Below are 144,179 nucleotides of genomic sequence, written 5' to 3'. Positions count from 1 at the left end.
AATAAAAAAAGGATTAACCTGATCGCTAAACGGGGTAGCGAGAAAAAAATTAGAAATGCCAGAATTCCGTTTTTTTGGTCGTCGCAACATTGCATTAAAATTGCAATAACGGGCGATCAAAAGAACGTATCTGCACCAAAATGCTATCATTAAAACGCCAGCTCGGCACGCAAAAAAAAGCCCTCAACTGACCCCAGATCATGAAAAATGGAGACGCTACGGATATCAGAAAATGGCACGATTTTTTTTTTTTTTTTTTTTTTTTTTTTTAGCAAAGTTTGGAATTTTTTTTCACCACTTAGATAAAAGAGAACCTAGACATGTTTGGTGTCTATGAACTTGTACTGACCTGGAGAATCATAATGGCCAGTCAGTTTTAGCATTTAGTGAACCTAGTAAAAAAGCCAATCAAAAAACAAGTGTGGAATTGCACTTTTTTTTGCAATTTCACCGCAGAATTATTTTCCCGTTTTCTAGCACATGACATGCTAAAACCAATGATGTTGTTCAAAAGTACAACTTGTCCCGCAAAAAACAAGCCCTCACATAGCCATATTGATGGAAAAATAAAAAAGTTATGGCTCTGGAAATAAGGGGAGCAAAAAACGAACACGGAAAAATGGAAAAGGTCATGAAGGGGTTAAGTATTCTAAAAGTCTGGGTGCAGAATGTTGTTAAATAGACTTTTGGATATATTGGGTTACCATCCATTTTACCCCAGCTAGGTAGTTTGTGGTCACTTCAATAGAGCTCAAGAAGGTCAATACAGTCCTAGAACATGCACATATTTTCAAATCAATTAGAATTTTTTTGGGGGAAATTTAGCAAAGTTGATACATTTAAATTTAAAGATATAAGCTCATCTCTACGGAAGACCCATAAATCCCCTTGTATTTGGACTTTAAATGCCTATGGATATGATTTTCCTCTTTTTTTGCAATGGTTGTGACTAAAACATCTGAGTTCAACAATTTTGTGGGGTGTTCATATACTTTTAGCAATCTAGTGCAAATGTACAATATACAGTTAGGTCCATATATATTTGGACACAAACAACATTTTTCTAATTTTGGTTATAGACATTACCACAATGAATTTTAAACAAAACAATTCCGATGCAGTTGAAGTTCAGACTTTCAGCTTTTATTTGAGGGTATCCACATTAAAATTGGATGAAGATTTTAGGAGTTTCAACTCCTTAACATGTGCCTCCCTGTTTTTAAAGGGACCAAAAGTAATTGGACAGATTAATTAATTTTAAATAAAATGTTCATTTCTAGTACTTGGTTGAAAACCCTTTGTTGGCAATGACTGCCTGAAGTCTTGAACTCATGGACATCACCAGACGCTGTGTTTCCTCCTTTTTGATGCTCTGCCAGGCCTTCACTGCGGTGGTTTTCAGTTGCTGTTTGTTTGTGGGCCTTTCTGTCTGAAGTTTAGTCTTTAACAAGTGAAATGCATGCTCAATTGGGTTGAGATCAGGTGACTGACTTGGCCATTCAAGAATATTCCACTTCTTTGCTTTAATAAACTCCTGGGTTGCTTTGGCTTTATGTTTTGAGTCGTTGTCCATCTGTAGTATGAAATGACGACCAATCAGTTTGGCTGCATTTGGCTGGATCTGAGCACACAGTGTGGGTCTGAATACCTCAGAATTCATTCGGCTGCTTCAGTCCTGTGTCACATCATCAATAAACACTAGTGACCCAGTGCCACTGGCAGCCATGCATGCCCAAGCCACCACACTGCCTCCACCATGTTTTACAGATGATGTGGTATGCTTTGGATCATGAGCTGTACCTCGCCTTCGCCATACTTTTTCTAGCCTTTTTATTCTTGATGCTTATGAGTGGCTTGCACCGTGCAGTGAACCCTCTGTATTTACTTTCATGCAGTTTTCTCTTTATAGTAGATTTGGATATTGATACGCCGACCTCCTGGAGAGTGTTGTTCACTTGGTTGGCTGTTGTGAAGAAGTTTCTCTTCACCATGGAGATTATTCTGCGATCATCCCCCACTGTTGTCTTACGTGGGCGCTCAGGTCTTTTTGCATTGATGAGTTCACCAGTGCTTTCTTTCTTTCTCAGGATGCACCAAACTGTAGATTTTGCCACTCCTAATATTGTAGCAATTTCTCGGATGGGTTTTTTCTGTTTTCGCAGCTTAAGGATGGCTTGTTTCCCCTGCATGGAGAGCTCCTTTGACCGCATGTTTACTTCACAGCAAAACCTTCCAAATGCAAGCACCACACCTCAAATCAACTCCAGGCCTTTTATCTGCTTAATTTAAAATGACATAACGAAGGGATTGCCCACAACTGTCCATGAAATAGCCTTGGAGTCAATTGTCCAATTACTTTTGGTCCCTTTAAAAACAGGGTGGCACTTGTTAAGGAGCTGAAACTCCTAAACCCTTCATCCAATTTTAATGTGGATACCCTCAAATGAAAGCTGAAAGTCTGAACTTCAACTGCATCTGAATTGTTTTGCTTAACCCCTTCCCGACATGTGACGGAATAGTACGTCACATGTCGGGACCCCCGCTTTGATGTGCGCTCCGGCGGTGAGCGCACATCAAAGTCGCGACATGTCAGCTGTTTTTTACAGCTGACATGTGCGCACAATAGCGGCGGGTGAAATCGCGATCACCCGCCGCTATTAACTAGTTAAATGCCGCTGTCAAACGCAGACAGCGGCATTTAACTACCGCATCCGGCCGTGCGGCCGGATATGAGCGCATCGCCGACCCCCGTCACATGATCGGGGGTCGGCGATGCTCCTCCATTGTAACCATAGAGGTCCTTGAGACCTCTATGGTTACTGATCGCCGGTGGCTGTGAGCGCCACCCTGTGGTCGGCGCTCACAGCACACCTGCAATTCTCCTACATAACAGCGATCTGATGATCGCTGTTATGTAGCAGAGCCGATCGGGCTGTGCCTGCTTCTAGCCTCCCATGGAGGCTATAGAAGCATGGCAAAAGTAAAAAAAAAAAGTTTTAAAAAATGTGAAAAAAATAAAAAAAATATAAAAGTTTAAATTACCCCCCTTTCGCCCCAATCAAAATAAATCAATAAAAAAAACCCCCAACCTACACATTTGGTATCGCCGCGTTCAGAATCGCCCGATCTATCAATAAAAAAAAGCATTAACCTGATCGCTAAATGGCGTAATGAGAAAAAAATTTGAAACGCCAGATTTACGTTTTTTTGGTCGCCACGACATTGCATTAAAATGCAATAACGGGCGATCAAAAGAATGTATCTACACCAAAATGCTATCATTAAAAACGCTAGCTCAGCACGCAAAAAATAAGCCCTCACCTGACCCCAGATCACGAAAAATGGAGACGCTACGAGTATCGGAAAATGGCGCAATTTTGTTTTGTTTTGTTTTTTGCAAAGTTTGGAATTTTTTTTCACCACTTAGGTGAAAAATAACCTAGTCATGTTAGGTGTCTATGAACTCGTAGTGACCTGTAGAATCATATTGGCAGGTCAGTCTTAGCATTTAGTGAACCTAGCAAAATAGGCAAGCAAAAAACAAGTGTGGGATTGCACTTTTTTTGCAATTTCACTGCACTTGGAATTTTTTTCCCGTTTTCTAGTACACGACATGCTAAAACCAATGATGTCGTTCAAAAGTACAACTCGTCCCGCAAAAAATAAGCCCTCACATGGCCAAATTGACGGAAAAATAAAAAAGTTATGGCTCTGGGAAGGAGGGGAGCGAAAAACGAAAACGGAAAAACGGAAAAAGCTCCGGGGGTGAAGGGGTTAAAATTCATTGTGGTAATGTCTATAACCAAAATTTGAAAAATGTCGTCTCTGTCCAAATATATATGGACCTAACTGTATAAAAATACATTACCATAGCAAAATATCGGTTTTGGATATATTATTTATATATTGTATCATTTTACATATAAGTTATTGCAGACATAGCCATGATGTCATATTGTACCTTCAGGTGGTGTTAGAAAGTACAATACCCTTGTAGTATCATAAAATATCTGGAGAAGCCAAACTGTACTAAAATATAAACAGTGACTAAAAAGCATACAAGATAAGTTAAGTGTGAAATTCAAATGCCCACAGATTCCCTTCTCAAAATAGACATCTAAGTATCATTATCGTGCGGAATATAGTTCACTTAACGAGACACTACCAAAAGTATATCATATAGTATAAAATAAAATCTTATGGTGCCTGGATACTGTATAGTTAAACAGTGTCAACTTTATGCAAAACAGTGCCAAGAAAGTGTCATGCATTGCTCAAAGTAATAGTGGCTTTTACCAGTCATTTAGCATCGACAATTCAACAATCTCCAAACCTTCCACATCTATGCCCGGTAATATAGCTGACAAAATTGATTCACTGTCAATCAAAATTTGTACCAGTACACCAGATTTTTTGGAATTTGAATAATTTATGATTCGATTTGAGCGACTCAAGTAAAATGGTCACCATCATTTTACACATTGCAGAAGAATGTATCAGAAGAGAAGTCTCAATAACATAGCTGCGTGAATGGGAAAATGACTGTACCTCTAAAGACAACATCTGATACGGATTCTTCATCCACCAATGGCACTTTTATATGTCTTATATAAAAGTGCCATCTAAGATTTTTTTTTCAGTTTCTGAGTTTCTTCTTAACTAGAGATCAACATTTCAGGCAAAATTTCGAATTTTACAAGGAAATTCAGTTTGTAGAGTAGTTGATCCTAGCAAATTGAATGTCCTCTTTTATGCTATAGCAAAACAATGGGGAGACAAAGAGCGCAATAGGGTCTTATTCACGTTACACAGAGGAGAATATACACCAAATTTGCTCACCTGGTTAGGATGAAGTTAGAGCATGTAGATAGCGGCTGCTGCAGATCCACAGGTCTTCACCGACCAGAGAAATTAATGTCTTCAAAGGGAGATTTGTAGTTAAAAATCTGCGCTGCCACTAAGATGAATTTCAGGAGAGTATAGTTGATTCACAGTGGTTTTATTCAACTCGTTTCAGGGGTCTCATGCTTCCTTCATCAGGTATTTCCTGAAGCAGACTTTTATGCTATAGGCACTCTTCAGATTCCAGAGCATAATAAACATAATATGTAGAAAATATAGAAATACTTATACTCATCGCTCACTTCTCTCGCTGTTCCTTGCCCGCTGTCCGGTGCTCCACACCTGCATCATGTCGCATCTCCAGCCTGATGTTCACTCTATAATGGGACTTCTGGCCAAGAGTATGTCCCGAAGTATGCACAATGAAGTCTGGGGTATGCTCACGGCTGGAAACCACAGCCTAGAGTGAAAACTGGCCATCCCTTGGATTTGAGATCATGTGCACTCGGCAATAAGTGAGCTGATCATATTTTTTCCTTTTTGTTACTGGCCCAGGGATGCAGTGTGAGAGAGGCGCGGAGAACCAGATTGCAAGCAGGGAGCACCTGAGTTATGGGAGAGGTGAGTGGTGAAGTGAGTATGGTTTTTTAATTTTCTTTTTTACCTTTTGCTGGCTCTCTACTGACTAGGTATCACGCTACACGGGGGTGAGCCTGAATGAGAGAGGTGAACCCCGAAGTGGACCCTCTGGGTCACGGTCCCAGAGCCCCCTAGGGCGAGCAAACCTGATGGATGCACCCCCTATACAGGGAGTGATAGGAGCAGGCCCAGGGAGGATGGAACCGCAACTGCCGGAGCCAAAGGGACGACTGGGTGGAGCAGAAGAACAGGTACGCTGAGGATGATGAGGGTAAACGATGAGGAGTACTGAAAGGGAAAAAATACAAATAATAAACAGACAGACGGAGCTGGAGGAATAAGGGAACGGAGGACGAGGGAAGAAACTGAAGAAACAGAGCACAAAGCAGGGTAGGAAACTCTGAGGCTAAGCCTAGAAGGGGCCAGAGCACAACGCTGAACTACAGGGCAGAAACAACGAAGATACGCAGGCGCTTTACCTGGGAAAGCGCCGAGCTGAAATACCTGATGGGCGCCGCCATCTTGGAGGCGGGGCCACCGGGTCACGACCTCCCAGAAGGCAGAGCGGCAGAGGAGACCCTACGGCGCATGCGCGGACCGGCGACGCGCAGAGAGGCAGAGAAACTGGAGGCAGAAGAAGGAGCAGGGACACTGGGAGCGCGCCGGCCGGACAGGTAAGTATCAGGAATCGTTACAGTACCCCCTTTCTTACTCCCCTCCCTCCTGGAACTGGAAAGAAACCTCTTCAAAATATGGGGTGCATTGATGTTTTCTCGAGGTTCCCAAGATCTCTCCTCAGGACCAAACCCCTTCCAATCAATCAGAAACCATGTCCGACCCTTAACCGTTTTCTGGGCCAGAATGTCTCTCACCTCGAATTGTTCATCGGAGGAAGAGAAGGATGGGACTACAGGAGAAGAGTGAAAATGATTAAATACAGCAGGTTTTAAAAGTGAGACATGAAAGGCATTAGGAACACGCAAAGATGCGGGTAACTTTAACTTGTAAGCCACATCATTAATTCGGTTGGAAATTTCAAAGGGACCAATGTAGCGAGGACCAAGTTTATGAGACGGAATTTTCAACCTGATATACCGAGATGAGAGCCACACCTTATCCCCCGGTTGATAAGGAGGAGCATCAAGCCGTCTCTTATCCGCAAACCTTTTCATATGGTTACTGGCCTTAAGAAGTGACTCCTTAGTCTCTTGCCAAATTTTGGAGAACTCCTGGGACAAAGAATCAGCTGCCGGTACGCCTGAAGTGCAGGAAATGGGAAAAGGAATGCCAGGGTGCTGCCCGAAAACCACCAAGAATGGAGATTTAGAAGAAGATTCACAGGGATGATTGTTATAGGCAAATTCAGCCCATGGAAGCAAAGAGACCCAATCATCCTGGTGGGCATTGGAAAAATGTCGTAAATAGGACGTGAGAACCTGATTGACACGCTCCACTTGGCCATTGGACTGAGGATGGTAGGCGGAGGAGAAATCCAAGGTCACCTTCATCAAGCTACACAGAGCCCTCCAGAAGCGAGCGGTGAACTGAACTCCACGATCAGAAACGATATGACGAGGAAAGCCGTGAAGTCGGAAGACATGAAGGATGAAGATCTTCGCCAATTCGGGAGCAGATGGCAATCCAGACAAGGGTATGAAGTGAGCCATTTTTGAAAATCGGTCCACTACCACTAGGATAACAGAGCAATTAGAGGAGCGAGGGAGATCCGTAATAAAGTCCATGGCAATATCACTCCAAGGACAAGAAGGTACAGGAAGCGGATGTAAGAGTCCGGTAGGTAATTGCCAAGGAACCTTATTCTTAGCACAAGAAGGACACGAGGCAATGAAATCCAGGATGTCTTGACGAACGGATGGCCACCAGTAGTGACGAGCAATAAGAGAAAGTGTCTTCTTGACTCCTGCATGCCCGGCAAATTTAGAGGAATGGCCCCAGAGCAAAACTCGTCTTCTGTCTTTGCTTGCCACGAAGGTCTTCCCAGGAGGAGAGGAGACTACTTCCAGAGGAGCAACGGGAATAATCTTAGTTGGATCAATAATATGTGCAGGATTCTCCACCACATCCAAAGGTTGAGAGGACCGTGAGAGAGCATCAGCTCTGACATTTTTGTCTCCAGGACGGAAATGGAGTTCAAAATCAAAACGTCCAAAGAACAGGGACCATCTAGCCTGTCGAGGGTTAAGTCTTTGAGCAGTCTGTACATAGGCTAGATTCTTGTGATCCGTAAATATGGTGAAGGGATGAACGGCCCCTTCGAGAAGATATCACCACTCTTCTAAGGCCAACTTAATGGCTAACAGTTCCTTATCTCCGATAGAGTAATTGCGTTCTGAAGAAGAAAATGATTTGGAGAAGAAACCACAAGTGACGACACGTCCAGAAGCAGACTTTTGTAAGAGGACTGCTCCGACTCCTACAGAAGATGCATCCACTTCAAGGACGAAGGGTCTGTTGGCATCAGGACGATGAAGCACCGGAGCTACAGCAAATTTTTGTTTCAAAGTAAGAAATGCATTTTGGGCCTCCGAAGACCAGTTGTTGGAAGCACTTCCTTTGCGAGTGAGAGCCGAGATGGGTTTGGTCAAAGAAGAAAAATGTGGAATGAATTGCCTATAGTAATTGGCGAAGCCGAGGAAGCGTTGAATGGCTTTAAAACCAATAGGCTGTGGCCAATCCAGAACTGCGGACACCTTGGCTGGATCCATCTTCAGACCGGCATCAGAAACAATATATCCCAAGAAGGGTAAACTTGATTGTTCGAATACACATTTCTCGATCTTGGCAAAAAGATGGTTCTCTCGGAGGCGTTGAAGAACAAGACGAACATCTCGTCGATGGGCGGAGAGATTCGGAGAGAAGATTAGTATGTCGTCAAGATAGACTACGACACAGATATAAAGGCAATCTCTGAAGATGTCATTTACGAATTCTTGGAATACAGCGGGAGCGTTGCAGAGACCAAAAGGCATCACTAAGTACTCATAGTGGCCGTCACGGGTATTGAAGGCAGTCTTCCATTCATCCCCGGCACGGATTCGAACAAGGTTGTAAGCACCTCGAAGATCTAACTTGGTGAAGACTCGTGCCCCTCTTAAGCGGTCAAAGAGTTCAGAGATTAAAGGTAATGGATATTTATTTTTCACAGTTATGTTGTTCAATCCTCTATAGTCTATGCAGGGACGAAGCGAGCCGTCTTTTTTCTTGACAAAAAAGAAACCGGCTCCAGCAGGAGAGGTGGACTTCCGAATGAATCCTCTAGCAAGGTTCTCCCGAACGTACTCCGACATGGCTTGAGTCTCCGCAGGTGAGAGAGGGTAGATTCTTCCTCGTGGAGGCACGGCACCAGGAACCAGATCTATCGGACAGTCGTAGGACCGATGTGGAGGAAGGTTCTCTGCTTCCCTTTTATTGAAAACATCAGAAAAGGAAGAATAAGCAAAAGGCAGACCAGGAAGGGCAAGGGAAGAACAAGAGTCACCCACAGGACGTACCGACAACAGACACCGAGCCCGACAGGAATCCCCCCACGAGAGAATATTGCCATTATGCCAATCTAACATGGGTTCATGGGTACGTAACCATGGTAAGCCTAAAAGTACCGGATGGGCAATATTGGCTAAAACGTAAAACGCAATTTTTTCCTTGTGTAAAACCCCTACTTGAAGTTCTACTACTTGGGTGACCTGGGTTATAGTCTCTTGCAAAGGCTTGCCATCCACTGAAGCAAGAAAAAGAGGGCTTTCAAGAGTCTTGACGGGAACAGAAAATCTTACTACCTCCTCCAATCTGATAAAATTCCCTGCCACACCCGAGTCAATGTAAGCTTGCAGGGAATGGCGCTTACCAGAAACAAGAAGTAGAACAGAGAGCGTAAGGGGTAGAGAGGTATCACATGTACCTAGGGAGGCCTCTCTTACCTGACCTAGGCGGAGGAGTTTCCCGGACGATCAGGACAGGCACGAAGGAGATGGGAAGAACTGCCACAGTAGAAACACAGACCCTGAGTGCGTCTTTCCTGGCGCCGTTGCTCAGACATCTTGAGCCGGTCTACTTGCATGGGTTCCGGCGCCGGTTCAGAGGTAGACACTCTGGGTCTTGGACTAGGTGACGTTCGAAGAGGCAGGGAAAGACGTGGAGTCCTTCTCTCTCGTGCTCGTTCCTGGAATCGGAGATCAATACGAGTAGCCAAAGAAATTAGATCCTCCAAATTGGTAGGAGTATCTCGACCCGCCAATTCATCTTTTATGCGCCTGGAAAGTCCACGCCAGAATGCCCCTACCAGGGCCTCATTGTTCCACCCAAGGTCAGAGGATAAAGTGCGGAACTGAATGGCGTACTGACCAACAGATAGGGTTCCCTGTTGTAAACTGAACAGGGACTCAGTAGTTGAGGCCAGGCGACCTGGTTCGTCGAACACTCGACGGAACGTTTCAAGGAAATTATCTAGGTGAGACATTAGTGGATCATCACGTTCCCAGAGAGGATTTACCCACGCTAATGCACTCCCCTCGAGATGGGAAATTATGAAGGCAATTTTAGCTCGATCGGTGGGGTATTGCAAGGGCAAGAGCTCAAAATGGAGGCGACACTGATTTAGGAATCCCCGACACACTTTGGGGTCTCCATTGTAGCGTGGGGGTTTGGCCAAACGGGGAGGTGCGTGAGAGGCGTGAACAGGCGCGACTACAGATGAAGGGGTCTGTAGAGAGAGAAGGCGAGAATCTATAGCAGCCAGATAAGTCAGAATTTGCGTTTGGGTGTCACGTTGCTGCACCAGCTCCTGTTGCAGATTTAGCAACAGGGAAGCATTCCCTGGATCGGAAGATTGAAGTGAGGACAAACGAGAGTCCATCGACTTCATAAAGGCCATCATACGGGACTGATTTTCGCGGAGAAAGAGCAACTCTTTTTGAGCGGCAGCGGCTCCAGCGGGATCCATGGCCTGCGTATACTATCACGCTACACGGGGGTGAGCCTGAATGAGAGAGGTGAACCCCGAAGTGGACCCTCTGGGTCACGGTCCCAGAGCCCCCTAGGGCGAGCAAACCTGATGGATGCACCCCCTATACAGGGAGTGATAGGAGCAGGCCCAGGGAGGATGGAACCGCAACTGCCGGAGCCAAAGGGACGACTGGGTGGAGCAGAAGAACAGGTACGCTGAGAATGATGAGGGTAAACGATGAGGAGTACTGAAAGGGAAAAAATACAAATAATAAACAGACAGACGGAGCTGGAGGAATAAGGGAACGGAGGACGAGGGAAGAAACTGAAGAAACAGAGCACAAAGCAGGGTAGGAAACTCTGAGGCTAAGCCTAGAAGGGGCCAGAGCACAACGCTGAACTACAGGGCAGAAACAACGAAGATACGCAGGCGCTTTACCTGGGAAAGCGCCGAGCTGAAATACCTGATGGGCGCCGCCATCTTGGAGGCGGGGCCACCGGGTCTCGACCTCCCAGAAGGCAGAGCGGCAGAGGAGACCCTACGGCGCATGCGCGGACCGGCGACGCGCAGAGAGGCAGAGAAACTGGAGGCAGAAGAAGGAGCAGGGACACTGGGAGCGCGCCGGCCGGACAGGTAAGTATCAGGAATCGTTACACTAAGAATATGGTGGTCATTACTGGCTGCTTTTTTGCTCAATACACGTGGAACAAAATACAAAAAGTTCATATTCTCCAGAAATCTGATGTTTGTAAAATGCAAGTAGAACTGAATTCCACTCAAATAAATTAACCCATCTTTATTTTTTACCTCTATAACAAGATGTACAATAACAAATTGTATTGTGGTACCGTGTTAGCCAGAAAAATCGATGTGAATACTTTTTCTGCCCAATGATGACAGAAGTATTCTAGGAGTGATACCTTTATTGGCTAACCAAAAATAATAATGTCATCATTGGGCAGAAAAGTATTCACATCGACCTCTATAATAAAAAATTCTAAACTCAGAGTAATAATAATAGTAATGTAAGGATGTAAGCACATTAATTCCAGTCTCCTTCTTCAAACTGACTTTATTTATGTGCATCCTTCATGTGTAATCCTTTGGAATAAGTAGTATTAAAAATTAATTAATATAAAATGTCAGGAAAGGGAATATTTTGAACACTAGGAAATAAAATCTCTGGGTCACTGGGATTGGTTCCTTATGTAAAGATTTTTTTGCTTTAATCAATACTGCATTTGATCATTATTTAAATGTATTACATGGAAAAGTGAAATATTATAATATACAAAATCAGTCAGATAGAGGAGTCAGAGATCCAACACAGTCTATCAGTAGGAATGTAATTCTTAAGCAATGTGTATCTTTAGTATGTGTAACAAATGTTAATGAGGTGTGAAAGGGCCCTTCAAAGTTTGTTATATGCTGGTCTATTAACCACAATGCTGCCTTGTTACACCTAATATACCATTGCTAATGTTGTTCAGAAAACTATGTTCTTAACTTCCAATATTTTACCACAAAAATGTTCCAAAATTTCTCAGTACACTTAATATGAAAAAAATCTACAGTTCAAGTGATTCAAATACATTGGGGAATTGGTGTGGTAATGATAGTTGGTCGGTAAATTGTTCGAAACTACAACACTCATCGCAATTTTAATTTTAAATGACCTATATTTAATGTACACATTTACGCTAAGAAAATAGCTCAATCACGATTAATGATAAAAGCTCTACTAAATGCTGTATGGTGGCTCAGCGATTTGTGCAAATTTTGATGTTTTTTTTGCCCACATTTCTAAAATATAGTGATAGGTTAACTTGCATCCTATAAAAACTGTTAGAGTTAGCTAAAGTTGAACAAAATTTAAACACTTGTAGTGCTTTATTGTTGCCCAATGAGTTCACATATTTAAGGGTCATTAAAACCTGATTTAGACTTTCTATACATTGCAGCTTTTACTAAAAATCGTTTTTTTTAGGGCAGAATAATTTGGTTCAAAACTGTCCAATAAACTGTGGCACAATTACCCGCAGAAAAAATTGAAGGAGTATTCTCAGGCATCGGCTTGATTCCCTATCCATGGGATGGAGGAATAATGTCCCACTCACTTGGGGTCCAAGTGCAGTGACGCGACCAATCCCAAGAACTGAGGCTCTTAACAGACCCAAGTAGATGGAGGTCAATGATGGTCATTGTTGTTCCATTCTTTTTTAATGGGACCGCCAGAGAGTGAGATAGCTGCACTTGGCCAGTCACATACAAATGAATGAAGCAGCAGTGCACATGACTGACCTCCACTCCATTCACTCTGAATTGCTGGGGGTCCCAGAGGTCAGACCCCTAGTGATCAGAAAGTTATACATTCTTTTATCCAAAATTCTCAAAGTTTTTGTCAATATTCATTAATAAAACTAATTTCCATACAGAACATATTAAATGTCAACATAAAATATAATTTCCTGAATTAATAATCTTTTGACTTCCACATTCCCAAAACAATAGCTTTTTTGCCTGCTACAGTATGTGCAATTTCATACTCTATCTCATTAAAGAGTACATGTCTGTACAGAGTTTTCCAGTGGGATTTCACACCGAAAAACCAATTGCAATAGCTAGGTCTAATATTCAAAACAAAAAAACCAAAAACTGACAAAAGACCTAAAACGTATAAATTTTAATATAGTAATTAAAATCGACTATTAATAATCTCATATAGACCAACAGTAGAGAGCCTGCAGGAAAAAAATGGGTCTCTGGTATATCAAAAAATGCCAGAAGAAAAAATATTCCTTAAAAAATATATAAAGGAAAGGGCTAGGGAAGATAGATGTGCCTATCCCTACCCGGAATACCCTTCCTGACAGCGGAGGTTGGCACCCTGGGATACGAAGTGGCACCCCCGCTCAACGTGGACTGACCCTAAAGTCCCTATCAGGAGTCCCTACACAAAAAAAGCCACCACCAACATACAATAATAATACCACAAAAAAAGAAGAAAAAAAGTGTAGTCTATACAGTGCCAGTGCTGCTGAATACTGGCAGTTGGTACGCAGATAGCACAATTGGGATAATAAAGTATATAATGGTATGTAAAATGAGATAGAGACAAACAAAAATTGAAGGGTAGAATACTGGCAGTTGGTGCGCAACTAGTAAAATTGGATTTCACACAAATTTTATATAAAAGCATAACCTTAATGTTCCACAGCATGTTAAAACTGCTTTTGGTGCACATACCAGTCTAATAGACTATATCAACAAAAAATATTGTGTCATGTACACATTACACTTACAGTAACTTTTATGACATCTTATTCTAAATGAATAGGCATTAATACGGAGTTGGTCCCCATTATGCAGCTAAATAAGTATCCATTCTTCTAGGAAACTTTTCTACAATATTTTGGGTTGTGTCTGCAAAATTTTGACCATTCATCCAGAAAAGCATTTGCGAGGTCAGATACTGACATTGGATAAGTTGGTCTGGTTTGTAATCTGTATTCTAGTTCAGCCTTCATGCTGGTGTAACAGCCTATAATATATCCCGAATTCAGACTATATCTGGGGTTAAAATGGCGTAGGCTTGATTATGCACTGGGTATATTATGGTCCAGCCCAATTTATACTCTGGGGTATAAACTGGCCTAGGTCATTTCATACTCCCTCATGCCAAATTTCACCCCCTTAATATCAGCAGCGTTGAATGATATACACGAGAATGACTTAATTTTTTTTGCTCTGATTTCTCAGGTAAGTTATGTGAGAAGATAACTTAAATCTTAAAGTGCTAAACACATAGACTTTTTACTTGAACCAGAAAAACTTAAATCAGTAAAAATATTAGACTTCCACAAAATAATAATGAGATAAAGAATCCTACCACACTTCTCAGTAGTTATGCAGCTGTGTATCTGCACTTGATAGAAAGAGATCTGCACACTTTTCAACCAATCAGAGACATGGTGAGAAAACTAGTGAAGTGATAAGATCGAGTAACAATTGCATTCTAAGGTAAACGCACTTATCTTAAAAAGAACCTGTCATCAGGATTATCCATATTAAATTAAAAGTATGAAGAGCCGAGATTTCATTCTGCACATGCGTCACCTCGGGCACCATTTTCCTGAAGACGACTGGAGGTTGATCTGCTCCATTTTCATGAAGATCGCCACCAGCGAGAGCACCGCCCACAGCTAAGATGGCACCGGCCCAAGATGTAACTGAATGATTGATCATGAATGCAACAGAGGTAGTGAAGGGGCCATGGCTGAGCCCTCTGAGTTGAAGACCCTACCTACAGTCCCACCCACAAGTACCACCCTCAAGCACGAAGCGCCAAAGAATACAACATTTATCATGATGATTTAATGAAAACCAGGCTGGAGATTTTTACATTAAAGGTATGTATTAAATCAGTTTGACAGCGCCATTCTGCCCATACCTTTAGTTTAACATGGATGATCCTGATAAGGCTGACCCCACCCCAAATTATTTCTACAAAGTTGGAAGCATACAATTACCTAAAATCTCTTAGCATGCTGAAGCATTAAATTTCCCTTGAACAGAACTGAGATGATTAGTCTAACCTCTAAAAAATAACTAACAGTAGTCTTCCTCTAGTGTAATTTACAGTTGGCACAATGTAGTCAGACAGGCAACATTTTTTTTTACATTCGCGAAAGCCAGACTCATCCATCAGACTGCCAAATAGAGAAACAGGATTCATCACGCAACAGAACACATTTCCTCTTCTCCAAGTCCAGCAGCAGAGAGCTTCACACCACTCAGTTTGACACTTAGAAATCTGATTGGTAATGTAAGGCTTTCATGTAGCTGTATGGTCATGAAAATCCATGTGATGAAGCTCCTGCTATAGCTGTTGACATGATATGTCATAGACCTAATGGAGAAAGACTTAACTGGGATGAAGTGCAAAATGAGCGATTGGAAATACAAAGTGCCATATAATATGATTATTGCAATATATTAAGAGGATAAAAACTTTAATGGGAGAAGTGCTTTAATTCCATAGGAGGTCTGGATCGCTACAGTTATTGCGTCAGAACAGCGTTATCGACTGTCAAACACTTCCTAAGCACTAGGAGACCTCGCTGACTAATAGTGTTGAGCATTCCGATACTGCAAATATCGGGTGTCGGACGATATTCGCTGTATCGGAATTCCGATACCGAGTTCCGATATTTTTATCGGAATCGGGATCCATATTCATGTCAAAAATAAAGAATAAAAATAAAAAATATGGATATACTCACCCACCGACGACCCCTGGCTCTCAGCGGTGCAACCGGCAGCCTCCGTTCCTAAGAATGCAGTGAGTGTAGGACCTGCGATGATGTTGTGGTCTTGTGATTGGTCGCGTGACCGCTCATGTGACCGCTCACGTGACCATGACGTCATCGAAGGTCCTTCACTCTGCATTCTTAGGAACGCAGGCAGACGCTTGCAGCGGTGACAGCCAGGGGCCGTCCGAGGGTGAGTATATCCATATTTTTTATTTGTATTCTTTATTTTTTACATGAATATGGATCCCAGGGCCTGAAGGAGAGTTTCCTCTCCTTCAGACCCTGGGAACCATCCAGGATCGCTCCCTATTACGTTCCGATATTTGTGTCCCATTGACTTGTATTGGTATTGGGTATCGGTATTGACAAAATCCGATATTTTTTGGATATCAGCCGAACCAATCCGATACCGATACTTTCAAATATCGGACGGTATCGCTCAACACTACTGACTAACCTTACTGACCGTGTTTCTGATGTTACTAAACTCTTCCACTTTTCAATATAACCACTTATGGAAATTGTATAATATTTGGGAGGGAAGAAATTTCATGAGCTGACTGTTAGGGGTCGAGTTCCCACCTCTGCACAGAGGGAATCTCTAGCCATCTCCACTGCGGTCTCCCATTCTTCTCTTGCTGCAGTGGAGCTTGCTCAGCGGAGGCATCGCTCCCAGCGTCTCGCTCAGTCTGATACTGTGCAAAGGGTTACTGCTGCCTTTCCAGCTTCTGCCATTGTAGCAAGTACTGGTCAGCGGCGATCAGATGTCTTTGGGACTAAGTCCTAATTTTCCCCTTCTGAGCATGCCCAGGGTAAGATCTCTCATTGGAGATCAAGGGTCATATGCTCAGGTACTGCAGCAACTCTCATTGGTCTTCTAGAAAGGTCCTGAAGTTGCTCAAGTTTTGTGGCAGCCTCCCATTGGTCCTTCTGTGAAGGTCCTGAAGTTGCTGCAGCTATAAAAGGTTTGCATGACCACATGGCCATGCGCTAGTATCAATCTATGTTATGCGCTTTGCGACTGTGTGGTCTTGTGTGTATGTATTTAGGGCCCCGGCTGAAATAAGCCCCTAGAATACTGGCACCTCCGGTGAGGAGTTTTGTGTGTATGTATTGAGGGTCCCGGCTGAAATAATCCCCTAGTATACCTGCACCTCCGGTGAGGAGTTTGTGTGTGTGCAAGACCACTGACTGCTATCAGCAGTTAACATTGTACACCTGTGAGTCTGACAGGGCACAGTGGTTTCTTTTGTCGGCGACTCTGAAGTAACAGAGTTCATTTATACCGCCATATAGTGCCATTTGCTAGCAGCAGGTTCCTCCTGCCCGATGGACGCCGGACTGTGAACGCACCAATAACTTCATCTATTTACTCGGTGTGTTCCGCTAGCCCTAACACTGACTTATCACACTGATGGCATTTTATTACAGGACCACTCTTTAGATTAACTTTCTTTTCACAAATGTTAGGAAAAGCATACTACATGGGTAGGTGCTTGATTTTATTCACCTGTGAGTAAGGGACTGAATGAATGACCTGAATTCAATACTTAAGAGGTGTGTCCCTACACTTATAGTGTATATCCACAAACTTTCCCGGTTTTATTGCTATATAACTTGACAACCACTTTTTAATGAATATTTACTCTTCATCAGCATTCTGCCAGCAGTATAGGTTGTGGAACTTCCTTTTTGTCACCTCTCAGCCTTTAATACTCCTGTTATTGTGTTATTTCTTGCCTGTCCTGAACAAAAATCTCCCCTCTCGGTTAAGCGTTAACCTTTTATGCACTATAGTATGATAAGAAAGCAGGACCAGAGACAAGGATCTCCCCCCACTTGCAGTAATTTGTTCTCTGAGTATAGAATTGGATTGCTCTTGATTACAGGCAACTAATAAAGGATAATCTTGAGTAAGCAGTGCTAAAGTGTTTTTTTTCATGATTATATTGCAGTGTAAGCCGACTGCCATTCATACAAAAAATTAACAAAATGCTTGCTCGTTTGGTGAAATCATCTTTTGCGTAGCCTCAAAGACCATCATTCTCAAGGGGTGCATCATCCTGTGTAAACAGGACTCACACTGTCAAAAACTTTGGCAGCCTGTGTACATTATTTACTTTGCTGTGACTGTAAACAGGCAAACAACTGTAAAAATTTTCCAATCGCTGGTCATATTGTGTCCTACGTTAGAAGAGAGGTACTTAGTAGCACATTCATTTTCAAATAAAATGAACAAGTTAGACTTGTATTTTTTGTCATATTATCCATCATATGAGATCAAGTTGTCTGAAAGTGCAGTGACCATTTAAGGCTGCAACTGCCTTTGTCAGAGATTTTGATACAGATTCTTTATTCATTTGTTGTATTCATCAAAATAACAGACATTTTGGAGCCATTGGTGTCTGCTAAGCATCAGATTTTGTTTTGTTGTGGTTTATGCTTTAAACAAACGCCAAAAGCAAACGTGAGCAGAGCATTATCCTCTTCAATTAGAGAGTTAAGTACTTTTAGAGCAAAATATTTCCATTTTAAACTTTCTAGTGATATTATAAGGAATACATTTAATACAGTATAAAGTAATTTAACAGCGATGTTTGCAGGATGCCTAGTTAAATTAATACTGTATATACAGATCTTGTGACAATAATGGTGAACAAGCAGAAAAGAAAGTAATGTTATATGCATATTTCAACATATATTAGGCTTCCTTCACACGTCCTGGTGATTCCTGTACAGGAAAAAACAGTACTGATGAGATCTGTGGTCAGCCTCTGTGTGCCATACGTCTGTACGTATGTGACATTAGTGTATCCGTGTGCTGTCTGTGTGTCCAGGGCTTTAATAGAGAAAAATGTCAGAGATGGATGTAACTCCGAATAGGTCAAAGAACAAAACTTTAAAAGACCATATTTGCCATGTGATTGCTTATAATATCCCCAATCTCTTGATGATGCCAGTTGTCTGGTGTAACATGTTGGGCAAGTTTAGGACTGTTTCTTAAAAAGCAGTAGTCAGTTATGTGTATGAATATAGCATGATAGGTTAGTGTAGGTCTGCGACTACAATTATCTATATTATATTAATATGATGAGCGAACTTGTTTGGAAAATGTTCGCCAATCTCAAATTTGGCTTGAACACAGCAGATTCCAATTAGTGTTCGGTTTCACAAGCATTTTTACTCAAAGTCATCAAAATTCGGTCACAGGTCAGTAAATCATCGTTAGACCTAATATTGGGGTGCAGCTAGGAGGTCCAATTTGTGAATCCAAATCATTTGGCATAAAACTGTGTTGCAGTGACAAATCAGAAGGCCACATTTCCTTTTAAAAATCATTAGTGTGCAAGAACAACACTGTTCTACCTAGCTAAGAAAATAAAGAGTAATTTTTCATTTAGTGACAGGTAACTGATAGATGTGAGTCTAAAGTTGTGTAACAGCAGGTTGCAAGAGGGGAAGGGTATATATAACACACGTGTGCAGTTCACAGGGTCGGCAAGCGTTGCCTAGCCTGGGCCTTTTTTGAGACTGCAAAGGATGACCCAACTCACGTTATCTGCCAACTTTGCATAATAAAACTTAATAGATGCAAAAATATAAATAATTTGACAACTACATGCCTTAGTGTGGGAATCTCACTGCAGTAAAATGCTGACATGCGGACCTTGCCAACCACTGGCTGTCTCATTAAGCAAATCTGCTGCTACTTCCTCCTCTGTCATCATTTCAAGCATTCTCACACAGGTCTCTGGCTGCAGAAACTCCTCTTGTTTACCCACTACAGTTGGGGTGGGTGAGAGCCCATCAGCTGTTAAGGAAGTGGACATAACCATAATATCTCCACCTCCAACTCACTCACAGCTCAGCAGTTTGTCCTGTTCTCCATACTCCACCCTCAGCACAGCTGCCAGCCCTCGGTCCTGCAGTTGTGGTGACTTAAAAATGTTTCCTCCTACACATGCCAAAACTAAGAGCTTGAACTTCACCATCCCAAATCTGTTAGCCACGGAAATGCTGCCTTTCCGCCTGGTGGATACAGACGGTTTCAGAAAGTTGTTGGCCATCACATTTCCCCAGTACAAATTGCCCAGTCGCCATTACTTCTCTTAGAAAGTTGTGCCTGCCCTACATAAGAATGTCGCGGACAACATAAACCGTTCCCTGAAAAAAATCTATGTCTGCCAGGGTGCATTTCATCAATGACACCTGGACAAGTAAACATGGGCAGGGATGCTACAACTCACTGACTAGGAACTGGGTGGACTCTGGTGGCTATGGAGGCAGGCGGTCAAGGCACTGCTCCACAAGTCTTGGAATCCTCAAGGCTTGCGGTACAAACCTCTGTATCTAACACTTTCTCCATTGCATCTGGCTCCACCTGTGCCCTCAAACTCTCCCTTAATCAGACACGCATTCTAGCAGTGCAGATAGAAACACCCCCACCTAGGTACAGTACAGACATGGCTCACCACAATCAAGCAGTGTTCAAATTAATATGCCTTGGAGATTGCAGTCACACAGCTCAAGAGTTTTGCACAGCTATCCAGTCAGAGTTAGAGCAATGGATGTCTCCACTGCACTTGGAGCCAGAGAAGGCTGGTGCAAACTTTGTAGCGGCCCTATGCATGGCAACTTCACACACGTGCCTTGCATGACTCACGCCCTCAACCTGGTGGTACAGCAATTTCTCCATCACTATCCTGGCCTTGATGCACTGCTGCAGAAAGCATGGTCACTGAATGCTCACTTCAGACAATTGTGCCCTGCAGGTGATTGACTTGTAACATTACAGAGGTGTTTCGACAGATTAAGGACCTCTGCACCATTCTGCACAGTTTAGAAATGCCTACTAAGATGATTAGTGCTGACAATGCCATCAACAGCATCACTATTCTTATTCTTATACAGTACATGCTGGATCACAATTTGAATAGTCTGCGTGAGGAGGAGGTGGTCTCAGAGGAAGATGTGGAAGCAGAGGAGGTGGTGGAAGGGATAACAATTTCTCAAATTTCTGGACTGTTGTTGCACAGGCGGGCGATATTGGAGGGTGGTTTACAGCAATTGAGGGGGACTCATGATACCAGACAAACTGTTAGTGAAGGTGCAGGAGCCAACAAACAAATAGGGTGAATGAGGAGATGGTTGCGCATCAGGCAAGAGATGAAGAGGATAATGATCCCCTCTCTGTTGTCCATGGTTGGCAGGAAGGGACGGTGGAAGCAACCTTGAGTGTTACCCTGCCACAAACACATTATGGACTTGGACCTCATGAAAGTGCCCGACACATGAGCACATTGTTGCTGTACTATCTTCAACATGATGCCCATATTCTCATGGTTAGAAATAGTGCTCACTACTGGGTTGCCAGTCTGTTGGATTCACAGTGCAAGAGTAACTGTAGCTAGATGCTTCCTCCCCTGGAAAGGATCATGTGCATCCCAGTTCTAGACGTCCAACCCCAGGAACTTTAAGGTGACATCACCAAAAGCATAAGCAGTGCATTAGTGTAAATGGCATAAGCAATTTCTGGGAGTCGTTTCACACATTTTGTTACACCAGCCTGTTCACCAGCAGAACAAAGTACAAGCCTGACATGTTGGGAACGACTGGAGAGGATGTTGCAGGAATATCTGGAGCTCATTGTCAATGCCATTAGATTGAGTTTGGACCCTTTTGCATGTTAGTCTTCAAAAATGTTAAAGTGAGCTTGCCTGTCATGCTTTGGAGGTTTTGTCATGCCCAGCAGCCAGCGTTGTTTCAGAACGTGTCTTCAGCGCTGCTGGTGGTGTACTGATGGATAAACTCATCCGGCTGTCCCCTTAAATTGTAGGCCATCAATTTTTCATGAAAATGAACAAGTCATGGATCTGCAATGACTTTTGCACCCCAGTCACAGCCTGGGCAGACTAGCTGATTGTGTCGTTTTTGTGTCATGCATTGATCTTGCGTTATTGCAGTCTGTGCCATCTTTGTCGTGGCTTTTGTGTTTGCTGTTGCTACTGCTGCTGATGTAACAAACAATTTTTTTGAAATGTGGAGACTCTAAAAATAACCGAGGGGCAGCAGGTTGTTTTTAGATCAGATAGTCCACATCAATGCAAAACATCATAAGAGTGGTCTGAGGCCACCAAGGCTAAAACATAATAATAATTGCTGTCCTGAAAGCTGATGATAGGTTTCGCATGGAGAAGTACTAAAAATATGTACCCCGCAAAGTCTAATAGCCAGCAAAATGAATTACTATAACTTGCATAAAGGGAGGAATTGAATAATACCTACTTAGGCTACTTTCACATTAGCATCGTATGACGCACGACGAATTGCGTCGTTGCGACGTACCGACGCAAGCAGTGAAAGCGCCGCACAACGGGGGCAGCGGATGCTGTTTTTCAATGCATCCGCTGCCCCATTGTGAGGTGTGGGGAGGAGGGGGTGGAGTTCCGGCCACGCATGCGCGGTTGGAAATGGCGGACACGACGCACCTAAAAACTTTACATGCAACGTTTTTGGTGGCGATGGTCCGACGCAACATGACGCAACCGTCGCACGACAGATGCGACGTGTGGCAATGCATCGCACTGCGTCGCTAAAGCAAGTCTATGGAGAAAAAACACATCCTGCAAGCACTTTTGCAGGACGCGTTTTTTCTACAAAACGACACATAGCAACGTGCAGTGCACGGCACTAGTGTGAAAGTAGCCTTACATGTGAGACCATCTACCATTCTTAGATTTATAAACTTAGGCCGGCGTCACACTGGCGAGTTTTACGGACGTATGAGGGCAGAAAATACACTCGTAAAATACGCATGACACACGGCCCAATGATTCTCTATGGCCCAGCTCCTATCAGCCGTATTTAACGGATCCGTATTATACGGTCTTCTACGGCCGTACAAAATCGCAGCATGCTGCGTTTGTCACCGTATTGCGCAAAAAAATCGCCAATGAAAGTCTATGTGGGCGAGAAAAATACGGATTACACATGGACCAGCAGTGTGACTTGCGAGAAATACGCAGCAGTGTTCTATAGAAAAGCCGGTAATTCAATTGCCGGCTTTTCATTTCTCCTTCCCAAACTCGACAGGATATGAGACATGGTTTACATACAGTAAACCATCTCATATCCCTTTTTTTTGCATATTCCACACTACTAATGTTTGTAGTGTGTATGTGCAAAATTTGGGCACTGTAGCTTGTAAAATAAAGGGTTAAATCGCGGAAAAAATTGGCATGGGCTCCCGCGCAATTTTCTCCGCCAGAGTGGTAAAGCCAGTGACTGAGGGCAGATATTAATAGCCTAGAGACGGTCCATGGTTATTGCCCCCCCTGGCAAAAAACATCTGCCCCCAGCCACCCCAGAAAAGGCACATCTGGAAGATGCGCCTATTCTGGCACTTGGTCTCTCTCTTCCCACTCCCGTGTAGCGGTGGGATATGGGGTAATGAAGAGTTAATGTCACCTTGCTATTGTAAGGTGACATTAAGCCAGATTAATAATGGAGAGGTGTCAATTATGACACCTATCCATTATTAATCCAATAGTACAAAATGGTTAATAAAACACACACACATTATTTACAAGTATTTTAATGAAATAAAGACACAGGTTGTTGTAATATTTTATTATACTGGTAATCCACCTGATGACCCTCGTTCTGTAACAAAGGAAAAATAAAAAACAACAATATCTCATACCTTCCGATGCTCAGGTCAAGTCCCACGAAGTAAATCCATCTGAAGGGGGTTAAATCATTTTACAGCCAGGAGCTGTGCTAAAGCAGTGCTCGTGGCTGTAAAACCCCTGGGAATGAATGGATTGCAGGGGAATGACCTGTAGTTACCTTGAGTTGCGGTGAGGCACCCTCTGCTGGATGTCCTCATAGGAACTCGAGCGTGGGAACTTTTACCAGAGAAATACTCACCCAGCACATATTCATCACTGTAATGAGCGGTCCCACGTGACCGCTCACACAGGACAAGCTGCCAGCGCTGAGAGGAGACATCGCGGGAGCTGGGTGAGTATTTCTCTGCAAGGGGCCAGGCGGCGCACTGGGGATGGGAGGCGGGAGGTCACCAGCAAACTTTATTTTTAACAAAAAAGAACAAAAACTTAAGCTTTCATCTCTTCTCTCCTGCAGGGGAGAAGAGATGAATGCCGCCTTCAGCACCACACACAGGGGGGACAGCGCTTACTGTAGCGCTGTCTCTCCTGCGGGTGGTACGTGCACATGGAGGAGAGTACACACTGTTCTCCGTGTGCACGTGTGCAGGACGTATTGCTGTACGTGCTGCCGGAGAAAAACGGACATGTCTCCATGTTTTTAACACGGACACACGGTCTGTGAAAACACGGAGTCATGTGCATAGACCCATTCATTTGAATGGGTCTACATGTGTCAGTGTCTCCGGTACGTGAGAAAACTGTCACTACACGTACTGGAGACACTGACATGTGAAAGAGGCCTTATACATATCGGAAAGTGGTCTACTGTTAATGAAAGCATTGACAATCTTGTATAAATGTGGTCAAGACAAAAAGGATAAATATCTGGTCTCTATCTGGTAAATGGGAGCCTAAAAATATGTAAAGTATGCATCAGGATCTTTTACTTGCATATACATTTGGCTAAGTACACAAACCCCTGATTCATCAAAACCATCTTTTTTCATGTCAATCTTGATGAGGGGATGTGCTTGAGTCAGATGCTCCTGATTCATTAAGAGGTTCAAGCCTCAGCCAAAAATCTTTCTCCATTCGGAGACTGGAGTAAGATTTGTGACATAGAGAATGCCTCCACTTGTCAGGGAGTTCAAAGGTTCAAAACACCTAATAGCTCCCATATCTTATTGACCTCTCGCCTCGTTTTAATGGAATATACATTGATGAAGACTATTTTATCAATTTTGAAATAAACATGGATTTTGTCTATTCATGTGTGCTGAATCCCCTACCATCTTTGAACCTTCGGTGTGGGGTTGATTCTCCCAAGTGCTTCTGAGCACTGTGTTTCCTATGATGCTGACTGATAGAATGGTGAGAGGAATATTTTTTCCCTCTAAGTTTACATGAGTGCATAAAACAACATTGTCCGATTTTCATCCAGAAAAAAAAAGGATTATTTGTCATTTGTATTGTTATCTGTATGCTATCCATATGACATTCCTTTTTATACATCAGCAGTTATCGAAATATACCAGATTAAAATCAGCTTACTGCATTAAAGAATTACAATGTATTTCTAGAAATTGGAAGCTACGTGGTTGATTTGATAACCGGGAATGAACTTGGAGGGGGGTTTCATCTGAATTGAATAACATTGGTCTGGGAGCTGTCATTTTTTAACAGACAGCACTTAGACGGAATATATGGTCGTAAGAACTAGCCTTTGGGCTCATTTAGAAGAGCGTAGAATAGGGAAATGTGCTGTCTAAGTTCAAATCGGATAGCACGCTAATCAATGTAAATCAACACAGATGCTCAGACGACAGTTTTCTAACACAAACTGATTCTCAGTATGAAAAAATATTAGCTTTTATTTATTTTACTCTAGAGTATCCAGACGTCAAATCAGATGATAACTGAGATTAGAGAAGTTTTAATGGACTCTTGATGCTGATTAATTATTAGCTTTCTTTCATAGAGCCATTCTTTTCCACAGCTCTTTACAGACCATTTATTACCAATGTCCCACTGGGGCTCACAATCTAGATTCCCTTTCAGTATGTCTTTGGAGTGTAAGAGGAAACTATGTTAGGGCTGTCCCACATGTCCAGATAATTCCGGTACCGGAAAAAATCGGTACCGGAGTTATCCGTGTCCGTGTGCCCGTGAGCTCACGTAGGCCATACGTGCGGCACACGTGTGCCGCCCGTGTGCCGAGTGGGTACCACACGGAGTGTGTGGTACCCACGCGTGTGGTACACTGCATCGTGCTGAAGCCGCGATTCATATCTTCTGTGCAGCAGCGTTTGCTGCATAGAAGATATGAATGGCGGCTTCAGCACCATGTGGGGGGGACAGCGCTTACTGTAGCGCTGTCTCCTGCACGCCACACGGACTGCACACGGAGAAGGTCCGTGTGTGGTCCGTGTTTTACACGTACCCATTGACTTTAATGGGTCCGTGTAATACGTGCGCTCCCACGAACACTGACATGTCTCCGTGTTTGGCACTCGGAGACACGGTCCACAAAAAATCAATGACATCTGCACAGATGCATTGATTTTAATGGGTCTACGTGTGTCAGTGTCTCCGGTACGTGAGGAAACTGTCACCTCACGTACCGGAGCCACTGACGTGTGAAACCGGCCTTACATGGAGGAAACTCAGCAAACATGGGGAGAACATACAAACTCCTTGCAGATGTTGTCCTAGGTGAGATTTCAACCTAAGACCCCAGTGGTGCAATGCAATAGTGCTAACCACTGAGCCACCATGCTGCTAATGTACTAGTCTCTTCTGTACTTTGTATTAGACTCGTCCATTTAACAATATGGCTGCGCGTACAAAAAAATGAATTCCACACCAAGCATACACCTGATTTTTATTAACATAGGAAACTGTATCTGATCATGTTCATTTTAAAATGATATATGAAAACCAATGTCACATGGACATAAAATACAGACACACGTATGCCACATGGTTAACAATATGGCTAGAAATCGTCTGAGTTTTCTGGATGAAAATTGGATGATTTTTTCATATTCTGGTCTGGTCATGGCCTAAAGGTGACACAATAGGATTTTTTTTTTTTGCTTTCTGACAACATTCTTTGTTATTTTTTAACTTAAAAAAATACCCTTATTTCCTATTTAATTTGCACATTTAAGGGTCATTACAATCTTGCTCCATACTGTCGGCTTCCTAACATACAAGTCCTAAAATTTACAGGAACAGTCTAGCTTATAGTATAGATAAAATAAATGTAATATAAGCGAAACAAAAAGCCCCTGATCATGTCATTTATGTGGACAGTTAAATGAGTTGGATACACCTTAAGTTGTATTACTGATCCGTGACAAGCTCCTTCATTTCATTTCCCTATAATCACCTAATAAATATTTAAATGGGCTCATTTGCTGGAACTGGACAGGAGACATGTAAACGGGTTGTCATGTAGACGCATAAGCCACAGTGGAGCCTATGAATTTCGAGTCACTTAATATTGCAGCCACAAGTTACCTTATACCTGCCAGGAGTTGTCTGCCAGGAAGCTACGGCAGGACCAATGCTGACTTCTCTGTGCCGGGACACAACTTTCATTATGAATGCCTGCATTGCTACGCTAATTAGGCCTGTGAGAGGCTTAACAACCGTGCTACAGTCTCGCGGCTGACAAATATAAAAATAAAACCTTGTTCAAATTAGTAATGTAGAGTGAGAAGCAGCAACTGTCTGACCAGTAGTTACTCGGAGAAAAAAAAAAGTCAAGTTCTCCTCTCTATGGTGAGGTTATTTTGGTTCATAAAACTCCTCTATGTTACCTGCAGGAGGTCCCCTGTAAAATGAATTATAGTAAGCTGTATGTGATAATTAACCATGCATTAGCAAATATCTGGGAACAGAGGAGGCTGTGTTTTCTCTGTATTTTCACTAATAAAGACATGAATTTGTTCAACAAATGATCATTTAGGAGGTGGAATGTTGAGCGTATCGGTGGAACACTGCGCAATAGAATATTGTAAATTGAACTTAACGTTTCCTTCTACAAACACGCAATTTAATAAGTTGGCAGCACACTGCAATCTTATTCGGGCTGAAGAAAAACCACACATTGTGATTTTTTATTTTTTTTATAACACACATAGAAAATTGCGGTATAATACCGACCGTCTGCTATTACTTGTGCTTTAAAAAAGTAAATAGAAATATAAGTGCAATATATGTTTCATCTTTACTGGAGCAGGCTTATAAGCGGGTGCATGATTCTGGGCAGCTGCGATGGCAGCACGCTAGGGTTAGGCGGCCAGGTGGTTAAGACATTGTAAACAAATTAAGGAGAACGTCAGCCGCTTTAAGGACCTGCTGAAAATCTAAAATAATACAGATTAATTGACCTTCTAAGGTCACTTCACATGACTCACCAGGCAGTCTAGGCTAAGAGACGGCAGTATAAAAGCGTAAAGGCAAGAAAAAGTAGTTAATGTAACACATACATTATACCCACATCAGAAAAAAAAAGTGTCAGAAAAGAATAAAGGTTGGGCTTAGAGGTTCCTTTATGTTGATAATACTAATACCACTGGTGAGAGTTGGATGGGCTAGAAAAACCAGATGAAAGGCGTTCCCATATTGGTAAAGGAGGGTAAATTGAATCAGTTGAAAAATAAAAAAAAATAAAGTAAAAAATCTACTTATTAAAAAGTGCCTAAGGAAGGTTGGATGTACTTTTAATTTATTATGATAAGACAGCACTATTTCCCTCCTTTTACCACTAAGGGAATGCCATATAATGGTGGAAGTTGGGGAGGTAAACAAAAAGGCTCTATACTTTATGAGTAGAGCTGGCCCAGATTATTTTTTCTTTTATACTATTTAATTGATATATTTTTTTTCTATAGACTATACACTCACTGGCCACTTTATTAGGTACACCTGTCCAACTTCTTGTTAACACTTAATTTCTAATTAGCCAATCACATGGCGGCAACTCAGTGCATTTAGGCATGTAGACATGGTCAAGACAATCTCCTGCAGTTCAAACCGAGCATCAGTATGGGGAAGAAAGGTGATTTGAGTGCCTTTGAACGTGGCATGGTTGTTGGTGCCAGAAGGGCTGGTCTGAGTATTTCAGAAACTGCTGATCTACTGGGATTTTCACGCACAACCATCTCTAGGGTTTACAGAGAATGGTCCGAAAAAGAAAAAAAATCCAGTGAGCGGCAGTTCTGTGGGCGGAAATGCCTTGTTGATGCCAGAGGTCAGAGGAGAATGGGCAGACTGGTTCGAGCTGATAGAAAGGCAACAGTGACTCAAATCGCCACCCGTTACAACCAAGGTAGGCCTAAGAGCATCTCTGAACGCACAGTGCGTCGAACTTTGAGGCAGATGGGCTACAGCAGCAGAAGACCACACCGGGTACCACTCCTTTCAGCTAAGAACAGGAAACTGAGGCTACAATTTGTACAAGCTCATCGAAATTGGACAGTAGAAGATTGGAAAAACGTTGCTTGGTCTGATGAGTCTCGATTTCTGCTGCGACATTCGGATGGTAGGGTCAGAATTTGGCGTAAACAACATGAAAGCATGGATCCATCCTGCCTTGTATGGAGCATCTTTGGGATGTGCAGCCGACAAATCTGCGGCAACTGTGTGATGCCATCATGTCAATATGGACCAAAATCTCTGAGGAATGCTTCCAGCACCTTGTTGAATCTATGCCACGAAGAATTGAGGCAGTTCTGAAGGCAAAAGGGGGTCCAACCCGTTACTAGCATGGTGTACCTAATAAAGTGGCCGGTGAGTGTATTTACGAATAGTATGTTTTTGTATTATTAATTTGAGTGCCTTAAAAATTTTAAAAAAATAAAATTAACCACTTCCTGATATTTATTATGGTTGAGAAGTACTTTCAGAGCAATGGGGTATATAAACGTAATGGCGATCGCTTCCGGGTGTTCAGCTGATATGACAGCTGACATCCGGCACTCACTGCCAGAAGTGCCCACACCGTTCCCAGAAGTTTAACCACGCTAAACGCTGTGATCTATAATGATGATAGAATTTAGAAGGCCGGCACAAGGAGGGGCTCGCCTCTGTTCTCCGATTGGTGAACCCATGACATTGGTGACCCCATGTCGTTGTGATGATATGCGAGTCACCAGAGCTTGCAAACTTGTTACACCATGCTCAGAGGATGGTGCATGAACCCTCCGTCAGGGGCAACTGATCTGACAGGCGCAGCTCACTTAGTTTAATTTCTCTATTTTCAGTGGTTTGTCTGGGAAACACCCTCCTCCCAGTACCTTCCTAACTTTAAAGGCTGTGTGAAAGCTGAGAAGCCTCTTGTGCTGCAGAGCTGCAGGAGATCAGATATCTGCTGTGTTTTGGCTTCTTCGGCTCATTGCCCCTGAATGCGTCACTCCTTTGATGGTTAGAATTTGCTGCTTTTATTCATCCCAATTGTTTTTTAGCTTGTTTTATGAATAGCTAGTGCTAAATTTGTGGATTTGTCATAGAAGGTTTTGTTAAAAATAAGAGTGTGCTTCTCAGGCACATTGCGCCCTAACACATATTCTCTCTCTTGCTTCAGCTTTTCTTTTGAAATGGCGAGGAGAATATTTGACTTGTCAAATGCCCTTCATGTTGAGCAAGTGCAAAATATACTGCTTGCTGATGAGACAGACCCCTTACAGCTAGAAGATTTAGGGGAAGAAAGGGACATTGCTTCAGAAGATGATGTGGAAGAATGTCCAGATGTGTCTGATACAGATCAAGATGGAGAGAGTGAGGAGGATGCTCAAGACATAGAAACATATTACTTTTCTGGTTATTAAACATTTTTTTTCCACCTGATTATGTGTATTTTCATTTATTACATTCCTATTAAGGTAACTGATCACTTTTAGAGCATTGACATTTTTAAAAAAGGAAAATATAGCCAATTTTCTAGCCTGTGCCGGACAGGCGCAATGCCCCTAAACCCGTTATGAAACATATTGCCCCTGACGGAGGGTTAAGCTTGTATATCAGCTATGCTTTATAAGAGATCAGAGATAAAAAAGTGAAAGTCCCATAGAGGGACTAAGAAAAAAGGTAAAAATGGTAAAAATATTGAAAGAAAAAAAATCACAAAAAAATAAAAATATATATATTTTACCCATAAAAAAATAATAATAATTTTATTTCTATAGCACCGACATATTCCGCAGCATTTTAGATGAATATTTTTATGAAAAAAAAGTGGAGTAGAAGATCACTGAGCAAAGACCAGACAGAGTCCAGAGTAACTCTACTGCTTCATAGTGAACAGATCCCTTGGGGGTTTCATCTGAATCACATCACTTGGAGATTTAGATGGAAGCCCCAATGTAAGTGCTTAGCATAGAGCGCAGGATAAATGTGATCCCAAACGTTATGGAAATTTTTCCCAACAAATGCTTCAACTCAATCCAGGAAAAGCAAGACCCCCACAGATGGTGTATCGGTGTGCTCAGGAGAAATTGCACAATAAATTGGGTGGTCTATGTTTTTCTTGTTACCCTTGTGAAAATAAAAATAATTTGGGTCTAAAATAAATTTTTTGTGGAAAAAAATTAAATGTTCATTTTTTTCCTTCCACATTGTTTCAGTTCCTGTGAAGCATCTGAAGGGTTAATAAACTTCTTGAATATGGTTTTGAGCACCTTGGGGAGTGCAGATTTTAAAATGTCAGTTTTGGGGTATTTTCTGTCATATAGACTTCTCAAAGTCACTTAAAATGTGATGTGGCCCCTAAAGAAAAGGGGGGATTAATTCTGTGTTGGAGGGGGGATTTATTCTGTGTGGAGGGGGTATTTATTCAGTGTGCAGTGGGGATTTATTCCGTGAGGAGGGGGGCTTTATTCTGTGGGAAGGTGGGATTTTTTCTGCATGGAGGGGGGATTTATTCTGTGTTGGAGGGGGGATATATTCTGTGCGGAGAGGGAGATTTCTTCAGTGTGGAGGGGAGATTTCTTCAGTGTGGAGGGGGTGGATTTATTCTGTGTGGAGGGGGTGGATTATTCTGTGTGGAAAGGGGATTTATCCTTTGTGCGAGCATGATGGTGCGGACACAGTATGGAAAGTGAGGGGGTAAATATGTTAGGAGACATTGTGGTTAGCAAGAGGGAAGTACATGAGGAGGGAAGGGGAAATGTGTGAGGAGACAGTATGAGGGGAGAAAAGTGTTAGTGGACACAGAATAGAGACTGAGTAGTGTGGGGAACAGTGTAAGGGCACAGCTTGAAGGGGACAGTATGGTAAGGAGGAGGATTGTGACTAGGTGGCACAGTATAGAGACTGGGCCCTATAGGGCATGACACAGTGTGATAGGACAGTATGAAGTGGGGACCCAGTTTGGCACGGAGAGGGCAGTATGGAGGGCCATATTTTGTGGAGAGAATACAGTGAGGGGAAATTATTTATTCAGGGGCTCAGCATTGGGCAGATATTTATTTTCAGGAGCATTATAATGACACTGCTATCTTTATGAGCTTCATGTTGGGATATGCTGGAGAACATGAAAGTCTGCAGAGACGAGCTGTGGCTGTGAAAAGTCATCATGGCATCTGGACAAGATGACTCCAGAGACAACATCATCTCTCAGGTACCTGGATGTCAATGTCTTTTTTTGTGATGCTGACTAATAGTAATATTTTTATTTATGTTAGGAGCATTAAAGAGGTTGTCCAAGTTTGTAATGAGTCTGCAGTCATTCTATGTGACTGCAGACTTCTGAATTTTCATAGTGCGCACTCTCATGCTGGAGATTTACATACATGAAGTCATATGCCAATGGGACATGTGTGGTCTCACTCAATGAAAATGAATTGAGTGAAGCAGGACCTGTCTAGTTAGAATATGGCCAGAAGTATACAAATTGCATATTTGTGCTAACATGACCATCCACTCTTGCCACCAGCAAGGGAGAAACCTAAAAGTGTGCAGTGCACGCGCTGTGAGAATTCAGAAGCCTACAGTCACATAGAGTGACTGCAGACTTTCATCTCAAACTTGGACAAGCCCTTTAAATGAGAAAATGAAGCCCTGTAGCGTGCCATTCTTAACAGCGTGTAATATCCTTACTGTCAGGATTTAGCTCTACTTGCAGGTTCCAGCAGTCATAAAATGGCCACTTAACCCGATTGTCACACTGACGACGGTCACATGAAAACTCAAATTTCTTCCTGCGTCTCTCAGTTTTTCACTGAATATTGAGAGAATTATGGAGAGCAGCTCATCGGCACATGACTAAGTGTGCAAATCCCATATGTGCTTGAGGATTGAGGGGGGGGGGGGGGTGGCACCAAACTGAATTCTTGCCCTTAGCGCCAGAAAACCTAGGTACACCCATAATACATGCCGTCATTTATGCCATTGCTATTGACCTCGCAATCTTACGGATTGGTTGACCTTACAATTCTGATTAATTCACTTCTGTTGAGCATTTACATCAAATGATGATTACCCATACCATTTGTTTAGCCCTGCAGACAAATATAAATTCATTACCATCCAATGGCAATTGTATTTCCCAACAGACATTATACCCATAAAAATTATTTTAGTATGGTTACAGACAATGAAATATTTCCCATCGATGACTCAATATACAAAAAATATAATTAAAGAAAAAATATTAAAAATCAAACAGTAGCGCATTGTCTATACTATATTGTTACAGACAATAAAATATCTATAGAAGATGTGATATAAATAAAAAATCTAAATCAAAATAAAAACAAACATAATAAAAAAACATGATAAATAGTGATGCAAAAGTATCTAAACGAATCCTCTCTGGACAATATCATCTACACATTAATTTAGACCTCAGGGTGTCAAAGTGTATAATAGGACAATCGAATATGCCTCCCTGTTGACAAGTTTCCGGAATCTGTTAGGTGTATTTTGAGTAATCTGTTCTAAAAGGTTAAGTTGCAGACAATTGGATCTTTTTTGTGATTAGTGAGGAAATGTTTGGATAAACTACGTGTAATGATACCTTTCCGAATATTATACCTATGACTATTCATTCTGTTGTGGACGGCTTGTGTCATGCGCCCAATGTATTGTAAATTGCAGTCAAATTGTAATATATAAATTACATAGTTGGTATTACAATTGAAACATTAATTGATAGGGAATATTTTGCTTATAACTATGTGTTTATCATTTGTGCATCTCAAACATTTCTTTTCCCCACATCGATAGGAACCTTAATGGATGTCTGTACTGAAGGACCTTGTGTGGGGTTAAGTCAAAAGTGGATCTGATCTGATGTTTCTGGATTCAACATGATGCTTCAGATTCATACTCCTATGAAAAACTGTTTCTTTTTGCTGCTATATTTCGGCGAAGAACAGGGTCTTTCACTAAAATCGCCCAATTTTTGTATAGCACCCCTTATATTACAGTGGGACTGATTACATGTGGTTACAAAGCTGTATTTGATTGTTATCCAACAGCTCTTTTCTCAAATCATTTGGCTCTATAGGAGATTTAGGTTCCACTTGGGAAAGTGTCCACTTGAAAATTCTCATCTCCTGTTTTTTTTTCTGTTGGTTCAGGGGAGAATATTCTCTAGGATTTGTGCCTGCTTCCAGTACCTCCCCTACATGCGATGTAACTTTTTTTCTTTTTAGATGATGGTTTGGATTGGGAATGGACAGCAGGGGGAAAAATGTAATTTTATTGAAATGTATTTTAGGCCTAGCAGACAGAGTTAATATCCCTGGTAAGTCTTCAAGGATTCCTTCCTGTTGTCTATGTCTAGTGTGTCCATTGTTGTGAGACCTTTCCAGGGGCCCCACTTGGGATGTTATATATGATTGGAGGTGTATTCCCTCTTATGTTCCCATCATATTTGGTGATAAGGGAAAAAGATAGGGTGGGAGGTATTGTCATTTCCCTGTTCAGTGAGATGTGTTGATGATTCCCATGGTTATTACCTCATAAAATGACACTGGTTAGAATTGTAAAATTTCGCCTGGTCATGAAGGTGAAAACAAACCTGAGGGTGAAGGGTTAAAAGTACCCTGTCATCTGATTCATGCTGCAGAAACCACAGGCAGCATTCAGTAGACACTGGCTGCGCACTCGAAACCTCGTCAAAGATGAGTCTCCGGTGGCTTCTCACCGCTGAATTTCATTTGGCTGACAGGTCTCTCCCTATGTGCATACATAGATGAGTTCTGTAAGTCAAAGTGATGGGGTTGGGGAGAAGCCAAGGAAGGCCTCCTGCCGGCTTTCTAAAGTATGTTTACGTTGAAACGCTTCAGCATTTTGGAACAAAACAGCCATCTTTGCAATTACACAGCCTGATTCATGCTGCTGTTTAGTACAGTTTTTATTTTTATTATTTTTTAATTTTATATTTACCATAACTACATCTAACTAAACTCCAGATATGACCTTAAAGGGGTTGAGTAAAATCGTTATATTGATGGTTTATCTTTAGGATAGGTCATCAATATAGGATTAGTGGTGGTGCAACACAAGGCACCTCCACCCAGCTGTTCCTGGTGCCAGTGACAGCCAGATGTGATCAATTGTGGGACGGAATAGTATAGCTTTGTCAACTGTTTAGTGGCCATAGCCGAGTACTGCAAATACATTCATTATTCATTTGAGGGAGGGATAGAATTGTTTTTTTTATTTTTAGCAGGGAGGGGGAGGTGGTAAGGGGAGTCCTGCACTTTTTAATTCTGCTCTTTTTTTTTAGCCCAGTATGTAAATTTTGTCCTGTGGCATGATCCTCAACTCTTCTCTGTGAGCATCGTCTTCAGGACCACATCTTGGTAACAAGACTACATTTATTTACATGTAACAAAATTGAAGAGTAGACCATTCATGAAAACAGAGGCATCTGCGTTTTGAGTCCATTATGAGTAAACCGTAATACAATTGTTTTCTGTCATATTTATGCCAAGTGAGAGAGCTGAATCCTCTTTAGAGCAGATGCAGAAAAGTGTATTTTTGGTCAAAGTTTGATATGATAAAACATCAGATTGCACTAGGACCAATGTTAGTCTATGGGGCCATACAAATGTCTGAGTTGCTGCGAGCCTGACTTTAACACAATATAAGGATTGCACTAGGCAATGCAAGCCAAACAGTGCATGGGAAAAATTGGAATGTACTCGGATGACATTTGAGTGGAGTCCGGTTTACATGGCCTTGCAGAATAGAGCAGAATAGAGAAGATGCAAAATTGACTGATATTTGGAACTGATCATAATTCACTGTAGCTTATTTGTTTATTATGCTTACTTATATAGCACAATCATATTCCACAGCATTTTACAGACTTTGTCATTTCAGTCCCTATTGGGGCTCCTAATCTAAAGTGTCTTTCAGTATGTCTGTGAAGTGTGGGAGGAAACTGGAGTACCTGAACAAAACTCATGCAAAAAAAGAGGAGAACACATACAAACTCATTGTAGATTTTGTTCTTGATGGGATTTGAACCCAAGACCCCAGCGTTGCAAAGCTACAGTCCTAAACACTGATCTACAGCACCACAGACATTGACTAAATCCACACATCAAGCTACTGAAAACAACATAATACTGTCTCCACCATGCTTCAATTTGGGTATGGCTTTCTTTTGAGATATGCAGCATTATAAATTGTGGCTAAACACTTTAACCTACTTTACACAGGATTTGGTAAAACATAGCTGGATTTGCAGTTTTTAATTGGTAAAAGAAGGATTCCATCTTGTCATCCTACCACACTAGCCAGAAGTAAGAAGAATATGGGAGACTGTTGTCACATGCAGCACTTGCCACAAATTCTTGAAGCTCCTTTACTGTTGCTGAATGCCACTTTTGTAGCCTCCTGGACCAATTTTTTCTTGTAATTTCATTGATTTTTGAGGGAGGTCCAATTCTGTATAATGTCAAATTGAATCCACTTTTTTTATCACCGTCTTCACAATGTTCCCTGGTATATCTAATGCCTTGGAAAAAAATTGTAACATTCTCTTAATCAAAAACTTTCAATGATGAGATCCCTTTGCTGTGTTACAAGCTGTTAAAGACCAAATGTTTGTTGCAAAAATGAGACAGAAAATGTCAGAAAAATCCCACTTGGACAGCTCAACTTTTTATGGGGTTAATCAGAATTACTGTAAATGATAGCAGTTGTGTATATACTGTACTATTTAACTTTAAATGTGATTGGATATTTCTGAATCCAAACACATCTTCAATTATAAGATGGTGTTCACAATCACATTAAGTTTCTTATTTTTATTTCCCCCCTCAAAATGATTTCAGTTTGTTTCTCAGTATGATTGTACATATTAACATTAAAGGAAATCTATCAGCAGGTGTTTGATATATAATCTAATGACAGCATTAATCAGCTTAAATTGATCGCTAGCTTAACTGGTCTACTACATGTACAATAAAAAACATTGATTCATATTATTAATGAGATCAATGATCAATAACATCAATGATATGATAGTAAAGCGAGAAAAGAAAGATTAAAGTGTTTTTCTCCCATTTATACTCATGTGTTATGATGTTATACTCTGATCTTAGAATATTTAAAAAGTAAACCTAAATGATCATATAATAAGATTAATTTATCTATGCTTAAAAAATATCATGAAATAAGCAGCCTTTAGTAAAAAAATACACAAAAACCACATAATTATGGTAGACAAACAAGTGCTTCTCACTAAATTAGAATGTCATCAAAAAGTTAATTTATTTCAGTTCTTCAATACAAAAAGTTAAGCTCAATATATTATATAAAGTCATTACAAGCAGAGTGATCTATTTCAAGTGTTTATTTCTGTTATTGTTGATGATTATGGCTTACAGCCAATAAAAACCCAAAAGTCAATATCTCAGTAAATTAGAATACTTTATAACATCAGCTTAAAAAGATATTTTAAAATCCAAAGTGTTAGCCTACTGAAATGTATATTCAGTAAATGCACTCAATACTTGGTTGGGGCTCCTTTTGCATCAATTACTGCATCAATGCAGTGTGGCATGGAGGCGATCAGCCTTTGGCACTGCTGAGGTGTTATGGAAACCCAGGTTGCTTTGATGGCAGCCTTCAGCTCATCTGCATTGTTGGGTCTGGTGTCTCTCTTCTTTCTCTTATTATCTATGGGGTTAAGGTCAGACGAGTTTGCTGGCCAATCAAGCACAGTGATACTATTGTTTTTAAGCCAGGTATTGGAACTTTTGGCAGTGTGGACAGATGCCAAGTCCTGCTGGAGAATGACATTTCCATGTCCAAAAAGCTTGTTGGCAGAGGGAAGCATGAAGTGCTCTAAAATGTCCTGGTAGATGGCTGTGCTGACTTTGGTCTTGTTAAAACACAGTTGACCTATACCAGCAAATGACATGGCTCCCCAAACCATCACTGATTATGGAAACATCACACTAGACCTCATGCAGCTTAGATTATGTGCCTCTCCACTCTTCCTTCAGACTCTGGGACCTTGATTTCCAAGCAAAATGCAAAATTTACTTTCATCTGAAAACAACACCTTGAACCACTGTTTCGAACAGCTGATATGTGCCCAGAACAGCTGTGGGTGGAATCTCGATCCACCCATGGCTGTTAACCCATTAAAAGCTGCTGACAGTGGCATTTAACATACTCTTCCAGCAATCGCGCTGAAAATCCTCCCACTGGTAACGCCTGTCACATAATCGTGGGTCACCGGTGGGTTATGACAACTAGAGGTCTCCTGGAGACCTTTATGGTTGTCACTGTCAGCTTGCTGTGAGCGCTGCCCAGTGGTCAGCGCTCATAGCAAGTGAGTAATTCACCTACATACGGGCAGCTGATCATCACTTGTATGCAGCTGAGCCGATCGAGTTATGGCAGCTTCTAGTCTCCCATGGAGACTGTTGAAGCATGCCAAAAGTAAAAAAAAAATGTTTTTTTAGAAAATATAAAAAAAATAAAACAGTTCAAATCACCCCCTTTCACCCCATTCAAAACAAAACAATAAAAAACCAAACATACACATATTTGGTATCGCTGCTTTCAGAATAGCCCAATCTATCAATAAAAAAAAGATTAACCTGATTGCTAAACTGCATAGAAAAATTTTTTAAATGCCAGAATTACGTTTCTTTGGTTGCCTCGACATTGCATTAAAATGCAATAATGGACAATCAAAAGATCATATCTGCACCAAAATGGTATCATTAAAAACGTCAGCTCAGCACACAAAAAATAAGCCCTCATCCAAACCCGAGATCATGAAAAGTGGAGACGCTGCGGGTATCAGAAAAAATGGCACCATTTTTTTAAAAAAGTTTGGAATTTTTTTTTACCACTTAGATAAAAACTAAACTCGACATTTTTGGTGTCTATAAACTTGTAATGACCTGGAGAATCATAATGGCAGGTCAGTTTTAGCATTTAGTGAACCTAGCAAAAAAGCCAAACAAAAAACAAGTGTGGGATTGCACTTTTTTTGCAATTTCACCGCACTTTTAATTTTTTTTTTAAGGAAAAATGAAAAAATTATTGCCTGGGAAGAAGGGGAGCGAAAAACAAAAACGCAAAAACAAAAATACCTCCTGGGGCTAAGGGGTTAATATGCTTGGATACAGCACTCTGTGAACAGCCAGCTTCTTTAGCAATGACCTTTTGTGGCTTACCATCCTTGTGGAGTGTGTCAAAGACTGCGTTCTGGACATCTGTCAAGTCAGCAGTCTTCCCCATGATTGTGAAGCCTACTGAAACAGACTAAGGGACCTTTTTAAATGCTTAGCAAGCATTTGCTGGTGATCTTTTTAAATAATTCTAAGTTACTGAAAAAATGAATTTTGGGTTTTCATTGGCATAAACAGAAATAAACAATTGAAATAGATCACTCTGTTTGTAATGACTCTATATAATATATGTGTTTCACTTTTTGTATTGAAGAACTGAAATAAATTAACTTTTTGATGACTTTCTAATTTAGTGAGAAGCACTTCCACTCACATATTTTGGCTAAAAACTCTTAAAAGTTGACCAATTTTTATATTTGGCTGAAAGAGGACTCCTTGTGCCATAAGTGTTTGATATAAAGTTTTTTTTTTAAGTATCTGAGCATAATAAAATTCTAAGGTTATACAGTACTGTGGAAATTTAATAGGCATGTGTGGAAAAAATGTTGCAATGTATTATAGTTTATTTTTACCATTTAACAAAATGGCAAAGTAAATGAACAAGAGAAAAATCTAAATTAAATCAATATTTGGTGTGACCATTCTGTGCCTTCAAAACAGCATCAAACAATCAATTTTTCTATGCACATTAGCACACAGTTTCTGAAGGAACTCGGCAGGGAGATGGTTCCAAAGATCTTGAAGTGCTTACTACAGTTGTCGATTTCATCTTACGCAAACCCTTCTGTTTCTTCATGTAATCCCAGACAGACTTGATGTTAAGATCTGTCCTCTAGGAAAGTGTGTTCAAACCAAGTACATGCGCTTGGTGCTTCACAACGGGGCTAAACATTTACGTGCATCTTCTCAGCTGCTTGTTTTCCCTCTCTTACCTCTCTTATTATTTGAAGCTCTGGCTTCAAAGAGACAGAGGAGATAGATGGAAAACAAGCATGCGAGAATATCCACTTAAAGGTTAACTCCCATTAAGTTTTTTTTTACATTAAATGTGTGTATATGCATGTAATGTAGTGTGATTGTATTAACATACTCACCCACTGCTGCTTTCTCTAGTGGCAAGCGCTATTTTTCTCTGCTTCCCAGTGACATCACCACAATTATCGGGGTTATCCTGAATCGGCACTCACGGTTCCGTCTACTTTGTCTTTTCCAAATACACCCCGATCGAATACCAACAGAATAGTTTTTGTGAATACCTATCATCCATTTATGAAAATGTTCCAAAACATTTTAGTTAAACATTGGAACCTTTTAGGTGATTCATATCCAGATATTCCTGAATTTCATGCTCCTCCCTTGGTCTGTCATAAGAGAGCCTCTAATTTAAGGAATCTTCTGGTTAGAGCAGATATTGGTAGCTTTACCATGAAGGACACTCAAACTTTTTTGTCTATGCAGCGCAGGGGCACTTTTCCATGCCTACATTGTTTACAATGCTCCAACATTATGAAAGGTGACTCCTTCACTCACCCGAGATCAGGGAAACGTTTCCCTGTTCGTGGTTTTTATAGCTGTGAATCGTCATTTGTCGTATACCTTATTAAGTGTCCATGCGGTCTTGGATATGTTGGGGAAACCACCCAGCGTATCCGGGACCGCATATCACAACATAAATCCTCAATCCGTTGTAAGAGAGTGATGCTTCCGGTTCCTGCACACTTCATTGCACATAATCATAATATCTCACAATTACGGTACCAGATTATTGAGAGTATACCACCCATGAGGAGGGGGGGTAACAGAATCCAAAAACTAAAAGAGAGAGAAGCCTATTGGATTTATTCTCTACAGACACTAGAACCCTACGGTCTTAATAGGGAATATGAGGTGTTTTATTAGGATGCTTTCATTTTTATTACAGTATTGTTTAAATTGTTTTCCACTATTTTACATATGTACCATGGGGTTTACTATTATGCCCTCTTGGTAGGTTTTGAGTATATGACTGTGCAATAATATTGTGTATTTGCCATTTAATGGAGATTTAATTGTTATTCTTTTGTCTTTTTTCTTTATTTCTTTGTTTTTTTCAGACCTAGATTGCGGGAGCCTTATCTATTTCTATGGTGCAGGTTTGTCTTCTTACATTTCACTATGCGGTGGCTCTTTTATTTTGGTCTATTCCAGTTTCTGGGATTGATACCCTATTACATTTGTTCTATGTACCGGGCTTCTTACAATGCATATACGGCTTCTATGCCCCACTTTTGGTTTCGGACCTGTCCGACCTTCTTTAGTGCGCACGCGCCTTTTACTGCTTTTGACGTATGCGCTGTCCTCTTCTCCCACTTTCCGGTGCTTTGCCACTCTTCCGGTCAGTGGACATAAAACGCCCCATGTGCCACTCACATGGCACACTCTTCCCACAGCGGTGTAATCCCTGCTACCTCCTAACATTTACAGTTATGTTTGTTTTCTCCCCCTTCTCTTTCTACTGTGGATACTGTACCTAGTTTTATAGTGGTCTTCTCTTTTATTTTCAGCACGTTACCTATCACCAGGATACAGGTTAAACTGCACTGGGGTTGGGTGTGTTTCTCTATGTTATTTCCTTTACTCTTTTCTTATCTTGGTTTTCCTCTAAGGATACCGTCACACAGTGGCATTTTTATCGCTACGACGGCACGATTCGTGACGTTCTAGCGATATCGTTACGATCTCGCAGTGTCTGACACGCTACTGCGATCAGACACCCTGCTGAGAATCGTACGTCGTAGCACATCGTTTGAAACTTTCTTTCGTTGCTGGATCTCCCGCTGTCATCGCTGGATCGTTGTGTGTGACAGCGATCCAGCGATGCGTTCGCTGGTAACCAGGGTAAACATCAGGTTACTAAGCGCAGGGCCACGCTTAGCAACCCGATGTTTACTGTGGTTACCAGCGTAAAAGTAAAAAAAAACAAACAGTACATACTCACCATGTGATGTCCGTCAGGTCCCTTGCCATCTGCTTCCCGCTCTGTCTGTCTGCCGGCTGGAAAGTGAGAGCAGATCACAGCGGTGACGTCACCGCTGCGCTCTGCTCTCACTGTACGGCTGCACTCAGTCAGAGCAGGAAGCAGACGGCAAGGGACCTGACGGACATCAGATGGTCAGTATGTACTGTTTGTTTGTTTTTTACTTTTACGCTGGTAACCACGGTAAACATCGGGTTACTAAGCGCGGCCCTGCGCTTAGTAACCCGATGTTTACCCTGGTTACCAGCGAACCTTGGCATCGCTCCAGCGCCGTGATTGCAAAGTGTGACCGCAGTCTACGATGCTGGAGCGATGCTCATACGACGCTGCGACGTCACGGATCGTGCCGTCGTAGCGACGAAAATTGCACGGTGTGACGGTACCCTTAATGCTTCCCGCATCTTGGATCTGTCTGATTCAGGGACCAGAGTTCTGGTCTGTATACATGCTGGCATTTCCCGTTATACAGTATATGACATGTTATTTCTATTTGCAGTTTGTAGACCCTTCTTTTTGTTAGATGTTGTTTCATATTAGATTATACTAGGTGGGCTCATACTTTGGTCATACATGCCTTTATGTGATATAGTTATGTCTTTCTTTTGGTCTACATAGTTTTCAATTTTGATCAAGTACATATTATGTCATGTTTATTTAGTCTTATTATTGACTTTATGTATGTTTTGTTTATAGATAAATTTCCTTGACAAAGGCCCAGACGGCCGAAACGTCGGTTTCTTTTCTGTATGACTGATCAAAAAATAAAAAAAGTGAATTCTAATGACATTTCTTGCCTCAGGTTTATCTATTTTGATATATATCACCACAATTATGACTTTATAGGCTCACTCTAAGATCAATTCATAAAGATGCAAGTGTAATAGAGTGCAGGGTAGAGTATGTCACCACGGAACAGACAGACCAACTGTTGAGGGGAATTTATTAACAGGAGTAAGATTCTCCTCGCAGGGAGTAAACAGGGGGTTAAAAGAGATAAAGCAAACAGTTAAGCGGAATCGAAACGGTTAACAAATGTTCTTGTAACTTATCAGTCCAGGGCTGACTGGAGGGTCCTTATTCCAACGTGGGTACTGTCACCAGCAGCGCTTGAAGATCCTGAAGTCTATCCTCTGTCTCCTGGGAACTGGAGACTCCGGGAATAAGTCTTTGCAGTCTTTTCTCCCAGTGCAGCTGGAAGCAGGAAGTAACAGCCACTCTGCTGTGAGTCTCTGTATATCAGACTGGCAGCCTCTCTCTGCAGCATCAATGCTACACACACACTGAGCAGTTTACTTTGTCACACTCAGGGATCCCGGCTTGCCAGTGTGGTCATCGGGGCTGCGCGTTCAGGTCACTGTTAGGGGATACGTCTGCTCTGATTACAGAGGCTTCCAAGTCCACACTCTCACATCCAGCCTCCACTACGGCTGTGTAATAATTATAGGGGATTATTGCGTGGAACAAGACAACTACAGGACACAGTTTTATAAGTGGTAAAGTCTATATTATCACACGGTGATTCAAACAGGTGCAGAGAGCAACTCAAGTCCACAACACTTGGAGTAAATATTAAATGCAGCTTAGCAGTCTATAGGAAACGTCAGAGGAAAATCACGCAGAAAGTCTATGAAGCACAATTATTCTTGAGTAGTGTTGAGCGATACCGTCCGATACTTGAAAGTATCGGTATCGGAAAGTATCGGCCGATACCGGCAAAATATCGGATCCAATCCGATACCGATACCCGATACCAATACAAGTCAATGGGACTCAGGTATCGGACGGTATCCCTGATGGTTCCCAGGGTCTGAAGGAGAGGAAACTCTCCTTCAGGCCCTGGGAACCATATTAATGTGTAAAAGAAAGAATTAAAATAAAAAATATCGCTATACTCACCTGTCCGACGCAGCCGGGACCTCAGCGAGGGAACCGGCAGCGTTGTTTGTTTAAAATTTGCGCTTTTACTTGGTTACGTGAGGTCCCGGCTTGTGATTGGTCAGGGCGGCCATGTTGCCAGGACGCGGACCAATCACAGCAAGCCGTGACGAAATTACGTCACGGCTTGCTGTGATTGGTCCGAGTCCCGGCAACATGGCCGCCAATAACCAATCACAAGCCGTGACGTCACGGGAGGCTGGACATGCGCGTATTTTGAAAAGCGCGCGTGTCCAGCCTCCAGTGACGTCCCGGCTTATGATTGGTCATGGCGCCATGTTGCCGGGACGCGGACCAATCACAGCAAGCCGTGACGAAATTACGTCACGGCTTGCTGTGATTGGTCCGCGTCCCGGCAACATGGCCGCCATTAACCAATCACAAGCCGTGACGTCACGGGAGGCTGGACACGCGCGCTTTTCAAAATACGCGCATGTCCAGCCTCCCGTGACGTCACGGCTTGTGATTGGTTAATGGCGGCCATGTTGCCGGGACGCGGACCAATCACAGCAAGCCGTGACGTAATTTCGTCACGGCTTGCTGTGATTGGTCCGCGTCCCGGCAACATGGCCGCCCTGACCAATCACAAGCCGGGACTTCACGTAACCAAGTAAAAGCGCGAAATTTAAACAAACAACGCTGCCGGTTCCCTCGCTGAGGTCCCGGCTGCGTCGGACAGGTGAGTATAGCGATATTTTTTATTTTAATTCTCTTTTTTACACATTATTACATTAATGTTGTTGCGATACCCGATACCCGATATCACAAAAATATCGGATCTCGGTATCGGAAATTCCGATACAGCAAGTATCGGCCAATACCCGATACTTGCAGTATCGGAATGCTCAACACTATTCTTGAGGATACTTGACACGAATAAGTCCTTGCTTAGTCCAAAACACAGATAGATATGCTTATAAGGCAGTTCAAATAATATCTTAGCTCAACCAGGGAGGCCTGGGTAATAGTCTCAGGTTCTTGCAGAGCAGCAAAAGCTTACATGTCCAGCAAATGCAGATGGAAGTAAACACGAGCAGCAGATGAAGGAGGATTACTGGAAACTGGTGTATGCAGCAGAAACTAAGAGCAGAGTAGCAGGATCACCACACAGGTTCACAGGAGCAGGTGTATAGCCACGGAGTAACCAGAGGTCAGGAGCTGGATGCAAGGCAGAATACTCTAGCACAGACTGAAGGCTGTGGTGGAGTTTTATAGCAGGAAGACACAGTGCACATGAGACCAAAGACGCCATCTTGGAAAAGGGCAGTAATGCACAAAAGGTAATAAAAAATGTTCAGAGTCCTGACATTACTCCCTCCTTAGAAGCAGCCTCAGGATGATCCTGGACCTGGTTTCTCAAGGGAATCTCTGATGAAAATGAGAAATCTTTGTTGGGCTTTGATGTTTTCCACAGGTTTCCAAGAGTCTTCCTCAGGGGGATATCCCTGCCATCTTATCAGATATTGGAGTCGATTCCTGCGAATACTGGAATCAACAATTTCCTCCACCACAAATTGTTCTTGCCCATCAATCACCACAGGCTGCGGAGGTGGCACAACACGTCCCTGGAAGGTATTAGGAGATACAGGCTTTAGTAAAGATACATGAAAAACTGGGTGTACCTTCATAGTCCTAGGCAGCTTCAGCCGGCAGGCCACAGAGCTCACAATACCATTGTTCTTGAAAGGGCCAATGAATTTCTGTCCAAGTTTTTGTGAAGGAACGTTTAACTTTAGATTCTTAGTTGCTAACCACACGGAATCTCCTACCTTGAACATGGGTGCAGGTTTACGGAATCTATCAGCCGATCTCTTATAACGTTCTTGAGCTGTGGTCAGGGATTCCTTCAGAACCTCCAGATTTTGCCTCATCGCAGTCAGCCTTTCCTCCACTGCCGGAACCGGAGAATTAATTGGAGACCTAGGTAAGATACACGGATGATAACCCAGATTGGCAAAGAAAGGTGTACATTTAGTGGAGGCGCTCTGAGAATTGTTATATGAAAATTTGGCTAACGGCAGTAACTCCAACCAATCATCCTGGAGATGGCTGACACAGCATCTTAAATATTGTTCCAGCGTCTGGTTGGTACGCTCAGTCTGACCATTTGTCTGGGGATGGTAAGCAGAAGAGAGACAGATTAATATTGAGTGCAGAGCAAAACCCCTTCCAGAATCTTGAAGTAAACTGCACTCCACGGTCAGAGATGATCTCATCCGGATTCCCATGCAACCGAAATACATTCTGTAAAACCAAGTTCACTGTATCTTTAGCATGGGGAGCCGTGTGCACGGAACAAAATGAGCAGCTTTAGTCAGGTGATCAACTACCACCATGATTGTATTCATGCCCCCCGATGTAGGCAGCTCCACAATAAAGTCCATTGATATAGACCCCCAAGGGCGGGACGGAACAAGTAATGGTTGTAGAAGACCTGTAAGTGCCACATGAGGAGTCTTGTAATGGGCACATACCTCGCAAGAGAGAACATAGTCCTTGGCATCCTTCAGGCAAGTTGGCCACCAGAAGAATTGGCTGAGTAACTCTTGTGTCTTCTGTACCCCCCTGTGACCAGCCAACTTGGAGTCATGTACCAACTTGAGGATCTGAAGACGGATGACCTCCGGGACGTAGATACATCGATCTCTGAACCACATGCCACCCTTACAGACAAGATTAATATCCACAGGTGGGTTTGCCAGAAATACATCACCATCATAGGTCTCCCTGCACTCCTTCCACAAGTCCTGATCGTGGATAACTCCAATGAAATTGGCATCAGATAGAATGGTCTTGGATGGGGCTCCAGGTACGGAATCCGCAGCATGGATTTGGGATAAAGCATCAGCCTTCCCATTATGAGAACCTGGACGGTACGAGATAACAAAGTTAAATTGATTTAAAAATAAGTTCCAACGAGCCTGACGAGGAGAAAGACATCTTGCGGATCTAACGAACTCTAAATTGCGATGGTCAGTTAGCACTATGATCTGTTGTGCAGCTCCTTGCAGATGATGCCTCCATTCTTCAGCAATTCCAGCAATTCCTTGTCTCCCACGTCGTAATTCTTCTCTGCTGAGGTTAGTCTACGGGAAAAGAAAGCACAAGGATGTAGCAGACCCTTCTCTCCAGTTCTTTGGGAGAGAATAGCCCCCAAAGCATTATCAGAAGCGTCCACCTCCACAATGAAAGAAAGTGTTGGATCTGGGTGTATCAACAGCGGTGCTGATGTGAAACAGATCTTAAGCCGATCAAAAGCTTCTTGACCCTCAGATGACCACTTAAAGGGCTTTTCCTTCTTTGTCAAGGAAGTAATGGGACGGACAATATCAGAAAAATTTCGATTGATGCGTCTGTAGAAATTTGCAAAACCAATAAAACGTTGGACCTCCTTAACGTTCTTGGGAACCGGCCAGTCAAGGATAGCCTGAATCTTACCAGATTCCATGTTCAGCCCCTGGGGAGAGATGATATAACCTAAGAACTGTATCTCAGAATGATGGAACTCGCATTTCTCCGGCTTAATATACAGATGGTTCTCTTTCAGACGTCTTAAAACAGTTTTGACATGTTCTTCATGTTCCTGTAGAGAGTCAGAAAAGATTAGTATATCGTACAAATAGATCACTACAAACTGGTCCAACAAATCTCTGAAAATGTCCTTAGCAAGGTGTTGAAACGTTGCAGGGGCGTTACAAAGCCCGAAGGGTATCACAAGAGATTCAAAGTGTCCATACCGGCATCTGAATGCTGTCTTCCATTCATCTCCTGGACGAATAAGCACCAAATTATAAGCCCCACGAAGATCCAGTTTAGAGAACACCTTAGCATGGCGGACTCTTTCCAGTAATTCAGGAATCAGAGGCAAAGGGTAACGGTCTCGTACGGTTACCTTGAGTTCCTGATAGTCAACACAGGGTCTCAGGGTCCCATCCGTCTTCTTTACAAAAAAGATAGGTGCCCCTGCTGGTGAGGAAGAAGGACGTATGAAGCCTTTGGCCAGATTTTCATCAATATACTCCTTTAAGGCTTGAAGCTCAGGTGCCGCCAAAGGGTATACATTACCAAAAGGAATAGCTGCCCCAGGAAGCAACTCAATGGGACAGTCATAATGCCTGTGTGGAGGATGCTGATCTGCATTCTTCTTGTCACAGATGTCAGAGAACTCTTTATATGCTGGAGGTAAAGAAAATACCTGTACATGTGGTTCCATAGCCGTGGACTCAGGGACAGCTTCTGTTAGTGCTGAGTTGCTCCTTGTTGGGAAGATAATCTCCTTGGTCTCCCAGTTGATAATTGGGTTCTGAGAATGTAACCAAGGAATGCCTAAAATCACAGGAAAATGAGGAGAAGAAATTAGCAAGAAAGAAAGTTGCTCCTGATGATTAGGCTCCAACAAAATTTCAAGGGGTACAGTCTCCTGATCCACAGGCCCAGAGATTAAAGGTGACCCATCCACTGTTTCCATGGTAATTGGAGAGGCTCTTTGCTGAATTTCAATACCATGTTCCTTGGCAAATGCGATATCCATGAAATTGCCTCCTGCACCAGAGTCAATCATAGCTGTACAGGAAATCCACTGTCCTGAACACAGGATCTTAATAGGGAGAGAACAGTGAGAGTTCTTTTCCTTAAGCTCTTTGGGGGGTGACGTCATAGAAAGTGAATGGAATACAGCGTTTAAAGGCAGGCTACATTCATAGATGTCAGATTCATCATCACAGTTGTCATACTCCCCTACTGCTGCTAGCACCTTGTTAGGCCGTCTAGGACACTTAGGACAATTGATCAAGAAGTGGTCAGACTCGCAGTAGTAGAAACATAGACTTTCACGAAGGCGATGCTCCCGGTGCTCATTGATCTCGCACCTCTGAACGGAATCAATTTGCATGGGCACCTCCTCCACCTCCCGAGATGTTTTACCTGCAGGCTCTTTGGAAGGAAGGAAAAAGTTAGAAACACGGTTATATGCAGCATATTTCTCCTTACGCTCAGTAAGGCGAATGTCTATGTGCACACAATACTGTATAAATGTCTCTAGCTCTTGTGGTAACTCAGAGCGGGCTAGTTCATCTTTTAGAATACTAGACAGACCCCTTTTAAAAATAGGCAATTGTGCATAACTGTCCCAATTGGTATCTACCGCCAATCTCCTGAATTCAGTGGCATACTCAATAACAGAACATTTAGCCTGGCGTAAAGACAACAAAGCAGATTCAGCGGTTGCACGGCGATTAGGGTCATCAAACATTAATGCCATAGCGGCCAAGAAATCATCCAAGTTATTTAACCGTGAATCATGAGACTCAATCATCGGATTCGCCCAGGCGAGTGCTCGTGCGGTCAGCAGCATTATTACACATAATACTTTGGATCTATCAATAAGAAAATGGTCAGCATGCACATCAAAATATAGCATACATTGATTCACAAAGCCACGAAATTTGTCGCGATCACCATTAAATCTGAATGGGGGCAACTTAGGTGGGCTAGCTGGTGGCGGTTGCCCAAAGGGAAAAGTCACTTGTGCAGCTATTTGCGTGCTTATGTCCTGAAAAGCCCGTCCATAGTGGGACTCTATGCCAGCAAGTTTGTTTTCCTGGGCTGCCATGCGGGTGCTTAAATCCTGCAAAGTCTGTCCAAACTCTTGTTGATTGTGTTCAAAGCTTCCAAACTTCTTTTGCAGACCTTCCACATCTTTCTGCAGTGATCTACTTATGGAAAACACCTGCCCTAGTCTGCTTTCTGCAGTCATTGTTCCAGCAGTCTCCTTTTTTTTTAGGCTAGAGTATCCTGTAATAATTATAGGGAATAACTCAGGAGACTCTTTGCGTGGAACAAGACAACTACAGGACACAGTTTTATAAGTGGTAAAGTCTATATTATCACACGGTGATTCAAACAGGTGCAGAGAGAAACTCAAGTCCACAACACTTGGAGTAAATATTAAATGCAGCTTAGCAGTCTATAGGAAACTTCAGAGGAAAATGCAATCACGCAGAAAGTCTATGAAGCACAATTATTCTTGAGGATGCTTGACACGAATAAGTCCTTGCTTACTCCAAAACACAGATAGATATGCTTATAAGGCAGTTCAAATAATATCTTAGCTCAACCAAGGAGGCCAGGGTAATAGTCTCAGGTTCTTGCAGAGCAGCAACAGCTTACATGTCCAGCCAATGCAGATGGAAGTAAACACGAGCAGCAGATGAAGGAGGATTACTGGAAACTGGTGTATGCAGCAGAAACTCAGAGCAGAGTAGCAGGATCACCACGCAGGTTCACAGGATCAGGTATATAGCCACGGAGTAACCAGAGGTCAGGAGCTGGATGCAAGGCAGAATACTCTAGCACAGACTGAAGGCTGGGGTGGAGTTTTATAGCAGGAAGACACAGTGCACATGAGACCAAAGACGCCATCTTGGAAAAGGGCAGTAATGCACAAAAGATGAAAAAAAATGTTCAGAGTCCAGACAGGCTGGTATCTCAGCCTCAGTGCCCTCACGGGGAGCACTCTCTTCCGGGGAGTGCAGTGCTGCAGCCTGCTCTCTCTCTGGCGCACTGTCCCCTCTGTCTCGCACGGTCTGCTCCCCCGCTCTTTTCTAACCACACCCCTCTCTCTTCCTCTGTGCCCCCAGCAGTCACATGGTCCCTTCTGTCCAGGGCAGAAAGTCTTCCCCCAACAACCCAGCTGCCTGAATAAGTGGTTCCAGGTAAGGAGCAGGGAAAGCAACCTCCTTACATTCCCCCTCTCTTGAAGCTCACCATTCCATGGGCGAGTACTCTTCGTGCTTCTCTTTGTTCCTTTAAGGGGAGTCAGATACCTGAAATTCTCACATCTCCTTCTGCCTTTCTTCTTTCACATACTGCCAAACTAAATGGTCTAGGAGTTGTTCATCAGTCAGGTTGAGATATTCTTCCTCTTCCTCGTCGGCAGCCATAGAAGAAAATTCCTCAGACGAATTTTGTTTTGTCACATTAGATTTTCCAATGGCATCCACTGTCCTCTTCTTCTTTTTCTTCTTCTTTTTGGCTTTGCCGCTAGCAGATGCTTGCATAGATGATTCGTCCTTTTCCTTGTCATTATCGGAAACTTCAGGGACTTCTTGCCCGGGCTCCTCAGTCTGGGGGTTTTGTACAAGTAATTCTTCTCCATAGCTCCCCCTCTCTTTGACCGGAGCATTCTCGTCGAAACTAGAATCGGATGAATTAAGACCATGCCGGACTCTTTGTCATCTGCGCCGTGCTCTGCGGGCATCACTTCCCAGGGCTTCTCAGCCACACGCCCTGTTTCCCACAGCTGTTCGATTTCCTCTGTCCGATCAGGAACTTGTGAGCTGACAGCCAGCACTCTCCTCACCTCAGGGGATGACATCAGTGGTTCCTCCTTCTCATCGACTAGGACCTTGAAAACGAGAGTCGCAGGAACACTTGGCACATTCTCCCCTTCTCCTGGACATCCGACATTGTGGTACTGTCTTGCTCTAGGTGGAGCTCTTCACTTCCTGCCGTACCACTCCCTCCAGGGGCGACGTTCCCTCCAGTTAGCAGGACCCTCAGAGGGGTGAGCGGATCTCTGCCACCGCTCTTCTCGGGTAGGGCAATTTCTGGACATGTATCCCACCCTTCTGCACGACCAGCACTCACATCTGCGTCTGTCTGGAGGGCGCTTTAGTCTGGATCGTCGACCTTAGCAGGAGACATCTCTCATCTGCGGTTGCTCTTCACCCCTGGATACGGAGTTACACTCTGGGGCCACCATTGAAGCTGAAGCCTTCTTCATGCTATGCACTTCTCCGCTATCTCTTTCTGGCTGCTTCCACACGTTACCTCGGGGTATGCCGCTGGTCCCCAAAATGGCAGTCAGGGCTTTCCCCAGACTCTCAATCTCTTCCCAGATTCTTCTTATCTTCAACTGGGAATCCCAGGTCCTTGTCATCTCCTCATCATTCTGACTGGGTGCTCCGCAATTGTAGCATGTCGGCAGTCTTCTTCGCCAAGCGGCACTAGTCTCACTTTGGGGGGCGGTCTCTCATTCTCGCACCGGAGGGCTGTACTCTGCAGCAGGGGTCTTCTTATATTCAGCCACTTCCTCATGGACCCGCTTAACCTCCTTCTTCAAGTCTCGTACCCATTGAGGGGAGGTTACCTCCCTGCTCCATACCTTCCCCACTGGCACTACCACCCCTTGCTCTTGCTCACGCATGTGTGCCTCACTCCCGACCTCAGAGAAAGTCATATCTGGCTTTACTCGCAGGGCCTGTTTCACATCTCGCAAGCCTGTCACCAGTTGGTCTCGCAGCACAACGTCAATTGACCCCACACCTACGCCGTCCTTCCGTATAATGGCAGTATGAAGCTCCTGCAGTGCATTCATATATTGCGTCATGGTCTCCCCCTCTCTTTGTACCCGGCGAAACAGTCACATGCGCAGCTTCCCTACGTCAGTGGGGTCCCCATGCGTCTTCTCAAGTATACGTAATACTTTGTCCAGGGTATCTCTCACTTGGGGGGTCTGAGCATAACAGAGTCTTGTGCATCCCCCTCTAGGGCCATCACAGCTATTTCCGCCTGCAGAGCTGGTGTCATAGGATGCATATCATCCCTCGGATGCGCTCTGTCCAACTCCACAACATGACATCGCTCCCCGAGAATTTTGGCAGGTTAACTAACATGGCTCCTAGGGAGATGCTAGACCTGGGGCCTCCCTCAACTGCTTGGTCTGCCCTCTCAGGTCTACCGTGCGACATCCTGCCGACTACGCCAAGTGTAATAGAGTGCAGGGTAGAGTATGTCACCACAGAACAGACAGACCAACTGTTTAGGAGAATTTATTAACAGGAGATAGATTCTCCTCGCAGGGAGTAAACAGGGGGTTAATAGAGATAAAGCAAACAGTAAACAGTTAAGCGGAATCGAAACGGTTAATGAATGTTCTTGTAACTTATCAGTCCAGGGCGGTCCTGACTGGAGGGTCCTTATTCCTACATGGGTACAGTCACCAGCAGCGCTTGAAGATCCTGAAGTCTCTCCTCTGCCTCCTGGGAACTGGAGACTCTGGGGTTAAGTCTTTGCAGTCTTTTCTCCCAGTGCAGCTGGAAGCAGGAAGTAACAGCCATTCTGCTGCGAGTCTCTGTAAATCAGGCTGGCAGCCTCTCTCTGCAGCATCAATGCTACACACACACTGAGAAGTTTACTTTGTCACACTCAGGGGTCCTGGCTTGTCAGTGCCGTCACCGGGGCTGCGCGCTCAGGTCACTGTTAGGGGATAGGTCTTCTCTGATTACGGAGGCTTCCAAGTCCACACTCTCACATCCAGCCTCCAATACAGCTGGTATCTCAGCCTCAGTGCCCTCACGGGGAGCACTCTCTTCCGGGGAGCACGGCGCTGCAGCCTGCTCTCTCTCTCTGGTGCGCTGTCCTCTCTGTCTCACGCGCTCTGCTCTCCTGCTCTTTTCTGACCACACCCCTCTCTCTTCCTCTCTGCCCCCAGCAGTCACATGGTCTCTGCTGTCCAGGGAAGAAAGTCTTCCCCCCAACAACCCAACTGTCTGACTAAGTGGTTCCAGGTAAGGAGCAGGGAAAGCAACCTCCTTGCACAACTATCATAGAATAACAGAATTGGAAGGGTCCTATAGGGTTATTGTGTCCGACCCCCTACTCAATGCAGGATTCACTAAACCATCTCAGACAGATGTCTGTCCAGCCTCTGAAGACTTCCACTGAAGGAGAACTCACCACCTCTAGTGGCAGACTGTTCCAAATCCTCATTGATCATCCTCACTGTCTAAAAGTTATTTCTAATATCTAATCTGTATCTTCTCCCTTTCAGTTTCATTCCATTGCTTCTCGTGTTTCCATGTGCAAATGAGAATAATGACTATCCCTCTGCACTGTTACATCCCTTCAGATATTTGTAGACAGCTATTAAGTCTCCTCTTAGGGTATGTTCCCACAGTCAGCAAACGCTGTGGGTTGGATACTGTGTACATCAGCAGCGTCCAACCCACAGAGGCCAGATGCTACAGCATAGTGGAATGGATTTGAAGAAATCCCATCTCCACTATGCATGCAGGGATGCCTCCAGCTTACCTGTGTAGACAGACATGGTTGCGTCTTTCGAGACCACAGCATGTCAATTTATCTTGCGGAGATGCTCAGTCTCCGCAAGATAAATTTCCCATCCAATGTATTGGACGTGGTGATTCCACAAGTTTCAATGAACACATGCGGAATCACCTGCATTCAAACACTGGTAGCCCCTTGGACGAAGCGGACATGTGCTGTGTCCAAGCTAAACATTCCAAGATCCTTTAACCGGTCCTTGTAGGACATACTTTGAAGTTCGCTCACCATCATGGTAGCTCTTCTCTAAACTTACTAACGTTTTTCAATGTCTTTTCTAAAATGTGGTGCTCCGAACTGGACACAGTATTCCAGATCAAGAGGCCCTGATACTGTGTCTCTTGATAGCTGTATCTTTCAATGCAATCTCCTGACACTTCCTTTCCGACAGGTCTGTTCCTTTAGGAATTGTTCCATTTCTGACCTAATTTCTAGCTCTCATTATCAACATGAAACCTTTGTCTCTGATGCGATCTTTCATATTATTATTATTATTCTTTATTGTTATAGCGCCATTTATTCCATGGCGCTTTACAAGTGAGGAGGGGTATACATAATAAAAACAAGTACAATAATCTTAAACAATACAAGTCATAACTGGTACAGTAGGAGATCATATGCACTAATATACTTCCTCCAGGGCCCAAAAGGAAAGAGGTAAAATCTGGAATGGTCTGAAATAACCAGTCTGGCTCTCATTGACTATATTAAAGTCAAACTAACACTAAACGAGATAATAGGGGAGGAGGGAGACAACAGAAGCACACAATTAAAAAAAGAGGAGGAGGGGTGCTGCAGTCAGTGGCATTTTTCTAAGGTACTGAAGTGTCCTCCATTATAAAAACTTTCCCTTGTCTATGGTATAACTGGGGCATCTAGTGGCAGCCTTTAGTGTTACATGCAGTGCACACAAAACCAATAGGGCACACAAAGACATACTGATAGGGAATTAAGATTGTGAGCCCCATCGGGGACAGCGATGATAGTGTATGCAACAACTGTAAAGTGCTGCAGAATATGTTGGCGCTATGTAAATAAAAAGATTATTAATATATTTCCAGGAAGTATATGCCAACGTGATAGTACATTAAATATACAGTCATGGCCAAAAGCGTTGTCACCCATGAATATATTCTACAAAATGAAGTTTCTCTCCCAGAAAATTATTGCAATTACACGTTTTGGTAAACACATTTATTTCCGTTGTGCTTGTTGGAGCAACACAAAAAAGAATGAGAAAAAATAATCGGACATAATTTCATGCAAAACCCCCAAAAAGGAGACATACAAAATTATTGGCACCTTTCCAAAATTGTGGGTAAACAGCTTTGTTTCAAACATGTGATGCTCGCTCAAACTCAACTGTGGCAAGTAACAGGTGTGGGCCATATGAAAATCACACCTGAAACAAGATAAAAAGGGTAGAAGTTGACTTAATCTTTACATTGTATGTCTGTGTGTGCAACAATAAGCTTGGAGAACAAAGAGAGAAGAGAATTGTCTGAGGACTTGAGAACCAAAATTGTTGAACAATTCCATCTCCAGAGATCTTGATGTTCATTTGTTCCAATGTGCAACATAGTCAAGAAGTTTACAACCCAGGGCACTGTAGCTGATCTCCCTGAACATGGATGGCAGAGAAAAACTGATGAAAGGTTGCAATGCAGGATAGTCCCTATAGTGGATAATTAGCCCCAATCAAGTTCCAAAGAAATTCAAGCTGTCCGGAAGGCTCAGGGTGCATCATTGTCAGTGAAAACCATGCGTCAACATTTGAATGAAATGAAATGAAATGCTGAGACAGGAGATCCAGAAGGGCCCCACTGCTGACACAGAAATTAAAAAGCTAAACTGAAGTTTGTCAAAATGTATGAGAGTAAAACAAAATCCCTCTTGAAAAATCATCTTGTAGGCAGATGAGACAAAGAAAGAGACTTTTGGTAAAGTACATCATTCTACTGTTTATTAAAAATGGAATGAGGCCTACAAAGAAAAGAACACAGTACCAGTGTCGGAAAGCTGGGTTTGCGTCTTAGGTCATGAATCTTCCTGCAGGACAATGACCCCAAACATACTCCAAGAAGCACCCAGAAATGAATGGAAACCAAGCGCTGGTGAGGTCTGAAATGGCCAGCAATGAGTCCAGATCTAAATCCCATTGAACACCTGTTGAGAGATCTTAAAATTGCTGTTGCGAGAAGGCACACTTCAAATATGGAAGACATTGAGAACTTTGCGAGAGAAGAGTGGTCCAAAATAACAGTTGAAATGTGTAAGAAGCTTGTTGATAGTTATAGAAAGTGATTGATTGCAGTTATTTATTCCTAAGGGTGTGCAGCCAAATATTAAGCTGTAGTTGCCAACAATTTTGTCCATCCCAATTTTGGGGTTTTGTGTGAAATTATGTCCAATTTCTTTTTTTCTCTTTTTTTGTGTTGTTCCAATACATACAAAGGAAATAAAAATGTGTATAACAAAGCGTGTAATTGCAATAATTTTTTGGGAGAAAAACGTAATTTTCTGGAACAATTTCAGGGGTGCCAACACTTTCAGCCATGACTGTGTATACATAGAAAGAAAATGTTGCAGCAACATATATGGTGCTTTTAGTCAGATAAATACATACATATTAGTAAGGAGCATACAACATTGCAAATTGAATAGAAGCATTATAGCATTCATTATTACAAATTAGGCCATTTTTGCTGATCAAATTTTTGCTTTACATAAATGTGTCCCCTGTTGCCTTACAAAGGTAGCAATATGACAGATAGGTAAATTACTGTAAAATGCTGCAGGCTTCACTTGAAGCCATCCACTAAGATTTTTCAACCTCTGTGTTGTTGTTATAATTCGTTTTGAAAGTTTCAGCTTGACAGGTTTGAAGCAGGGAGTTTCTAGTCTCATTACATTGGCATTGTGCATCCTGTGATTGTACGTTCTACATGTCTCACAGCTGACTACTTTACATTCGGCAATCAGAATTTTAGTGAAGAACTCTTTTAATTAAAATAAAAGCAGATTGTGTTTGATGTGAATTTGATGTGTTTACCTGAGAAATCGTATTTTTCCTCACATTGTGGACTTTATGTCACTAACTGCTCGGTCCCCCATAAATTAAGAGAATGGTTGACCAAAAGTTTCCTGCGTAAAAAGATCAGTAATGTGCATTAACGATCACAACATCATTCCCCTCTATGGGGCTTATGGAGAAAGCAAAGTGCTGTATTTAGCTATCTCCAACACTCCCATAGGCTAGGATCACATGACCGTATTTTCGCTCATCCCAGAAAAACACTCTGATCAGATGCTGATTGGAGTTTGATCAAATTGTGATCATGTTGTGCTCTGATTTTCTCGGATGTGGAAAGCATGCAAAAAAATGTCTCCGTTGTGGTTCATTCTGTCAGTCCATGAAAATGGAACCACACTTGGATGTCAACCGAGTGCGGTCCAATTTTTTTGACGGACCCATTGACTTGCATGGCCAACTGTAATCTGATTAATGAATGCAAATTATGCATGCCGCAATTTTTTCCTTGGACAGACTGGGGCTGATGAAAAAAATCGTACATGTGCACAGGCTCATAGAAAAACAGTGGTCTGAGTGTGATCCGATGTTCTATCTGATCGCACTCGGACCAAAAATACGGTCATCTGAACAAGACCATAAGCAGTAAATCTAGGGATGGATGCACACTTTCACTATCACTCTATTTACATATTTCAACATGGGGCTATCGACTCCTAATTCTCTTCCAGCATTCCAACCACCAGTGACACATTCATACTATTCGGTAGATAAATGATGATTATATCCCGTAAGAAAGGCCCATAAAAGTTTCTCACTTCAATCAAATGAAGTAAATGTGTAGGACTTTTATGCTGAATAGTTTTTCATTAAATTAAATTCATGACTAAACTAAACTTTTTTATACTATTATACTCAATGACAATCTTAACATTTTTCAGACTATGGAGGTCACCACAACTTACAGAATATATAAAATTTGCGAAAGATTATATATCCATTTTAGTTTCTGAGGATAAGATATTGATACAAAAATGGTTTATATCCATTTCCACTATAATCAGAACAAAAATTATTATTATTAATATTAATAATAATAATAATGATAACATTTCCTAAATACTTTCATGCACTACTGTAGAAAAAGTTAGCTTTAAATATAAGATATCCTCAAAAGACTCACAGCGACCTCTTATGGATGAGGCAAACTTTGCTTTCAATGATAGTACAAGACAAAAAAAAGAAACAAGAATGAAAGGCGTCAATTCTTATTCAAGATGTGAATTTTATATGATATTACTGACATTTTCATACTTGTGCTATCCACTGTTCTACATTCTGTGGCTTAGCATTCCATTGTAAAGTAATAGACAGGGAGGAATTCAAGGTGTTGCCAGGAACCACAAAGAACACACAGTCTACAAGTGAAGGTAAACACATGGAGAGTTTCACGGAATACGGCCATAAAAAAAATGAAGCATATAACTCAGACACTTTCACTTGACATAATTGTGTTGAGAAAGGAAGAGAAAAAAGGCAGAGACAAAAGGTGCTCTAATCATATTAGACTTCAAATTGGCAGTCTCAGAAATATTCAAAAGATCTTGACTATTAAATATAAATTCCAAGAACACATTTCCATCCATATTTGATAATAATGAGAAAAACACTCACTGTGGAGAATATGGCATGCAATTCTAGGGCAGTACATTTTCCAGAGTATGCAACTACAGTACAAAAATCTCATTCAAATGTATATCTACAGATAATACAGAAATCATTTAAAACTATTTTCTCCTCCATAAATTAAAAATAGTTTACAATAATTAACCAAGAAAACAATTCACGAGGACACAACGTTCTGATATGAATACCTGTTATGCAACTTATATAGAAAATCAGCTGTTTGCTGAGGGTGCCAGGAAAAGAATTCATGGCAAATTGCTGATCGCCCCAGCTGAATTTTTTAAGGAGTTGCATTTGATATTAAGTTGTTAAAACAGGAATTAAAATGCACCTGTCAAGAGCATTCGTGTCACCAAACTAATTCCAATGTTGGGTAAGCTTGTAATAGACAAGTTCAACCATGCCATCCTGGAAGCAAAAGGATCTACTATCACTGAGAAAATAAACTTTAAATGGGCCAATTCCCAGCCGGTACATTTTTCATTCATATTATTCTTCACCTAGGTTTACCTTCATGTCCTTGACTGACATCTTTTCTATACTGATATGTCTTCTGTGGTACAGAAAACAAACAATGATGGTGAAGCTAGGTGTGGAATAATGCAGACAATTAATGCACTAGCTAGGAGCTGGGCCTATCCTCACTCTCATTTTCATTTACATAAATATACCAAGTTTATTGATTTCACTAACATCAAGGTTTGAGATGAGCAGATCTTTGAAATTTGAATTTGTGGTGAAGAAATCCCCCTCTTTGATTTGTGGTGAAGAAATCCCCCTCTTTTCTCAATATGTCAAAGCCTGGAATTGCCCTCAGAATACAGGTACAGCACGCTAAGGTCTCCGAGGACTGTATTGAACCAATTTTGATCTATTTTAGGCAAGTTTCACACATCCTGATATTTCCAGTACAGAAAAAAACAATGGTACCGGAGATGTTAGTGTCTGTGTGTCTGTGTGTATTACTTGTGGCACACATGTCACAAGGCAACCGTGTACCATCCATGTGCTGCATCATTGGCACCTGTGTGGACGTCAGGACAAACACAGACACCAGGAAAGCAGCGGTACATTAAGTGCTGTTACTCGGCGCCGGATGCTGAAGATGGCTCTCATCATTGTCCCTTGCTCTGCCAGTGATCAGCACAAACAGGGGAGAACGATGAGAGTTGTATTCAAGTGAGAACAATGACAGCAGTTGGCGGCTGATTGGACTATTACTCCCATCGATCTACACCTGCTGCCACTAATAACAGTGACAGCAGGAGCGGCTGATGGAAGTATTTATCACCCGTTGTCTGCACTATAAATAAATTAAAAAATTAAAAATCATGGGTTCTACTTTATTTTCTTTAACCAGCTAGGAAAAACTTACAGCTGGGAGCTGCAACCATCAGCTGTTAGCTTCAGCAAGGCTGGTTAACAAGAATAGAGGGGTCACCATGCTGTTTGTTTTTTATTATTATTTAAATAAATAATTAAAAAACGATGTGGGGGTCCCCTCATTTTTGACAACCAGCCTTACTAAAGCTGACAGCTGGGGACTGGTATTCTCAGGCTGGTAAGGGGCCATAGATTTTGACCCCTCCAGCCTAAAAATAGCAGTCCACAGCTGCCCAGAAAAGGCACATCTATTAGAGGCGCCAATTCTGGCGCTTTTCCTGGCTCTTCCCACTTGCCCTGTAGTGGTGGTAAGTGGGGTTCATATTTGTGGGGTTTATGTCACCTTTGTATTGTCAGGTGAAATCAAGCCCACTAATTGGTAATGGAAAGGGGTCTATAAGACACCAACTCTTACTAATCCTATAGTTATCTGGTAAATAAAGACACAGCAAGTATAAAATCCTTTATTAGAAATAAAACAAAACATAGTTTTCCATTTTCATTTAAAATTAACAAACACAGTTATACTCACCTAACGCTTAATTCCACTGAATCCTTCACCTCCTGCAATAAAACTAAAATAAAAAAACAGTATCTCTAATCTGTCCATTGTTCTGTCCCACGCCCTACTCCATTTCTTGGAAATTAATAGTTTTCAACCTGGACGATGCCAAACTGCGACCAGCCAGGCTGAGAACCACTGGTGAATGAGCTGCTGTGAGCACAGCATCAATGACTAGTGGTGACATCATCATGGCTACTGCCGGTCATTGAAGCTGTGATACCAGCAGGATTGAACTGCGGTGACCTCAGCACCGTGGGAAAACGTCAGTGATGAGGTTACCGTCGTTCAGCTCTGTAGTAATAGCATGTAGTAGGAAGAATGGATTTAATGACATTTCAACAAATTCCTGATGCAAACATGACACCATCTGTAAAAAAGTTGAAGTTGAAGAGAAGATGGCTTCTACAAATGGATAATGATCCTAAAAACTTTTCAAAATCCACAATAGACTACCTCGAAAGGTGCAATCTGAAGGTTTTACAATAGCCCGCACAGTCCCCTAATCTGAACATCATTGAAAATCTTTGTCTAGACCTTAAAAGAGCAGTACATGCAAGGCAACTCAGGAATCTTATAGAACTTGAACTGATACACTGCTATATATGGCACAAGCAATCAGATGATCAAAGCTGCAAGTCTCCTAAGGGGACTATTAAATACAATGAAAAGTGAGAAAAAGTTTTCAAGAAAATCTAAAAAGTGATAAAACAGAAGTTCAAATCAATAATAAAAAAACAAGGATAGTCAGCTCACCTGATAGGATGTGGAGCATGGAGTTCCTCGCACGAATGAGGCCAGAGCAGCTGCAGCATGAACATCAGAAAAGGAGGAATTAAGTGAGGAAACTTGAAAATATTTTTAAAACTTAGCTTTTAATTAAGCCATATAAAGAGTTCCATTAAAGAACCATTAGATTATTAGACAGTACAAAAAAGGAGGTCACAGACCTATGCGTTTCACCGTAGTGTCTTAATCATGGTCAAATCAGTTCAAGTTTTTCCCCATTAAAAATGAAACCACACATATTTGGTTTCGCTGTATTCTTATAAGTTCAATCTATTAAAATATAAAATAAATTAATCCAATTGGTAAATAGCATAAAAAAATAAAATACCAGAATTAGAACATTGCAATAAAATATCATAAGAGGTGATCAAAACATCGCATCTACCACAAAATGTTATCAGTAAAAATGTCTGTTCAGGGTACAAAAAAATAAGCCACACAGAGCCCATATCCAGAAAAATGAAAATGTTACTGGTCTTGGAAAATGGCCACACAAGCAAAAAAATTTTAATGAGAAATTTTAGATTTTTTTATCCACTTTAATTTAAAAAAAAAGCTGTCAATGTTTGGCATCTTGCTGATGTCCCATAAAATATTGTATTAGCAGCAAATAATATTACTATATATCATTTATTAGTTATGTGTCACTTACATAAAGGAAGGCAAAGGTTTTCAGGAGTATTTTTGCAATATTACTATTTTAACTAACCTATTATCATGTACTGAAATATAAATCTCTAAACAATCTTTATTCTATGGAGCTTTTGGAAGAAATGTAATTCCTGATGTAGAGTCTAACATCATATAGTGTTTAATAATCTGATCTCTTTTGTACAGTTTTCTGCTGTGAGAATAATTTGAATAAAATTCTATATTTAGTATAGTAAATTATTGAAGCTCGGATAGTGAGTTAAGAAAAGAAAGTGAATATGTTGGTCACCACTTATGATGTAGGAATTTATCACGTATTCTTCACATTTTTCTGTCTTAACAAGTAAACGAGCAAGCAGACATAGCAGACTATGCATTGTCCCTTGACTTGACAATGTTGGAGCCACCTAGGAATAGAGACATTCCGAACTCGTTACACATGCCATAAAAATGAATACTGAATGTAGACTGTTCACCTTATGTTACAAAATAATACTAATTTATGTTAGCGGTTTATTGGAGCATGAGTAAACAATTTCAGCTCACTCTTTTTCGTTTTAATACCTTAACCCCTCAATTTACTACTCCTACACAGTATAGTCAATATGTGCAATATTATACAACTTAACATTAATTTCTTTATGCTTACCAATGGCTTGATTAAAGGATATCTCACATTCCACTTCATCATAAAATATATCCCCTCAAACTTTGCATAGTACGGTAAATTATCATTATTCTTTGCATTTTTCAACTTATAAAATAGGCTGTTAAAGGCAATAAAACCATCGCCTCCCAAACTGCTTGTATAGTCATGCATGACTTTGAAAGCTAAATCCATCATCACCTGTGTTAGGGTTTGCGGAACGCACCGAATATATTTATTGATGTGATTGGTGCGTTCGCAACTCGGGATCCACCGTGCAGGAAATATCCTGCTGCTAAGTGAATGGCGGCACAATATGGCGGTATTAACCAGCTCTGTTAGCTTCACAGAGCGGCCGAGAAAGCAAAGCTCTGTGCCCTGTTAACTCTCACAGAGACACAGGCTAACTACCCAGAAGAGAGCAGTCAGTGGTCATGCATGCACACAACACTCCTCGCCGGAGGTGCCAGCATTCTAGGGGCTTATTTCAGCCGGGTCCCTGAATACTCTCATACACAATCTCCTCGCCGGAGGTGCCAGCATTCTAGGGGCTTATTTCAGCCGGGTCCCTGAACACATTCACGCACATGACCACAGTGGCGCAAAGCATGTAACTTTAGAAGATACTAGCGCATGGCCGTGCGGCTATGCGAGCCTTAAATAGCTGCAGCACGTACAGGACCTTCCAAAAGAGGACCAATGGGAGAATGCTACAGAGCCTGCGTACCTACAGGACCTTCCTAGAAAGACCAATAGATTTGGCTGCAGTACCTGAACATGTGACCCTAGATCTCCAGTGAGAGATCTTACCCTGGGCATGCTCAGTGTGTGCAAAGCAGGACTTAGTCCCAGAAAAGCCTGCTCACCGTAGATCAGTGCAGGGTACAATAGCAGAGCCTTTAGGGGCAGCAATAACCCTTTGCACTGAATCAGACTCAGTGAGACGCTGGGACCGACGTCTCCACTGAGCAGGCTCCACTGCGGCCGATGGAGAATGGGAGACCGCAGCAGACAGATCGAAATTTCCCCTGTGGAGCAGAGGAAACTCGACTCCCAACAACCTGTATATAATCTATCTGTTACTGCATTTATAACAAATCATTGGTTTAAATCTTAAATGGGCCATTAAATGATATGCGTGTGATGGGGCAATTCCCGAGCCCGTGTTAACAGAGGTTATTTGCTTGCCCAGCACCAGCCCCTCTAGCTTCACTGAAAGTTGTCTTTCTGTGTGACATCAGGCACAAGGCAAGGAAATCAGAGAGCTATCAATTAAGCTAAAGAGGCTGCTACAAGCAACCCTGTGAGGCAGAAATGTAGGAAGTGCTCTGTCACACCCAGAGCACTTAACACCTCATTTTCATATAAACTGAAACGTTTATTTCTCAGGAAGGCAAAAGAGATAATGGTAGGAATGGATTTAGTTTTCAAAGACCGGTACGCCTATGTATGCAGTTTTTGGGCAGTTGACCTTACTGACGGAATGTGAAAAATTCTGCTTTGATATATTTGTGTTTTACAATTTAAAATATAGTGATTATACTTTTAAAAGACATTTACTCTTTTAATTCTTTAATTACACAAATATTTTTTTTGTGGACAGCAAGAATGTATTGTTTTGCCCAGCTACACAGCTACAGAGTATGGGGTCATGGATCACCAAAAATCATAATATTTTTTGCAATTTCATTTTTTTTATAGAAAAAGTGTACATTCAGGCACTCTGAGTCTGATCTGGAAATAACTTGAAAAAGAAAGCTTTTCCTAGAACAGAAACTGTTCTGTGCCAGTTTTCGAATTTGGTTTCAAAAGCTACATTATTAGTGAAACAATATTGAATATGCCAAACAATGCCAAAAATGGATGCATAGTTTAAAACAATTGATACAGAGAGACTCATTGCCAGAGAGAGAGTAAAAATAATCCCAAAATATTCTTTAACTACATAAATAGTAAAAAACTAAAAAATGATAGTGTTGGCCCCTTAAAAATAGTCTGGGTGAAATGGTGGATGAGGATGAGGAAAAAGTCAATATCCTAAATGACTTTTTTTCAACAGTATTTACACAAGAAAATCCCATGGCAGACATATTGTCTGCCATGGGATTTTCTTAATGGTGGATTTTTTTTTATCACTGATCATATTGATCAGTGATAAAAAAAAATCCACCATTAAGTGTCACCTGCTTAACCCAGCAGGAAGTACGGCGGCGTCTAAAAATCACTAAAATTGACAAATCTCCGGGCCCGGATAGGATACACCCCCGAGTACTGCAGGAACTAAGTACAGTCATTGATAGACCATTATTTTTAATCTTTAAAGACTCCATAATAACAGGGTCTGTACCACAGGACTGGCGTATAGCAAATGTGGTGCCAATATTCAAAAAGGGGACAAAAACTGAACTAGCAAATTATAGGCCAGTAAGCTTAACCTCTCCTATGGGTAAAAACCTGGAGGGCATTCTAAGGGATGCTATACTGGAGTATCTGAAGAGGAATAACCTCATGACCCAGTATCAGCACGGGTTTACTAGGGACCGTTCCTGTCAGTCTAATCTGATCAGCTTCTATGAAGAGGTAAGTTACGGACTGGACCAAGGGAACCCAGTGGACGTAGTGTATATGGACTTTTCAAAAGCTTTTGATAAGGTGCCACACAAAAGGTTGATACATAAAATGAGAACAATGGGGATAGGGGAAAATATGTGCAAGTGGGTTGAGAGCTGGTTCAGGGATAGGAAACAAAGGGTGGTTATTAATGGAGCACACTCGGACTGGGTTGCGGTTAGCAGTGGGGTACCACAGTGGTCAATACTGGGCCCTCTTCTTTTTTACATATTTATTAATGACCTTGTAGGGGGCATTCAGAGTAGAATTTCAATAGTTGCAGATGACACTAAACTCTGCAGGGTAATCAATACAGAGGAGGACAATTTTATATTACAGGATGATTTATGTAAACTAGAAGCTTGGGCTGATAAATGGCAAATGAGCTTTAATGTGGATAAATGTAAGGTCATGCACTTGGGTAGAGCAAACAAGATGTGCTTAATTGTAAAACACTAGGCAAAACCGTCAATGAAAAAGACCTGGGTGTATGGGTGGACGACAAACTCACATTTAGTGGCCAATGTCAGGCAGCTGCTACAAAGGCAAATAAATTAATGGGATGCATTAAAAGAGGCATAGATGCTCATGAGGAGAACATAATTTTACCTCTATACAAGTCAGTAGTTCGACCACACTTAGAATACTGTGCACAGTTCTGGTCTCCGGTGTATAAGAAAGACATAGCTGAACTAGAGCGGGTGCAGAGAAGAGCGACCAAGGTTATTAGAGAACTGAGGGGTCTGCAATACCAAGATAGGTTATTACACTTGGGGCTATTTAGAATGGAAAAACGAAGGCTAAGGGGTGATCTTATTGTAATGTACAAATATATGAGGGGACAGTACAGAGACCTTTCTAATGGCCTTTCTACTCGTAGACCTGAGACAGGGACACGTGGGCATCCTCTATGTCTGGAGGAAAGAAGGTTTAAGCATAATAACAGACGTGGATTCTTTACTGTAAGAGCAGTGAGACTATGGAACTCTCTACCGTATGATGTTGTAATGAGTGATTCATTACTTACATTTAAGAGGGGACTGGATACCTTTCTTGATAAGTATAATGTTACAGGGTATATACACTAGATTCCTTGATAGGGTGTTGATCCAGGGAACTAGTCTGACTGCCGTATGTGGAGTCGGGAAGGAATTTTTTTTCCCCAATGTGGAGCTTACTGTTTGCCACATGGGTTTTTTTTTGCCTTCCTCTGGATCAACATGTTAGGGCATGTTAGGTTAGGCTATGGGTTGAACTAGATGGACTTAAAGTCTTCCTTAAACCTTAATAACTATGTTACTATGTTTTAAATTTTAACTTCACAACATGCGTTATGCAATTTAAATAATGTATTATCTTTTGATGAGTTGATATACGGTGGTAGAACCAAAAATCCATACATATTAAAAAATGATATTTTGTTTTGTGGGAATGTTTTATTTTTATAACATTTTGTTGAACTTATTGTAACTTTTACTAGAGGCTGCAGTGCTCTGATGGAGGTTGTTTAGTGAATATATTGCTAAAGAAAGTAAGTGCTCTGATACACAGTTAAAACTGATCCACTGTGAAAATAGTTCAACCTACTTTTGCCCAACCTAATTTACTAATTAATAGCCTTCAAAAGCATTGCTTTTTTTAAACTGTGATCACACCATTAAAAAAAACAACAACAATGCATTTGAAGACTTAGCTATCGACAATTAGAAAAGATTATACAGAATATTTGGTAGGCCTGATAAGAAGCAAGATAGAAGAGATGATTTGAGTTTTGTCTACATTGTAAATAAGATTATCTGATATGGAGCAATATTGTCTGTTAAGGATCATTTACACTGCAAGATACGAGGATTGTTAAAAATGCTTGTTTCACGGTTATCTTGCCTTGTAAACAGGCTGATGATCAAATGATGAATGAGTTTAAATGAGTTTGTTAATTGGGTGAAATTATCTTTTAGAAAAGATCATTGTTGTCAGCAGTGCATCATTCTGTGTAATCAGGACTCTCACTGCCAAGAATAAATGGCAGCCTATGTGCACTGAGCGATTTGTGTGCATGGCTTGCTTTGGTCTGCCTGTGTAAACAGGCATTGAAACAACTAACCGCTGAATGGTAATAGTTTAAGAATTGGCTATTGTCTCGTAACGCCAATCGGATTGTGTAAACGGACCTCACTAAGGTTTTACTCTGATTGCTTACTTAGCATAAGTATACCATTTTCCACCAACACTCTTAACCATTTTACAGCCTTTCGTCATTGAATTCACGTTTTACTTTTTGTTCACTTGCCGCAGGTGTATAAAATCTTGCACCTAGCAATGCAGTCAGCTTTAGAAACATTTTTGAAAGAATGGATCATTCTGAAGAGTTGAACTAATTTGATCATAGTACTGCATGAGGATGCCAACATTGAAACAAGCACTCATCACTAGGGTTGAGCGACTTTTATTTTTATAGGATCGGGTCGGGTTTCACGAAACCTGACTTTCACAAAAGTCGGGTCGAGTGAAATCGGCCGATCCTATAAAAAAGTCGGGGTCGGGGTTGGCCGAAACACGAAACCCAATGCAGTGCAATGGGATACTATGGTTCCCAGGGTCTGAAGGAGAGGAAACTCTCCTTCAGGCCCTGGGATCCATATTTAAGTGTAAAATAAAGAATCAAAATAAAAAATATTGATATACTCACCCTCGGACGAGCCCTGGTACTAACCGGCAGCCTTCCTTCCTAAGAATGAATGCGTGAATGACCTGCGGTGATGTCACGGCTTGTGATTGGTCGCGTGGCGGTCACATGAGCGGCCGCGACCAATCACAAGCCGTGACGTCATCTAAGGCCCTTCACGCACTCATTCTTAGGAAGGAAGGCTGCCGGAAAGAAGCCAAGGGTGAGTATATTCCTATTAGGTATATACTCACCCTCGGACGCGCCCTGCTTCTTTCCGGCAGCCTTCCTTCTTAAGAATGAGCGCGTGAAGGGCCTTAGATGACGACACGGCTTGTGATTGGTCGCGGCCACTCATGTGACCGCCACGCGACCAATCACAAGCCGTGACGTAATTCTCAGGTCCTAAATTCCTAGAATTAGGAATTTAGGACCTGAGAATTACGTCACGGCTTGTGATTGGTCGCGTGAGCGGTCACATGGGCGGCCGCGACCAATCACAAGCCGTGACATCATGGAAGGTGCTAAACGCGCTCATTTTAAGCAAAGAAGGCTGCCGGTTACCAGCAGCGATGTCCAGGGGCCTCCGGAGAGGTGAGTATATTAATATTTTTTATTTTAATTCTTTATTTTACACTTAAATGTAGATTCCGATACCGATTTCCGATATCGCAAACATATCGGAACTCGGTATCGGAATTCCGATACCAGATTCAGAAGATCGCCGACCTCATGGCCGACCCCACACGGGTCGGGTCGGGTTTCGTGAAATCCAACTTTGCCAAAAGTCGGCGACTTCTGAAAATGGCCAACCCGTTTCGCTCAACCCTACTCATCACCTCTCCCTAACCAGCCTGCAATCGCAGATTCCGGCTGATCTTCTGCTTGACCCACTTGCTTTTCTGGCACTGACTACTAGCCCTCTGAAATGCCCAAGTTTGACTATGCTGCACACTTGTGTGTGACTGTGTCAGCACCAGACTGGACCGACTGAACAGAGGACAGGGCAGGGAGCTGTGGCAGCAAGACAGGTAAGGGGCGAGGCCAGTATAATATTTCATTATTATTAGCCCTCTGTTATATTTTAGGGTGTGAAGAGTCTACAGTAGTGTTGAGCGATACCGTCCGATACTTGAAAGTATCGGTATCGGAAAGTATCGGCCGATACCGTCACAGTATCGGAATCCAATCCGATACCGATACCCGATACCAATACAAGTCAATGGGACTCATGTATCGGACGGTATCCCTGATGGTTCCCAGGGTCTGAAGGAGAGGAAACTCTCCTTCAGGCCCTGGGAACCATATAAATGTGTAAAAGAAAGAATTAAAATAAAAAATATCGCTATACTCACCTGTCCGACGCAGCCGGGACTTCAGCGAGGGAACCGGCAGCGTTGTTTGTTTAAAAATCGCGCTATTACTTGGTTACGTGAATTCCCGGCTTGTGATTGGTCAGGTCGGCCATGTTGCCGGGACGCGGACCAATCACAGCAAGCCGTGACGAAATTACGTCACGGCTTGCTGTGATTGGTCCGCGTCCCGGCAATATGGCCGCCCTGACCAATCACAAGCCGGGACGTCACGGGAGGCTGGACACGCGCTCATTTTAAAATGGGCGCGTGTCCAGCCTCCCGTGACGTCACGGCTTGTGATTGGTTGCGCCGCGATCAACCAATCACAAGCCGGGAGGCTGGACGCGCTCATTTTGAAATGGGCGCGTGTCCAGCCTCCCGTGACGTCACGGCTTGTGATTGGTTGCGCCGCGATCAACCAATCACAAGCCGGGAGGCTGGACGCGCTCATTTTGAAATGGGCGCGTGTCCAGCCTCCCGGCTTGTGATTGGTTGACCGCGACGCAACCAATCACAAGCCGTGACGTCACGGGAGGCTGGACACGCGCCCTTTTTAAAATGAGCGCGTTTCCAGCCTCCCGTGACGTCACGGCTTGTGATTGGTTAATGGCGGCCATGTTGCCGGGACGCGGACCAATCACAGCAAGCCGTGACGTATTTTCGTCACGGCTTGCTGTGATTGGTCCGCGGCCCGGCAACATGGCCGCCCTGACCAATCACAAGCCGGGACTTCGCGTAACCATGTAAAAGCGGGAATTTTAAACAAACAACGCTGCCGGTTCCTGCGCTGAGGTCCCGGCTGCGTCGGACAGGTGAGTATAGCGATATTTTTTATTTTAATTCTCTATTTTACACATTTTAACATTAATGTTGTTCCGATACCCGATACCCGATACCACAAGAGTATCGGAATCCCGGTATCGGAATTCCGATACAGCAAGTATCGGCCGATACCCGATACTTGCAGCATCGGAATGCTCAACACTAGTCTACAGAGAAAAAGTAAAGTCTTTTAATGGAAATTTGGGAACTTTCAATTTGTATGAAATATTTCAAATTCTGTCCGATTCCCCACCCTGTAAAAATCTCCCCCATCCTGGCCCATTTCTTTATTATCTCCAGATCTGGCCTCCATTCTGTAATAATGTCCCACATCTCAGCTGCTTCCTGTAATATTGTCTGCCATCCTCTCCTTTTTCTTTTATATTGTCCCCCCATTCTGGCCCCTTCCTTTAACCCCTTCACCCCCAGAGCTTTTTTGTATTTTTGTTTTTTGCTCCCCTTCTTTCCAGAGCCAAAACTTTTGTATTTTTCTGTCAATATGGCCATGTAGGGGCTTATTTTTTGTGGGACGATTTGTATTTTTGAATGATATCATTGGTTTTTCCATGTCATGTAACAGAAAACAGGAAAAATATTCCAAGTGCTGTGAAATTACAAAAAAAGTGCAATCCCACACTTGTTTTTTGTTTGGCTTTTTTTGCTAGGTTCGCTAAATGCTAAAACTGACCTGCCATTATGATTCTCCAAGTCAATATGAGTTGATAGACACCAAACAAGTCTAGGTTCTCTTTTATCTAAGTGGTAAAAAAAAAATTCTAACGTTTGCTAAAAAAAAAAAAAAACTGGTGGAATTTTTCCAATAACGGTGGCGTCTCCATTTTTCGTGATCTGGGGTCGATTGAGGGCATATTTTTTGCGCTCTGAGCTGACGTTTTTAATTATACCATTTTGGTGCAGATATGTTCTTTTAATCACCCATTATTGCATTTTAATGCAATGTCGCTGCAACCAAAAAAATGTCATTTGGTGTTTTGATTTTTTCTCCCTTCGCCGTTTAGTGAATAGATTAATCCTTTTTTTTATTGTTAGATTGGGCGATTCTGAACTCGGCGATACCAAATATGTATAGGTTTGATTTTTTTTTTATTGTTTTATTTTTATTTGGGCGAAAGGAGGGTGATTTGAACTTTTATATTTTTTCATATTTTTAAACACATTTTTTAAATTTTGGCATGCTTTAATAGCCTCCATGGGAGGCTAGAAACATTCACTACTCAATCGCCTCTGCTACATAGAGGTGATGCACAGATCACCTCTATGCAGCAGAATTGCAGGCTTGCTATCAGCGCCGACCACAGGGTGTCGCTCATAGCAAACTGCCATCAACAACCATAGAGTTCTCAAGGAGACCTCTGGTTGTGATGGTAACGCCCCGATGACCCCTGATCAGTGGTGCGAGTCCTTCCGGTCGCGTGGCCGGCTGCACTTGTTAAATGCCGCTGTCAGAGTTTGACAGCGGTATTTAACTAGTTCATGGGCACGGGCGAATCGCGATTCCGCTTGCACCCATTGCGTGCACGTGTCAGCTGTTGAAAACAGATGACATATGGCGGCTTTGAGGTGGACTCGCCGCCAAAGCCCACCTCAAAGCGGGGGATACTGCCAGCTGATGTACTATTCTGTCACCTGGCAGAAAGGGGTTAATAATGTCCTCTGTAGTAGTCCCTTCTTGTAATCATGTTTCCAATCCTGGACCTCACCCTTTAACAATGCTCCCCATCCTGGCACCTTCCTGTAATAATGTCTCCCAGCCTGTAATAAACTCTCCATCCTCTGTTCCTTCCTGATATGTCACCTAACCTGGACCCCTTCCTGTAATACTGTTCCCCATCCAGAGGGGCTCTTCCTGGTATAATGGCCCGCATCCTGGGACCTTTCCAGTAATAATGTCCCCTATTCTAAGCCACTTCAAGTAATAATATCCTCCGTTCTGCCACTATTCTGCAACTTATGTGAAAAAAAAAACAATTCTTATTCCTCTCCCCACTCTCACGACAATTGGCATCCTCTTCCACCATAGCAGCAATACTGAACACTTCAGCTGAATGTAGTTCCCCGGACACATATCCATTTAAAATAGGCATTTGCAGGCCCCCTCCCATATGGTTTCAGAGGTTGTGACTGCAATTGTTATACCCCTGCTTGCACAGTTAAACACAACAGGTTTTCTGGGATTAAAAAGTAGAAAAAATACAGCATTGATGCTATGTTTAAAAACACCCTTACAGACGCGTTTCATTAATGGCCAATCTCAGGCTTCAGAGTAGAACAACCTGAAAAAGATATTGTATTCACACACACAAACTGTGGTTAGGCACATTGTGGGGCCCAGAATGGAGAGAAACATTTAGATTTGGAAATGCAGATTGCACTGGATTTTTTTTGTGGAGCCATGCTGCTTTTGCATACTCTTTGTACTACCAGTGTCATGGATATACTCTGCATATTTCTGTTGATACAAGGAAGAATTGAGTGATGGTTTGTGTTTTTTGCACAAAACATTTCGAATTGCTTTTAAAGTTAGATTCAGATTTATCCTTTGCTGTACACTGAGCACTTTTTTGGAATTTTGTGCCTAAATCTGCAAAAATACGTGATTCACACAGAACCATTTTCTGTAATAAGGTAGACTGAGACATTTTGAACTGCGGCCTTTGTTCCGACAGTACCTATCATATTTTAAAGGTACACTAAAGCGTGGTCAGGTCAACACTCTTTTGTACATGCCTAAAAAGATAGGACACTCATGGGAAAGAGGCCAGATGGCGTCCAAACTGATTTTAGGTACCTCCTTACAATGAATGGTTCTTGCGGGGTTGTTGTCTAAATCCTGTTTTTCAAAGACTTAGAGGGAAACCCCAATTAAATTCTTAGCATACAACACAGGATAAATGATAAGCAAGATTTTTTTGTGATTTTTGGGAAGTAGAATGATTAAATTAACCGCTTTCCAGAAATTGTATTTTTTTTTTCTTCTTCCAAAAGGCAATAACTACTTTTTCATACAGTCCTAGGGCCAACGCCCTTCTCCATTTACACCTTTGGCCTGGGACAGCTCATAGAATCTCACGGCTTTCTGTATCACCTCTATGCTGATGACACACAAATCTACATCTCTGGACCAGATATCACCAGCCTACTAACCAGAATCCCACAACGTCTGTCCGCTATTTCATCCTTCTTCTCCGCTAGATTTCTAAAACTTAACATGGACAAAACAGAATTCATCATCTTTCCCCCATCTCACGCGACCCCCCCAACAAACTTATCCATTGCAGTAAATGGCTGCCCACTCTCCCCAGTCCCACAAGCTTGCTGCCTCAGAGTGATCCTTGACACTGATCTCTCCTTCAAGCCACATATCCAAGCCCTTTCCACTTCCTGCTGCCTTCAACTCAAAAATATTTCCCGGATCCGTAAATTCCTAAACCAAGAATCTGCAAAAACCCTAGTCCATGCCCTCATCATCTCCCGCCTCGACTACTGCAACCTCCTTCTCTGTGGCCTCCCCTCGAACACTCTTGCACCCCTCCAATCTATTCTAAACTCTGCTGCCCGACTAATCCACTTGTCCCCCCACTATTCCCTGGCCTCTCCCCTCTGTCAATCCCTTCACTGGCTCCCCATTGCCCAGAGACTCCAGTACAAAACCCTAACCATGACATACAAAGCCATCCACAACCTCTCTCCTCCATACATCTGTGACCTCATCTCCTGGTACTTATCTGCACGCAACCTCCTATCCTCACAAGATCTCCTTCTCTACTTCCCTCTTATCTCCTCTTCACACAATCGCATACAAGATTTCTCTTGCTCATAACCCCTACTCTGGAACTCTCTACCACAACATATTAGACTCTCAAAAACAACCTGAAGACCTACCTCTTCCGACACACCTACATTTATTTTTTATGACCAAAAAATGTGGTGATTCATATTTGTGGTTTTCCTTTAACCCCTTAACCCCCAAGGGTAGTTTGCACGTTAATGACCAGCCAATCTTTACAAATCTGACCACTGTCTCCTTATGAGATTAAAACTCTGGAACGCTTCAAAGGATCCTGAAGATTTTGACATTGTTTTCTCATGACATATTGTACTCGTTTATTTGTGAAAAAAATGGAAATTTGGCAAAAATTTTGAGAATGTCACAATTTTCCAACTTTTAATTTTTATGCTCTTAAATCAAAGAGATATGTCACACAAAATACTAAATAAGTAACATTTCCCACATGTCTACCTTACATCAGCACAATTTTGGAACCATTTTTTTTAGTTAGGGAGCTATAAGGGTTAAAAGGTGACCAGCAATTTCTCATTTTTACAACACCATTTTTTTAGAGACCACATCACATTTGAAGTCACTTTGAGGGGTCTATATGATAGAAAATACCCAAGTGTGACACCATTCTAAAAACTGCACCCCTCAAGGTGCTCAAAAACACATTCAAGAAGTTTATTAACCCTTCAAGTGTTTCACAGGAATTTTTGGAATGTTTAAAAAAAATTAAAATTTAACTTTTTTCACAAAAAATTTATTTCAGCTCCAATTTGTTTTATTTTACCAAGGGTAACAGGAGAAATTGGAGCCGAAAAGTTGTTGTAAAATTTTTCCTGAGTACGCTGATACCCCATATGTGGGGGTACACCACTGTTTAGATGCATGGCAGAGCTCAGAAAGAAAAGGAGCGCAGTTTGACTTTTCAATGCAAAATTCACTGGAATTCAAATAGGATGCCATGTCATGTTTGGGGAGCCCCTGATGTGCCTAAACATTGAAACCCCCAACAAGTGACACCATTTTGGAAAGCAAACCCCTAAGGAACTTATCTAGATGTTTGGTGAGCACTTTGACCCAACAAGTGCTTCACAGAAGTTTATAATGTAGAGCCGTAAAAATAATAAATCATATTTTTTCACAAAAATGATTTTTCGCCCTTAATTTTTTATTTTCCCAACGGTAACAGAAGAAATTGGACCCCAAAAGTTGATGTGCAATTTGTCCTGAGTATGCTGATACCCGATATGTGGGAGTAAACCACTGTTTGGGCGCATGGCGGAGCATGGAAGGGAAGGAGCGCTGTTTCACTTTCCAATGCAAAATTTACTGGAATTGAGATAGGAAGCCATGTCGCGTTTGGAGGGCCCCTTATGTGCCTAAATATTGAAACCACCAACCAGTGACACCATTTTGCAAAGTATACCCCCTAAGGAACTTATCTAGATGTGTGGTTAGCACTTTGACCCAACAGGTGCTTAACAGAAGTTTATAATGTCGAGCTGTAAAAATAAAAAATCATATTTTTTCACAAAAATGATCTTTTCGCCCCCAATTTTTTATTTTCCCAAGGGTAAAAGAAGAAATTGGACTGCAAAAGTTGTTGATCAATTTGTCCTGAGTACACTGATACCAAATATGTGGGGGTAAACCACTGTTTGGGCGCATGGCAGAGCTCGGAAGGGAAAGAGGACAGTTTGACTTTTCAATGCAAAATTGACTGGAATTGAGACAGGACGCCATGTCGCGTTTGGAGAGCCCTTGATGCGCCTAAACAGTGGAAACCCCTCACAAGTGAAGCCATTTTGGAAAGTAGACACCCTAAGTAACTTATCTAGATGTGTTGTGAGAACTTTGAACCCCCAAGTGTTTCACTACAGTTTATAAAGCAGAACCGTGAAGCTAAAAATATTTTTTTTATTCCACAAAAATTATTTTTTATCCCCCAGTTTTGTATTTTCCAAAGGGTAACAGGAGCAATTGGACCCATAAAGTTGTTGTCCAATTTGTCCTGAGTACGCTGATACCCCATATGTGAGGGAGAACCACCGTTTGGGTGCATGGCAGAGCTCGGAAGGGAAGGAGCGCCGTTTGGAATGCAGACTTAGATGGAAAGGTCTGCAGGTGTCACATTGCGTTTGCAGAGCCCCTGATGTGTCTAAACAGTAGAAACCCCCACAAATGACCCATATTGGAAACTAGACCCCCCAAGGAACTCATCTAGATTTGTTGTGAGAACTTTGAACCCCCAAGTGTTTCACTACAGCTTATAATGCAGATCCGTGAAAATAAAAAATCATTTTTTTCCCACAAAAATGATTTTTAGCCTCCAAATTTTTATTTTCCCAAGGGTAACAAGAGAAATAGCACCACAAAGGTTGTTGTCCAATTTGTCCTGAGTACGCTGAACCCCATATGTTGGGGTAAACCCCTGTTTGGGAGCACGGGAGAGCTCGGAAGGGAAGGAGCACTGTTTTACTTTTTCAACGCAGAATTGGCTGGAATTGAGATCGGACGCCTTGTTGCGTTTGGAGAGCCCCTGATGTGCCCCAATTCTAACTTAAACCTGACCCAAACACACCCCTAACCCTAATCCAAACCCTAACCATAACCCTAACCACACCCCTAACCCAAAAATGCCCCTAACCCTAATCCCAACCACACCCCTAACCCCAACACACCCCTAACCCCAACACACCCCTAACCCTAATCCCAATCCTAACCACACCCCTAACTCTAACACACCCAAACCCTAATCCCAACCATAACCTTAACCACACCCCTAACCCTGACACACATCCTTAACCCTAATCCCAACCCTAATACCAACCGTAAATGTAATCCAAGCCCTAACCCTAACTTTAGCCCCAACCCTAACCCTAACTTTATCCCCAACCCTAATCCTAACTTTATGCCCAACCATAACTGTAGCCCCAACCCTAACCCTAACCCAAATGGGAAAATGGAAATAAATATTTTTTTTTATTTTATTATTTTTCCCTAACTAAGGGGGTGATGAAAGGGGGTTTGATTTACTATTTATAGCGTGGTTTTTAAGTGGATTTTTATGATTGGCAGCTGTCACACACTAAAAGATGCTTTTTATTGCAAAAAATGTTTTTTGCGTCTCCACATTTTGAGAGCTATAATTTTTCCATATTTTGGTCCACAGAGTCATTTGAGGTCTTGTTTTTTGTGGGACGTTGACATTTTTATTGGTACTATTTTTGGGCACATGACTTTTTTTATCTCTTTTTATTCCGATTTTTGTGAGGCAGAATGACCAAAAACCAGCTATTCATGAATTTCTTTTTTTTTTTTTGGGGGGGGGCGTTTATATCGTTCCACGTTTGGTAAAATTGATAAAGCAGGTTTATTCTTCGGGTCAGTACGATTACAGTGATACCTTTTTTATTTTTTTGCTGATGACGTTGTATGATGGCTCATTCTTTGCGGGACAAGATCATGTTTTCAGTGGTACCATGTTTATTTATATCTGTCTTTTTGATTGTGATTTATTCCACTTTTTGTTCAGCGGTATGATAAAGTGTTGTTTTTTGCCTCGTTTTATTTATTTTTTTACAGTGTTCACTCAAGGGGTAAACTAGTGGGACAGTTTTATAGGTTGGGTCATTACGGACACGACAATACTAAATATGTGTACTTTTAGTGTTTGTTTTTTATTTAGATAAAAGAAATGCATTTATTAGAACAATATATATATATTTTTATTTATTTATTTAGGTTTTTTTTTTCTTACACATGATAATATTTTTTTTTAACTTTTTTACTTTGTCCCAGGGTGAGACATCATGTCAGCGATCTGACAAGCAGTGCTGCAGGCTTGCCTGTGCCTGCTCTCAGCAGGCGCTTGCAAGCCATCTCCCTGCAGGACCCAGAAGGAGCCCCGAGGCCATTTTGGATCCAGGGCCTGCAGGGAGGAGACGCTCGGAACACATTGCGTTGTTCCGAGGGCCTCAGGGAAGCACGCAGGGAGCCCCCTCCCTGTGCGATGTTTCCCTATGCTGCCGGAATGCGACGATCATGTTTGATGGCAGTGTTTCAGGGGTTAATGTGCCAGGAGCGGTCCTTGACCACTCCTGGCACATAGTGCCGGATGTCAGCTGTAATAATCATGAGCATGGCTGATCGCCCATGACGTACTATCCCGTCCCTGGGAATTAAGTCCCAGGTCACCTCGATGGGATAGTACGTCATATGGCAGAAAGGGGTTACATTTTTTGTTCACTTTTTAGTGTATTTGTTGGTTCCTATAAGGGACCTAAACTTGTGATTGTCTGATTACTTGTACTATATGCATCAATACTGTATAGACAGACAATACTTTTACTATATGGTAAAGATCACAGTCTGGCAGGCATAATGGAATTCAATAGAGCCCCAGCTGCAATAGGAACCCTTCAGCGCCCTATGATCACATAGCAAGGTGGCCGATAGGTGCATAGAATGACGCTCCCCCATGCCGGCTTGCTATTTGGCCGGTGTCACACTAGAGAGTTTTACGGACGTATGAGAGGCGCAAAAACTATGCATTGCAAACGGACCAATGATTCTCAATGGGGCAGCTTCTATCTGGCGTATATTACGCATCCGTATTTTACGGCCATACAAAATCGCAGCATGCTGCGTTTGTCAGCGTATTGCGCAAAAAATACGCCAATGAAAGTCTATATGGTGAAAACAGGACTCCAGTGTGAGAGATAAGGGAGGCTGACAATATCCCTTCTAGTCAACAGAAGCTGATCGTCTACCACTGTCACTCTCCTCCATAAGAAGAAGATAAACTACTTCTTTGGAATCCCACCCCTTTTCCAGCAGCAGCACCCAGGAGAACAATAAGACATATATCAGAGACAATGTGCTTCCTGTATGTTTTTTCCTCTGCTTCTACAACATCATCACTGAGTTGTACTCTCATGTACACTGTCCTGGGCTGGTCCCACACCTAACCTTGTCATGCTGGACCTAAAATGAGGTGATGAGCTTCGGCACCACCAGACATAACGCGGCTCATACCGGCTTTCACTGACTCTCCTGACCTCTGAGGCGCTTACCGCTAGCACCGCAGCACAACTGGGCACATGATGACCCGAGGCAGATCTAATAAGAAGGCCTCTCCTCCTCGCCTGCCAGACTTCTTTCCGCGGTCTCAAACCGCACATGCCGCAGGGAAAATGGCGGCGGTTTCTCCCTCCAGATCATCACACTCCTCCCGCGGCTCCCGGGATTCAGAAAGAGGTGAGACTTCAGCGGGAGCACAATGTAGCAGCTCTGCACCTATGACCAGGGGGGATATGAAAGAATTCCTCACATCTATACGCGCCTCATTAAAAGAGGATATGCAGGACATGTTGAAGGAGATAAGAGGAGACATTAACTCCTTAGGGGCCCGCACGGATCATTTGGAAAACAAAATGTCCGAATATGTCTCTGTAATTAACGCTCTGGTGGATGAAAACCAAGCTATAAAAGGCAAGTTAGCAGGGGCGTTTGATAAATTGCACGACTTAGAGGAACAATATCCTCCAGGAGGAACAATATTCGAGTGAGAGGAATCCCTGAGAATGTTGCAGATAAAGATTTAGCTGCTTTCCTCCAGAATTTTATGCAGGCTGTCCTGCCCTCACTTTCCTCGAGAGATCTACTGGCGGACAGGGTACATAGAACACCCAAGCCCAAGCATCTAGATCCATCTCTTCCTAGAGACATCCTTGCACGGATTCATTTGTACACTACTAAAGAGACATTTCTGCGGCAGATAAGAAGCCCCCCTGACCTACCCCCTGAATTCTGGGATCTCCAGGTCTTCCCGGATTTGTCAGCTGCTACCCTGGCCAAAAGGAGAGAATACGCCCATGTCTGTAAAGCATTGAGGGACATCAACATACGTTACCGATGGGGGTTTAATCCTGTGCGTTTGATTATCACTTATGAAGGACGCACGGTCGCCTGCTCCTCGCCTAAACAGGCAGAGGAGAGGCTTACGGCCTGGAAAATACCCTTTGCTCCCAGACCTTCGGATACAAAAAGGAAAATAGCCTCAGACTGGTCTACGGATTGACAGTGCCACACAGACGGCGTCTGGATTGCTGAGCCCTCCTACTGCACCCCTCAGTGGGCCTTTGGATTGTGAACCTCTCACTTCCACCCCTCCACGCAGATTCTGTTCTGCGGACTGTCTGGACTGTTCCGGACGTTCCTACGAGGATTCCTCGTATATTGACCTATGTTTTGTTTTTTGTTTTTTTTCCTTTGTTTTTACTTCTTTTTGTTTTTTGGTTCTTTTTACTCTGTCTGGCATACATTTAGAGTCTCCTTCCGATGCGACTACATACTTGCCCTTCCCCTTTCTTTCCTCCAGGTTTTTTCTCTCCAAATCCCCGGGCATTCTCTGTCTATATTGATTTTTGATTGTGATTATGAAACTGGTAGTTATTTGTATATAAGTTTCGGTACACTGCCAGTGGGGTCACTGGGTAATACCAGCAGTATAGACTTTAGTATAATGGTACCATGAGTTTACAAATTCTTTCTTTGAATGTCAGGGGTTTAAACTCCCCTGAGAAGAGATCTATGATGTGGAGGGAGGTGAAGCGGTCGAGGGCAGATATTATCTGCTTGCAGGAGACCCATTTGTTGGCGGAGGACAATTTTAGGCTCCATCATCCCCTCTTCCCACACATTCTATTTGCTAATGGCCCAACCAAAAAGGCTGGTGTGTGCATCATGGTGAAAAATACAATCGCTTTTAAATTGATAGCGCAAAATAATGACCCCACGGGTAGGTGCTTAACTATCACGTGCCTATTGAATGGTGAGCTACACACGTTGACAAATCTTTATGCTCCCTATGAGGGACAACATAAATTCCTGAGAACAACCCTTCATGAAGTCTCTGTGAATGTGAAGGGCAGCAATATAATATGTGGTGACTTTAATCTCCCCATGCATGTGGACCTTGATTGCTCTTCTGGTAGCAGACGACCTAGAGGGGACTTGACTCTACTCACAGGCGAATTCCACCTGCATGATTATTGGAGATATTCACATGCATCTGAGAGGGATTATACCTTTTACTCTTCCAGGCATTCCACATACTCCCGTATTGATTATTTTCTAACAGATAGTGCAACCTTGTCCAGATGTAGATCCGCAACTATAGGTTTAATAACGTGGTCTGATCACGCTCCCATCACTCTAACTCTTACTTTAGCACACCAAGCTAACCCAGCCTTTAGGTGGCGATTAAATGACGCATTGCTGCTGAATGGGGAGGTGTTAGAAAGAATCTCTTCGGAGTTGGAACATTACTTTAAGATAAATGATAATGGAGAGGTTTCTGATGAGTCCTTATGGTTGGCGCATAAAGTAGTGATTAGAGGTGTGCTTCTCCAACAAGCTTCCTACCTGAAAAGGAAGAGGGAGAGTGGCAGAGAGGTATTACTTTCCCATCTGCAATATTTAGACAATATCAACAAGTCTGCTCCCACACCTTCTATCTCCGAGGAGATCTATCAGATTAGGTTTAAACTGAGAGAAAATCTCCTGGCCAGATATGCACATAACATGAAGAAATTCAAGACTAATCTATATGCCGTGGGTGATAGGGCAGGTGCACTCCTGGCGCGCAGAGTACGTAAGAGGGAAGCTAAATCAAGAGTGGACCATATCTTAGATAAAAATGGGAAGGCCCTCAGGAACCCTCAGGACATAGTCCAAGCTTTTGCAGAATATTATACCGGATTGTATAACTTAAAAGATGACCCTTCTACTCCCCAACCGGATCACCAATCTATTTATAAATATCTAGACTCTATAAAATTACCCTGTATTACATCTGAGCAGCTAAACTACCTTAATTCTCCCTTCACAGATGTAGAAATTAACTCGACGATTAAACAAACTAAATCTCATAAGGCCCCAGGCCCAGACGGGCTGACGAATGACTATTATAAATCCTTTTATCTGTTGCTGACTCCATATTTGCAGAGATTATTCTCGGTATGGAGAGACTCGGGTACTGTGGCAGCTCCTGGTTTGGAAGCTACCATATCTACCATACCCAAGCCTGGGAAACCCCTCACACACCCTGGTGACTTTAGACCCATTGCTCTGCTCAATTCGGATGTCAAAATATTCACTAAAATTATAGCATCCAGACTAAAGCTTATTATCCCAACTATAATTTCACCGGACCAAGTGGGTTTTGTGGCCGGACGTGAGACGAAAGATGGGGTGCGGCGCATGCTGAATCTGATTAAAATAGCCGAGCTGTCTGGCCTACCCAGTGCATTCCTGTCGCTTGATGCTGAGAAGGCTTTTGACAGGGTGCACTGGGGGTATCTTCGGGCAGTATTGGAAAGGTTTGGACTGTCGGGCCCAATATTCTCAGCAATCTGTGCTATGTACTCGACTCCTTGTGCCAGGGTCTTGACGTCCGGTTTTTTATCTGGTCCGTTTCAGATCACGAATGGCACTCGTCAAGGTTGCCCACTCTCTCCTATTATTTTCGCACTGTGCATGGAGCCGCTTGCTGAACGCATAAGAACCTCTACTAATATCACCGGCATCAGGGTTGGACAGATGGAGCACAGAATTGGCTTGTATGCTGATGATGTTATTCTATCCTGTGTCAACCTGGAGACATCCTTGACAGCTATTACCTTGGAACTCGGGGAATTCAGTAATGTGTCATACTACAGGTTGAATCCCACGAAGTCCTTGTTGTTTCCGGTGGCGGATCCATGCGCGGCCAAGTCGAAAATGGAGGCTGAGTTTCCATTTAAATGGATGACAGAGGGTATCCCGTACTTGGGAGTTATATTGACGGGCTCTGAACAGATTGTTGAGAAGAATTTCTCTAAATTGATCACACAGGTTAGGGCACAACTTGACCATTTTCACATAGTTATGACAACCTGGATTGCCAGGATTAATGTTTTCAAAATGATGATCCTGCCTAAAATACTGTATCTCCTTAGGTGTATCCCATTAAAAATCCCCAAACGTTTGATTTCGAAATTACAAACTATGACATACGATTATATTTGGTCACACAAAAAATCTAGAATCTCTAGGACCTTGATGTACTATCCGTACAAACGGGGAGGGCTGGGAATGCCGAACCTCATGCTGTATCATAGAGCGGCCATACTAACTGGACTTAGAGACTGGTGGCAGGCGGACAAAGACCATAGATGGCTCCAAATAGAAAACTACTATGCCAAAACTAGGTCTACCCGCACGATTCTTGAGGCCGAATCTGTTGTGGATTCTGTTTGCGGGCTCCCTCTGGTGGTTACTGCTGGTACTGGGTGACTTTGGTGGGTTGCGGCCTTTGGTTTCCATCTGTCCATCAGAGGCTGGGTGTTTCCTATTTTACCTGGCCTCTCTGTCATTTCCCTTGCCGGCTATCAATGTGTTCAGATGTGCTCTGTTTGGTTCCTGCCTACCTGCTCCCAGATCTTTCAGGATAAGCTAAGTGCTGATTTTCAGTTGTTTGGTTTTTTGTCCAGCTTGCTTAGAATGTCTCTTTGTTAGCTGGTTGCTCTAGAGGACTGAGGTTCTCCCCATGTGCCATGAGTTGGCACATGGGTTCTTGTAATCTCAGGATGGTTTTTTTGATTAGGGTTTTTTGCTGACCGCTCAGTCCCCTTTTGTGTCATTCTGCTTTCTAGTTTTCAGCGGGCCTCTATTTGCTAAAGCTATATACATCATCTCTATGTATGTGCCTTCCTCTCATTTCACCGTCAATACATGTGGGGGGCAACTATATCTTTGGGGTTAATTCCTCTGGAGGCAAGTGAGGTCTTTGTTTTCTCTGCAGTACTAGTTAGCTCTTAGGCTGGTGCGTGGCGTCTAGAACCAACGTGGGCACGCTCCCTGGCTATCTCTAGTTGCGTTTGTCAGGCGTAGGGCAGCGGTCAGCCCAGGTTCCATCACCCTAGAGCTCGTCCGATATTTATTATACTTTGCTTATCCTGTGCTATCCCTAGCCATTGGGGATTCATGACACGATTCTATTGCAATCACTGATTATTCCCCTACCTTACCAACCATGAAAATCGCGCTCCACTATTGGAGGACACTGGTCCCTTCCTTGATTAAATTATCTCATGACTCCCTATCCTTAAAAGCCCTTGAGACACACATCCCATTTATTAATCTCCAGCCTTGGGTTGATGCTGGAATCGTAACATTACGGCAGATATTTGATACCACTGGCCTTATCCCCTTTGACCGCTTGGCCTCCAACTTCCCGAATGTCCGGAGATATTTCTATCAATATTTGCAGATACGTCATCTACTTCATAATTCCCCAGACTCGCCTTTCTTCAACTCCCATTTAAATAACAGGGTTAATGGTTATTTCTTGTTGCCTGACTCTGGCCCGAAGGGAATTTCAATATTATATAAAGCCTTAAATGACCCAGCAGAAGATGTTAAACTGCCATATATGATCAAGTGGGAACAGGATCTGGACTTCCTATCTGACCCGATGGATTGGGAGGAGGGACTGGGTGAAGTATTACGGGTATCTGCCTGCGTCAATCATCTCGAACAATTGAAAAAAGTACACCTTAGATGGTATCAATATCCGGTTCAGGTGGCTCACTATGACCCTGCTGGGTCAGATAAATGCTGGAGGGGGTGTGGTCACAGGGGAACTCTGGAACATACCTGGTGGTCGTGCCCAATTCTTCAACCCTGGTGGAGAGATATGGACCTTTTAATTGCACAGGTCTTGGGGATCCAGCTGACTCTGTCACCTAGGCAGGCCATTCTTCACATCGGCCTGGAGGACATTCCACACATACTTCGAGGTACACTATCACATATTCTAATAGCTGCCAGGTTATTAGTCGCCTCAAGATGGAAAGACACTAATTCTCCCAATATTAGAGAATTAATTAATAAACTTAATGTCCACTTCCAATATGAACTCACCTTGGCTCACTCCATGACTGCCAAAACCAAAAGACAAAATATTTGGCACCCTTGGTTACATAGTGGTCATTCCTCTATTGACCCGCACCACCTTGTTTGACCGTTTACTTGAGTGGGAATAAGTAAACATAATTGACATGTATGTTTTTGTGTTTGTAATATTTTTATTCTGCCACAGTTTGCCAGGACCCCTTGTCTATAACTGAACTGCTAGATAATGTCTTGTGAATGCCTATACTCCTTTCCTCCCCCCCTATTCCCCCTACCGTACCAACCCTTCCCTCCCCCCCTTTCTGATTGGTTTTGTTTTTCTCCTCACTTATTTCTGGTCATTTTTAGTTGACCTCTGTTACTGTTATTACTGTTTGACTGTACTGTATTGTTTTGGAAATCTTCAATAAACACAAATTGATTAAAAAAAAAAGAAAGTCTATGGGGTGCGAGAAAAATACGGATTACACACAGACCAACAGTGTGACTTGCGTAAAATACGCAAGAGTACAGCAGATGACAGGAAACGTGCCAAGACCTCAATCAGGAAGCTCAGACATGCTAATTAGCTGAAAAATCCAGACAGACATCTGCCGCACGCCTCCACGGAGTCTCCTGCATCATGGTCAATATTATAAATGTGGAAATGCTGTTGGTCCTGGTGCAAGAGAGGCCAGAAATTTGGGATTAGAGAGATGCCTATTACTCCAATAAGGCCAGAAAAGAGGCGGCATGGAGGAGCATATGTGGGATGACTTTTCCCAGAATATGAGCAGCGGCTACATGAGGTCCAGAGGCAGATAAGTAAGTACACTCATGTTTCTCACACTCTGAATAATATTGCAAACTCCATTACCAATATGAATTTGGTCCTAATGTTATTTAAATTATGAATAATCTCATTTATTTATATAGCACCATTAATTACATGGTGCTGGACATAAGAAAGGGGTTACGTTCATATTTTTTTAGATGTTGTTTACATTTTCCAAATTTTCAATGACATACTGCTACAGAGGGGAGAGGACCCTGTCCTTTTGGCCTGAAAATCTATGTATTTTCAATTATATCGTATTGTTCTGTTTGTGGTTACAATATTTATGTTGATGATATTTTTTGAAAAATGCAGGTTATTAGGCCACATTAAAATCTGTTATATCACTGACACATTGTGGTACCACTGTGCACAATGGGCTTATACATTATTTTTTGTCTTTCATTGCAGTGGAAGATGTTATGAGACAATGGCGCAGCATACGCGACCAATATAGGCGCGAAAGACAGCAGGGCCAGGAGTGGGTCAGCAGTGCCTAAAAAAAAAAAGAAATATATATATTATGACAAACTTTCCTTTTTGGATCCCAGTATAGATCTGAGACCGTAAGTAAAAACATCATAAAACATAACACATATGTTTAAAAAAGGTAACATTTTTATTTTTTAAAAACTAATCATACACTTTACTAACAGAACACAGTCCAAACTCACTGAGAGGGAGACCGGCTCAGATTTGGAGGCCCTGATAGATCCGGTTGGGGAAGGAGAAGAGGTGGCTGGCCCATCTTCACATCCTTTTAGTGACATCCCTCCTGCATCAACTTCAGTTGCACCTCAAGATCCGGCTCCACCACCCACAGCAGGACCACATCCAGTAAGCCAAGAAGAACAAGGAAACAGTAACAGCCCTACTGTTCCACTGGAGACATCCCCACAGCCTGCTGTCATTTCCCACCGTGGCCGCAGAAGGAGAGAGCTGCAAGAATCTCGCAGGAATGTGAACATTGGGGTCATAAATTATTTGGCCAAGGCTGCACAGGATGAGGGTGAGGAGGCCTATGCGAGGAGCCTTTCCCGGTACCTCCGTCCCCTATCCCGTGAGGTGAGGCTATGTGTAAGAGGGTGTTTTCAAATACTTATTGATGCATGTACCACACCAAATGAACCTTATGAATTGTTTGAGTTCATTGAGAGGTGGCAGCTATCACCACGTAACGTCCTGCGCCTTCCACCATCTCAACAGGTGCATGCTCAACAAATATTTGAAGCACCCCCTCCAAGTTTGCCTACACCTCTACCCCTTCCCACCCAAACCCCACCAAGGCCAGCACATTACCATATGCCATCATACCATCAACCTTCACAATATGGCCACTTGTCCAGACCCAGTGCTGGAGGCTGGTCTCAACATGGGTTTGGACGACATGGCCATATTGGTGGGGGTTATGAGGCAAGGCCTTATTTCCAAACTCATGAGGGCCATAGTCAAAACCCTTATTATTCTAGCCAATACCCAACTGCCCAATATGAGCAAGGGCATCATTTAGAGCAGGCTCATACATCATACTCACAGGATGATGTACAATTGGCCCAACAAAGGCCACCTGACTAGGACCCTGAGCTTCTGCCATTACCTCCACCAACTTACAGAAATCTGTAATGCAAATTGGTTTATGAGGCTTCTTTTTTTATTTTATTTTTTAAATATTTTTGTTTCATTCTGCTGTGATAGCACTTTGGTATGTTTTTGTTACCAAATGTTTTTTTGATGTTTACATTTTGATATAAAACCATATGATATGAATATGATGTCTGAAAAAAAAGGCTTTTACTCTAAGTAAAAAAATATAATCAAAAGTCAATTTTATGTTGTTAGACCAATCATTACAACATCATACTCAATTACTCGGTTGATAAAAATCAGGTAAATAAATCAAAGAAACACTCATAGTTAACTAATTTAAGTAATTTATGCATTATTAACCAAAAATAGGAATATATATCTAGATATACTGTGTATATATATATATATATATATATATATATATATATATATATATATATATACCGTATATACTCGAGTATAAGCCGACCCGAGTATAAGCCGACCCCCCTAATTTTGCCACAAAAAACTGGGAAAACTTATTGACTCGAGTATAAGCCTAGGGTGGAAAATGCAGCAGGTACCGGTGAATTTCAAAATTAGAAATAGATACTCCATACCGTTCATTATGGCCCCATAGATGCTCCACATAAAGCTGTGCCATATATAATACTCTGCACCGTTGCCCCATAGCTGTGCCATATATATAATGCTCTGCACCGTTGCCCCATAGCTGTGCCATATATATAATGCTCTGCACCGTTGCCCCATAGCTGTGCCATATAGTGCTCTGCACCGTTGCCCCATAGATAGCTGTGCCATATAGTGCTCTGCACTGTTGCCCCATAGCTGTGCCATATAGTGCTCTGCACCATTGCCCCATAGATAGCTGTGCCATATAGTGCTCTGCACTGTTGCCCCATAGCTGTGCCATTTAGTGCTCTGCACCATTGCCCCATAGATAGCTGTGCCATATAGTGCTCTGCACTGTTGCCCCATAGCTGTGCCATATAGTGCTCTGCACTGTTGCCCCATAGCTGTGCCATATAGTGCTCTGCACCATTGCCCCATAGCTGTGCCATATAGTGCTCTGCACCATTGCCCCATAGCTCTGCCATATAGTGCTCTGCACCGTTGCCCCATAGCTGTGCCATATAGTGCTCTGCACCATTGCCCCATAGCTGTGCCATATAGTGCTCTGCACCATTGCCCCATAGCTGTGCCATATAGTGCTCTGCACCGTTGCCCCATAGCTGTGCCATATAGTGCTCTGCACCGTTGCCCCATAGCTGTGCCATATAGTGCTCTGCACCATTGCCCCATAGCTGTGCCATATAGTACTCTGCACAGTTGCCCTATAGCTCTGCCATATAGTGCTCTGCACCGTTGCCCCATAGCTGTGCCATATAGTGCTCTGCACCGTTGCCCCATAGCTGTGCCATATAGTGCTCTGCACCGTTGCCCCATAGCTGTGCCATATAGTGCTCTGCACCGTTGCCCCATAGCTGTGCCATATAGTGCTCTGCACCGTTGCCCCATAGCTCTGCCATATAGTGCTCTGCACCGTTGCCCCATAGCTGTGCCATATAGTACTCTGCACAGTTGCCCCATAGCTCTGCCATATAGTGCTCTGCACTATTGCCCCATAGCTGTGCCATATAGTGCTCTGCACCGTTGCCCCATAGCTCTGCCATATAGTGCTCTGCACCGTTGCCCCATAGCTCTGCCATATAGTGCTCTGCACAGTTGCCCCATAGCTCTGCCATATAGTGCTCTGCACCATTGCCCCATAGATGCTCCACATAAATCTGTGCTGCTGCTGCAATAAAAAAAAACAAAAAACACATACTCACCTGTCTTGCTTGCAGCTCCTCGGCGCCATCTTCCCGGCGTCTCTCCGCACTGACTGATCAGGCAGAGGGCGGCGCGCACACTATATGCGTCATCGCGCCCTCTGACCTGCACAGTCAGTGCGGAGAGAGAGACGCCGGGAAGATGGCGCGACGCCCGGCGTGTGGAACGAGGACAGGTGAATATGCGATACTTACCTGCTCCCGGCGTCCCGTTCCTTCCCCCTGCCTGTCTTCGGTGCCGCAGCCTCTTTCTCTATCAGCGGTCACCGGCACCGCTTCATTAGAGAAATGAATAGGCGGCTCCGCCCCTATGGGAGGTGGAGCAGCCTATTCATTTCTCTAATGAGCGGTCCCACGTGACCGCTCAGGGGAAGAGGCTGCGGCACCCGGAGACCGTGGGACGGGCAGGGGGAGCGCCAGGAGCCCCGGAAGCAGGTAAGTATATGACAGTGCTCACCCGCCGACCCCACCACCGATCATGACTCGAGTATAAGCCGAGAGGGGCACTTTCAGCCCAAAAATTTGGGCTGAAAATCTCGGCTTATACTCGAGTATATACGGTATATATATATATATATATATATATATATATATATATATATATATACAAACATTACAACAAAGAAACAGCATTATTTTGCCAGGGAGTAGCTCCATGAGAAGAAACAAAATAATTTGTAAAAATATCCCTAACTTTTAAGCGAGAAAGGGGACGCCGCGGAGGAAGGACTTGTGTTGTAGGCCTACCCACATTATCCAAAATGCCTTCAACACAGTCAACTGAGGAACACTCATGAATTCTTGTGAAGTTGTGCAGAACAACACAAGCTTTAATTACTTCATTTACATTTTGCTCACTCAGCTGAATGGCAGACTGGAGAACACGCCATTTGGATGCCATAACGCCAAAGGTGCACTCCACCAGTCACCGTGCCCATGAAAGTCTGACCTTAAATAAATGCTGCTGGTGGTCCAGGTTGAGCCGGTGATAAGGCCTCATGACATTCCTGCTCAATTGGAAGGCCTCATCTGCCACAAGAACATATGGGACTGCTTCAGCATTGGAGCCTGGAAGTTGTCGTGGTGGTGGGAGGTCCAACCGGTTTTCACGTTGCCGCCGACCCATAATGGATGCATTGAAGACTCTAGAGTCTCCAGTTCACCCATAGGCCCCAATATCTACAATTATAAACCTGTAGTTATTGTCAACTACAGCTAACAGAGCTACAGAGAAAAACTGCTTATAATTATAGAATTAGGTGCCTGAGTTCGGCAGCTTACGCACCCTGACATGTTTCCCATCCAGGGCTCCAATACAGTGCGGAAATTGACAACAGTCAAGAAAAACCACAGGCTATTTTCAGCCAATCCTCCATTTTGGGCTCAGGCATCACAAGTTCATGTAGTTTGTCCCATATTTGCACACATGTATTCCACACAATGCCTGAAATAGTGGACCGCCCTATGAGAAATTCTAGATGTAGTCCCGCATAAGATAATCCAGTTGACAGGAATCTGAAAGCACACACAAAAAAAATAATTAGCTATGTAACAATGCTTTTATAAAACCCTAGTAGACAAAAGTGTTATGAGGAAACCAAAAGGCAGGAGACCAGTGTACCTTCATAAATTCACACTGGATACTAACATTTAACATTTACTATATATTTATAAATGCTTTTTTAAAAATGTTATGATATAACTTAAATAAGATGGTATGAAAATTAAAATAGTTCTGAAAACATCATCTACATACAGTATGGGAGGATAGTGAATACATACCGTAAGGTAAGGAGAAGACGCTCCTCTGCGGATATGCATTTCCGCATCCTGGTATCCTGATATGTGATTCCAGAACGTACTGTCTCCAAAAAGATATCAAATGTGGGTATTGTCATGCGACAGTACTGAAAGAATTTGTCTGGATGTGTCCTCAGAGCTGAATATAGCCTGTGAAAATGCCCTTTAGTGAGGCTTTGCCGCAAAAATGGATGCACCCACATTCTTCTTCTCCTCCTTCGCGGATCAACTATCACGGGGTATAGCTGGCCAAAGCGGCGTGACAAGACCCAATTAAATAACACCTGCTGAGTTGGTGTGAATTGCAGGAGGTCACACATGTTGCCCAACTACCACCAAAACACCTACACAAGCACAGCAACAAAATGGCCATATGGGAGGGTTCCACCTGTTGTAGAGGCCTTAAATAGGATTATGCTGATGATTTAAATTATTTTCAGGCCTCAAAACCGTTAAATGTTCATTTTGTAAGGTTGCGTGAAAAAAACGCATTACGGATGCTCTACGGATTACATACGGAGGTTAACAAGCGTAAAATACGCAGCCACACCCTGCCTTAACCCCTTCCCGACATGTGACGGTATAGTACGTCACATGTCGGGACCCCCGCTTTGATGTGCGCTCCGGCGGTGAGCGCACATCAAAGTCGCGACATGTCAGCTGTTTCTTACAGCTGACATGTGCGCGCAATAGCGGCGGGTGAAATCGCGATCACCCGCCGCTATTAACTAGTTAAATGCCGCTGTCAAACACAGACAGCGGCATTTAACTACCGCATCCGGCCGTGCGGCCGGATATGAGCGCATCGCCGACCCCCGTCACATGATCGGGGGTCGGCGATGCATCAGGACAGTAACCATAGAGGTCCTTGAGACCTCTATGGTTACTGATTGCCGGTGGCTGTGAGCGCCCCCCTGTGGTCGGCGCTCACAGCACACCTGCAATTCTGCTGTGTAGCAGCGATCTTATGATCGGTGCTGCATAGCAGAGCCGATCGGGCTGTGCCTGCTTCTAGCCTCCCATGGAGGCTATTGAAGCATGGCAAAAGTAAAAAAAAAAAGTTTTTAAAAATGTGAAAAAAAAAAAAAAAACATAAAAGTTTAAATCACCCCCCTTTCGCCCCAATCAAAATAAATCAATAAAAAAAGCGCCCAACCTACACATATTTGGTATCGCCGCGTTCAGAATCGCCCGATCTATCAATAAAAAAAAAGCATTAACCTGATCGCAAAACGGCGTAATGAGAAAAAAAATCGGAACGCCAGAATTACGTTTTTTTGGTCGCCACGGCATTGCATTAAAATGCAATAACGGGCGATCAAAAGAACGTGTCTGCACCAAAATGCTATCATTAAAAACGCCAGCTCGGCATGCAAAAAATAAGCCCTCACCTGACCCCAGATCACGAAAAATGGAGACGCTACGAGTATCGGAAAATGGCGCAATTTTGTTTTGTTTTGTTTTTTGCAAAGTTTGGAATTTTTTTTCACCACTTAGGTGAAAAATAACCTAGTCATGTTAGGTGTCTATGAACTCGTACTGACCTGGAGAATCATAATGGCAGGTCAGTTTTAGCATTTAGTGAACCTAGCAAAATAGGCAAGCAAAAAACAAGTGTGCGATTGCACTTTTTTTGCAATTTCACTGCACTTGGAATTTTTTTCCCGTTTTCTAGTACACGACATGCTAAAACCAATGATGTCGTTGAAAAGTACAACTCGTCCCGCAAAAAATAAGCCCTCACATGGCCATATTGACGGAAAAATAAAAAAGTTATGGCTCTGGGAAGGAGGGGAGCGAAAAACGAAAACGGAAAAACGGAAAAAGCTCCGGGGGTGAAGGGGTTAAATGACATACGGATCACTGGTTTGGGATCATTCCTGCGTATTACGCCTGTAAAATACGGACCATATTTCCCTACGCTGAGTGTGACTCCGGACTTAATGTCACTGTCAGTGATTGACAGTAGCATTTAACAGGTTAACAGTTCTGGCAGAGCTCCATTCTACCTGTGGCTGTTGCTGGCAGATCCAGAATGTGACATGCAGCTATTATCTGCTGGTGAGGAATCAACCTGTGAGTCCACTCCATACATCCTCTCCCAACTTGCTCTGAACATATATGGGGAATTTCAGGAAGGGATTAATAGTGGTCTAAGAATTCCCTTTTATGAGCATAGAATACTTTATTGCTGATCTAATTTCCTGAAATACTTATGACTTGCAGAGCGGAGTATCAGACCTGTCAGTGGGAAAAACAAAATAATAATCTTGTAGTTATGATACATTTTAATGGCATACAAAAATAAAATAAGTGATGTTATAAAGAAAACTTTCGAGACTTCTTTGGACTCGTCATCATGCAAGGTATAACAAAGTAAATGAAGAAACACAAATACCGTATTTTGCAGATTAATAGGTGCACCGGATTATACGATGCACCCCAAATTTGGGGGAGAAAAATAGAAAAAAAACATAATAATATGGTTGTGCTTCTTATAATCCATGCATCTTATTGCTTACCGTGGGTGGCGGATGCAGTGGATCTGGTCCCAGGAGGAAAGAGTGGGGCAATGCTCCAGACCTCAGGCTGTGTGGAAGGGTTATTCAGAGGTACGACATTGCGGGTGTTCAGTATTGCGGGGGCTCCGCCGACATTTTGTTAAAGGCCAGAACCCCCACACTTCCATGGTTTACATTGCAGTCAATTCTGGTAAAATGACCACCAGGGGCGTCGCAAGCGCAGATGGTGATCTTGGCACCAAGATCTCGTATCCTGAAATCTTAGCGCTGAGATCTCCAGCTGTTCATAATAAGCTACAAGTTCCTGTTCTGTAGAGAGCACTTCTCAGCAGGCTTCTTATTGTCACAGGTAGAATTGTAATGAACCAATATTATAAAGCTGGAGGCAAATAATACAAGATACATCACTGACAAAAGATAAAAGAGTCTCCTTCCTTCCTTTACCTCATAGAATCATAGCATCAAAGAATGTTAGAGTTGGAAGGGAACTCCTGGGTCATCTGGTCCAACCCCTTGCTCAAAGCAGGATTCACTAAATCATCCCAGACAGATGTCTGTCCAGCCTCTGTTTGAAGACTTCCATGGAAGGAGACCTCACCACCTCTTGAGGCAGCCTGTTCCACTAATTAGTCACCCTAACCTGCACAGTAACTACTGCTTACATGAAAAAGCATGCATAGGATACCCACACATAGAAGTCAGTCATTGATGGGCTACCTCCAGAACCAAATTTTACATGGTACACGTGGTGGCTGTAAAATGTAATGGATCTACAATGACCAAAGCAGTAGAATGGTATTATGGGCAGATGCTGCCATCTAGTGAACAAAAACAGACGGTGTAGGAATTTGAGAAGGGTCAGAACAAAATGACAAGTGTAACGCTGGTGGGTGTGGACTCACTGCACGACAAGCAGGGCTTACTCTGGAGGGCTGTGACTAAGCAACTTTCTGGCTTTCATTAAAGCCTCTGGTGGTGAGGATAGGCTTGGTCGCAGGTTGTTGCCAGGTAGAACTCCAGGAAAGTCCCTGAGACTGCAGCAGCTGGTCAGAGGGTCAGAGGCATGGGTACGCGGTACAGGAGGGCAAAGACAAAAACAGGGTCAGAAGGACTGAGGTTGGGGCAGACAGCCAAGGTTAGCAGTGCAGAGGTCAGACAGATGGGTAAACAGGCTGAGTTAATGAGATACAGACAATGGAGGAACACGTGAAAGGGTACTGTAGCAATAGGAACCAACGTTTGGGCCAGGAGTGATGGGAGGAGCTGCCCGTCATAGAGACTGCTGATACAGGACAGGCCGGGAAGCCTAATCTCTGCAGGGAATAGCAGGGTTAAATTCCTACAGAGACTAGCCATGCTTCCCTACAAGAAAATTAAAACAATACTAAGATGTAGCAATGCTGAAAGAGGCAAAATTCAGCAAGTCACATGATGACCACGATGAGTAGGGCAGAGCTGAGGAGGCATACAGGTTAACACTTTGACAACAAGAAACTTGTTGCAAGGGGGACTTGGCTGTGATGCAGGATAGAAATATAAGAGCTCCAGGGATCAGTAGAAGCAGAAAGTCATTGCCGGTACTTGTACCAAGTCACTAACTGTGGAGAAGAAGACTGCACTAGCTTTTAGCCAAGCTTCAAGAGATTGTGCCAAAGAACGATGGATCTGTACTTTTGTGGACCAACCAAATGAGACAGAGTCGTTCCAGAAGATAGGGCATTTTCTGTACCTGGGTGAAGACAGGAGCAAACATAGAAGCGTTATCGGTCATGTTAGAGGAGGTATTGATTGTGGTAGGAGAGGTATTTATCTTGTCAACTGATTGTGTGAGCAGAGGTATCGATCATGTTAGCGGAGGTATCAATCCTGTGAGCGGTGGGGAGCGTGAGTTTATCTCTACTGAGACTGTAGATGACAAGAGAAGGCCTATTGATGACTACAACTGCTTGCGTCATTCGGTGAGTGACCACACCAAGGCTTGTGGTCTTGTGGTGTACGTAGTTGGTGAACTCCTGCCAGTATCCTGGTGTATCAAATGCCACTAGGAGTTGGGCGGCTGATGGAAACTGCATAATATGAATATTATTATGAATAATAACCTGTTCTTTTAGAACAGGTAACCAACTAATCTGTAGTCCGCAGTTCAGTTCGGGTACCAGAACTGTTCCCAAATTTGAACCAGAACTCAAACTCTATTGAAATCATTGGGAACCCGAATTCTGGAGCTGGAAAAATGTCTCTGTCAAAAAATGGTTGAAAGAAGTGACACGCTGCAGTTTGCAAAAAAAGCTGCTTTCCAATTCTGTCAGCAAAAAAAAACAAAGCATGTGCATGAGATTTCAGGAATGTCATAGTCATAGATTTTGCTGGTACTGTAAAACACAGCATTTATTTTGCATTTAAAAAAACGCAGAAAAATATGCAACATGTGAACATAGCCTTATGTAATGCTGCAGTATTGCCTTGCGCAGGCGTGTACTCCGGAGGACAGAGAATGAACTTCAATCCAATATTGCGGCCAGCATGCAGCCAGCGGGTAAGGAAAGGGTGAATCAAACACCCAAAAACCCCGCCCATATGACCCAAAACTGGTCTGCCAAATTCAGGTGACAGGTTCCCTTTAACACCCTTTGTCCAGGAGACAGAGATACTGGGCAGAGAGTATGAAGGCCTATGTTAGCAGCAAGAGCCATGATACTGAGTAGTGGCTAGCTCACAAGCTGTAGAAACATCTACTACTGCATCTGTTACTGTTTGGGCTTTGGATACCCGCCTTCCCAAAAGAAGGAAGAGATTGTCCCTATAGAGTGATAACATCTAATCGAATAAGTCTGTGGAACTGGAATAGCTGTGCCTTAAGGCCCCGTCTCACACAGCGACGCTGCAGCGATACAGACAACGATGCTGATCGCTGCAGCGTCGCTGTGTGGTCGCTGTGTGGTCGCTGGGGAGCTGTCACACAGACAGCTCTCTCCAGCGACCAACGATCAGGGGAACGACTTCGGCATCGTTGAAACTGTCTTCAATGATGCCGAAGTCCCCCTGCAGCACCCGGGTAACCAGGGTAAACATCGGGTTACTAAGCGCAGGGCCGCGCTTAGTAACCCGATGTTTACCCTGGTTACCAGCGTAAATGTAAAAAAAAACAAACAGTACATACTCACCATCTGTTGCCCGTCAGGTCCCTTGCCGTCTGCTTCCTGCTCTGACTGAGCCGCCGTACAGTGAGAGCAGAGCGCAGCGGTGACGTCACTGCTGTGCTCTCACTTTACGGCGGCAGTCAGAGAAGGAAGCAGACGCCAAGGGACCTGACGGACATCAGAAGGTGAGTATGTACTGTTTGGTTTTTTTTACATTTACGCTGGTAACCAGGGTAAACATCGGGTTACTAAGCGCGGCCCTGCGCTTAGTAACCCGATGTTTACCCTGGTTACCAGTGAAGACATCGCTGGATCAGTGTCACACACACCGATTCAGCGATGTCAGCGGGACCTCAACGACCAAAAAAAGGTCCAGGCCATTCTGACACGACCAGCGATCTCGCAGCAGGGGCCTGATCGCTGGTACGTGTCACACATAGCGAGATCACTACTGAGGTCGCTGTTGCGTCACAAAACTTGTGACTCAGCAGCGATCTCGCTAGCGATCTCGCTATGTGAGACGGGGCCTTTACTTAGAAGCCCATCTTACAATCTGCAAAAGTTGTACTTGACATTGTTCAAAAATCCTTCATGATTATTTACTCGACTAAATAGCTTATGAGAAGACCACACAAGTACCTTCTACTTGATGGATAATTTACCTCTTGGTTGCCTACGTGTTACAGTAGCAATTGAGTTAGCAATTAGACTATATTGTCAGAAAATATCAAGTATATGATTTTCTGGCAAGCACAGTTGCTGCTTTCTCCTATATCAAAAAGAAATATCTCCACAAGTAAAGACTGATTTTTAATTCCTCATTCCTGTAATTTGTCTCAGACATTTATTATTGTCAGAATGAACAATAGACATTATGGCCTTTGCACACAGAAGAAAGGCCTGCTCATTGGGGTCTGCTTTTTACAAACCTTATTTGATTTGCATTATTCAGCTGACTGACACAGCTATATGTCCCATTGTGAAAAGAAGCCAAGGGCAACTTAAATCACCAGCATGGTTAGAGTATTTAATTACCGTATATACTTGAGTATAAGCCGACCCGAGTATAAGCCGACCCCCCTAATTTTGCCACAAAAAACTGGGAAAACTTATTGACTCGAGTATAAGCCTAGGGTGGAAAATGCAGCAGCTACCGGTGAATTTCAAAAATAAAAATAGATGCTCCATACCATTCATTATGGCCCCATAGCTGTGCCATATAGTGCTCTGCACCGTTCATTATTGCCCCATAGCTGTACCATAGAAAGCTGTGCCATATAGTGCTCTGCACCGTTCATTATTGCCCCATAGCTGTACCATAGAAAGCTGTGCCATATAGTGCTCTGCACCGTTCATTATTGCCCCATAGCTGTGCCATACAGTGCTCTGCACCGTTCATTATTGCCCCATAGCTGTGCCATATAGTGCTCTGCACCGTTCATTATTGCCCCATAGCTGTACCATAGAAAGCTGTGCCATATAGTGCTCTGCACCGTTCATTATTGCCCCATAGCTGTGCCATATAGTGCTCTGCACCGTTCATTATTGCCCGATAGCTGTACCATAGAAAGCTGTGCCATATAGTGCTCTGCACCGTTCATTATTGCCCCATAGCTGTGCCATATAGTGCTCTGCACCGTTCATTATTGCCCCATAGCTGTGCCATATAGTGCTCTGCACCGTTCATTATTGCCCCATAGCTGTACCATTGAAAGCTGTGCCATATAGTGCTCTGCACCGTTCATTATTGCCCCATAGCTGTGCCATATAGTGCTCTGCACGGTTCATTATTGCCCCATAGCTGTGCCATATAGTGCTCTGCACGGTTCATTATTGCCCCATAGCTGTGCCATATAGTGCTCTGCACCGTTCATTATAGCCCCATAGCTGTGCCATATAGTGCTCTGCACGGTTCATTATTGCCCCATAGCTGTGCCATATAGTGCTCTGCACCGTTCATTATTACCCCATAGCTGTGCCATAGAAAGCTGTGCCATTGCTGCTGCTGCTGCTGCAATAAAAAAAAGGACATACTCACCTCTCTTGCTTGCAGCTCCTCAGCGTCCCGTCCCGGCATCTCTCCGCACTGACTGATCAGGCAGAGGGCGTCACGCACACTATATGCATCATCGCGCCCTCTGACCTGCACAGTCAGTGCAGAGAGACACTGGGAAGATGGAGCGGCGCCCGGCGTGTGGAACGCGGACAGGTGAATATGTAATGTTTACCTGCTCCCGGCGTCCCGCTCCTTCCCCCGGACAGCTGGTCTTCGGTGCCGAAGCCTCTTCCTCTATCAGCGGTCACCATTACCGCTGATTAGAGAAATGAATATGCGGCTCCACCCCTATGGGAGTGGAGTCCATATTCATTTCTCTAATGAGCGGTCCCACGTGACCGCTGAACAGGGGAAGAGCTGAGGCACCCAGAGACCATGGGACTGCAGGGGGAGCGCCAGGAGCCCCGGAAGCATGTAAGTATGCCTCAGCGCCCTCTCCCCCTCACCCGCCGACCCTGCCACCATCAGTGACTCGAGTATAAGCCGAGAGGGGCACTTTCAGCCCAAAAATTTGGGCTGAAAATCTCGGCTTATAATCGAGTATATACTGTAATTCAGTATGTTGTATTTGAGCAATGGCTTTCTTGAAGCATCTGCTTTATCTTGAGCTTGCCAAAACATAGTGTGGCAAGTAATATGTTTTCCCCTCAAAAGAAAATCATACACACTGATAACGCAATGAGTATGTGTAAGATTAAATATACAGTGAATATTTCGACTTTAGAAAGCTTGTCTATTCTAATGGTAAACTAGATAGTTTATCACAGTAGTGTGTTTCATACTGTATGTTTATGTAGGTTAGATGATTTATGAGTGTAAAGTTAAGGGCTCATACTTATCTGCGAGGAAAATGGATGAGTGCAATCTGATAAAAAAAATCGGATTGCACTCTGACAAATGTTAATCTATGAGTCCTTGTTCATCTGTGATTTTTTTCTCAGCTGAAGTTGGACTGAGAAAAAAATTGCAGCATCCTGCGATTGTTCTCATATCTTGGACAAGACTTGCCAATGCAAGTCAACGGGCGTGATAAAAAAAAATTGAACGGCACTCGGACCATGCGAGTGCGGTCCAATTTTTACACAAAGTATATCGTTGTTATCATATAGTTTCCAATTTTCTAATAACATATAAGGTATACTTTTTTCCTATAAATATTAATGTTGGAATGGGAAGAAGAACCTATGTCCTTGAAAACCTGACATTTCATCTGCAGTGTACAGTAACATCAGATCGTGACTCGACAGAGTAGAATAGATAGAATAGATATACTGTATATACATAGAATAGATAGATGTAAAGATGTCAGTGACATGTATAATTAGTACAGTACTTGTGTAGCTTACTGTACATGTATTTTACTACTGAATAAATTCTGGAAAATAGAACTTGGAATCCCCCAAATTTTATTAACCAGCAGTGGGAAGGTGGAAACCTGGGGCCATATGTTTATAGCCTGGGAGGGGGTAATACCCATATAGCTTTCCAGGCTATTAAAATCAGCTCACAGATGTATACTAAGCCTTTACTGATTATTAAAATAAGGGACCCCAAAATACATGACGTAGAGTCCCCCTATAATTAATAACCAGCAAAGGCTAAGCAGGCAGCTGTGCGCTGATATTAACCCCTTTGCGACATCTGGGATAATAGTACGCAGATGTAATACTCCCATGGGCCCAGCGCCAGAGCCTGCACCTTTCTGGGCACATGACAGCTGATATATACAGCTGACATGTGCCCACAACAGCCACGGGTGGAATTGCGATTTACCTACGGCTGTTAATTAGTTAAATGCTGCTGTCAATCTATGACAGCGGCATTTAACTCGTGTCGGGAATCCTACCCATTGGTGACCCCATCACATGATTGTGGGTCACTGATGGGTTGGCATGACAACCAGAGGTCTCCAGCAGACATCTATGGTTGTCATAGCCAGATGACCTCTATGGTTGTCATAGCCGGGAGGTGCTCATAGCAAGTGAGCATTTCTGCTACATACAGGTGAGCCGATCAGACAGCTGCAGCTTCTAGTCTCCCATGGGGACTATTGAAGCATGCAAAAAGTAAAAAAAAAATTAAACAATTAAAAAAATAAACAAATATAAAGGTTCAAATCACTCCCTTTTCGCCCCATTCAAAATAAAACAATAGAAAAAATCAAACATATACATATTTGTTAACACCACGTTCAGAATTGCCCGATCTATAAATATGAAAAAATAATTAATCCGATTGTTGGGCTTCTTTCACACTAGCGTCGGGCTCGGCCAGTCGCCGTGCGTCGGGCCGAGGTCCCCGACGCTAGCGTTGTCTCCGCCGCACAACGGGGGCAGCGGATGCATTTTTCCAGCGCATCCGCTGCCCCATTGTGAGGTGTGGGGAAGTGCGTGGAGGTGGGGGCGGAGTTCCAGCCGCACATGCGCGGTCGGAAAAAGCGGACCGTCGGGAGCAAAAAATGTTACATGTAACGTTTTTTTGCTCCCGACGGTCCGCCACAGCACGGCGCAACCGTCGCACGACGGTTGTGACGTGTGTCATTGCGTCGCAAATGCGTCGCTAATGTTAGTCAATGCAGAAAAAACGCATCCTGCAAGCACTTTTGCAGGATGCGTTTTTTCGGCAAAACGACGCATTTGCAACGTAATGCAGTTAACGCTAGTGTGAAAGTAGCCTTAAATGGCGTAACGAGAATAAAGTCAAAACACCAGAATTAGTTTTTTTCAGTCGCCAGGGTTAGTGTATTCCTGTATGTCTGCGGCGTGGTGCGTTTTTCAGTTATCCCTGTCTGTGCTTTCTGTGGGGATTGGTGTGTGGTCTCTTCACTGGGTGGTGGGTGGTGGTCTCAGCTTAGGGCTGAAACAGGAGACAGGGTCAGACCTGGCGGCCCAGACATGCACACCTTTAGTGTAACTTCTGGGAAAGGGACAGACAGGGTTTCCCTAGCCTGAGGGATATCGCAGGGGCCCGGGTAACCTACCTTAGTCTACGCAGTTTCCCCATGACAATGATGAGGTTAAGCACATGGGCCAGGCAAGGTACTACTGTGAGCTCACCTTGCCTCAGAGCTGCCACCAGGTTCCGGGCATTGTCACACACGACCATGCCTGGCTGTGAGTTCAACGGTGTCAGCCAAAAATATGATTGCTCTTTCAGTGCTGTCCACAACTCTTTAGCATCGTGCGGTTTGTCACCTAAGCAGATTAGCTTCAGCAAAGCCTGTTGCCGCTTAGCTGAGGCAGTGCTGCAGTGCTTCCAGCTTCTGACTGATGTGCTCATTTCAGAGATGGAGGCTGAAGAGGAGGAGGAGGTGCAAGAGCTGTAGACTGTGGGGGCAATCCTGATTGACGTAGGGCCCACAATCCTCGGCATTGAGAGGATGTGTTCCATCCCAAGGTCCAACTGGGTCCCAGCTTCCACTATGTTAACCCAGTGTGCTGTCAGTGAGATGTACCGTCCCTGCCCACAAGCACTTGTCCATGCGTCTGTGGTTAGGTGGACTTTCCCAGTAGCAGCATTGTTGAGGGCACAGGTAATGTTGTGGGACATGTGATGGTGTTATGCCGGTATAACAAACCTGGAGAAATAGTGGCGACTGGGGACTGAGTGCTTGGAATGGCAACTGTCATCAGGTTGCGGAAAGCTTTCATCTCAATGAGCCTAAAAGGCAACATTTCGAGCGCAAGCAGATGAGAAGTGTGAGAATTTAGTATTGTGACCTGTGGGGAGTTTGCTGCATATTTCTGCTTGCGTACCAATGACTGGGGTATGGACAACTGAAGGCTGCACTGGGACAAGGACATGGACGGGCTTGATAATGGTGCTAGTTGATTGTGGGCAACAACAGGTGCAGGGCGCGAAATGCAAAACATTGTACGCAAAACATTGAAAGAAGCAGTGGTGTCACCTCCAGACCGTGTTCCTGGAGCCTGGGGTTTGGGCCACAAAGTCGGGTGCTTTGATGCCATGAGCCTGATCATGCTGATAGTGGTCAGGCTGGTAGTTTTGCTACCCCTGCTAATGGAGGCATTGGCAGGCGCTGCAAATGGCCTGTTTGGGGTTATCGTCAGAGTCTTTAAAAAATAACCAGACTCGCGTAGATCTAACAGTTTTAATGGCAGCTTGCATCATGTTGGTGTTACGGGGAATGGATGCACGCCTTCTGTCTGTGGCCACCACACTGCCTCTTCCTGCCTGTTGGGGTGCTATACCTCCTACCCCATGTGTGCTGCTGTAATATGCGGTCCAGACTCACAACTACTCAGACTTGACCGTGTGGAAGACATGGTGGTGGTAGTGGTGGCAAAGTGACTGAAAGCATTATCTACTATCCAACCAACAACCGTTTCACACTGCTCTGGCTTCAATAGTGGTGTGCTGTGGTCCCGTAGAAACTGGGACAGGAAGGTTGAGAGAGACGATGTGGGTCTTGTTTGTGGCCCACTTTCAGCTTGTACATGGCCTCGTCCTCTGCATGCACCATCAGCATCTCGTCCACTTCCCCGTCTCTTTCCCTTTGCCTTGCCCATTTTAAATGGACTACTGAAATATTTTAAAAGTTCAATACAAATGGATTAATTTTGAGAAAACTTATATGTGATCAGTGTGTCTAAAAAACACACTTTTAATTAAATGGAATGTTGGTAATTTTTTTATTTTGTTGTTAGCAAATTTTATTAATAACTAGGGTAAGACACACCAAAACCATTTCAAAGGAGCACTCAAATACCACAATTTTTAACCCACAGACAGAGGAGGCGTCTGACAGAGAAACCACAATGTTCAATATGTACTGTATAGACCAAGGGTAGCAGATAGACAAAAAAGTGGAATGTATGCCTGAAAAGCAAGTGTTTGGAGACCACAGATAGACCGGGTGTCTGACTGAGATAGCAGACTGCTTCAATATGTGGTCTGGAGTTTTAAAAATTTTTTTTACCCCAAAATAATATAGAGACCCAGGGTAGCAGACAGACAAAAAAGTGGAATGCATGCCTGAAAAGCAAGTATTTGCACAGCACAGATAGACCAGGTGTCGGACGGCGATAACAGACTATTGTAATATGTGGCCTGCAGATTTTTAAAAATTTTTTAAACCAAAATACTGTATAGACCAAGGGTAGCAGACAGATAAAAAAGTGGAATGTATGCCTGAAAAGCAAGTATTTGGAGACTGGGCATCTGACAGAGATAACAGACTGATCAAAATGTGGCCTTGATTTTTTTGGGTCCACCAAAATTGTGTCAATAAGTAAGCTGTGACACTAAAAAAAAAAAATTAGAGTACTAAAATTTTAAAATATTTAGCGCAATGATATGCGATGCGTGTGGCATACAAATCACAGTGATAAATATAAGAACTGTAGCTAAATATTTTTGGGCCAGCTAAAGATTTTTTGGTCAGCAAAATGGTGTCCAAAAATGTTGTAAGACACTCCAAAAAATACTATAGTACCAAACAAAAAGGCCAGAATTTTCTGCACAAACACATTTGATGCCTGTGACAAAAAAAACCCGTTTTAAATTGTTAGATTTTCACTTTCTTGCATTAAAATGACCTGGCTGTAGTCTGCAGTGTGACCAAGCAAATAAATGTAGAGAAAGCATTTAGCAGATATAAGATGCAAAAAAAAAAAAACCTAGCCACGGATACCTGCAGCTAGGTACATATAAAATATGCAGCAGATGACAGTAATGGAGCTTATTGAGGTATGCAGTGAGATCTATATACTCACATACAGTGCCTGTATGACTTACACTGATGTAGATATGCGCACATACACTCCCCTGCCTACCTAACACTGCAATCTATATACCCCTGAATTAGCCCTAAAAAGGACTGTTGGTTTATCAGGATTTATGGAGTGAACACTAGTAGACCCACACTAACTAATAAAAGAACAAATCTGACCCTATATCAGCAGCAGCTCTCCCTACACTAGCTGAGTCTGGAGCAGAATGCGCCGAGCAGGGTGGCACCCGATCTCTTATAGACCTGATGACGCTGTGCGGCCAGCCAATCACTGTAATACCACAACAAAGATGGCTGCGGTATTACAGTGTATTGCAGACAATCCCTGCATGTTCATTGGCGCTCTAAAAAGTGCCAAAATTTAAAGGCGGAGACCCGAGCTTCCGCCGAATAATTCCAGAAATGTTCGTTGCTCGCCGAGTACACCGAGTACCGTGATTCTTGGGCTAGTACTGAGCAGTAGCGAGCATGCTTGCTCATCACTACATATGAGCACTCCCAGATGCTCAGATAACACCCGAACATGTTCAGATAACACATTATCCAAGTACATTCGCTCATCACTAATAGGCATCATGTAGTGACATTAATGTAAGGACTAAATGGCTGGGATAAATAGCACACCTCAGACACTGCTCATCTTGGAGAAACATTTGGATCAAATAAAAAATAATGTCATCACTTTTAATCAATTCTTGTTCACCAGCTCCCACACATCCCCATGAACATGATGTTATATTACTACCAAACTTACATACATTTTTTATTTTTTTTTATTTTAGTAGTTCAAAAAAAATTCAGAAGATCACAAAAACAAAATTTGTTCTGTTTCACTGTTTTCTTAGACCCCAAACTTTTTTTCTCCGACAATGTCGCTGTGTAATGTCTTATTTTCCAAGTGGTGAGCAGCAGTTTTCATTGATACCATTTTGGGGTGAATACAACTATTTGATCATTTTTATTTCATTTTTGTCGGTAAGTGCAAAAATAAAAAAAAAAATAATTCTGGACTTACCATTGCTTTTTATTTTCTGCCTTTAACGTACAGTTTTAATATTTTTTTTATTTTGATAAACTTGAAGGTGTCTCTGCCAGAGATAACATCATTCTGTTGTATTTGCTTGAAGGCAAAGGAGTGATCTGTGTCTGGTAGTAATATTTCCGGATAACAATTGCTGGTGGTGGTGGTGGTGGTGGTGCTGATGTTTTACTTCTTTCACAATACCCCTTTCATTGTCATTGACACTTATTCCCCTAAAATATATTAAGACAGTACTATAATTACACTTTTCTGCAGCCAAATTGGATCAGAGACAAATACAGTTGAACCTAACTAATTTTATGGTGCTGAAAACGAAAATGATTCTTAAATTTGCTGATTGACTCTAATTTTTAAAGTCGAGAGGAGATTGTAATTACTCATGACACCTTTCATGCAGGTTTCTTGAAAAATTCTGTGTTTATTATGTCATCATTATTGTATTGTTAGTAGCTAAACTATTACATCATCTATTTAGTCTATCGAGCTTTCAGTATTCAATTATCTTAGGGTGGCCAATCAAAAAATGCCAACTCAGCTCCAATGACATAATCCTAATTACAGTGTTATCACCTACTTTTATAAATGCTCTCTGTATAAGATACAGAGTTTTAAGATTTAATATCTTAGAAACATGTCAATATGCTAAGAAACTGTGTTTATTCAGATATGCCTCGTTCTTGCATTAACAAAGAGGTTAGTTTTTGCTGAATAAGCGGAGAAAGTCACTTTTGCGTCACATCGGCGAAACTTGACTACGATGATAAGTAAAGCCTACAGCCTGCATTCTGGCTGAAAAATATGAGTTCAGGAGAAGAATTCTGCTCAACACATACGCTACAGTTGATGTGCATCACATGTTAGCTAGTTGTTGCGTAGGAAGAGGCAATCTCTGTCTTTTACAGTCCAAATGATCTGGAGAGAGCCAACCAATCACACTACCAATTGCTAGTTCTGCATGGTGCCCCCCATTAGGAAAGGAATTTCAAGGAAGAAGAGCTGGACTTAAATTATAGTAGCATCTGAAATATGCCCAGTACCACATAAAGAACTCCATTTCCAAAAGCACTAGAAACATTTTCAGTCGAGTCACGTGAGGAAGAAGAGAGCGCTTAGTGTCATGAAGCCAGCAACCTCAACTGAAGCACACCTTATTATAACACAAATTGAACTGAACAATCTTGTTAGAGATTTGGATCTGCAAGATTGTGCTCTTAGGTTCAAGGCTACAGCAATGGAATCTCACAGTACTTAATGTTAGGATTTCTTTGCTCCATAATCGTGATAAAGATCTTGTCCAATACTCCTTCATGGAGGGCAATCTTGTGACATGCAACAACATTAGCAGTATAAGGGAAGTTCTGAATATAAGTTAAAATACAGTGAAATAGAGACTTTTCATTGATTCGTCCATAACAAGCCTCAAAGCGGTCTCTACATCTGATCAAAAATCATGTTTAAGATGTTGTATGACGTATCAGGGCTCTGAGCACAGCAGGCTTACATCGTTCCCTCTCCCATCTCGTCTTAATTGAAACTTCAATTCCAAGCTCTAAATGCTGGGCCACACCCTGGTACCTCATGTATGGGCCATGGCTGACTGCTTCTGTTCCATTATAACAGGTTCTACTGTGGTTCAATTGATCAGTCAAATTCCTGTGTTACTATTCCTACATTTTTGTATAATAGTAGTCTATGAAACTGATGTTTGCACCAGCTAAGTGTGACCCTTAACCACTAGGTGCTCATTGAAACTTCAATTCAAAGCTGTAAATTCTGGGCCAGGCACTGATAACTCATGCATAGCCCATTGCTGACTGCTGTTGTGCCATTTGCAAATTTCTACTGTGGTCGATTGATGCCACTTTTTCAGGTGTCTGCCCCTAACTTTAGTCATTTGGAAAGCTTTTTGTCACCCATTAAGGTGTTATCTATGTGTTTGGTTTTGCCTTCCATTAAATCTAATAGGGATCCGAAATGTTATGTCAACCGTTCGGCGAACGGAGGTCCATTCAGCGAACAGAGGTCTGTTCAGCAAATCCGTACCGAACTTTGAAAGGTTAGCTTATCTCTAATCTCCAGTGCTTTAAAATGGAAAGCCAAACTAGAGAGACGTGGAAGAAAATGGAAGACTACCATTAAAATGGATAGAAGAATAACCAGAATGGCAAAGGCTCAGCTAATGATCAGCTTCAGGATGATTAAAGACAGTCTCAAGTACTGCCGAGTACTGTCACAGTTAGGAGTTGTCTGTGGCAGCTAATATCTTAGCAAGAAGTCCCACTGTTAAAAACAAATTGTGACATGTACTTTAGCTGATACAATTTGCCAAAGAAAACATCAACTGGCCTAAAGAGAAATAGAGAAGCATTTTATCAGCTGATGAAAGCAAAATTGTTATTTTTGGGGTCAAGGGCCACAGCCAATTTGTTAGATGACCCACAAACTCTGCATTCAAGTCACATTACACTCTGAAGACAGTGAAGAATGGTGGTGCAAGCAAGCATCATGATATGGACATGTTTCTCTTACTATGGTGCTGGACCTATTTACCGCATACCAAGGATCATGGACTAGTTTGCATATATTAAAACACTTGAAGAGTTAATTTTGCCTTAGACTGAAAAGGATATGCCCTTGAAATTGGTGTTTCAACTAGACAAGACCCTAAACACACCAGTGAATTAGCAAAATCTTGGTTCCAGTCCAACAAAATTGAGGTTATAAAGTGTCCAGCCCAATCTCTGGAACTTAATCCGATAGAACACATGGGGAGTGACATAAAAATTAGGAATTAGTCCTCCCGGTAATTGTATTTCCAGGAGTCCATCATGACAGCATGTCAGGAGGTAGTTATGATCATCCTTTAGGACAGGAAACACACGAGAGATTAGAACCCCCCTCAAATTTGGTCACTCCTGCTCTCTCAGCCCAGGATAATGAAATTGTCCTAGTAGAATGTGCCTTAATGCTAATTGGGGGCTCTCTTTTCAGATTTATTAGCCAATCAATAGTCAAAGTAACCCATCTGGCTAGGGTTGTCTTTGAGGCTTTTTTTCGCCTCTATTCTTTCCTGAATGCTGAATGAACAGACTTGAGTCTTGTCTCCAGTCCTTAGTAGTTTCCACATAACACATTACTGATCTCTTTATGTTCAAGGTATGAAAAAGTCTCTATCATTACTAGGATCTTGACCGAATGATGGGGGATGATCTCCTGGTTCAAGTTTGCTTTTGATAATACTTTTGGCCTCAATGATGGGTCAAGTCTGAGTATTAGACAGTCATCCAGGATCTGCAGATAATTATCTCTTACTGACGCTTGGATTTCCCCTAATCACTTTGCAGAAGTGGCTGACACCAGGAACGCGATTTTCATGGACAGCAAGTTAATGCTATCCTCAAGTCCCATGGTGGACCAGCTTTCCTACTTGTGGGTCTCAATCTGGTAATGGCTCTAATAAATCTCGTAACTCAAGGTTGATCTGCTAGAGGGTAATCTCGGAATGTACTAAGGGCCTTTAACGTGCTGGGTTTCAAACTTATATTGAATCCTATCTGGAGGAACTCCAGGATCTTAGGGATATCTAGACAGGATGACTCTGCAATGGATTCTCCCATATATGAGCAGAACTGTGTCTAGATTTTGGAAGAGATGGCTGTTGTTACTGGTTTCTGTTTGCTTGCATACTTATTACCTTCCGTGAAAGCCCATTGGAGCTTAGGATGTGCCTCTCAGGATCCAAGGTTCTAGTTGCAGAATGAGGGCGTCCTGATGTAGAAGGGGACCCTGATACAGAAGGTTGTATCTGTCTGATAGGAGAACTGAATATTCCAGGGTCATGTGGTGTAACAACGGGAATCAACCTCTCTTGGGTCAAAGGTGGACCACCAACATCACTGTGGCTTGGTCTTCTTGATCTTCCTTAGGACTCTTGATAAAAGAGGGAATGGGGGAATGCATAGAGAAGATCTGCTTCCCAACTTTGGAACAAAGCATCTACCCATTCTGGGTTATCCCCTGAGTTTAAAGAAAAAAATCTTGCTACCTCCACATTCTTCCACATTGCAAACAGGTCTGTGCATGTTACCCTCCATCTCTAGGTTAGCTGGAGAAAAACTTCCTGATTTAGTTTGCATTAGGAGGCCCAAATTCTTTCTCTGCTGATTTAGTCTGCCACTCTGTTCTTGGAACCCTTGAGATGGAGCACTGAAATAGAAGTAAGTGTCCTCTCTGCCCATTGGAATATTTGCCCTGCCAGGGCCTGTAGGAGTTGGCCTTTCAGACCATTCTGATAACATAGGAAGGACACCGTTGTGACATTGTCTAAGATCTTGATATGATGATTCCTGATTGTATCCTGACATCATTGCAGAGCCTCCCAGACAGCCTTCAACTCCCTGTAGTTAGAAGACTTTCCTTGCTCTTCTGGGGCCCATGTACCCTGAAGGTACCGACTTTCCACTACTGCTCCCCATCCTACCTGGCTGGCATTGGTGGTAATACTGATGTAAGGGAATAGATCTCACGGCACTCCTTCCTGAAGACTTCTCAGAGATGTCCACCATGACAAGGAGTATCTCAGACCCACCAAGATCTTTATCCTTCTGTCTAGCACTAATGGCCGACAAGACTGTTTCTTGTAGATGCCTTGAGTGTTCTGGACTCCAGCGTATGTTATAGACCAAACAAAAACAAACCTAAAAATTAACTTTTAATTTTGTACCTCTAAAGAAAAGATTAAAATCACACACATATATGTGTGGCAGCACAACGCTTCCCCCTAGATTATCTTCACAAATTACTATATTTTGACCTGGTCTCTGAATATATAGCACCTATGTCGGATCCACTCACCGATATATGTGTGTGATTTTAAGCTTTTTTTAGAGGTACAAAATGAAAAGCTAATTTTTTGGTCTGTTTTTTTTCATATTTAACTTGGATGCAAGATCTCTATTTATCTATTTGGTCTTTTGACTCCAGTGTATACTCAGAATACAAGATGTTATTAGGCCTAAAATATTCATAGTGTATCTGATGGTGACTATCCCTTTCCCCTGGAAGATCCAGATCCTGTTCTCAACCTCCACCTGTTTCGAGGCAGGCAGGGAAGAAATTCTGGGATGTAAATTGATGAGGAGTCCTAGAATCACCTTCTGAGTATCTGGTCTGACATTGGACTTCTCCCAGTTGATACACCACCCTAGGGTTCTTAGAGTGTTGATCGTTTGAGCAAGCTGCTGCCTGAGGAGGATGGATGAGTCCGCTACCAACAGGATATCGTCCAGATAGGGAATTATGATAATTCCTTTCTTCCTCAGAAATGCTGCTACCTCCATCATTATCTTTGTAAAGATATGTGGTGCTGAGGAAAGGCCGAATGGTAGGCACTTGAACTGGAAGTGATGGACTAACCCTTGATGCTCTAGCGCAAACTTCAGGAACTGCTGGTGGGTGGGATGAATGGGCACATGATAGTAGGCGTCCCTTAAGTCTAGTGTACACATAGCTGACTCTTTCCCTATTAGGGGGATTCAAGATCTTAATGTCTCCATTTTGAACCTCCAGCACCTGACCCATTGATTTAGGGGTTTTAGATTTACAATGGTACGGTATTTGCCAAATGGCTTTTCTTTATGGAAAAAAGGGTAGAATAATGACCCTGACCTATTTCCGCAAGAGGTACCTGACTGATTGCCCCCGATTTTTCGAGATCTCTGATATCCCTCAAGAGTCTTTTTGACGCAGAAAGAGATTGAGGTCTGGTGATACAAACCTGTTGAGGGGGGAAATGGTAAGACTGTCTGGTAATCTTCCCTTATGGTCCACAGGATCAATTGGCTGATTGTAATGGTCTGCCACTGTGAAAGGAAACCCTGCAGTCTCCACCCACCTTTCTGGCATTAGGGTTTTCTGGATGTGCCAGAAGGAAACTATCTACCTCTATCTCTTTTGGGGTAACTCCACCTTGCAGTCTTCCCTTTCCCCTTGTAGTTCTGTTTATGAGATTGACATGGGACACATGACATCCGAAAGGAATGATATCTTTTAATATTTTCCTACAGGAGCCCTTTTTTATCATCATAGGCCCACCAGAACGCATATTCATACTTGCGACCCAGAAGTCTTGACTGGCTACTGCAGCAAGGTGCAGAAAGAAGCGGCAGAAGTCGGGAGCTCTGTCCTGCTCCACCGACTGGCTAAGGGACCCCCGCCCAGTGAGTTATCAGATTGTAGCCTCTTGACAGCGGGGCTGGGAAGTGCTCAAGGCCCCTCCGATCCCCTGAGCTCACAAGTAAGCTACTTTATTCATCTTGTGCTTCTTCCTCTCAGCGTTTCCTGTCCCTAGAGGATTAGTAGGAATACCTCCTGACATTCTGTCAAGAGGGACATCCTGGGAAAATTCTGTTTCTGAGGCAAAGCCAATAAATGCCAGAAATTGTGGGACATAGTCAAATCATCCTGGGCTGGAATAACAATTGACAGGTGCCAGAAGTTGGTTGACTCTATGCAACATAGATGTGAAGCAGTTCTAAAAAACTGTGGGAATACAACTAAATAGTTGGTTAGTGATTCACAGGAATGCTAAAGCCTCAAAAAATAGTACATATTGTGAGTTTGTAAAGACAAACGCACAGGGAAGCGGCGGAAGTCGGGAGCTCTGTCATGCTCCCCCGACTGGCTAAGGGACCCCCGCCCAGAGAGGTATCAGTCTGGAGCCTCTTGATAGTGGGGATGGGAAGAGCTCAAGGCCCCTCCGATCCCCCTGAGCTCACAAGTCAGCTACTTTATTCATCTTGTGCTTCTTCCTCTCAGTGCTCTGTCCTGTTAGGGACAGGAAAAACACTGAGAATGAGATGGAGAGGGGGCTTTTAACCTCTCGTGCATTTCCTGTCCCTAGAGGATTAGTAGGACTACCTCCTGACATGCTGTCAAGAGGGACATCCTGGGAAAATTCTGTTTCTGAGGCAAAGCCAACAAATGCCAGAAATTGTGGGACATAGTGTTAGGGGTTGAGTTCCCGCCTCTGCACAGGGGGAATCTCGGGCCATCTCCGCTGCGGTCTCCCATTCTTCTCCTGCCGCAGTGGAGCCTGCTCAGCGGAGATGTCGGTCCCAGCGTCTCGCTCAGTCTGACTCTGTGCAAAGGGTTACTGCTGCTTTTCCAGCTTCTGCCATTGAAGCCAGTGCTGGGCAGCGGCAAGCAGACACTTTTGGGACTAAGTCCTGCTTTTCTCCTTCTGAGCATGCCCAGGGTAAGATCTCTCATTGGAGTTCGAGGGTCACATGCTTGGATACTGCAGCAAAGCCCATTGGTTCTCCAGGAAGGTACTGCATGTGCTCAGGCTCTGTGGCAGCCTCTCATTGGTCCTTCTAGAAAGGTCTTGTACTTGCTGCAGCTATATACGGTTCGCATGGCCGCACGGCCATGCGCTAGTATCAATGCAAGTTATGTGTTTTGTGCCAATGTGGTCACGCTTGTGAGGATTCAGGGACCCGGCTGAAATAAGCCACCTAGAATACCGGCTCCTCTGGTGAGGAGATTGTATGTTTGCCTCCTTGACTGCGTGACCACAAGCTGCTTTCTGCTCAGCAGTTACTGTGTATTCCTGTGGAGTTTAACAGGACACAGCTCTTTCTTTGTAGCGACTCTGTGAAGCAACAGGGATCGCTTCTACCGCCATATAGTACCGCTGTTTGCCAGCAGCAGGTTCTTTTCCTGCACGGTGGACCCTGGGCTGCGAACACACCAAATAACATCTCTATATTTACTCGGTGCGTTCCGCCAGCCCTAACACATAGTCAAATCATCCTGGGCTGGAATAACAATTGACAGGTGCCAGAAGTTGGTTGACTATGCAACATAGATGTGAAGCAGTTCTAAAAAACGGTGGGTATACAACTAAATATTAGGTCAGTAATTCACAGGAATACTAAAGGCTCAAAAAATAGTACATATTGTGAGTTTGTAAAGACAAACGCAGACACTGCTTTTATTATAACAGCTCAATGTTCATTTTTTCTTATTTTCTGTAAAGTAGTTTAAAATTATATACATTTCTCTTCATGTTTTGAATTAGAAAACAGTGTTCAATGTTTCCAATGCTCGAAATAAAAACTAGTATAAAGAATTTGTGACTAACGCATGTTTTTAAACACTATTGCAAGTCACAGTAATATGAAAATAACACTGTTTTAAAGAATATGTATCATCTTTGATTTTCACAACTGACCATAGCTGTTATTAAACTCTCAAATGTTTAGTGTGCAGAGTATGGATTCTAAGTCTTCCATCTCTTTAAAAGGAGTAAGCACATTTTTTCAAGTGAGAAATTACAACAGTGACATCTACTGTTCAAAAATAATTTATACTCAGTTTGGTCCAATTTTGCAAATGGGTCTCCTTAAATTACATCTTCTCCTGACAATTAAAAGAGTATTGGTAAGCTCCCAGAATGCACAACATTTACTGTAAACCTTTAAAGTTATTTTTAATTACAAAAATAACTAAAGTATTACCATGAGAATGGTCAGACAAATCATAGGATCATGTTAGAATTGTACCTATTCCATCTTCCACCTACAACCCCTGGCAAAAATTATGGAATCACCGGCCTTGGAGGATGTTCGTTCAGTTGCTTAATTTTGTAGAAAAAAACCAGATCACAGACATGGCTCAAAACTAAAGTCATTTCAAATGACAACTTTCTGATTTTAATAAACACTAAATGAAATCAAGAACAAAAAAATGTGGTAGTCAGTAATGGTTACTTTTTTAGAACAAGCAGAGGGAAAAATTATGGAATCACTCAATTCTGAGGAAAAAATTATGAAATCACCCTCTAAATTTTCATTCCCAAAACTAACACCTGCATCAAATTAGATCTGCTCGTTATTCTGCATCTAAAAAGGAGTGACCACACCTTGGAGAGCTGTTGCCCCAAGTGGACTGGCATGAATCATGGCTCCAACACTAGAGATGTCAAATGAAACAAAGGAGAGGATTATCAAACTCTTAAAAGAGGGTAAATCATCATGCAATGTTGCAAAAGATGTTGGTTGTTCACAGTCAGCTGTGTTTAAAATCTGGACCAAATACAAACAACATGGGAAGGTTGTTAAAGGCAAACATACTGGCAGACCAAGGAAGACATCAAAGTGTCAAGACTGGAAGCGTAAAGCAATATGTCTCCAAAACAGGAAATGCACAACAAAACAAATCAGGAGAGCATGGGAGGAAACTGGAGTCAACGTCTGTGACCGAACTGTAAGAAAACGCCTAAAGGAAATGGGATTTACATATTGAAAAGCTAAATGAAAGCCATCATTAACACCTAAGCAGAAAAAAACAAGGTTACAATGGGCTAAGGAAAAGCAATCGTGGACTGTGGATGACTGGATGAAAGTCATATTCAGTGATGAATCGCGAATCTTCATTGGGCAAGGTGATGATGCTGGAACTTTTGTTTGGTGCCGTTCCAATGAGATTTATAAAGATGACTGCCTGAAGAGAACATGCAAATGTCCACAGTCATTGATGATATGCAGCTGCATGTCAGGTAAAGGCATTGGGGAGATGGCTGTCATTACATCTTCAATAAATGCACAAGTTTATGTTGATATTTTGGACACTTTTCTTATCCCATCAATTGAAAGAATGTTTGGGGATGATGAAATCATTTTTCAAGATGATAATGCATCCTGCCATAGAGCAAAAACTGTTAAACATTCCTTGAAAATAGACACATAAGGTCAATGTCATGGCCTGCAAATAGTTTGGATTTCAATCCAATTGAAAATCTTTGGTGGAAGTTGAAGAAAATGGTCCATGACAAGGCTCCATCCTGCAAAGCTGATCTGGCAACAGCAATCAGAGAAAGTTGGAGCCAGATTGATAAAGAGTACTGTTTAACACTCATTAAGTCCATGCCTCAGAGATTGCAAGCTGTTATAAAAGCCAGAGCTGGTGCAACAAAATACTAGTGATGTTTTGGAGTGTTTTTTGTTTGTTTGTTTGTTTTTCATGATTCCACAATTTTTTCCTCAGAATTGAGTGATTCCATAAATTTTTCTCTCTGCTTGTTCTAAAAAAGTAACCATTACTGACTACAACATTTTTTTGTTATTGATTTCTTTTAGTGTTTATTAAAGCCAGAAAGTTGTCATTTGAAATGACTTTAGCTTTGTGCCATGTCTGTGATCTGCTTTTTTTCTACAAAATTAAACAACTGAATGAACATCCTACAAGGCCGGTAATTCCATAATTTTTGCCAGGGGTTCTACAGTGCCTTGTGAATGTATTCAGCCCCCTGGAACTTTTCAACCTTTTGAGGGCAGAGCAAAGTACTGCAGTGCGCAGGCACCTCTCTGACCTTTCCCTGCACCTGAGCACTGCAGTACATTGCTCTGCCCTCAACAGGGCAGACAAATTATGCCTGCGCCGGAGCCCCAGTGTGACTACATGAAGAGGATGTAATCGTAATAAGATGGGAGGCCCCGGACCGGACCGTGACGCCCATCATACCAGGACCGCCCCTCGGTGAGTATAATCTAACCATCTTTCAGGATACATCGGGGGCTTATCTACAGCATTCCAGAAAGCTGTAGATAAACCCCTGATGCTGGTGGGCTTACCTTATCTTCGATTTTGGGGGTGACATGTTCCCTTTAATACTTTGCTGCACCACCTTTTGCTGCGCTTACAGCTGCAAGTCGCTTGGGGTATGTCTCTATCAGTTTTGTACATCGAGAGACTAAAATTCTTGCCCATTCTTCCTTTGGCAAACAGCTCGAGCTCAGTGAGGTTTGATGGAGATTGTTTGTGAACAGCAGTTTTCAGCTCTTCCACAGATTCTTGATTGTATTGAGTTCTGTACTTTGCCGTCGCCATTCTAACACCTGGATACATCTATTTGTGAACCATTCCATTGTAGATTTTGCGCAATGTTTGGGATCATTGTCTTGTTGGAAGACAAATCTCCGTCCCAGTCTCAGGCCTTTTGCAGGCTCCAACAGGTTTTCTTCAAAAATGGTCCTGTATTTGGCTCCATCCATCTTCCCATCAATTTTAACCATCCTCCCTGTCCCAGCCGAAGAAAAGCAGGCCCAAGCCATGATGCTGCCACCACTATGTTTGACAGTGGGGATGGTGTGCTCAGGGTGATGAGCTGTGTTGCCTTTAAACCAAACATATCCTTTGGCATTGTTGCCATAAAGTTCGATTTTGGTTTCATCTGACCAGAGCACCTTCTTCCACATGTTTGTTTTGTCTCCCAGGTGGCTTGTTGCAAACTTTAAACAACACTTTTTATGGATATCTTTGAGAAATGGTTTTCTTTTTGCCACTCTTCCATAAAGGCCAGATTTGTGCAGTGTACGACTGATTGTTGTCCTATGGACAGACTGTCCCACCTCATCTGTAGATCTCTGCAGTTCATCCAGACTGATCATGGACCTTTTGGCTGTGTCTCTGATCAGTCTTCTGCTTGTTTGAGATGAAAATTTAGAGGCACGGCTGGGTCTTCTTAGATTTGCAGTGGTATGATACTCCTTACATTTCAATATGATCGCTTGCACAGTGCTCATTGGGATGTTTAAAGTTTTAGAAATCATTTTGTATCCAAATCCAGCTTTAAACTTCTCCACAACAGTATCACAGATCTGCCTGTTATGCTCCATGGTCTTCATGATGCTCTCTGTGCTTCAAGCAGAGCCCTGAGACTATCACAGAGCAAGTGCATTTATATGGAGACTTGATTACACACAGGTGGATTATATTTATCATAATTAGGTATTTAGGACTACATTGGATCATTCAGAGATCCACAATGAAGGTAAAGTAAAGGGGCCGAATAATACTGCACGCCCCACTTTTCAGTTTTTGAATTTCCCAAAAAATTTAAAATAACCAATAAATTTCATTCAACTTCACAATTGTTTTCCACTTGTTGTTCATTCTTCACCAACAAGTTACATTTGGTATCTTTATGTTTGAAGCATGATATGTGGGAAAAGGTTGAAAAGTTCCAAGAGGCCGAATACTTTTGCAAGGCACTTTACTTAAGAATGAAGTATATTCGCATTGTTGATTATCAGTACATTTTTCTGCATATTGCCCTTCAATAGAGCCAGATAATATATATTGCCTTTAGGGTCCATTAGTTGTTGGGAAATAGTTGCTCTAAAATTACAAAAAGCCTGTGTGAAGCCACAGCAATTTTTAGACTATACTTCCACAGTGTCAACCAGGTTATTTCCAGGTCATTCCATACTGTTAAGATAAGCTTTAAAGTTTTAAATAGGCAGTAAGGAAATGAGAAGTTTCAGTACCTGCATTAACCTTCTTGTAAGGTGTGAAACCCACGTTAGCATAGACAATGTGCCCCAAAAGCACCAAGAATGGAACATTAAAGCGAACCTGTCACCCCCAAAATCGATGATGAGATAAGCTCACCGTCATCAGGGGCTTATCTACAGCATTTTGTAATGCTGTAGATAAGCCGCCGATGTTACCTGAAAGAGAAGAAAAAGACGTTAGATTATACTCACCCAGGGGCGGTCCCGCTGCGATGGGCATCTCAGGTCCGGTACAGCGCCTCCCATCTTCATTCTATGACGTCCTCTTCTGGTCTTCGCGCCGCTACTCCGGCACAGTCGTACTTTGTCTGCCCTGTTGAGGGCAGAGGAAAGTACTGCAGTGCACAGGCGCCGGTAAGGTCAAAGAGGCCCGGCGCCTGCGCACTGCAGTACTTTGCTCTGCCCTCAACAGTGCAGAAAAAGTACGCCTGCGCCGAAGCTGCGGCGTGGAGACCAGAAGAGGACGTCATGGAATGAAGATAGGAGGCGCCGGAGCGGACCTGAGGTGCCCATTTGACCGCAGACCAGCAGCGGGACCGCCCAGGTGAGTATATTATAACCTCTTTTTCTCCTCTTTCAGGTAACATCAGGGGCTTATCTACAGCATTACAGAATGCTGTAGATAAGCCCCTGATGACGGTGAGCTTACCTCACCGTCGATTTTGGGGGTGACAGGTTCCCTTTAAATGTGAGAAGCCTCATCATGGGATAAAGATGATGACAATTATTAACATAGAGTTGAGTGTTGTTGCTGAATGGGAAGTTGCAGGAAGCTGATGGAAGAAGAGGATGGCTCTTGGGAATGCCAAAGTTGTGATCCAACTGTTGGAACTCTGACTTGTAGAGGTTCACTGCAGAAGTACGGAAGAGAACAGCTCCCTGGAGCATGCAGATACTGCCACAGTGCATCCCGCAGCTAAGTATACAAGAGAAATTACTGCATAAATTTGGCAGAAATTGTGCTATTGGAGGTAGTCTGGCCTGTCAAATTTTGAATATCCCCATATTAAAAGCATTTTTTTTGTTCCTTGCATATTCTGCACCTTTCGAAAAAGAAGAATGTCTGATCTTTTATCTTTGGGTGGGTCTTGTAGAAACTAGTGAGTCTTAAATGATCTTTTAGGGTAGTATTTGTCTGGGCTTCATTTTTAATCCAATGTTTACTACCATTTCCACTGAGCAATCACAACATCTATACATTTTACAAGCTTAATTTTTTTTCATTATTATTATTATTATTATTATTCTGTTTAGACACTGTAGCTTAGATTCGGGCCTTCAAACTCTTAAAAAACCCTCCTGCTTGAAATCAGCATGAAAAATAGATTTCAAAGGTTTCAAGAAAAGTCCATCGGGTTCTAGAAGTAACTGTGATCTTAATATGTCATGTGCTTTTATTATGCTTTTTGTTTAAGTTATATTTCAAGCTTAGTAGGGTCTACTAAATTATTCATTTGTTTTTCGGACCAGATATTGATCTATGAAATAAAAATTAAAACAATAGTTAGTCATTAAAGTTATGCTGAAGCTTTTGACGTCACTCCTTTGGTTGGTCCTATGTATTCACATTGGGATATCTCTGGCTCCCTCAGCCTGACCTAACCCTTTGGTAGTATTTCTGTGCCCATTCCAGAGAGGGTTATGAGGCTTGCAATATGGTGCTCTGGTGCAAAAGTTTGCCATCTAACATCTCTGATCATCTGCGCTTACACATATTTAGGAAAAAATATAACATTGGAAGTAGAAAGTTTTAAAGAAAATAAGATAAACTAAGCAAAAACTGCAACTTCAGATTTAGGCTGGAACATTTCCTTCAGTTTTAAGTAGAAGTACTTGTAAAAGCCATAATTTAAAGCCAAGTATAGCACTAAATTTACTGTTCCAACACTGTGATATTATAAGTCTGGTCCGAAAAACAAGTGAATAATTTAATGGACCCTAGTAAGCTTGAAATATAACTTTAACTATACAAAAAACATAATAAAAGCACATGACATATTGAGATCACTGTTACTTCTAGAACCTGATGGACTTGCTGAGAAACCTTAGAAACCTATTTTAAAGACACTTTTCAAAGTCTTTAACACTTTTCCCAAATATACTTATGTTTTTCTTGGTAGCACAGCAGCTCGAGGAGCCAGGAATGGAGAAAAACATTTAGCAGCAGCAGATTGACTAAGTTAGACCACATTCCTGAGGCTTCATGAGTCTTTGCCATCTCATAGTCACAAGTCCTTGCTAATGTAGCAGTGTGTCAAGAATGCTGACAGTGTTTGCAAACCAGAGTGAGAGTATGAATGTGAACATTATAGGTGAGGCCGCATCTTGTTCACAAACATTCTCCGACATGCAAACATGGACACATTTGACATACATTATTGGTACTGGACCTTAATCTGTTTGCATAGAGATTGTTAAACGTGAGTGGTTAATCTGTCCTGGATTGTGGGCAGCCTGGACTTTGCTTTGCACACAGGGGTGTTACTTCACAAAATTTAAGAGGTTAAACTGAGGAATGTAGCATGATCAATCTCCAAACTCTTCTAAATTCCTCTCAATGCTCCTAAGTAGATATTGTATAGCTATGAGAACTAAATAGTTGCATTCTCTAAAAAAAAAAGAATAAAAAGAATAATGTTAAATTTGATTGCAAATGTCTATGGTGTGCAATATCAATGTTAGGTGTCGAGTTCCCGCCGCTACACAGGGGGAATCTCGAACCTATACTCGGTGCGTTTCGCTAGCCCTAACAGTATACTAGCGCCAGTGTCTGGCTAAGCAATGGCGGACAACCAGCGATTGCAGAGGTACATCCAGCAGCTGGAGGGCAGGTTGGCGGCTCTCGAGCATGCATCCTCAGCTGTGGATGTTACCACAACAGCTGTTCAGGCTGCTAGCGTGGCTGCAGCAACTTTAACCACTGCCACCCCTGTTCCAACCTTATCCCACCTTCCACTGCCAGAGAAATACTCTGGTGACAGTAAATCATGTAGGGGTTTCGTGAGCCAGTGCGGTATACACCTCGAGCTCCTGGCTGCACATTTTCCCACAGAGTGTCATTATTTCTCTTCTGTCGGACAGGGCGTTGGAGTGGGCAACGCCGCTGTGGGAGCGCGACGATCATGTGGTGCACAGTGCTCCTCGGTTTTTTAGCACTCTGAAACAGGTCTTTTTAGGACCTCGAGTCACCCATGATACGGAGCTCCAACTGCTGGCATTGACTCAGGGTTCGTCCATGGTCAGCCATTTTACAGTCCACTTTCGGACCTTAGCTTCCGAGCTGGAGTGGCTGGATAAAGCCCTCATCCCGGTATTTTGGAGGGGGTTGGCAGACCATGTGAAGGACGCTTTGGCCACTAGGGAGATTCCCATCACACTGGAGGAGCTCATAGCAGTATCAACTCGCGTCGACCTTCGTTTTAATGAGCGAAGGTTGGAACGAGCCCAGTGTAGGCAGAGGTTTCGGCTGGCTCCCACCTTCGCCAAACCTCTGGAATCTTCGGTCCAGGCTTTTGTGTCACATGAGGCCATTGAGGTGTCATGAGCGGGATCTAAGTCCCTGACCGCACGAGCACTTAAGGTCTGTCATGTTTGCCGGCAGTCAGGACACCTTGCCTCCAGGTGTTCTCAGCGGTCGGGGAAACGTCAGTGTCTAGTGGTAGTCGGAGGAGGTGCACTAGACAAGGCGATGTTTTCCTCCAAATTGTCCTTCATGGGGATAATTACCATAGGCCCATCCACTCTTATGGTAGAGCATTGCTTGGACTCCGGGGCAGAGGGCAATTTTATGTCATCTGCTTTCGCCCAACAACACGCAATACCCATGGTGATGCTCGCCAAACCGGTGACCGTTCCAGTGGTAAATGGGTTGACACTACCCTCACAGATTACATATCAAACCATTCCATTCACGCTTTCCATGTCTCCATCTCATCAGGAGATTATTTCCCTACTAGTCATTCCTGAGGGAATTGATGAGGTCCTCAGGGAGAATTCTGGGAAGTAAATCCTGTGAGGGTAGATTTCAGAGGGAGTGCGATCAGGTTGCTGCAACTGAGGTACCTGCAGATCTTTCCTCTCTCCCCAAGCACTATTGGCCCTATGCGGACGTGTTCTCCAAAAGGGCTGCAGAGACCCTTCCGCCTCACCACCCCTATGACTGTCCTATTAACTTTTTGCCTGGTGCAGAGGCTCCCCGGGGTTGAGTCTATCCGTTATCTCTTCCAGAGACGGAGGCAATGTCCCAGTACATCTGAGAGAATCTGGCAAAAAGATTCATTAGGAAGTCAATGTCACCCGCAGGGGCTGGGTTTTTCTTCATGCAGAAGAAGAGTGGAGAACTACGTCCATGCATAGACTACAGGGGTCTTAACGCCATTACCGTTAAGAATAAGTACCCACTACCCCTGATATCTGAGCTCTTCAATAGGCTACGGGTAGCAAGGGTACTTACTAAATTAGATCTGCGGGGTGCTTACAACCTGATTCGCATCCATGAGGGGGACGAATGGAATACGGCTTTTAACACCAGGGATGGGCACTATGAATATCTGGTGATGCCCTTCGGGCTCTGTAATGCCCCAGGCCATTTTCCAAGACTTTGTGAATGACATCTTCCAGAATATGCTCTCCACCTCGGTTGTAGTCCATCTGGATGATATTCTCATCTACTCTCCAGATATTGACTCCCACCGGAAAGATGTTTGCAAAGACTTTGACTTCTTACAGGCAAACTCACTCTATGCCAAGTTGGAGAAGTGTGTGTTTGAGCAGGAGTCCTTGCCTTTCCTTGGCTATCATCTCTACCCAGGAATTGGCTATGGATCCTGCCAAGCTACAGGCAGTGATGGACTGGCAGGAACCTCATTCTCTTAAAGCGGTGCAGCGCTTTATGGGGTTCATTAATTACTATCACCAGTTCATTCCCCACTTCTCAACTTTGGTAGCTCCCTTGGTTGCCCTCACCAAGAAGGGAACAAATCCCAAATTGTGGTCGGAGGAGGTCTCCAAGGCCTTTCTCGCTATTAAGTCACACTTCACTAGCGCTCCTATCCTACATCACCCCAATGTAGATAAGCAGTTTATAATGGAGGTGAATGCCTCATCTGTTGGTGCTGGAGCAGTCCTCTTCCAAAAGGATGCTCAAAGTCGGAAGCAGCCTTGCTTCTTCTTTTCCAAGACCTTCTCACCAGCAGAGAGGAATTATTCCATCGGGGACAGGGAGTTGCTAGCTATGAAGTTGGCTTTCTCAGAGAGGAGACACCTCCTGGATGGGGCTCGCTTTCCCTTCCAGGTTTTTACAGACCACAAAAATTTGGTGTACTTACACACAGCCCAGTGGCTGAATTTTGCCAGGTCAGATGGTCCCTGTTCTTCTCGCAGTTCCATTTCACCCTCCAATTTCTCTCCAAGGAGAAGAACATTCGTGCCTAGGCTCTCTCCCGCTCCGTAGTGTCATCTGAGGAGGATACTCAGCTTATTGTCCCTTCTGAGAGCCTGAGAACTGTGGCTCCAGTTTCGCTAGAGTCTGTGCCCCCGGGCAAGACTTTTGTACCATCAAATTTGCAACTGGAGGTTCTCTCTTGGGCTCATTTGTCCAGGGTGGGTGGACAGTTTGGGACCAAGAGGACATTTGAGCTTCTGGCGAGGACATACTGGTGGCCGCATATGGCTCATGACATCGGGGATTATATTTGGGCGTGTGTCTCCTGCGCCAAGAATCGGTCTCCTCAGCAAAGGCCTGCTGGGCTACTTTACCCCCTGCTGGTGGCAGACAGGCCCTGGGAGATGGTCGGATGGACTTCGTGGTGGGCTTACCTAAGTCTCGTAGCTGCACCGTTATCTGGGTAGTCACCGATCATTTATTTAAAATGGTGCACTTGGTGCCGCTTCCACGGTTACCTTCTGCACGGGCCTTGGCGGCGTTGTTCATTAAGCATATTTTCTGTCTACATGGCATGCCTGACAAAATTGTCAGTGACCGGGGTCCCCAGTCCGCATCTCGGTTTTGGAGAGAGCTCTGTCATTTACTCAGCATTGAGCTGAATCTCTCTTCTGCATACCATCCCGAGACAAATGGGTTGGTAGAGAGGGCCAACCAGACTCTAGTGACATACATGCCACATTTTGTCTCTGCTAGGCAGGATGACTGGGCATCTTTGCTACCTTGGGTGAAATTTGCTTTGAACAACGCCGTAGCCAACTCCACTGGGCAGACACCATTTCTCCTTAATTACGGCCAGCATCCGCGTGTCCCTGTGCTCATCTCCGTGTCATCCATTGATTCCAGGGTGGCAGACTGGGCAGTGGAGGCACATGACATTTGGGACTGCACACACGATGCCATTCTGGCCTCCAAGGAGAGAATGAGGGTCTCTGCCAATGCACACCGGCGCCTCGCTCTGACCTTCGCTCCTGGCAACTTGGTGTTGGTCTCCGCCCGTAACTTCATGCTGCAAGTTAAGTCAACTAAGTTTGTGCCTTGCTACATTGGTCCTTTCAAGGTTCTGGAACAGGATAACCCTGTGTGTCTACCGTTTGGCTATTCCTCCGTGCCTTGGTATCTCCTAAACCTTTCATGTTTCCCTCTTAAAGCCCGTCTATGTGTCTCGGTTTCCGAGTCATCTGCCGGGACATCGGGTTCATCCATGGATGAGTACGAGGTGAACTCTATCTTGGGATACAAGGTGGTACTATATGGTGGACTGGAAGGGTCACGGCCCAGAGGATAGAACCTGGGAACCTGTGGAGCACATTCAAGCTCCGCTGCTCATTGCAGCCTTTGAGCGTAGCGATGCTCAAGGAGGAGGGTGCCCTAGGAGGAGTGGTAATGTTAGGTGTTGAGTTCCCGCCGCTGCACAGGTGGAATCTCGAACCATGTCTGCTGCGGTCTCCCATTCTCCTCCAGCCGCAGTGGAACCTGCTCAGCGGGGACATCGGTCCCAGCGTCTGGCTCAGCCTGATACTGTGCGAATGGTTTCTGTTGCCTTTCCAGGTTCTGCCCTTGTAGCCAGCACTGGTCAGCGGCGAGCAGGCTTTTCTGGGACTACATCTGTTTTTCACGCACTGAGCATGCCCACGGGAGGACCTCTCATTGGAGGTCGGGGGTCACATGCTCAGGCCCTGTTGCAGCTCCTGTTTGTCCACCAGGAAGATCCTGTAGAGCTGCAACTGTAAAAGGTTTGCATGGCCGTATGACCATGCACTAGTAGGGTTGAGCGACTTTTACTTTTTTGAGGTCGAGTCGGGTTTTGCTAAACCCGACTTTGTCAAAAGTCGAGTCGAGTGAAATCAGCCGATCTTCTTGCAAAGTCGGGGTCGTGGATCGGCCGAAACACGAAACCTAATGCAAGTCAATGGGGAAGCATAGTCGGCAGTGAGTGGAGGCCAGTAAAACACATACAGTGCCCATTTTAATGGCAAAAACATCCATTCTTGTTACTGAAGCTTGTCAATATTAATTTGCTTTATAATAATAGTTAGGCATTGGAAATTGGGGGTCATTTGGCTAAAGTTGTGGGGGGTAGGGCTGGTTAAAGTTTTTAGTGGGCCCAGGAAACGTGGACTACGTCACGGCGGTGGAGCAGGGAGAGGTAAGTATATCAACGTTGCAAGTGCTGTGATCCTGAGCAAGCAGGGGGGGCCCACTCATTCGCATTGGCACTGGCACAGGGCCCCTCACAGTACGGCGGTGTGTTTGCACGGCGGGGGCGCCTCCCACCAGCAGCGACACTTTTGCGTATTATGAGGGGCCCTGTGCCAGTGACGTCGCCAACGAGTATGCCCCCCACCTGATGAAGGAACCTGCACTTTCATCTGCACCTTCCTCTTTGTCCCTGTGTAAGGTGGTATAGCATGCGGGAAGGGGAACCTTACTTTCAACAGGGTCAGATTCTGGCTGTGTAGAGTGCAAGGGGAATGTAGCGGTCTGGGTCAATGTACCAGCAGACTCATCTAGCAGTGGCTGGGCAATGGGCAGGATGAGGAGGAAACACAGATATAGGGCCAAAGAAAAAAGTAGGCTAAATACAGTTCAAAATTGGTAACAGGACTAACCAGGCGGCATTGCTTTGTTCAGTGGAGGACAACTGTAATGAGAGACTGACACAGTTAGTAGGCCCAAGTAATTAAGTGGGCCAAATGAAGTTCAAAATTGGTAACAGGAGTAAACAGGCGGCACTGCTTTGTTCAGTGGAGGAGAACACCAAGGAGCGGCAGACACCGTTACTAGGCCCCAACCAAAGTAGTAGGCTAACTGCAGTGTGACATTAAAAAATACTCAATGAGAGCCTGAAGGTTGAAGCTCAGACAAGGAAACCTGGAGAAGAACAACAAGGAGGAGGAGAACACCAAGGAGCGGCAGACACCGTTACTAGGCCCCAACCAAAGTAGTAGGCCAACTGCAGTGTGACATTAAAAAATACTCAATGAGAGCCTGAAGGTTGAAGCTCAGCTTTTTCAGTGGAGGACAACACCAGGGAGCGGCAGACACTATTACTAGGCCCCAACCAAAGTAGTAGGGCAACTGCAGTGTGACATTAAAAAATACTCAATGAGAGCCTGAAGGTTGAAGCTCAGCTTTTTCAGTGGAGGACAGCGTGATTTAGGGGCGCAGACAGACAAAGGTAGTATGTGTTAACTAAAAAAGTTGGCTCTATGCAGTTTTAAATTGGTTACAGGGGTACACAGGCAGCATTGGTGTGGTCAGTGGAGGACAATTGGAAGGAGGGACCGCAGACAGACTTCCTAGGCCTAAAATAATAACATAGGCTCTATGCAGCATAAATTTGGCAACAGGGGTACACAGGCAGCATTGGTGTGGTCAGTGGAGGACAATTGGAAGGAGGGACCGCAGACAGACTTCCTAGGCCTAAAATAATAACATAGGCTCTATGCAGCATAAATTTGGCAACATGGGTACACAGGCAGCATTGGTGTGGTCAGTGGAGGACAATTGGAAGGAGGGACCGCAGACAGACTTCCTAGGCCTAAAATAATAACATAGGCTCTATGCAGCTTCCATGATGTGGCAGGGGTACACAGGCAGTATTGGTTTGGTCAGTGGAGGACAATTGGAAGGAGGGACCGCAGACAGACTTCCTAGGCCTAAAATAATAACATAGGCTCTATGCAGCATAAATTTGGCAACAGGGGTACACAGGCAGCATTGTTGTGGTCAGTGGAGGACAATTGGAAGGAGGGACCGCAGACAGACTTCCTAGGCCTAAAATAATAACATAAGCTCGATGCTGCTTCCATGATGTGGCAGGGGTACACAGGCAGAACTGGTGTGGTCAGTGGAGGACAATTGGAAGGAGGGACCGCAGACAGACTTCCACAGTAAGTACTCCGAGTCCCAAAACCTAAAGTGATGTTAATGTATCCAAAACAAAAATAACCCCCACCCCCCCCAAAAAAGGGTGGCATACTTAGGTACAGGGGTGTGCTCCTATGCTGACTTTCAGACATTGTAATTTGGCGCAAAGTATTTACTGGTGCAAATGTAGGACAGGGCCCCTGACTATTTTAACTAGCATCATACATGTCATCAAACTGTTATTGTCTGTGCCAGGCATGGAAGGATTTCAGCGCCTATACAAAACAGTGGTGGAGCAGCGACAGATAATTTAGCAAGTGGTAGAGCACTGTTTGACCTTGGGGGGGGACATTCTCTCCTGGCCGGCGGTACAAGCCCAGGGCCCCTCATGTTACAACAGTGTGTCTGACATTGGGTGCGCGCCACCACCACCAGAGACACTTCTTGTACCATGAGGGACCCAGTGCCAGTCCCGTCGACCAAAAGTGGGCACACGCACCTCTTCAGACAAACGTCACTCTGACGGGTGCTTGCGACAAGTGGCGAGACCACGGCACCATGGGGGGAGTTAGTGCATTTAGGGAGGTGAAAACATGTCGTATTCTGGACAAACAGCAGCTGCAAATTAAGAGATTGGAACAGTCAGTAACACCAGTCCCAAAGCAAGACTTTCTTACAGGAAAGCTAGGTGTCAGCCGGGAAAGGTGGGGCAAAATAATTTGAAATCCATGAGTGGTTAATTTTTATGAAGGTTAGCTCATCAACATTTTGGGTAGCCAGACGAGTCCTTTTTTCGGTCAGTATTGAACCAGCAGCACTGAATACTCTTTCTGATAGCACACTAGCTGCTGGGCAAGCAAGCTCCTGCAATGCATATTCAGCCAATTCAGGCCAGGTGTCTATTTTGGATGCCCAGTAATCAAAGGGGAATGACGGTTGAGGGAGAACATCGGTAATGGAGGAAAAATAGTTAGTAACCATACTGGACAAATGTTGTCTCCTGTCACTTTGAATGGATGCTGCTGTACCTGTTGTGTCTGCGGTCATTGCGAAATCACTCCACAACCTTGTCAGAAAACCCCTCTGTCCTACGCCACTTCTGATCTGTGCACCTCTAACACCTCTGCCCTGTTGCCCCCTGCGGCTCGTGTGAGAACCATCACCGGCGCTGTGTGCTGGTAATGCCTGCATCAAACGGTCTACAAGAGTAGCTTGTTTGGTTGACAATATCTGTTCGAGGTTCTCATGTGGCATGATATTTTGCAATTTGCCTTTATAGCGAGGATCAAGGAGGCAGGCCAAGCAGTAATCGTCATCTGTCATCATTTTTAAAATGCGTGGGTCCCTTTTGAGGATACGCAAGGCATAATCCACCATGTGGGCCAATGTTCCAGTTGTCAAGTCAGTGCTTATGCTGGGTTGAGGAGCACTTTCTGGCAAATCCACTTCACTTGTCTCCCTCAAATACCCAGAACCCGGCCTTGCACCGCCAGCAGTTTCTATTGCCCCCTGAGAAGCTTCCTCATCCAACAAATAGTCATCCCCATCATCCTCCTCCTCTTCGCCCGCCACCTCGTCCTGTAGACTTCCCTGAGCAGACAATGGCTGACTGTCATCAAGGCTTCCCTCGTCCTCGGCTGCAGACGCCTGTTCCTTTATGTGCCTCAAACTTTGCATCAGCAGACGCATTAGGGGGATGCTCATGCTTATTATGGCGTTGTCTGCACTAACCAGCCGTGTGCATTCCTCAAGACACTGAAGGACTTCACACAGGTCTTGGAGCTTCGACCACTGCACAGCTGACAACTCCATGTCTGCCATCCAACTGCCTGCCCGTGTATGTGTATCCTCCCACAAATACATAACAGCACGCCTCTGTTCGCACAGTCTTTGAAGCATGTGCAGTGTGGAGTTCCACCTTGTTGCAACGTCGATGATCAGGCGATGCTGTGGAAGGTTCAAAGCCCGCTGATGGTTATGCATACGGCTGGAGTGTACGGGCGAACGGTGGATGTGAGAGCAAAGTCTGCGCACTTTCAGCAGCAGGTCGGGTAACCCCGGATAACTTTTCAGGAAGCACTGCACCACCAGGTTTAAGGTGTGAGCCAGGCAAGGAATGTGTTTCAGTTGTGAAAGGGCTATGGCAGCTATAAAATTCCTTCTGTTATCACTGACTACCTTGCCTGCCTCAAGATGTACAGTGCCCAGCCATGACTCAGTTTCTTGCTGCAAGTACTCAGCCAGTACTTCCGCGGTGTGTCTGTTGTCGCCCAAAGACTTCATTGCCAATACAGCCTGCTGACGCTTGCCACAAGCTGTTCCATAATTGGACACCTCGTGTGCAACAGTGGCAGCTGCGGATGGAGTGGTCGTGCGACTGCGGTGTGTGGACGAGCTCTCGCTTCTGCTGGAGGAGGAGGAGGAGGAGGGGGGACGAACGCCTACAGCCAACTGTTTCCTACACCGTGGGCTAGGCGGAACTGTCCCAATATTACTGTCCCCTCTGGACTCTGCATCCACCACATTAACCCAGTGTGCCGTGATGGAGACGTAATGCCCCTGGCCATGCCTACTGGTCCATGCATCTGTTGTCAGGTGCACCTTTCTTCTCACAGATTGCCTGACTGCATGGACAATGCGGTCTTTTACATGCTGGTGGAGGGTTGGGATGGCTTTTCTCGAAAAGAAGTGTCGACTGGGTAGCTCGTAGCATGGTACAGCATAGTCCATCAGGGCTTTGAAAGCTTCGGTTTCAACTAACCGGTAGGGCATCATCTCTAACGAGCAATAACTAGCAATGTGGGCGTTCAAACCCTGTGTACGCGGATGCGAGGATGAGTACTTCCTTTTCCTAATGAGTGTCTCATGTAGGGTGAGCTGGACTGGAGAGCTGCATACGGTGGAACTAGCGGGGGTGCCGGTGGACATGGGTGACTGAGAGAGGGTTGGTGACGGTATTCTTGATGGTGCCCTACATACAGTTTATCTGACCATGAACCTGGTGATTCCCTGACTGCTTTGGCCTGGCGACGAAACCGCCACATTACCTGCAGGTGGTGTGGTAAACGGCGGGCTTACAGTGAGGGAAGGGATGTTGCCTTGCTGATTAGCTTCATTGTGAGAGGGTGCTACAACATTAAGGGATGTTTGGTAGTGTGTCCAGGCTTGCAAGTGCATGGTGGTTAAATGTCGATGCATGCAACTTGTATTTAAATTTTTAACATTCTGACCTCTGCTGAATGTCCTGGAGCATTTCTTACAGATGACTTTGCGCTGATCATTGGGATCTTGGTTAAAAAAATTCCACACTGCACTCTTCCTATCGGATACATTTTCAGGCATTGCACACTGAGCTACTTGAACCTGATGGCCACGCTGTCCTACAACTGGTTTTGGTTTTGCCAAACATTTTTGGCCAGATACGGGCCTGCCAGATGGAACCTGTTGCGATGTTGATGTCTGCTGCAACTCCTCCTCCTCCGCTTCAGAACTACTGCCACCTGCACCCTGTTCCCCCAATGGCTGCCAATCGGGGTCAACAACTGGGTCATCTATGACCTCCTCTTCTATGTTCTGTGCACCTTCCTCTGGGTCACCGTGTAAGCCGGTGCTATAGCGTTCGTGACGGAGATCCATAATCTCCTCGGGGTCAGATTCTGGCTCAGTACACTGCGAGGGCAATGTTCTGATCTCAGTCAAAGGAACAGCATTATAATCTGGCTGTGGCTGTGCATCTGTGCACTCCATGTCCGATTCATCTCGTAATGGGCATGGCCTGTTAACAATTTCACTTTCGAACCCAGGCACCGTATGTGTAAAGAGCTCCATGGAGTAACCAGTTGTGTCGCCTGACGCATCCTTCACTGTTGTTCTGGGTGAAGGACGCAAGGAAGCGACTTGTTCCTGAGCGGGAGCATCCACTGACGACACACTGCTCTGACATTTGGCACTTTCCGAGGAGGAGGAGAAAGAGGTAGAGGCAGAGTCAGCAATGAAAGCCAATACTTGTTCCTGCTGCTCCGGCTTCAAAAGTGGTTTTCCTACTCCCAGAAAAGAGAGCGTTCGAGGCCTTGTGTAGCCAGACAACGAACCTGGCTCAACAACTCGAGACTTAGGGGCTGTACTGCTTTTACCACGACCACCTGATGCTCCACCACCACTACCATCATTACCAGCTGACAGGCCCACTGTATTACACAACAACACAGTTTGGTTGGCAGAAAGAGGCTGGCAGATATGGCAGTAACAGGAGTGACACAGATAAAAACACTGGCAATAGAAATGTCCCTATTTATGTGTGGGAGAATCCAGGGAAAAATCAGGCCCACTGTATTACACAACAACACAGTTTGGTTGGCAGAAAGAGGCTGGCAGATATGGCAGTAACAGGAGTGACACAGATAAAAACACTGGCAATAGAAATGTCCCTATTTATGTGTGGGAGAATCCAGGGAAAAATCAGGCCCACTGTAATACACAACAACACAGTTTGATTTGCAGAAAGAGGGTGGCAGATATGGCACTAGCCGGAATGACGCAGATGCACCCACTGGCAATAGAAATTTCCCTCTTTTTTTGGATATGGGAGACAAGGGATTGAATCAGGCCCACTATATCACGGTATAGTTCCTGTGGCACAAAATGACTGACAGATACCACAGACAGCACTCGCACAGATGCACAGGTTTGGCAAGATTATTATCCCTTTATTTTATTTTTTTGGGGGGATATGTGAGACAAGTGATTTAATCAGGCCCACTGTTACACAGTAGGTTTTCTGTGGCAGAAAAACAAACACAGATGCCACACACAGGACTGGCACTAATGCAGATTTGCCAATCTTAATCTCCCACTTTTATTTTTTTTTCTGGGAGAATTAGGAAGAAATCAGGCACACAGTTATACAGTAGGTTTTCTGTGGCAGAAAAACAAAGACAGATGCCACACACAGGACTGGCACTAATGCAGATTTGCCAATCTTAATCTCCCACTTTTATTTTTTTTTCTGGGAGAATTAGTAAGAAATCAGGCCCACTGCTACACAGTAGGTTTTCTGTGGCAGAAAAACAAACACAGATGCCATACACAGGACTGGCACTAATGCAGATTTGCCAATCTTAATCTCCCACTTTTATTTTTTTTTCTGGGAGAATTAGGAAGAAATCAGGCACACAGTTATACAGTAGGTTTTCTGTGGCAGAAAAACAAACACAGATGCCACACACAGGACTGGCACTAATGCAGATTTGCCCATCTTAATCTCCCACTTTTATTTTTTTTTCTGGGAGAATTAGTAAGAAATCAGGCCCACTGCTACACAGTAGGTTTTCTGTGGCAGAAAATTAAAAAAAAAAAAAGATGCCACACACACGACTGGCACTAATGCAGATTTGCCAATCTTAATCTCCCACTTTTATTTTTTTTTCTGGGAGAATTAGGAAGAAATCAGGCACACAGTTATACAGTAGGTTTTCTGTGGCAGAAAAACAAAGACAGATGCCACACACAGGACTGGCACTAATGCAGATTTGCCAATCTTAATCTCCCACTTTTATTTTTTTTTCTGGGAGAATTAGTAAGAAATCAGGCCCACTGCTACACAGTAGGTTTTCTGTGGCAGAAAATTAAAAAAAAAAAAGATTCCACACACATGACTGGCACTAATGCAGATTTGCCAATCTTAATCTCCCACTTTTTTTTTTTTTTTTTTGGAAGAATTAGTAAGAAATTAGGCCCACTGCTACACAGTAGGTTTTCTGTGGCAGAAAAAAAAAAAAAAAATGCCACACACACAACTGGCACTAATGCAGATTTGCCAATCTTAATCTCCCACTTTTATTATTTTTTCTGGGAGAATTGTGAAGAAATCAGGCCCACTGTTAACCTTAATCCCAAAGCTAACCCTAATACCAACCCTAATCCAAACCCTAACCCTAATCCCAAATCTAACCCTGTCTTTAGCCGCAACCCTAGCCCTAACTTTAGCCCCAACCCTAGCCCTAACTTTAGCCCCAACCTTAACCCTAGCCCTAACCCTTACCCAAGCCCTAACCCTAGCCCTAACCCTAGCCCTAACCCTAGCCCTAGCTTTAGCCTCAACCCTAACCCTAGCCCTAACCCTAGTCCTAACCCTTATCATAACCCTAGCCCTCAGTTTAGCCCCAACCCTAACCCTAGCCCTAACCCTAACCCTAGCCCTAGCCCTAACTCTAGCCCTAACCCTAGCCCTAACCATAACCCTAGCCCTAACCCTAACCCTAACTTTAGCCCCAACCCTAACCCTAGCCCTAACCCTAGCCCTAACCCTAACCCTAGCTTTAGCCCAACTCCTCTAGCTGCTGGCTAGCAGATCATGGCGGGCGCATGTGCCCGCCATTTTATTACCGGATGAAGAAGCCGGCGGCCAGAAGGGAATACAGGAGGACCCAGGGACACCAGTAAGTATAACAGGTTCCCCGAGTCCCCCTATTTCTCTGTCCTCTGATGTGTGATCACATCAGAGGACAGAGAATGACACATCGCTTTTTTTTTGGCCGCCGGTAAACAGTTAATTACCTGTGATCGCAAAACAGGGGTCCGTAAAAACCAAAACCGAACATGTTCTTTGGGGTCTCGGCTACCCTCGGCAGCCGAGACCCCAAAGATCTTCTGGGTGCCGTCCGGCGGGCGCACTGAGCATGCACCCACCATTTTTTGGCCAGAACAAGATATCAGCACCCATCGGGAGCCACGAGGAGCATCAGGGGAGACAGGTGAGTATTGGGGGGGCGATCGGGGACCCCATTTCTCTGTCATCTGATGTGCGATCACATCGGAGGACAGAGAAATTAAATGGGAAATGGCATTTTTGTTTTTTTTTGCGACAGCCGGTAAACGGTTAATTATCGGCGATCACAACCCGGGGGTCGGTTAAAAAAAACCCGAATCATGTTCTCTTGGGTCTCAGCTACCCCCGACAACTGAGACCCCAGAGAAAATCCAACCCTGGGGGTGCTATTCACTTTTTCCACAGCGCCGTTAATTAACAGTGCTGTGGTTTAAGTACCCTTAACTGCCGCTGTTAAAAGGTGTATTGGCGGTCGTTAAGGGGTTAAACCTGACAGGGCACACCTGTGAAGTGAAAAGCATTTCCGGTGACTACCTCTTGAAGCTCATCAAGAGAATGCCAAGAGTGTGCAAAGCAGTCATCAAAGCAAAAGGTGGTTACTTTGAAGAACCTAGAATATAAGACCTACTTTCAGTTGTTTCACACTTTTTTGTTAAGTATATAATTTCACATGTGTTAATTCATAGTTTTGATGCCTTCAGTGTGAATGAAAAAACAGAAAAATCTTTAAATGGGAAGGTGTATCCAAACTTTTGGTCTGTACTATATATATATATATATATATATATATATATATATATATATATATATATATATACAAATATACCCATGTACAGTATAAGAAAAATATAAGAAAAGTACATGAGAAAGATAAATATATATGCATTCACTAACTCATAGATATCATAATCTGTCATTAGGAAAACATAACAAAAATGTCTTTCATGTCACATAGCAATGTCATTTATCATCCTTTATTGTTATAGATGTGCTCCGATCCACTTTGTTTGTGTACAGAAAAGGTTGGGGGTTGTATTCCCATAAGAGAATCACTGAAATATATGACTCAAAAAGATCAATTAGAAAATTGAGCTTTCGCAAGATGCTCAACACGTACATAGTAAGCGTTGCCTCCATTGATTTATAATAAGCTCAGTCATGAAACGAATGTGCATCTTCATTAAAGGACCATTTTGCAGGGACAAAAATGTATAAATTTTTTTGAGGATTGCATTACAAATAAAGAAATATATTTGTTCATTTGAATGCAGAGTACTTTGATACAGTTTTGATACAGAGGGGAACCCTGACTGACTGTGCTGTTTATCCATTACCATTACCATTTCCAATAAATTGAGAGAATAAACACTTTGATAGGAATGCTTGTTTAAAATCCACATGATCACAATGTTTAGCTATGCGAATTTGGCATACAAGCAAGTGTGGGGATTATTTTGCAATTGTTGAAATGGTGTTCTAAAAATGGGATTTATTTGGGAACATTTTAATTAATTTAGGGTGGTTGAGTAATCACTTGTTTATTCACCAAATTTTTTTTTAGCAAATGATGCAGCAATATTCTCGGACTCAGTTTTAGCTGTTATTAATAATAAATATCCTTTACTAGCAGCAATTTTAGTGAAAGCAACAGAAAGAAAACAAAATGTTAGGTACTTGATGAAAATTCTCACAGTTAAATATTAGTCATTTGTATATATGCTGCCATAAACATGTCATAGTGTGCACATAAGTAAGATAGCGTCCACTTAAAGAGAATCTGTCACCAGGTTTTTGCCACACAATCTGAGAGCAGCATGTAGAGATGAAAATCCTCATTCCAGCGACCAGGGTCTTCTACGTTATCATCTTGATGGTATCAAGCCATCGGTTGCTGTCTTTCTCTTCTTGTTCCTTCTATTCTTCTGACCATGATGTCCTTCTTCAGTGATTGTTCTCTTTGTATGTGTCGTCCAAATTAAGCAAGTTAAACACGATACACACTTCATTTCTTAAAGACAATATATATTTTATTATTGCATAAGATCATCACATAATATTCATGACCATAACAAGGAAAAGGCCACCAAGTGGCAATAAAAGTGCTGGAAGTCTCCCTCGTCAAAGCTAAGGTGAAACGCGCGTCGGGTTATGCGGGTCCAACACCTGGGTATGTGTTTTCCTGGCAAGTGATTTTGTTTATGGCACTTTGTCTGCGCAAGGATTGTATATTGCACACTGCCACTATTTATTGATTTATAACATATGATAGTTTATTATGCACCGGGAATATTTGGGTCTTAATGGAACTTTTTATCTATCGTAATGCTTATTTTTAATTATTGCAGTGACTATTTATTATAATAATTTGCTTGTGCAACAAGATATTAATATACAAAATATTCAATCATTATTGGACAGTGCTATATGTCATTTCTAAAATGTTCTTTTATACTAATATTTAATAGCGACTGTTCCAATTGTACTTGCTATTTATTATTGACCCATTTTATTTAATTTATCATGTTTATTTAATTAATCATATCCTCGTGTTGATTCCAGCACTTTTATTGCCACTTGGTGGCCTTTTCCTTGTTATGTTCATGAATATTATGTGATGAACTTATGAAATAATAAAATATATATTGTCTTTAAGAAATGAAGTGTGTATCATGTGTTTAGGCTTATAGTGATTGGTGGATACACATCAGTTTTGATTATACTTCTTTGTATGATAACAAATTAAGCAAGTTGTAGCTTTGTGCTCCTTGCATTGGGTGACATATCTGGCTTGTTTTGTTCCAACATTGATTTGCTTGTTTTTCTGGCCATACATGGTATTGATCTCCAGCACCACATTTTGAAGGTGTTGATTATTCTTCTGTTTTGTTTCTTTATCGCCCAAGTTTCACATTCATATGTTGCCACAGAAAAGACCAAACTATGTATAAGCTGTGTCTTCATCACCAGTGAAATGCTCACCGATTTTAAGACCTTGTCCAATGACTTCATTGTTGATTTGCCGATAGATATTCGATTGACTTCCAGTGTCGCCGCTAAATCTTAAGTTATCATTGATCTGAGTAGGTTGAAGTCCTTTACAACTTCTATCTCATAGCCGTCCATCTCAAATGTGTCCATTCGCACCTGCCAATAAACAATATCTTTGTCTTTGTATTAAGTAGCAGTCCCATGTTCGAGCTTTCCATCTTGACACTCTGTAATAAGTTGTTCATTCCACCAATGCTTGTTGCCATCAATATTGTATTGTCTGCGAATTTAAGATTGTTAATGATTCATCCACTTTTGGATTTTGATTGCTTCTTTTTTGACAAATCCAGCCTTCCTGAAAATAACTTCTGCATATAAATTGAAAAGAAATGGTGACAGGGTATAGCCTTGCCTGACACCTTACATGTTGTTACATAGTCATCACGTATCAAATACGTGAACTTATTTGGTTCACAAGGTCCCAAATGGCGCTGTGGAAATTGTAACACTTGCAGATATATTGTTAAAACACATACATTTCAATATTCCACTTATGAATGGGAGTACAAAATCCTACATTTTATCAACTGCAGAACATTTTTTGTGATCTACCAAGCCACATGTCCTTGTGGACCTATTTATGTGGGTATAGAACAAATTAAGGGCATCAAAGCGGAGGACAAAATCTCCCAAGATTAGGTAGTTATGATTAGTGTTGAGCATTCCGATACCGCAAGTATCGGGTATCGGCCGATATTTGCTGTATCGGAATTCCGATACCGAGATCCGATACTTTTGTGATATCGGGAATCGGTATCAGGATCGATGTTAATGTGTAAAATAAAGAATAAAAATAAAAAATATTGATATACTCACCTCTCCGACGCAGCCTGGACCTTACCGATGTAACCGGCATCTTCCGTTCCTAAGAATGAGCGCTTGAAAGACCTTAGATGATGTCGCGGCTTGTGATTGGTCGCGTGGTGGTCACGTGACCCATAGAGAGCTAAATGAACAGTGAGGTTTTTCTAGTTTCCTCTAATTTGGTCTATTTGTTCATTGCAATTCATGCTTTTTCTTGCAGATATATTGGTATTACCATGTAGGAGATTCATTATTATAATTTAATTGTTTAGAATTATCATTTTAATGGGTGGGTCTTTTTAGAGTTGTATATATTTATGAGATGCAATTAATTTATTTTTATGTATTTTTCACATGTACATACCATATATACTCGAGTATAAGCTGACCTGAGTATAAGCCGAGGCACCTAATTTTGCAGCGGAAAACTGGGTAAGCTTATTGACTCGAGTATGAGCCAGGTATGTATTGTCCCCTAATTCCTATCCCGGTATGTGTGGTTCCCTCCATCCTTTCCTGCTCTGTGTGGTTCCCTCCATCCTATCCTGCTCTGTGTGGTTCTCCCTGTTGTATGCATGGCTGGGCTCCTCCATCCTCCTCCTTCCTCCCCATCCTCCTCCATCCTTCCCATCTTCCCCCATCCTCCTCTGTCCTCTCTTGTCCTCCCTCATCATACTCACCCTCCTCACGGCAGTCGCTGAATGTCCTTGTGTCTCTGTCCCGGCGCGGCAGCTTCTTCCTGTGCTTAGCGGTCACATGGTAGCACTCAATAAGGTCATGATTATGCTTTTCATGCCTATAGGAGTGGAGTTGCATCCATATTCATGACCTTAATGAGCGGTACCACGTGACCGCTCAGCACACGAATAAGTTGCCGTGTCGGGACAGAGATGCAGCGATGGAGGGTGAGTATTGAGGTTTTCTGGAAGCCGGAGGCTGCAGCTGTCACTGTGCTCCCTGCTCCCCCAACCCGCCGGCTTTCTGGACTCGTGTATAAGCCGAGGGGGGCACTTTCAGCACAAAAACATATGCTGTAAATCTCAGCTTATACACGAGTATATACAGTATATTTTTTTCTGACGGCATGCCTTTTCTTATCACACTGGATATCCAGTCATGTCATATCTTCACATTGTTCATTTTTATGCAGCTCCAATTGTTGACATATCTGCTCTTTTAAACATGTTTTAGGTATATTTTTTACAGACAGATTTCTTTAGTTTTTTTGCATTACTTTGTGTTTTTCTATTTTCTCCTGTTAGCCACAACCATCATTTTTACATACTTTTCTAAGATTGTTCAGCTGTGGCAACCCTATTTTTAACATCCACTTCTTCATCTTACTCCCTGATGAGGCAGCAGTGAAACGTGCGTTGAAGTAGGTGGAGGGGCATATGGTGTGCTCCATTGCTTACTATGTGCAATATTTGAAGAAATACAGTGGGTACGGAAAGTATTCAGACCCCTTTAAAGCTTTCACTCTTTGTTTCATTGCAGTCATTTGGTAAATTCAAAAAAGTTTATTTTTTTCTCTTTAATGTACACTCTGCACCCTATCTTGACTGGAAAAAATTGGTGGAGGGCTGCAGTGATAGTTGACTTTGTGGAACTTTCTTCCTTCTCCCTACTGCATCTCTGGAGCTCAGCCACAATGATCTTGGGGTTCTTCTTTACCTTTCTCACCAAAGCTCTTCTCCCATGATTGCTCAGTTTGGCTGGACAGCCAGGTCTAGGAAGACTTCTGGTGGTCCTAAACTTTTTCCATTTAAGGATTATGGAGGCCACTGTGTTCTTCGGAACCTTGAGTACTGCAGAAATTATGTTGTAAGCTTGGCCAGATCTGTGCCTTGCCACAATTCTGTCTCTGAGCTCCTTGGCCAGTTCCTTTGACTTCATGATTCTCATTTGGTCTGACATGCACTGTGAGCTGTGATGTCTTACATAGACAGGTGTGTGCATTTCCAAAACAAGTCCTATTAGTTTAATTAAACACAGCTGGACTCCAAGGAAGGGGTAGAACCATCTCAAGGAGGATCACAAGAAAATGGACAGCATGCGACTTAAATATGAGTGTCTGAGCAAAGGGTCTGAATACTTATGACCATGTGATTTTTCAGTTTTTCTTTTTAATAAATATGCAAACATTTCTACATTACTGTTTTTTTCAGTCAAGATGGGGTGCAGAGTGTACATTAACCCCTTAATCCCATATGACGTACTATACCGTCGAGGTGGGGTGGGCCTTAATTCCCGGTGACGGTATAGTACGTCATACGCGATCGGCCGCGCTCACGGGGGGAGCGCGGCCGATCGCGGCCGGGTGTCGGCTGCATATCGCAGCTGACATCCGGCACTATGTGCCAGGAGCGGTCACGGACCGCCCCCGGCACATTAACCCCCGGCACACCACGATCAAACATGATCGCGGTGTACCGGCGGTACAGGGAAGCATCGCGCAGGGAGGGGGCTCCCTGCGGGCTTCCCTGAGACGATCGGTACAAGGTGATGTACTCACCTCGTACCGAACGTCTTCTCCCTGCAGGCCCTGGATCCAAAATGGCCGAGGGGCTGTATCCGGGTCCTGCAGGGAGCACTTCCGGGTCGGAGCAGGCTGCAGATGAAAGCTGCAGCCTGCTCCGATGAAAGTATGATCGCAGATCTGATAGAGTGCTGTGCACACTATCAGATCTGCGATCTGTGATGTCCCCCCCTGGGACAAAGTAAAAAAGTAAAAAAAAAAAATTCCACATGTGTAAAAAAAAAAAAAAAAAAAATTCCTAAATAAATAATAATAAAAAAAAAAATATTATTCCCATAAATACATTTCTTTATCTAAAAAAACAAACAAAAACAATAAAAGTACACATATTTAGTATCGCCGCGTCCGTAACGACCCAACCTATAAAACTGGCCCACTAGTTAACCCCTTCAGTAAACACCGTAAGAGAAAAAAAAAAAAAACGAGGCAAAAAACAACGCTTTATTACCATACCGCCGAACAAAAAGTGGAATAACACGCGATCAAAAAGACGGATATAAATAACCATGTTACCGCTGAAAACGTCATCTTGTCCCGCAAAAAACGAGCCGCCATACAGCATCATCAGCAAAAAAATAAAAAAGTTATAGTCCTCAGAATAAAGCGATGCCAAAATAATTATTTTTTCTATAAAATAGTTTTTATCGTATAAAAGCGTCAAAACATAAAAAAATGATATAAATGAGGTATCGCTGTAATCGTACTGACCCGACGAATAAAACTGCTTTATCAATTTTACCAAGCGCAGAACGGTATAAACGCCTCTCCCAAAAGAAATTCATGAATAGCTGGTTTTTGGTTATTCTGCCTCACAAAAATCGGAATAAAAAGTGATAAAAAATGGTCACGTGTCCGAAAATGTTACCAATAAAAACGTCAACTCGTCCCGCAAAAAACAAGACCTCACATGACTCTGTGGACCAAAATGTGGAAAAATTATAGGTCTCAAAATGTGGAGACGCAAAAACTTTTTTGCTATAAAAAGCGTCATTTAGTCTGGTTTCACACTTGCGTTTTTATCTGCATGCGTTTTTTAAAAAAACCACATGTGTGAAAAAATGCATGTAAACGCGGTAAAACGCATGCGTTTTTATAGAAAAACACAAGAAAACAAGAAAAAAACAAAAAACCCTAACCCTACCCCTAACCCTACCCCTAACCTGAAATACGTGGCACTGAAATACGTGGCACTGAAATATACGTTTATATACGTATATACGTATATAAGTGCCACGATATTTCAGTGGCCACGTATTTAAGTGCCACGTATTTAAGTGCCACGTATTTAAGTGCCACGTATTTAAGTGCCACGTATTTAAGTGCCACATATTTACGTGCCACGTATTTACGTGCCACGTATTTTTCAGTGCCTGAAATACGTGGCACTGAAATACGTGGCACTGAAATATTGTGGCACTGAAATATCGTGGCACTGAAGTATTTACGTGCCACGTATTTTTCAGTGCCTGAAATACGTGGCACTGAAATACGTGGCACTGAAATACGTGGCACTGAAATACGTGGCACTGAAATATTGTGGCACTGAAATATCGTGGCACTTAAATACGTGGCACTTAAATACGTGGCACTTAAATACGTGGCACTTAAATACGTGGCACTTAAATACGTGGCACTTATATACGTGGCACTTATATACGTGGCACTTATGACTGTCAGAAAATGTTCAGTAAACGGTTAGGGGTAGGGTTTCAGGTAGAATTGAGGAGTTTCCACTGTTCAGGCACATCAGGGGCTCTCCAAACGCGACATGGCGTCCAATCTCAATTCCAGCCAATTCTGCGTTGAAAAAGTAAAACAGTGCTCCTTCCCTTCCGAGCTCTCCCGTGCGTCCAAAAAGGGGTTTACCCCAACATATGGGGTATCAGCGTACTCGGGACAAATTGAACAACAACTTCTGGGGTCCAAGTTCTCTTGTTATCCTTGGGAAAATAAAAATTTGGGGGGCTAAAAATCATTTTTGTGGGAAAAAAAATATGTTTTATTTTCACGGCTCTGCGTTGTAAACTGTAGTGAAACACTTGGGGGTTCAAAGTTCTCACAGCACATCTAGATAAGTTCCTTGGGAGGTCTAGTTTCCAATATGGGGTCACTTGTGGGGGGTTTGTACTGTTTGGGTACATCAGGGGCTCTGCAAATGCAACGTGACGCCTGCAGACCAATCCATTTAAGTCTGCATTCCAAATGGCGCTCCTTCCCTTCCGAGCTCTGTCATGCGCCCAAACAGTGGTTCCCCCCCACATAGGGGGTATCAGCGTACTCAGGACAAATTGGACAACAACTTTTAGGGTCCAATTTATCCTGATACCCTTGTGAAAATACAAAACTGGGGGCTAAAAAATCATTTTTGTGAAAAAGAAAAATAATTTTTATTTTCACGGCTCTGCGTTATAAACTGTAGTGAAACACTTGGGGGTTCAAAGTTCTCACAACACATCTAGATAAGTTCCTTGGGGGGTCTAGTTTCCAATATGGGGTCACTTGTGGGGGGTTTGTACTGTTTGGGTACATCAGGGGCTCTGCAAATGCAACGTGACGCCTGCAGACCAATCCATTTAAGTCTGCATTCAAAATGGCGCTCCTTCCCTTCCGAGCTCTGTCATGCGCCCAAACAGTGGTTCCCCCCCACATAGGGGGTATCAGCGTACTCAGGACAAATTGGACAACAACTTTTAGGGTCCAATTTATCCTGATACCCTTGAGAAAATACAAAACTGGGGGCTAAATTTCATTTTTGTGAAAAAAAAAAATAATTTTTATTTTCACGGCTCTGCGTTATAAACTGTAGTGAAACACTTGGGGGTTCAAAGCTCTCAAAACACATCTAGATAAGTTCCTTAGGGGGTCTACTTTCCAAAATGGTGTCACTTGTGGGGGGTTTAATGTTTAGGCACATCAGGGGCTCTCCAAACGCAACATGGCATCCCATCTTAATTCCAGTCAATTTTGCATTGAAAAGTAAAATAGCGCTTCTTCCCTTCTGAGCTGTGCTATGCGCCCAAACAATGGTTTACACCCACATATGGGGTATCGTCGTACTCAGGACAAATTGCACAACAACTTTTGTGGTCTAATTTCTTCTCTTACCCTTGGGGAAATAAAAAAATGGGGGTGAAAAGATCATTTTTGTGAAAAAATATGATTTTTTATTTTTACGGCTCTGCATTATAAACTTCTGTGAAGCACTTGTTGGGTCAAAGTGCTCAACACACATCTAGATAAGTTCCTTAAGGGGTCTACTTTCCAAAATGGTGTCACTCGTGGGGGGTTTCAATGTTTAGGCACATTAGGGGCTCTCCAAACGCAACATGGCGTCCCATCTCAATTCCAGTCAATTTTGCATTGAAAAGTCAAATGGCGCTCCTTCCCTTCTGAGCTCTGCCCTGCGCCCAAACAATGGTTTACACCCACATATGGGGTATCAGTGTACTCAGGACAAATTGCACAACAATTTTTGGGGTCCAATTTCTTCTCTTACCCTTGGGAAAATAAAAAATTGGGGGTGAAAAGATCATTTTTGTGAAAAAATATGATTTTTTATTTTTACGGCTCTGCATTATAAACTTCTGTAAAGCACTTGTTGGGTCAAAGTGCTCACCACACATCTAGATAAGTTCCTTAGGGGGTCTACTTTCCAAAATGGTGTCACTTGTTAGGGGTTTCAATGTTTAGGCACATCAAGGGCTCTCTAAATGCAACATGGCGTCCCATCTCAATTCCAGTCAATTTTGCATTGAAAAGTCAAATGGCGCTCCTTCCCTTCCGAGCTCTGCCCTGCGCCCAAACAATGGTTTACACCCACATATGGGGTATCAGCGTACTCAGGACAAATTGCACAACAATTTTTGGGGTCCAATTTCTTCTCT

This window comes from Ranitomeya variabilis, chromosome 4 (genome assembly GCF_051348905.1).
Source record: "Ranitomeya variabilis isolate aRanVar5 chromosome 4, aRanVar5.hap1, whole genome shotgun sequence".
In the NCBI taxonomy this organism is placed as follows: Eukaryota; Metazoa; Chordata; class Amphibia; order Anura; family Dendrobatidae; genus Ranitomeya; species Ranitomeya variabilis.
The sequence above is the reverse complement of the archived record's forward strand: the minus strand, read 5'-3'. Positions refer to the sequence as shown.